General features: G+C 49.8%; 3 protein-coding genes across 3 annotated transcripts; 1 reads left to right on the forward strand and 2 right to left on the reverse strand.

Annotated features, from left to right (window-relative positions):
* Positions 1–1,848: 1,848 nt before the first annotated feature.
* Npc2 (NPC intracellular cholesterol transporter 2) lies at positions 1,849–21,311 on the reverse strand. Its single transcript, XM_059279318.1, has 4 exons — positions 21,163–21,311; positions 14,355–14,462; positions 6,409–6,581; positions 1,849–2,571 (listed from the first exon to the last, which is right to left on the reverse strand). The coding sequence occupies exons 1-4, from the start codon at positions 21,242–21,244 to the stop codon at positions 2,485–2,487; spliced, it is 450 nt and encodes a 149-aa protein (XP_059135301.1). The 5' UTR covers positions 21,245–21,311; the 3' UTR covers positions 1,849–2,484.
* A 273-nt stretch (positions 21,312–21,584) lies between these two features.
* Positions 21,585–23,263, forward strand: Isca2 (iron-sulfur cluster assembly 2). The gene is made up of 4 exons (XM_059279317.1): positions 21,585–21,758; positions 21,963–22,065; positions 22,182–22,297; positions 22,722–23,263. Exons 1-4 carry the CDS (start codon positions 21,688–21,690, stop codon positions 22,894–22,896), a joined length of 465 nt encoding a protein of 154 aa, XP_059135300.1. The 5' UTR covers positions 21,585–21,687; the 3' UTR covers positions 22,897–23,263.
* Positions 23,264–32,764: 9,501 nt separating this feature from the next.
* On the reverse strand, positions 32,765–120,804 carry Ltbp2 (latent transforming growth factor beta binding protein 2). The gene is made up of 37 exons (XM_059279535.1): positions 119,493–120,804; positions 113,257–113,327; positions 99,972–100,195; positions 88,184–88,203; positions 79,392–79,582; positions 78,277–78,447; positions 77,607–77,813; positions 76,611–76,897; positions 75,909–76,011; positions 63,893–63,967; positions 61,630–61,752; positions 57,717–57,881; positions 57,286–57,501; positions 56,554–56,573; positions 55,333–55,372; positions 54,280–54,393; positions 52,340–52,468; positions 51,547–51,675; positions 47,148–47,267; positions 43,772–43,891; positions 42,680–42,802; positions 42,336–42,461; positions 41,645–41,770; positions 40,366–40,488; positions 40,130–40,258; positions 39,570–39,692; positions 38,806–38,937; positions 38,373–38,498; positions 37,676–37,819; positions 36,699–36,890; positions 36,359–36,442; positions 35,430–35,558; positions 35,046–35,183; positions 34,799–34,966; positions 34,269–34,550; positions 33,333–33,482; positions 32,765–33,000 (listed from the first exon to the last, which is right to left on the reverse strand). The coding sequence occupies exons 1-37, from the start codon at positions 119,978–119,980 to the stop codon at positions 32,855–32,857; spliced, it is 5,454 nt and encodes a 1,817-aa protein (XP_059135518.1). The 5' UTR covers positions 119,981–120,804; the 3' UTR covers positions 32,765–32,854.
* Positions 120,805–141,995: the final 21,191 nt, after the last annotated feature.

Below are 141,995 nucleotides of genomic sequence, written 5' to 3' on the forward strand. Positions count from 1 at the left end.
AGCTGTTAGCGTCTATGGAGCTAAAAAGGCAAGAATATTTTGGGAATACGGAGTCAGCAAACACAGAACTGCATTTCTCTTTCCCCTGGCCTCTCAGCAAGTTCCCCCCTAAAGAGGGTAGCTTTATTTTTCTGAGGAGACACATTACCACCCATCAGACTGAACCTCCCGAGTTTCCTATTTCAGGACCCAAAGCACGCTAGCACAGGGGCTCACGTCGACAGAGTGTCGACTACATGCCCTTACTCATGGGAGTGTTCACGTGTCTCATTTCACTTCATACCCACTGCACCAGCATTGTCCCTGGTCAACGAACGAGGACAATCAAACTGAAGCACAGAGAAATGAAATCATTCAAAGCTCACACTCATAGCTCATTAATCGGCCGAGCCAAAATTTAACTACAGGCAGTTGGAAGTAATGACCTCAGCAGGTAGCTGCTTTTGGGGTTCACACGATTCTGACTCACAGAGCAGCTACATGGGAAGATAGGGTGGGTGGGCTCAGTGTGAAAGGATACACAAAAGACATCAGACAGTACAGCGGGTCACCCGCTTGCCGTTAGTAACTTCATTACTGACCCATTGCTGCCCCCTGGTGGCTTACCTGGGAAACTCACAGGCGAGGAAAGTCAAGGACCTAGTGCTGTTGGGATTTCATGTATGGGAGTGCACACCTGCATCCCAGCACTTAGGAGGCAGAAGCAGGAAGATCAGAAAGTCAGGGTTCTCTGATACACTGCAAGTTCAAGGACAGCCTGAGCTACAACCAGACTTTGTCTCAAAAATTAAAAGAGTATATGGCTTCTGTACAGCAAACTGACCCACGACCAGACTAGTCACTTCAAGATTTAATCAATGAACTATTACCTGCTATGATGTTTCGTCTCTATCTCTTTGAGACTGGGTCTCATTTAGCCCAGGCTGGCCTTGAACTCATTATGTAGATGGGGTTGGTCTCAAAACTTGCAGCAATCCAAGCCGGGCGGTGGTGGTGGTGGTGGTGGTGGTGGCGGCGGCGGCGGCGGCGGCGGCGGCTGTCTTTAATCCCAGCACTCAGGAGGCAGAGCCAGGCGGATCTCTGTGAGTTCGAGGCCAGCCTGGGCTACCAAGTGAGTCCCAGGAAAGGCACAAAGCTACACAGAGAAACCCTGTCTCAAAAAAAAAAAAAAAAAAAAAAACAAAAAAACAAAAAAAAAACCTTGCAGCAATCCTCCTGCCTCTGCCTTTTAGTGCTGAGATTATGGGTGTGAACCACCAAGCCTGAATTCTTTTTTGAGGGGGGGAGGTGGGGGTAGGGGTGGGATGATGGGTTAAGTACACAGTTCAGGCTTGTCTGGAGCTTATGACCCTCCTGCCTCTTGTGGGCTAGGCCTCTTTATTTATTTGAACAGGATCTCAGTATGCTGCTCAGACTAGCTTGAAACTCACAACCCTCCTGCCTCCTCAAGCCGCCACCTCCCTGTTTTACCTTTCTGTTTCTAGGCTTCCCTATTAGGGCAGAGGATGTCCCTGTCACCACGCCCCTCCGCTCCTCTTCAGGTGTTGCTATTCACTAGGGAGTGTTTGCTGCTTCATGCGTGCTTGGTGGTGTAAGATTGTGTGCAGTGAAGCAGAAGACCAATGTCGCTCTCTACGGAGAAGGTCTTGCTGGGGATAGAGAGAATGAGGCAAAGGGCCGTTTCCACTGGCTGCCTGCCTGCTGTGGACCTGTCTGGAAGAAGCCGGTGACCACAGCCTAAACACAAATGCAAGAACGTCAAGGTAGTATTTATCGGAAGACTCAATCTCCAGTGCAGAGAGAGGGTACAAGTTAACACTGTTTAAAAACCAAGACAAACCAAGGCCCTGCAACCAAGCATCATCTTTAATGAAGACTTCTAAAGGGCAAGAACCAAGAGCTGACCACAGAGAAGCAGCTAATCAGAGCTCAGTTTCTGCGGCGGAACACCTCTCGGCCAGTGTCTGGACGCTGGAGAGTTTGATCACCATTGCTGAAGAAGCATTGGGGCTGAGGGCACTGTGGAGACTCAGTAGACCGACTGGCCAGGTGCATGGGACTCAGGAGGCACTTAAGAGACCAGGAACCTGTAGAGGTAATCCCCCCAGCTAGAGGGGAGTCTCTTGGAGGCCATCCTTCACAGTGGATCCATAGCCCTGGGTCAAGTTATCTGACATCCCTAAGAACCTCCTCCCGTCCCTACCGACTGTAATCCAACAGCAAACAGCCATGGAGACTACTCTACGTTACTCCAGTCTCCCTCCCCCTTCTGAGGCCTCAACAAAGGCTATCGAGAGGGCAAGAGCTGGAGCTCTCAAGAGAGGGTCGCAGACACGTTTTTGGAGGTCGAGAGGCATCAAACAGCAGTCTTGAAATTCTGTTCATCTTCCGCACTGGTTCCATTTCAGGTCTGATTTCTCTTCTGTGTCTTCTCCTCCCTGCAGCCACGGCCCTCACCCCCACAGACTCGGGGTGTCACAGAGTTTAGCCTTTGATCGCCACGGGGATCTCCCAGCAGAAGATCATTTGCTTTTTGTCATCCTGAAGTTCCCATTTCACCACGAGCTTTATCTGGAACAAGAAAAGGAAGTGGGAAAAATGAAACCGGGACCCGATTTATCACCGTCAATCTGAATTCTTTCTTTTTAAGTCATCTCATCATGAAGCCTGATTAGGATATGGCCACTATCGGTGGCCTTAACTCTGAAGAGTGAACCAAGTCATACCAATGATGTCATCCAACCTAGTCCAGTCTGTCAATGTAATTTTTCAAGTGTATATTTCTTCCCTCTCTCTTCTTTTCTAAATCTTATTTTATGTGTATGAACGTTTGCCGGAATGTATGTATGTACATTACTTGTATTCCTGGTACTGGAGTCACATATGGTTGTGAGCTGCTTCTTGGTGCTGGGAATTGAACCCAGATCCTCTGCAGGAGCAGCTAGTGCTCTTAACCACTGAGCCATCTCTCTAGCTCCTCCTTTAAGTTTTCTTTTTTCTCTTTTTAATAAAAACAATTTCTTTATTTTTAATTTTATGTGCACTGGTGTTTTGCCAGCATGTATGTTTGTGTGAGGGTGTTGGGTCCCCTGGAACTGGAGTTACAGACAGGTGTGAGCTGCCGTGTGGGTGCTGGGAATTGAACTTGTGCTTTACACCACTGAGCCATCTTTTCAGCCCCCTTCTTTTTCTTTTTTTCTTTTTCTTTTTTTTTTTTAAAGATATAGTCTTCATAGCTAACCCAGATTAGCTTTGAACTTACTATGTAGTGTGGCCCTAAATTTGTAGTAATCCCTGGACTTCAGGCTGACCCCCTGAATCCTGGGATTTTAGGTGGACCACCGGACCTGGTTATCAAACGTAGTTCTAAAACGCTTCTCTTCTTTCCTTTTTTCTTCCCGCCCTCCATTTGTTGAAACAGAGTTTTTGTTACACAGCTTTAGCTGACCTAGAACTACCTCTGTAGCTCAGGCTGGCCTCAAACTTCTGGTCCTCCCGTTTCTGCCTCCTGAGCGCTGAGTTTACAAGTGTGCACTACTGACTTCACTCTGAGATCACAGGCATGTAAACAGAGCCTTAAAAAATAACAGTTTTACACTTAAGCCAGATGGTGGTGGCGCACGCCTTTAATCCCGGCACTCAGGAGGCAGAGGCAGGTGGATCTCTGTGAGTTCGAGGCCAGCCTGGTCTACAGAGTGAGATCCAGGACAGGCTCCAAAGCTACACAGAGAAACTCTGTCTCTAAAACACAAAAACAAAGCAAACAACAACAACAACAAAATTTAAATAGCTTCTCACTTATTTGACAAACTTCTATAGGCTTTTCCCCTTGAACTGTGAAAACAGAAAATAAAAGCTCTTGGATTCTTAAGTGTAAAGAGACTTTCTTGTTAGCTAGAAATAAAAATGCCAGAGCACAAAGGATGGTCCAAAGCAATGGTTCTCAGCCTGTGGCTTGTGACCTTTGGGGTGGAGGGTCAAGTGACCCTTTCACAGAGGTCATCTATAACCATGGGAAAACGGATATTTACGTTGTGATAGCAAAATTACAGTTATAAAGTAGCAATGAAAATGATTTTATGGTTGGGGTCACCACAACATGAGGAACTGTATTAAAAGGGCTGCAGCATTAGGAAGGTTGAGAACCGCTGGTCCAAAGGCATGTGTAACTGGATAATTTAAAGGACATCCACCGTGTGTAGCAACGGAGTTTAAATTAACTTCCTTGAACTGTCCTCCTCACCCCCACTTCATTGGCCTCTCCTCTCCCAGACAGGCCTGGAACTCACTGTATAACTCACTGTATAGCCCAGGTTGTTTTGAACGCATGTCAACGCTGCCTTGGCTTTTCAACTGCCCGGAGTGCACATGAGCAGGCACAGCTCTTATCCTAAGCTGATTTCGGATTATAGATCTCATCTGAGATCTCCACTGTGACTCGCTCCATTCCAACCATGAGCTGTGTGGTTGTGACTGTTTAGTTTCCTGAGACACAGTCTCACTTCTGCATCCCAGGCAGCCTGGAACTGTGGAACTCACTAGATAGTCTAGGCTGGCCTTCAACCCATAGCAATCCTCCTGCCTAAGCCTTCTAAGTGTTGAAGTGTGAGCCATTGTTCTTTCTAATTTTGTAAATTTTTAAAGACAGGTCTCGCTATGTAGCCCTGGCTGGCCTTGAACTCAGAGATCCCCCTGTCTCGGCCTGCTGAGTGCTGGGATTAAAGATGTGCACCAACACGCTCTTTTTTTTTTTTTTTTTTTTTTTTAAAGATTTAATGAGCCACCACGACCAGTAGGGTAGTTTTGTCTACAAGTATTTGAGCACCATGTGCATGCAGTGCCCTAGGAGACCAGAAGAGGGCGTTGGCACCCCTAGAACTGGAGCCATGGGCAGAGTCATCCAGCAGCTGGGAACGGACTTGGGTACTTAGAAGAGCAGCAAGCACTCCTAACTGCTGAGCTATCTCTCTGGCCACCCACTTCTAATTCTAATAAAGTAGTTCTTTATTTAAGGGGAAAAAGCAATTGATTTACTTCCTCCACCTTTATCTCGATTCCTCTCTAACGGTGACTACTCCAGCTCCACCTGCAGAAAAGCAGACATCTGCCCGTCATTAGCACTACCACTGTTTGTCACTGCAACTGTCTTCACAGCTTGAGACTTGAGGAACAGTACCATGCACATTCCTGAGAACTTGACTTTGTTTTCAGGACTTGTATATGCTACTGTTTAACTTGGTGTGTAAACTAACAGCTTACGCTGTTTGTCAAGCTAAATGCAAAGTACCTACTGTGGGTCAGGCTCTGACACATACTCTGCATGCTACCTGAGGCTGTGAACTAGCTGGCCATCTACAAATCTTTACCATCTCCAACAACCCTTAAACCAGTGGTTCTCACCCTTCCTAACACTGGGACCCTTTAATACAGTGCCTTGTGTTGTGGTGACCCCCAGCCATAAAATTATTTTCATTGCTACTTCATAACTACAACTTTGCTACTGTTGTGAATTGTAATGTAAATACTGTGTTTTCCAATGGTCTCAGGCGACCCCTGTGAATGTTTAACCCCAAAGGGGTCACGACCCACATGTTGAGAACCACTGCCTTAAACATAGACTGCTGGTAGTTTTCTTAGAATGTCTGTTCCTTGTTACCCTTTGCTAGAAAAGATTGCACCTGGATTCTACTTGGCTTCCTTAAAAAACCAAAACAAAAACAAAAACTCCTGCTAAGATCGGTGACACATGCCTGTAGTTCCAGCCCTTGGGAGGCTGAGGCAGGAGGACTGCCTGTTTGTCTCAACACAAACAAACAATTCCAGAACAAAACAACAAAGTAGCGCTTTATTTATGGGAAAAGAGCAATTGCTTTCTAGTCCATTTTTCTCATGATTCCTACCTGAGGGCGACCACCCCAGCACTGTCTGTGGAACAGGAAGTAGGTATAGCAGGGCTGTGGGCGGAGGGAACATCTCTCCAAGGAAATGCTCCTGTGGCCCTAAGGGCTCCCGCTCTTTTGTCAAGAGCATGGAGAAACCAGGACCCTGAAGGTGCTGTCAAGAAAACTTAGACCTTTTACTATTTGCTAGCTGGCTAAAATTGTTCAACCCTGCACAGGCTTTGGACTTAGGAGCCCTGCCTCTAAATCTAAGCACCAGGACTTCTTGGTAAAGCTGACTTGGACTCTGTCTGTAGTACATTAACATCAGAGGCTTACAATTCTTCACTTACAAGCCAGAAATATTAACACCACTCCACAGGGAGCTCCTGGGGATTCGGTCTACAAAAAGGGCATTCTTGGGTCCCTCAGAAATGACAGGCCCTTTGCCCCAGTCCCTGCTTCTTACTCCCAGCCTCCGATGTCTGACCCAGCCCCAGGGCCTCCGGTTTGATCAAGTGTCACTTACAGAGGGGTATTCACTCTTCACTGGCAGTTTATTCAGGTAGCTGTAGACCTTGTCTTTCTGGATGGGGCAGCTGATCCCACACTTACAACCATCAGGCTCAGGAATAGGGAAGAAGACTGGGAGTCCTGCCAGGATGCCGTAAACTGAGGCGGAGCTGTTCTCGGACTGAGTGCCTAGGAAGACGCAGAGCAAGACCGGTGAAGGATCGTGTATCTGCAAATTCTAAGTCAAGTCACCCAACATGCTCAAACGCTGGATGGCTACTGCAGCAGATCAGAGTCTCCTCCTTCTGGCGTCTCCATCCTCATGGGTCACCTGTGGCACCTAGCCCTGGTGCACAGGGTGGAAGGAGCGTGCTCCCCATCAAGGGAATCAGACGACCTGGACAAATAACCTTACCTACCAGGACCACTGACTTCTTCTGTCAGTGTGCACTGTGTGTTTTAAATGTCACAGGCTAGTCGGCAGTGACAGGTAATCCTTTAGATCCTGGGTAAGATTAAAAGAGACCGTCATTTCTTGGTCCCCTCTAGCCTCTACACCGAAGATAAGCAGGAGGGATAAAATTATTATCAGATTAGGACAACTAGTTATTACAGAAGAGATTCTAAAGAGGCCACTGTGCTCATCCCTCTGACTATCAGGCTATTGAGACAACGTGCCCCAAGGAATTGGAACTGTCCCTGGAATTCTTCCCGCAAAAGAAGGAACTTGCCACGCAAGAAGGTCACAGGGTTCTGATAACTTGGAGACAGGTCAGGAGCTGAGCTAACAATGGATTACACCTTGACCAGGAATGCGTACCTCTTGCCTTCGATCTGAACCTGACCCACCTCGACACCATCAGGAACCACGAAGGGCTCACTAAGCCTCTTGATTAGTTCCTCTTCCCAGTGTGACCACATCCAGTAAGTCCCCTTTCTCTGTATTTCACTCCCACCTGTCTTTTTAATTAGAATATCAAGGAGGAGGCTGGGCCTCCCCTGTCAGGCTTCCAGGGCCCAGACCTGTACCCCCAAAACCTCCAGTTAATGTTATACACTGTTGTGGTATTTTGGAGATCCTTTTAATTTTTAAATAGCAATTTTTAAAAAAGCCTAAAACCCATGTAGCTAGTGGAGGAAGGGTGTGAACATGTTACAGCATAGGTGTAGAGGTCAGAGGACAACACTCAGGAGTCAGCTTTCCCTTTCCACTGTGTGGATTCTGGGGTTCAACTCCAGGCTGTGAGGCTTGACAACAGGCACCTTTAGCTGCTAAGTCATCTCATGAGCTCCTAATTTTATTATGTTTTTAATTTATTTATTTTCATTTTCATGTGCATTGGTTTTGCCTGCATTAACATCTAAATGAAGACATCAAATCCCCTGGAATTGGAGTTATAGACAATTGTGAGCTGCCATGTGGGTGCTGGGAATTGAACTCGGGTCCTCTGCAAGAGCAACCAGTGCTCTTAACTGCTGAGCCATCTCTCCAGCCCCTTAATTTTATTTGTTTAAAACGCATTTCGTCAGCATCTTGATCAGACTATTACTTTTTATGATCAACAAAACAGCTGAAGAAAAGTATACATTAGAAACCCTTCACGGGGGCAGAGGGTCCTGGAGAGTAAGTCTGTCAGGTAAGAATACTAGTTACTCTTCTGGACGACCCAGGTTCGATTCTCAGCACCTACATGGTAGCTTACCACCATCCATAACTCCAACTCTAGGGGATCCAACGTGCTCTCCTGACTTCTGTGAGCACCAGGCTTGCACATGTGCAATACATACATGCCAGCAAAAACCTTATATGCATAAATCTAAAAGTAAAAACTAAAAAACCAAAGACAAAACAACAATTATAAAACAGAAAAAAAACCCCAAAAACAAACAAACAAACAAAATCCCACAAACCCATCACTGGAACACTTTCCACAGAACAGAAATGAAAATAACCTGTTCCACAATTAGTCACAGATACACGAGAAGTGTCTAAAGCATGTCTTCTCGGGCGCGGGCCCTGCCTGCCACTGCACTTGCTGAGTTCCTAACTATAGCTTCCCCGTCACTCCCATGGCTCTCCTCCCCGCTAAGCTTTGTTTCCCAGCAGTAACTAGAACCTTCTGCCACAGATCGCTACTGTGGAACCGGCATCGTCAGCCTGGTTTTGTGGTTTAGCTAAGTACATTTACCACTACAGGAGCCAGAGCTGCTGCCTCCAAGGTCTCCTCCCCTCGTAGATCCCACATTTGAAGACAGATTGTGGTAACTGCCAAAATCACCACAACATCCACCACTGCCAAAACGGCTTCCATTATTACCAAATCCATTATCGCTCTCCCCACTGCCATCGTATATATACCGCCACCACTGGAGCCACCACGGCCACTGCAGTTTCCTCCATACCCAACACCACCTCGGGACCACCACCGGAAGCCCCCAGAACTGCCTGCCTTCTTCGCTAGCCATTTCTTCCTCCCACAGGGTTTTTCCCGCTTCCCAGCTGTGGGTATTCACAGGATGGGGTTCTGGACGGCAGTCGTATCCAGTCACGGTCGTTAAAGGTGACAAAACAAAGCTCCTCTTTTTCTCCCTGCCTGTCATGACGTCACTCACTGCAGCCTCGGAGGGGATGCTCTGCGGTGTCTTCGGTGTCTTCTTCGGGATCACGGGTGAGTGGGACCTGGTCTTTTGGGATACTCTCTTCTCACAGCTCTTTGGTCCACACACTTCCAGACACTTTCTGTGGCCCTGTAGTCATGGCTGTACCGACCTCCTCCACCATGGTGTAGTGATAATTACAAAGACCTAGAGTGCTTGGTGTTCGGGCGAGTGCTCTCTATTGCTCAAGATGGCCCCTCAGACGCTCATCAGTTGTACTGAAACTCAGAACTAGAAAAGAGAGCTTCTGCAGCGGTTGGGGCTCCTTAGGAAACTTTTACTTTTTTTAAAATTTTTTTATTATTTTTTTGTTTCTTGTTTTTCGAGACAGGGTTTCTCTGTGTAGCTTTGCGCCTTTCCTGGAACTCACTTGGTAGCCCAGGCTGGCCTTGAACTCACAGAGATCCCCTGGTTCTGCCTCCCAGTGCTGGGATTAAAGGCGTGTGCCACCAACGCCCGGCTTATTTATTTATTTTTTTTTTAAATTTTTAAGATAGGGTTTCTTTACATAGCTCTGGCTATCCTGGAACTCACTATGCAGAGCAGGCTGGCCTCTGTAGATCCTCTTGCCTCAGCCTCCTGAGTGCTGGGATTAAAGCTTGTGCACCGCTAAGGTTGGCTAGGAGACCCTTTCTAAGACATGCTGTCAGAGAAACAACAGCCATGCTTCCTCAGCTCTTGTATAATATTAGAGGGACCAGCCTTACTATTATACATCCCAGGGGCTCAAGAGACAGAACTACAACGGCGAGGACCATTTTCGGGAAATAGAATCTCAGCACACCGAGCTCTTTAGTCCATTCGCTTTAATTCATCATTCAGTCTCTAGCTTTACAGTTATATACCCAAACAATCACAATCCTCCCCTCCACCCAGGTCACCTGGCCTGAATTCCTGTGTGGTCATAAAGGCAGGTAAGAGTTTCCTCAGGCAGTGATTGTCAGGCTTCCAGGGTCAAATGGAGGGGAGATAAGAATCACACAGAGGGGCAGTAATTATCAATTATCATTTGCAACCCAAAGGGGAAGTGACTAATGAATTAACTAAAGGCTAAATTCGGGTAATATCTAAGAAGAGGGATCTTATGTGCTCAACTATAATCTTAAATGTGATTGGTAGAAAATGTTAAAAATCTATAAGTTGCTAGGTCAATGGGAGAAAATAAAACTGTCTTTTTTCCTGTGCCTCATATGTGTCCAAGCTATCTGCCGTTTTTTCTGCAGGGTGGGGGAAAGTGTGCTCAGTTGTTAGGCAACCTGTGTACAGCTAGATGCCTCTGGTGATAGTTGAAGGGAGATCTGGAACTAGAGGTAAGATTTGGGAAAGGAGGAAGTTAAGCTTAATTGGCACATCCACCAGGCCTTCTCAAACAGGTAGCCTGGATGCTTAGGTCTGTTCTTAGAGAGTACAGAGGTATCTCTGAAATAAGGTACTTTCCTTCAACTGGGGATGGATGGACCTGGCCGGATGCTGCCAATGATAATTACAGGGAGGCTTGAACTGGGGTTCTGGCTGAGCATAGCTGTCAGTGCAGAGGGTTATCCAAATATTCCTAGAAGTGGTTAGGTAAAGAGTTAGAGGTCTATAAAGTCAGTAAGGATGTTAAGAAAGGAGGGTCCGAGCTAAATTGTGTAAAGCTATTACTTAAGGTCCACCTGACCTAGGCGGTGTCTCCTTGAGGAATTTACCTTAAATCAGGAGGCTTTCAAGTGGACTGTTATTACTGCTAGTCCTTGAAAGTGGCTAAGGGAGATATCTGATTCCAGAGAAAGCCTTTCCTGAGGCTGTTCTCCAAATACCTTGAATGTGTATGTCCAGAGAGTGATCAGTCCACACTGTTAGCTCTTCTTAGGGAAAAATCAATTGGGAAAACTATGAAGGAACACATGATTTTCATAACAGAAGACAGCTGATATATACCAAGCCAAGTAACACCAAAAAGCTTCTTGGAATTTGGCTTCCTCTGGAGGAATTCCTTGATCCCTCCAGGTAGTGACTTTGTCATAACCAGCTGAGTTCTTATGATATATTCCTGCGGCCTGCAGCACTCAGCCTCAACAGAAAGCGGTCCTTAAACTTTTTTTTTTTTGGTTTTTCGAGACAGGGTTTCTCTGTGTAGCTTTGCACCTTTCCTGGGACTCACTTGGTAGCCCAGGCTGGTCTCGAACTCACAGAGATCCACCTGGCTCTGCCTCCCGAGTGCTGGGATTAAAGGCGTGTGCTACCACCACCCGGCCCGGTCTTTAAACTTTTTGTGTAAGAATGTGTGTGCAAGAACACACGCCTGAGGTTGCCTCAAGATGCCGCACGCCTTGTTTTTTGAGACCGTCTTCTTGGCCCAGAACTTACTGATTTGGCCAGGGTTGGCTGCCAGTGAGCCTCGGGGATCTACCTGTTTCCACCTTCCCTTTGCTGGGGCTATGAGCCGTTGCCAGGACAACCATTCCTGGCATTTTACATGGCTTCTGAAGATCCATCTGAGGTCTTTGTGTTTGTATGGCAAGCATGTTACTGACGGAGCTATCTCCCCAGCCCTCAATTAAAAAAATATTGTAAGTTAGGCATGGTGGCTCCTGCCTTTAATCCCAGCACTAGGGAGGAAGAAGCAGGGGGGGATCTCTGTTAGTTTAAGGCTGGCCTGGTCTACATAGTGAGTTCCAGGCCAATTAAGGCTACAGGTCAGACCTGTAGGGTGGACACAGCTTTCACTTACAAGGCTGTGTGTGTGTGTGTGTGTGTGTGTGTGTGTGTGTGTAGGGTGGACACGGCTTTCACTTACAAGGCTGTGTGTGTGTGTGTGTGTGTGTGTGTGTGTGGTGGACACGGCTTTCACTTACAAGGCTGTGTGTGTGTGTGTGTGTGTGTGTGTGTGTGGTGGACACGGCTTTCACTTACAAGGCTGTGTGCGTGTGTGTGTGTGTGTGTGTGTGTATAGGGTGGACACGGCTTTCACTTACAAGGCTGTGTGTGTGTGTGTGTATGTGTGTGTGTGTGGTGGGCATGGCTTTCACTTACAAGGCTGTGTGTGTGTGTGTGTGTGTGTGTGTGTGTGGTGGGCATGGCTTTCGATTACAATGCCATGTGTATATCCACAGGTGCATACGCAGGGCACCAGAGGAGGACATCCTGACTTCTGTCCTCTTACTCTCAGACTCTCAAAGGAGTACTCTGAGATAAAGTCTCTCACTGAGCTGGCTGGTCGTGTGTCAACCTGACACAACACAAACTAGAGTCATCTGAAAGGAGGGAACCTCAGTTGAGAACGTCTCCATAAGATCCAGCTGTAGGGCATTTCTTAGTGATTGATGGAGGCGGGCCCAGACCACTGTGGGTGGTGCCATCCCTGGGCTGGTGGTCCTGGGTTCTGTAAGAAACCAGGCTGAACAAGCCATGTGGAGCAAGCCAGTAAGCAGCCCCCCTCCAGGGCCTCTGCATCAGCTCCTGCCTCCAGATTTCTGCCCTGTCTGAGTTCCTATCCTGACTTCCTTCAATGATGGAAGTGTAAGCTGAATAAACCCTTTCCGCCCCAACTTGCTTTTTGGTCGTAGTGTTTCGTTTCAGCAAAAGAAACCCTAAGACACTCACTAAACTGGAGCCAGGCTGGTGGCCAGCAGTGCCCCCCTCCCCACCATCCTCCAGCCTCTGTACTCATAGCACGGACTTACAGGCATGTGTGCGGCCACACCCAGCATTTGATGTGGGTGCCGGGATCTGAACTCAGGTCCTCAAGTTTGTGCAATAAGTGCTCTTACCCAACTGAGCCAGCTCCCTGGCCTCTATTTTTTTTTTTTTTTTTAAATAAACAAGCAGAGTGGACAGGGAGGATTAAGAAAGAGAGAGCTCATTCTCTGAGCTTTGAAGCAAGCAGTGCTGAGAACTCTGGGTTCTAGATAGTTCACGGGAGAGTAAACAAAGGGAGCACTGAACACAGCTGCTCTGTCCAGGAGAAGCATTTTATACTTGCCTAGATTCTTTAAACTTTTAAAAATTTTATTTTCATTTATGTTTATGTGTGTGTACGCACACATATGTGTAGGTGCCTGTGCAAGCCAGAGGAGGGGCATTGGATGGCCTGGAGCTAGAGTTCCAGGTGGTTGTGAGCTGCCACGTGGGTACTGGGAATCCAACTTAGGTCTTCTTCAAGAGCAGCAAGCTCTCTTAACTACTGAGCCATCCCTATCTGGTGCACAACCTCTGCCTTTAAAGTGTGCGTGTGTGTGTGTGTGTGTGTGTGTGTGTGTGTGTGTGTGTGTGTGTGTGTATGTGTGTGTGTATGTAGTGTGGAACAGTGCACTTGTAGGAATTAAGTTTTCTCCTTTGACCATGTGGGTTCTAGGGACTGAACTTAAGTATCCAGCGTGGTGACAAGTGCCTTACCCACAGAGCCATTTCACACATGCCCTTTCTTCTCTTCTGAGATAAGGCAGCAGTTCTCAAGCTGTGGGTCTCGACCCCTTCTGGGGGCCAAACAAGCCTTTCACAGGGGTTGCAGATCAGACATCCTGAAGAGCAGCTGTTACAATTCATAACAGCAGCAACCAACGTAACTGTATGGTGGTGGTGGTGTCACCCTGACAGGAGGAACTGTATTCCAGGGTCGCAGCACTAGGAAGGGTGAGAACCACTGAGATGAGGTCTCTCCGTGTGGCCGTGGCTAGCCCGGAATTTCCTATAGTGTGAGGCCACTCCTGGGCTCATGATTCCTCCCCTGCAGCCTGGCTTGAATGAACACTATGCAGAATGTTAGCATTTGTGTCTGTCCTTTCTCCACCTCTCGCTGTCTCGGTCAGGTCCCCAGGGCTGCACTGGAGACAGCAGGAGCCCAGGATGAGAAGGGTGTCTCAGGACACAGCTGTGGCCCTGGGGGTTTCCTGCTGGGGGACAGCAGACTGATACCCTGGCTTCAGAGAGGCGCTCACACAGTTCTGACTCACAGCTAAAGTCGGCACAGCTCCCAGCTTTTACGACATCCTTTTTATGCGTTGTGAAACTACTCCGGGTTTTTTTGTTTTTTGTTTTCCCCTCCCTACTTCCAGCTAGAACTGTAAGTTAAATATGCTTCCTTTTATCAACCCAGTCCTCCAGGTTTCCTTTCAGAACGGGACAAGTAATGGAGAGTTATGGACCCAAATTCTGTCCTGTCCAGCAGAACAGTGAATTCTAGCTTTGTGCAAGTCAGCGAGGAGGCTGACAAATTCTTGACAGCCAAACCATGGTCCCCTACATTCCTATGCTCATTCCAACGCCTCCCATTTTTATTATGGTTCGGCATGAATTGGAGGTAAAGTCACCACATTTACTCACCGCTAGTGAAGGTGACATTGACGCTGTAAGAGTGGCCTTTGTATAGCTCACAGGGCTGTTTGGGACACGGACTCACATTCACTTCCTTTATAACTCCCACCTTAGAGCCTGCAAAAAAAGAAAAGTGAATTTAAATAGGAGGGAAATTACATCACTGAGGCTGATGGCACTTCAGAAATGCGTTCCTCTCTTGGGGTACTTGATTTTCTTCTGACTGGCAAGAATTCGGGGCTGGGAGAAGGCTCAAAAGGTAAACGAAGCACTTGCTGCACAGTATGAGGGCCTGAGTTTGAACCCTCAGAACCTACGTAAAGCTGAGTATGGCTGTGTGCATTTGCAACCCCAGTGTTCTTACAGAGGCATGGAGGTAGAGAAAGGTTAACCCTGTTAGCTTTCCAGTCAGCTAGCCTGTGGGATGCAGCCAGTACAGTGGCAAAGAAACCCTATTTCAAACAAGGCAGAGGCAAGGACCCACATCTGAGACTTCCTCTCATCTCTACATGTGCATATGCACCTCTCTCTCTCACACACACACTCAACACACAAAATAACGCAAAAGTTGAGAATCTTGGTATTGCTAAAATCAATCCTATAAACTGAATGAAAAGCTAGTTGATTTCTTAGCAAAGAGAATACTAATTTATCTAATTAAGAAATATAGTGAGACCGTGTTCACATAACACTGTATTAAAAAAAGCCAGGCATGGTGGCCCACACCTTTAATCCCGGCACTTGGGAGGCAGAGGCAGGCGGATCTCTCTGAGTTCCAGGTCAGCCTGGGCTACACAGAGAAACCCTGTCTCAAAGAAACCAAAAACTAAAAGCAAACAACAAACAAAAAACCTAAAGGCTCCTAGATTCTTGTCTTGCTTTTTCCCTTTCTCCCCCCCTTTTTTGTGGGGGTACTTGGGGACGGAACTCAGGGATCTTCATATCTTGTCTTAAATTCTTTTTTTAAAAAATTCATTTGTTGTATGTGTATGTGTACATACATATGTGCCACAGTGCATGTGTGAAGGTCAGGGGCAAACACTTTTAATCTCAACACTTGGGAGGCAGGGGCAGGCAGATCTCTGAGTGTGAGGCTAGCCTGGTCTACAGATCGAGTTCTAGGACAGTCAAGGCTACAAGAAGAAACCCTGTCTCAAAAAAACCAAAAACCAAAAACCAAAAAAAAAAAAAAAAGAAATAAACAGTTGTGTTAGTGGTCTGGGTTAGTTAGCCAAACTTGGTTTTTTAAATCAGTGGTACCTAAAACCCACTGTCTTATGAGTGAGTGGCTTATAGAATTTAAGAGGAACCACCATCTCAATCCTCAATAGAGGAATGGTCCTGAAAAGAGGAAACAGTTCCCTCACGAGTGGGAGGACCGTCCCTTAAAGCTGAAGTTCTCCGTAGTACTTCTGCTTTCCTGTTGGTCATGTTCTCCAGAGCAGGATCTAGGAGGCTCACTCACAGAGTCATGAAGTACTCTGGCTCCAACAGGCAGGATCTCCAATCCTAACTAAGTCATTAAACTTTGACTTTTCCCAGAACCAAGCAGAGGAGGAAGAAGCCGGAGGTCAAGACCCTTATAGCTTCAATCCACTCAGGGCCCGGCTGGGGCCAGGTTGGTCGGTACACGCAGCACTTGGACGGCTAAGGCGGCAAGAGCAGTTTGAGGCCAGCCTTGTTTCAAACAACAGACAAAGAAAGAAAAAACAAACTTAGGTCCCAAGCAGGGCTGACTCACCCACTCAAGACGGAAGCAAGACCAGCTACACCAACAGGTACAGTAACCCTTCTAGCAGAAGAGCAGGTATTTGAGATACTGCGCTATGAGACCACTCCAACAACGGACCCCAACGGCTTGGGCCAGGGGCCGTGTGACACGCTGGTGCCAGCCAGATGAGAGACCTGCTTCCCAGGAAGAGATTTCACAGTTCTGACAACTCGTCAGACCACCCTGCAGGACAGACCTGAGCCGACTACCTTATTATTCATGTCTCTTGCCCTCGATTTCAATATGAACCTCTTTTTTTTTTTTTTTTTTTTTTTGGTTTTTTGAGACAGGGTTTCTCTGTGTAGCTTTGCGCCTTTCCTGGAACTCACTTGGTAGCCCAGGCTGGCCTCGAACTCACAGAGATCCGCCTGGCTCTGCCTCCCGAGTGCTGGGATTAAAGGCGTGCGCCACCGCCGCCCGGCCTAATATGAACCTCTTAAGAGTACCCGGAAGATTGATGGGTGGTTCCTTTGTATGTTCTTTCCAACATGGCCACACTGAATAATCTCCTTTCTAGGCTTTTCAATGTTACTTGCTCTTTTCAAAAAAATTTTTTTAAGATTTATTTATTTATTTATAGGCAAGATTTATCTGTGTAGCTTTGGCTGTCCTGGAACCCACTCTGTAGACCATGCTAGCCTCAAACTCAAGAGATCCGCCTGCCTCTGCCTCCTGAGGGCTGAGACTAAAGGCGCGCATCACCACTTCCTGGCTAGGTTTATTTATTTTTGTGTGTGTGAATGTGTTGCCTACACATATGTATATATTATACATGGTACCCATGTAGGTCAGAAGAGGGCATTGTATCCCCTGGAACTGGAGTTATGGATGGTTGTGAGCTACCAGGAGTGCCAGGAACTGAACCTGAATCCTCTAGAAGAGCAACAAAGTGCCCTAAACTACTGAGCCATACCTCAGGCCCCCTTTACTTGTCTCTTTAACTGGCATTTGAAATGTGTGGCCAAGCCTAGCTTGTCAGGGTGGCCAGAGCCCAGGCTTTTACCCTACACACTCCTTCCTCTAACAGTACCAGTTACCAGTTATGAGTACTCCACCCTCGATTTCTTTTCCTCTCCAGTAAAATTATTCAGCTAAGGGCTGCACAGTTACTAGAAATAATATAGTTGTAAATACTACTACTTATGTTTAAAAAATAATGGTCAGAAAAGCAAAGGTAATTCAAGCCCCTGCCACTGGACAGAACGGGAGAGAATGAGAAACAACAGTGTCTGTGACAGGTAGGGTGGCGGTACTTTTCAGCTACTGGAACTGAGGGGGCAGACTTAGACCTATCACCTGGGTTTGGAGTCTAAGGCCAACTTCTTACTGCGTAGCCTCAAGGCAAGTTTAACATCTGGGGCTTGGGGCTGCCCTAAGGGTAGTGAGCTAACATATCCTCGGATCTGGAACAAGTCGTACCACTGAAATCATTGACTATAATCATCATTATTTTTGGGTTCGGTCCAGGAACTGAAACAGCTGCTCCTGGGTGGAGAAGCAAGGCCTCCTCTGGCACGAAAGCTAAGCTTCTCACCTTAAATACACTTCACGGACAACAGTAACGTTTACAGCCAACAGTATGGACTCTGGTCATAAATTGTGGCTACATGGCCTGCTATGTAGTTTCCAGATTAGCTTAGAACTGGTCATGGAGAACATGAAACGACAAAGTGAATGCGCTTGACTTCCTCTACCTGGGCTCGCCCTCAGCTTGGAAGGGTCCCTTGAAATTCCCTCTATCATCAAACGCGATTGATGAGCTAGTCCCCTCGGGGTCTGTAAGTGACACTTTGCAGTCCCTATCTCCCAGCTTGCTGCACAGTGTCCATGCTCTTGGTATCCTCTCACTGCGTCCCATGACTGGAGGTCAGGAAAAATAAAGTTGAACATCGGTGCTCCCGTGGCAAGGCTTCGGTGTCCAGCTCTACCTGCTGCTTCAAAGTTAGGTCACGTGATCTCACAGGAGCAAAGTAAAGGGTACTTACAGTTCTTTTGTGTGGTTTTTTTTTTTCCCTCCCCCTGACCCCTGACAAGAGGTTCCAGAACTTCGAATGTCAACAGAACAAACCCCTCAGTTCCCACTGCAAATATTGCATAATCAAGTAGTTCACTAGCTTCCAGGTCTCACTTGAGTTAATTCCACCCCAGGAGAAGGTGGGCACAGAACGGAACGCAAATCTTTTCATCGGGGTGCTGAAATTTTTACCTTGCATTTCCTAATTCAAAATCTGCCATGGGAACACCCCCCCCCCTTTCTTTTAAGTTCTTTATGTCTGAGAGTAAAGCTACCAAGGCTGACAACCTGAGTTCAATTCCTGGAGCCCACACAGAGAAAGAGGAGATACGATTCCTACACGTCTTCTGACCTTCACATGTATGATGTGCATGTGTGGGCCCTCCTACATACACACACAAATAAATAAAATATGAAAAACAAGTTCTTCCCAGAGGTATATACCTGTCTTAAAAAAAAAAAAAAAGTAGGCATGGTGGTACATGACTTAGATCTCAGCATTTCTTTTCTTTTCTTTTCTTTTTTTTTTTTCTCCTTTTGGTTTTCTCAAGACAGGGTTTCTCTGTGTAGTTTTGGTACCTGTCCTGGATCTCGCTCTGTAGACCAGGCTGGCCTCAAACTCACTGAGATCCACCTGGCTCTGCCTCTCGAGTGCTGGCATTAAAGGTGTGCGCCACCACCGTCCAGCTGATCCCAACATTTCTTAATGTAGAGGCAGGCAGATCTTTGTGAGTTCAGGCTAGTCTACAAAGCTGTCTCAAACAAACAAAAACCAACTGCAACATGGGCTGGTGAGATGGTTCAGGGGTTAAAAGCACTGACTGCTCTTCCAGAGGTCCTGAGTTCAATTCCCAGTAACCACATGGTAGCTCACAACCATCTGTAATGAGATTTGGTGCCCTCTTCTGGAATAAAAATGTACAGATAGAGCACTCACATACATAAAACAAATAAATAAATTAAAAAAAAAATACTGAAGGCCAAAATGACTGAAGGCCAATAGGTCAGAGACTTATCAATCAACCTCCTGCTTCACTGTAGGATTTTAGAAAAGTCAGTCTATGTGCTCTGGTTTCCTTCCTATGAAACAGATGTTGAAGAATGAGTTAATAAAATTGATACAGTGCCTTCATCTGAGTGTTGGTCCTAAGGCTGGCAAAGGACAGGTGGGAGGGAATATCTCTGTGGATAAAGTGCTTGTCTTGCAAGCAGAAGACCTGAGTTCAATTTCCAGAATCCACACAGAAAATGCCGTGTCGAGGAGGCACACGCCTTTAATCCCAGCACTTGGGAAGCAGAGTCAGCCTGGTCTGCAGGGCAAGTTCCAGGACAGCCAGAGCTACAGAGAAACCCTATCTCCAACAAACAAACAAAAAAGCCACTCATGGCAGCTCACACATGGAAGACCACAGAGCTCCCCGTCTAGCCAATCTAGAGTAGCAGGCCAGTGAGAGCCACCGGCTCCAAAGAAGTGGGTGGCCATGTCTCTAAAGAAGTAGACGGTGTTCCTGATGATGATACCTGAGGGGTTGTACTCTGGCTGCCACATGCTTGGGTACACATGAACACACACACATCTTAAAAATAGAATAAGAAGAAGTTTAACAGAGGAAAAACAGCCACGTTTAGCTAGCCTCCTAGTTTAGTGAAACGGCATCTGTGAAGTCCTACCAGGCAGCGGTCCTTATTAATCAACCCAGTTCCACACGCCCACCTTTGCTTTTGCCTCAACAGGAGGTTTGATAACATCTTAGACAAAGTATGAATTCCCTCATCTACTTTTTCAGTAAGTATTTATTGAGTTGTTACTGAGTATTGCCTGGATACTGGCTACAAAGAAGCATACTTAACTTGGTTCCCCATTCAACTGTGTGACTTTAGGAAGGCTTACTTAACCTACCCCACCCCCACAGCCTCAACTAGGGTTATCTGAGCGTGTGCCTGTGCCTCTGAGTGCTGGCACCAGAGGCATTGGACTCCCTGGATTTGGAGATACAGGCAGTTCTGAACCACCCAATGTGGATGCTGGGAATTGAACTCTAGTCTTCTGGAACAGTACGCACTCTTAACCACTGAGCCATCTCTCCAACCCGACCTAATGACTCTTTAATTCAGTGATTCACTGTGATCTCCATGTTTCTTTCCCTCCTGCTCACATATTTTACAAAATCAGTTTTTGTCTTTCACTTATCTCTACGCCTTTCCACCTCTAATCGCCACCCTGCCCCCAATTGCTCCAGCAATTAATTGCATAGGCTTGACTGGATGAACTCGAGATTTCTACCCTCTGTTGTATTTTTTTCAACAGAGTCCCGCGGCAGCGTTGGGAGGAAGTTAGGTGTCATATCACTCGAAATATGAGTTTTATGGGAGACAACAGATCAAGAATCACGAAATCCATTAGCCCAACTGAAACCCTACTTTGTAAATGATGAGAACTGGTTTCTGTCTTGTCAGCAAGAGAAAGGAAGACAAAAAAAGCTTAGCTGGCCAAACTGGGCTACAATGTGAGACTGCCTCATACCGCCCCCCCCCCCCGCCCCCACCCCGAGTAATCTTCAAACGAACAAAGGGGAAAGGTAAGAGAAGATACAAGGAGTAAATCAAAAGGAATTCTCTGCCCATCCGCTCAATTTGTGTTGGATGCAGACCTGCTATCGACCCTATTGTTTTATGGTCCCACTACACTGCCCAGGCTAGCCATGAATTCGCAACCTTCCGGTCTTCTCCCCGTCCAGTGCTCCGACTACATGCCGGCTTGATTGATGTCCACCCAACAAACTTCAGAGAACTTCAGCACAAGGTTCACCTTGAGAGTATAGAGATTACCTCAAAACACTCGTTGCAAGGAGAATCAAAGTTGTGCGGGGATGAGGGTGGGGTGGGGGGGGGGGTGTTAAGTTTCATCAAGGCTGGTGGTACTTCGGACTCAACCCATCCCGTTCCACCCCGGGTCCGCGGCTGAGCTTCCACGTTCTACGAACCCGCCCCAATCCAGCCCCCGGGTCTCCTCGAGTGGGCTCAGGGCTCACCGCAGTCCTGGAAGTGCAGGGGCTCGGCCTGGATGAGGGCGACGAGCGCCAGCAGTAGGATCGTGGCGGCCAGGAAACGCATCGTGGATAAGAAGGCTCCGCAATCTAGGAAGGAAAACGCAGCTGGGGCAGTCACAAGATAAACTTGTCACGGCGGACCGAGGGAGGAGCCGGGTCAGGCCACTTGCGACCAGTAACCATCGAAGGCCCGCCCGCGCCCCGCCCGGGGCTCCAGGGCGCCTGGCCAGCTGCTTGCCCTTTATCTCCGCCCATCTCTTCCGCTCCCAGGCGCTGCCTGCAGAGATCCCGCTCTTCCTTGCGTGCGTCCCACGCGATTGGTACCGCCCCGCGTTGGCAATTGGAAGCGTTTTCAGCCAATCAAAGCCCTCTGATCTCATTATCCAATAGGCACACTTAGGGGCGGAGACTCAGTGCAACCCCGCCCCTGCCCCATCTCCCCGCCTCCCGATGCCCAGGCCAAGGCGGGGATTTGGACCATGCTAGGGGCGGAGCTTACGGGGCAAGATGGCGGCCGCCAGGTCCTTGTCGCTAACGGCCGCGGCGTTCAGGGCGGTCATTCCCTGGCGCCGGGGCAGGTACCAAGGGTGGGAGGTCACTTAGGAAGGGTCTTGGGTTCTGCGCCTCCGGGACAGATGTGAGACGAAAGCTCACGGTGGGGGAGGTGAAGGTTTGGCAGTTCAGATGAAGGTGTCGCCAGGTTTGGGTGCGAGACCACCATGGAGGCTCATCAGGGGCCACTGTGGTGGCCCCTGGACTCATCCTCCTTCTCCACATCGCAGGCTCCTCGCGTCCTCTCCCGGACTTTTGACCCGGTGGGAAGCGACGTCCTCCATTCCAGAGGCTGGCGAGGGACAGATCCGCCTCACGGACAGCTGCGTCCAGGTAGGAGGGCCGGTCGCGGGGCGGCGGTGCCCAGGAGGGCTCTTACAGAGTTACCTTTCATCCACCCCTTTATCACCGCTTGCTTGGCGTTCTCGATCCCCTTTCCTACATTTCAGAGGCTTCTGGAAATCACCGAAGGGTCAGAATTCCTCAGGCTGCAAGTGGAGGGAGGTGGATGCTCCGGATTCCAATACAAATTTTCACTGGATACAGTTATTAACCCCGACGACAGGCAAGGAGGACGGATGGGTCGCTAGAGGCTGTATAAGAGGGATACAAGTGACCCCAGTTTAAGATACGCTTTTATTCCAAACTTAAAAGCGTTTAAGGATGCTCAGAAACCAATCACCCTCCCCATACTGTGAGGATACAGCAAAGATTTGTCCTCTTGTTTCAAAATAAGGAAGGACATTGGCTTACTTAGAGTCCATTGGGTAGTCAGTTGAGAGAGGCTGGACTAGATTCAGGGCAAGTCCCTAACTATTTCTCCTGTTCATTACATTGAGTCTTTTTGCTTCATGTAAAGTCAGCACCTGAAAGAAGTCCTAAGCAATATTTCATGTATTGGAGAACAGGATGAGCACCTGTGGTCTCAGGGTGCTGGGTACTTGGCGTTTGTGATATTCGTCATTAATGCTTTCCTCTTGTCTTTACAGGGTGTTTGAACAGGGTGGGGCAAGAGTGGTGGTTGATCGTGATAGCTTGGCCTTCGTGAAAGGGGCCCAGGTGGATTTCAGCCAAGAACTCATCCGAAGCTCATTTCAAGTGTTGAATAACCCCCAAGCCCAGCAAGGCTGCTCCTGTGGGTCATCTTTCTCTATCAAAATCTGATACAGTGACAGATGACCTTGGGATTGCCACCAGTTGTACCAGTATGAAAAACCTGGGAACAGAATTCCGGAGATTTCTTTCTTATCATGTCCCATTCTCACTTTATTTAATTTAATCCAGGAGCGTTTTATTTTGCCACTATTAATTATGGAACATGAAGCTTTTACTCTTGGCCACAACACTCTCCCCTTCCCCGGCACAATGTTAAGGCCAAGGTCAAATGCTGTTACCTCAACTTTAATCACTGGTTGGAACCCAGTATAATCTGTAGCACTTCCAAGACTCCAAAGTTTGGAGTTAACTTCTCTACCTTCAGAATTGTTTGTATATATGTGTATAGCTATGTATAAAGCATCATCTTAAACTATTCCTTATTGTGTTTTCAATCAGGATCACAGTTTGGGTAGCTTGAACACCAGTAACCAGAATGAATTAGAAAGGCAAATGAAATATTCTCTTCCTTCCTCCCATCTATTATTCTTTCCTTCCTTCCTTCCTTCCATCCCTCTTAGACATGTTACTACCAGGCCTGGTTCATTCCTTTTTCTTTTCGTTCTTCTCTTTCTTTCTTTCTTTCTTTCTTTCTTTTTCTTTTTTTTTTTTTTTTTTTTTTTTTTTGTGGTTGTGCCCCTACCTCATTGGACCTAGGTCATTGTACCTGCTAGGCAAACACTCAAGCACAGTAGTTCTCATATCAGTCACATTGGGAGTCACATATTAGATATCCTGCATATCAAATTTTACATTATGATTCATAATAGTAGCAAAATTACAGTTATGAAGTAGCAAAGAAAATAATTTTATGGTTGGGGGTCACCACAACATGAGGAACTGTTGAAGAATTGCAGCATTAGGAAGGCTGAGAACCACTGCTCCAGCACTTGAATTATATTCCTAGGCTGCTTTAATTTTTCTTTGGAGACGGAGTCTCACAAAATTTCCCTGGCTGGCCCTGAGTTCCCTCTGTAGTTCTGGCAGGCCTTGAACTGTCAATCCTCCAGTCTTGGTGGTGTCCCAATCAGTTGGGATGACAGGCCTGTGTCACCAGCCCAGCTTTATTGCACTCATCGAATGTGTTAGGGATTTATTCTTGTGTCCTAGGAAGCCATTTTCCACTTATAGGGAAAATACATTTTATTTTCATAATCCTGAATCTGCTAGGTTTTATAAACCAAGAGATAACCCCTGGCCCCCAAAAAACAAATTTGGCCAGACCCCTGTTGATACCCGAATTCCTTGAAAAATAGCCTTTCTATTCCATGCCCAAAGAGATGCTTTAAGGTTCTCTGACCATTTAGTAATTGAATTTGTGTAGACTAAGTTGCTTCACCTACCTTATCTATAAAGTATCTTTGGTTTTATGATTAGGGGAAGTGGTTCCTTCATTATTTGTAGGTAATAGAAAGGACTTTTTTGAGAGTGGTTAAATATAAGATGACCAGTAAAATTTGGGTTTCAGATGTACTACTAATTTTGTGTTAATCTTTTTAATATGTATCATACTTGCGTATGTCTATTAGATATGTATTTATTTGCTAAACCTTCCATTGCAAGCCATTGATCATTAGAATGGGAAGCTGTTTTTTTTGGTTTTTGTTTTCAAAAACAGGATTCCTCTATATAGTCCTGGCCATCCTGGAATTCACTCTGTAGACCAGGCTGCCATCAAACTCACAGAAATCCATCTGCCTGTGCCTCCCAAGTACTGGGATTAAAGGCATGCACCACCACTGCCCAGCCAAAAGAAAAGCTTTTTTATAGAACATCAAAAAGTAACCCAATTAGGGGGTTGGAGAGATGGCTCATGGGTTAAGAGCACTGGATGCTCTTCTGGAGGTCTTGAGTTCAATTCCTAGCGACCACATGGTGGCTCACAACCATCTGTAGTGGAATCTGATGCCTCTTCTGGCATAAAGGTATACATGCACATAGAGCACTCATATAAATAAACAAATTTTAAAAAGTAACAATTAACTGCCTATGTAAACAAACAAAATATATCTACTATAAACCTGACAATAACCTCTTAACATTCAAATACTTCAGGCTGGATCTCACCCTGTAGACTAGGCTGGCCTCTAACTCACAGAGTCCACCTGGCTCTGCCTCCCGAGTGCTGGGGTTAAAGGCGTGTGCCACCACTGCCCAGCAAATGCTTATTCTTGATAAGGTATATTTGCTGAGTCTTATAACATTTGATTCTGAAGTATGTAAATTGACTTGCCAGGATTAATGAAGTAAAAATATAAATATAAGGGCAGTTTAAACAATGGCACTAATTTATAACAATGTATTTCAGTAAGTGGAGAGCTCTCTCTCCCTCTCTCCCTCCCTCTCTCTCTCTCTGTGCATGTGTGTGTGTGTCTATATAGATAAAATCAAGGTTCTTAGGAAGCAGCCCTGTGTGTACATGTATATCTGAAGATGCAGGGCTGAAGTTCTACTTTGAAGAATGTCATTGAAGAGGTGGCTCAGTGTTTAAGAGCACTTGCTGCCCTTGCAGGGGACCTGGGTTTGAGTCCCAGAACCCACATGGAAGCTCACAACTATCTGTAACTCCAGTCCCAGGGGATCTGATGCCCCCTTCTGGTCTCTTCTGGCACCAGGCACACAAACATACATGCAAGCAAAACATCCATATGCACAAAATAGAAATAAATCTTTAAAACAAAAGAATGCCACTAGAAAAATGATGTATAACATTCATCACACATCTGTCTCAAGAGCAGCATGTTTTCAAAACTGTATTTCTTTACAAGTCAACCTGAGTAGTAATAGCTATAGAAACCATCAAGATGAGTTCCAGATTACGCTGTGCTCCAAATTATGCTGTGCTCCTGGGCACCCTGGAGTTATTTTAAGCTTTCCATTTTAATCTCCTGTCTCTAAGAACATCTTTGCTTTAATTGGTTTTCTATTTCCATTTTCATCTTCATAATTGGCACAGTCTGTCCTGGCAAACTTCCAATTGTTCCCAGCAAAGTTTCATGTTTTCTAGACATTTCTTTATCTGTTTCTCCATCTTCAAGTTCCACTTTGGCGTATTGATAATCTTCTGCTTCATTCTTAATACTCATCTGAAATGTTAACTTCTCAGCCTCAGGATTGAGTCCCTAAATGACATTTGTCCATAGAAAAGATCTCTACATGACAAGGAGTTCTGCTTTATAATGAGGCTCTCTTTCTTCAAGCTCTGGCAAACCCCAGCGCCAGGGCTCTTCACTAATGGTGTTCCTTGTTTCCTGGGCTCAAGCCCAGTGCCCTTTGCAAGAACTTCACTCACTGTAGACTTTTGGATAACACAGTCTTGTATTCAGAAGTCGTGAGCCCCACTCCACATAAGAAAAGCTTTTTAAAACAAATTCTAATGATTTTTAAGGTGCTTAGGTGTGACACTTAAATGAGCTACAGTCCTGAATAAACTGAGCTTGTTGTTTTGACATTCTCCCAGAGTTTGTGTCGTTGACTCTGTGCCTACTTAGCTCCCTCCCCCAAAGGGAACAACAGCACAGGACCCTGCCACACACCATAGGGGCTCTGGAATCAAACCCAGGTCCTCTGGAAGAGCAGCAATGAATGCTCTTAACCAGTGAGCCTCTCTCCAGCCCCTGCGTCTACTCTTCAGAATATTTTTTTTATGGATTATTGATGTAGTGGTTTAAAATTCCCAAGCACAAGCAGAATAGCTCTTGTTGCTAAATATATTCTCCACTAAATTGCAGTGACCAAGCAGGCAGAAACAAGGTCCCTTAGAGTGCAGAAGCCTGTGTCAGTTGCCATCTGTTCTATTACCAGATGAATTCTGTGTTTAGAAAAAGGCAGGTTGGGGAAAAACAAGAGCAGCACTTCTTTTATGCATGGATCTTATTTATGGAAGAATTTCTTTCAGAGGACTTAATCCTGGAGGTGGGGATTGTTTGGGTGGGAGCTCCATCTCAACCCCTGGCACCCTGGCATTCCTATACCCAAAGAGTCTGGAATATTTGGAAAGAGTCTGGTGGAAGATCTAGCTCAACTCCCCTCCCCATCCCTTTCCCTAAACCTGCCACTTCAGAGCCCATCAAACACAGCTCCTCCCCCAGAGAGGCTCAAGACCACTCCCACAGGGTGTATAAGCAGCATCCCTGAAAACAGGCATCTCCGAAAACAGACACGGTTCTTCTGGTCTCTCCGCCTGTCTCCTCTCTGAAGGGCCGGGAATCACCTGGGAGGGCTTTACCCATTAAACCTGGGCTTTTCCAATTCGGTCTGATTCGGTTTGCTGCGTAGGCAGAGAGGCCTTCAGGAGGCCCAAAACTTATCAGGGATGCTTCATGAGGCAGCTAAAGTGTCAAGAAGTCTCTTGAGTAATTTACACCACCCACGGTGTGAAGAGATGATAGCAGCAAGGGACATTGAGCTCCTTGGTTGGACTAACAGCATTAGCATTTTCTACAAGCCCCTTTTGACCAAAGGCTCTCTTCCTGACAAGTCATAAAAGCTTTCAAGTTTTACTCACTGCTAATACATATCAATGGAAAAATCTTTCAGTCATGCTCCACCCCTGGGCCCATTTTTTTTTTTGTTTCATTTCTTGAGACAGAGTCCTGGTGGCTCACCCAGGCTGGCCTAGAACTCATTCTATAGCTCCAGCAAGACTTGATTTTACAGTCCTTTTAGGAGTTGGTGGGATTACAGCTGTGTGCCACCAAGTCCAATTTACCATTATGGGTTTGGTTTTGTTTTGTTTTTGTTTTTTCGAGACAGGGTTTCTCTGTGTAGCTTTGGAGCCTATCCTTGAACTCACTCTGTAGCCCAGGCTGGCCTTGAACTCACAGAGATCCGCCTCTGCCTCCTGAGTGCTGTAATTAAAGATGTGAGCCACCACCACCTGGCTACTTTTTTTTTTTTTTAAAGATTTTTATTGTATTATTTGTGTCTATCTGTGTCAATGTATGTCATGTCTGTGAGGGTATCTGTGGAGGCCAGCAGAGGATGCTGGATCTCCTGGAGCTGGGGTTATAGACATTTTTAGAGTTACCCAAAATGGGTGCTAAGAACCAAGCTCCAGTTTTCTGGAAGAGCAGGAAAGTATCTTAACCATTCAACCATCTTTCCAGTCCCACTAGACCCCCATTGTTCCTTTTGGTCTCCTTGAGACCAGAGTTTTACTATGTAGCCCAAGCTGATCTTGTTACACTGTGTCAGTTCACACTGGCCTCAAAGTCCTGATCCTCCTTCCACAGCCTCCTGGGTGCTGAGAATTACAGGGACCTGTTTCTGCAGCCAGCTCTTCCCATTATTTTAAAGAGGATTTGTCAAGGCCTTAGTCATTGCAGAATTGGCTTCTATGCAAGTCTGTACCTGAGCCCCTCCTCTCTCTTCCTCTCTGTTGGGGAGGGACTATTGAGCAAGGGGCTCATACAGGCTAGACGGTATGACTTAGTCAGGGTTTCTATTGCTGCGAAGAAACACCATGACCAAAAAACAAGTCAGGAGGAAAGGGTTTATTTGGCTTATACATAGTCCATCATCAAAGGAAGTCAGTACAGGAACTCAAGCAGGGCAGGAACCTGGAGGCAGGAGCTGATGCAGAGGCCATGGAGGGGTGCTGCTTACTGGCTTGCTCACCATGGCTTGCTCAGTCTGCTTGCTTATAGAACCCAGGACCACCAGCCTAGGGATGGCACCACCCACAATAGGCAGGACCCTCCTCCATCAGTTAAGAAAATACCCTGCAGGCTTGCCTACTGCCCATCTTGTGGAGGCATTTTCTTAACTGAGGTTCCCTCCTTTCAGATGACTTTAGTTTGTGTCAAGTTGACATAAAACCATCGAGGATTTAGTATGTTTCATCTTTAGTCAAAATCATATTAATGCAATCAACAAAGAAGACAAAGGATCTATGAGCCTAATTCAGGTTGATGTGTCCTGGCCAATCTTACTGTGCAATTATACTTTTCAGTTGTCTGATGATAGTGACAAGTGTGTGTAAACTGTATGCATTGGTCTGTCTGTATGTTGGGACTGCTGACTGATTTCTAGAGATTAGGAGGAAATCTGTTCAGAAGAGATTAACAAGGACTGCTAATGCTTGAGACTTTGCTTGGGGATGGTTGCTGTGTGGGGTCTTCTTCCATTGGCCATTTAGAACCCTTGCACTGAAATCTTTGCCTTTGTGTATGACAGGAAGAACAGATCTGATGATGGCCGCAGCTGACTCCCAACAGCCGAGCCTCGGAAGTCAACGATTTTTGAAGATGTGGCCATGTACCTCACTAAGCATGCTCGATCAGAAGGCCCTGTACAGGGATGTGATGCAGGGGAGCTCTGCACATGTGGCTTTTCTGGGGTACATGTCAAAACTAAGAAAACATGCCCTACTAGCTGAAAGGATAATATATGAGGAAAATAAACACCCCCCCAAGCCAGCCCTTCCCTGTGCTGGGAAGACAGGATGAAGGTTTAATTCCTTAAGTATCTGTTTGCCAAGGAACGAGCTAGGACAGCCACGTTAGATGATATCAAGTGCGATTTCCTTTGGTAACCATGTGTATTTCCATAAATGTGCTTTGCAGTTCAATAAAGTTGCTCATTTTGATGTGGGGGCGAGGCAGAAAGGGACTGCTGAAGAAGGTGCTTGGGTGACATTTGCTCTGTGAGAACTGACCTCTGACCTTTGGTCTTTTGTTACAATGCCTCAGAGGAGGGCTGACACCTAGCAGGTGCAATCAGATAGAAGGAATAGGCTAGCCCTCCTGGTGTCTCTGAGCTGATGTTACAGATGTGCCTTCTGGAGCACCCAATATCGCCCAGTGAGTCATTACAGTTTGTGTGTTTGTCTGAAAGGCAGAGATTTCCTTTGCTTTTCTTGCCCTCTGGGATTGAAGTCTGCAGTTGCTCTCCCAGAGTTCTTCCCCGTGGAAGCACCACAGAGCTGCTTGATGCAAAGTTGCTTAAGAAATTTAAAAATGATTACTAATTATAAACAACAGGTAAATGTATAAATGGAGAGGGCATTGAAGCAATGGTTAGCCAGTAGCTGTATTTAAAAATATTTTTATTTTTCTTGAGTGGGTAATACATCTACAAATTTAAAAAGGGGGCGATACAATGAAAAAAATCTCAGTATTTTATTTATCCACCCTGTCACTCTCCCATAAGCCATATTGTTTTCAAGAGTTTAATCCCATAGATATGAAATAACACATGTACAACAGTACTCGTTACAGCATCATGAACGAAGGTGGGCAACGGGATTGTCTGTCAGTGAGGGACTGGCTGAGTAAGTTATGGTTTATCCATTCCATAGAATAGTATGCAGCTATAAAATAGAATGAGACCATTGATTATTGTTTTGTAGCTCCGGCTGTCCTAACTCTCACAGTCCTCTTGCCTCAGCCTTCTGAATGTAGGCATTATAGGTGTGTGCTACAACACTAGGGCAGCGTGAGATAATTCTGTATGAGCAAGTAGAGAAAAAAAATGTAGCTGGATGTGGTGGTATGCACTTGTAGTTTCAGCACAAAGGAAGCAGAGGATCATTGGTTCTAGGCTAGCTGGCCTACTTTGTAAAATTCTGTTCCAAAGGAAGAAAAAAGAAAAGCAGGGGGCGGCATTGTGCAGAACAGCACAGTGTATTATTTCTGCTTTTAATAAAAGGCAATATTTGTATGTGCACACAGCATGTCTAAAGGCTGAACAGGAATACAAAGGGTGGCCGACTCTGAGGGCAAGAGCACAGTGCCATCAGGGCATGCTTGGGCAATGGTAGGGTGAGGTGGAGTGGTGGGGCTGAGGTTACTAGCAGTCCACTCCTCTTTAGACAGATAGCAGCACATCTTCCACACTGTTCTACAGCCCCCTTCCCCAGTCTGTCGGGATATCTTTCTTGACAGGGTGTTTAGATTGCCATCCTCTTCCTTGAGTATCCCATAGAAGTTGTTTCTAATCTTCTGCTAGTACAAACAGTGCTTTAATAAATAACCTCTCACGTATGTGATTCCGTATTTGGTGAGAATATGCCTGAACGTTAAAGTTCTAGAAGTGGAATTTTCGGGTCAAAGGTTTAGCTTTGTGCCTGTTATAACTGTGAAAGACATTGCCATAATGTGCTCTTCAGACGCTGTACAACACACGCTTCCAACAGGTGTCATGAGTGTGTCTCAGCAAAGGCTTGCCACCAGCAGTCTGAGCAAACTTCGATCTTAGTCAACCTTTAAAACGTATCTTCACTCTTCTCCCTCTTCCCCTGCTGTGTTAGGAAGGGAACCCCAGGCTTTTATGCACCCCAGGTGAGCACTCTACCAACTACCTAAATCCCCAACTCTCACTGCACTGTAAGCAGCACTTCTGTTAGGAACAAAAGAATATTTCATTGTTTTTTTTTTTTTGTCTGCTGAGGATACATCAACTGGATAATGGCCTACAGAAAATTATTTAAGCTTCCTGGGTCTCAGTTTTCTTGCCTGTAAATAGGAATAAAGTAGTAAGTGAGATGGTTGTATGGTTAAATGGAATCTATGCACAACACTCGTTACAGTGCTCAGGTATAGCAGGATTCAATAAGTTACATGGCGGCTGGTGATCAGAGCAGCAGGGAGAGCAGGGCAGATTAGATTTAAGAAGTAGCAGTCACCTCCATGTCTTCTGTCACATGCAGCCTTGTTACATCACCGCCAGTCAGGGAAATGCAGCGAGTCTGCCTTGTCTTAGGATAGTATCGGACCTCCCACACTGGAGCCCAGTCACCGGGGACTGGTGGAACTGGACGTGGAGAGCACACGCAGGTTCGTTTCTAATCTCACCTTTAGACTGAACCAACGTGGTAAGGTTGGCACAACAGGAAAGAAACACAAGCACAGAAGAGTCCAGGTGAACATTTCTTTATTCCATCATGCTCCTGAACTCCCAGCTAGCTTGTTTGGAAGTGCTTCTCCTAGAGGGATTCCAGACACTCATTTTTCTGCAGGGAACAAGGGCAAGGCTTTCTGAGTAGAGGAGATCAACAACATTGAAAACGCAGCTTCCTCTGGCAAGACCAAGCCCATCAATTTGGGTTTCACAAAAAGCCCAGAAGAGATTTGGTTCCTGAAGGGAACATGAGTAGCTAATGAAGGTCTTTGGAGATGGGAGCCTCATCTTGCGGCAACCCTCACTAGTGGTGCATAGAGGCTATATGGTGGCTTTGAGTAATTTGCCCAAAGCCACTCAGTGTTTTCGATCTGTATAAATCCTGGCTCCTCCTCTTATATCAGCTCCCCATGGCTTTTGTATTTCTCTCTTGCTGCTTCTCGGGCTTGTTTTTCCTCTTCCTTTGTGTTTCTTACACTCAGCAAGTTAGTATTAGTCTTCATCCTCTGAGATGAGGGAAACTGGTCCCCTTCCTGGGGCCACAGACTGTCTACAGGGCGGAGAGGTGGCAAAAAGAGCTCACACCAGATTGCCTGGGCGGTTGTAGTTCGGAGAGGTGGCGTTGGAGCTATCCCCCAAACTTTTCCAAACCCTGTCTTGCTCCACAGATAGTGAAGGGCCATCCCAGGGCAGAGGTAGCCGCTGTCCCAGTTATGGAATCATCCGGATGATGTGTGGATCACAGCTGGAAAGAGGTGCCTGCATTTTCTGCACAGCCTAAGCGGAGTGGATGAGGACTCTTCTGAGGAGCGTCCTACAGTGAGGCCCCGAGGACAGACAGATGGTAGGCTGTGTCTCATGGCCAGTGGCTGAAGCATTAAAATATTTGTGGTGTCTGAGCCAGGCAATGGCATAGAGGCGGTGATGGAAGCTCACAGCCAGAGCTAAGCTGGAAGAGATTTAAAAAAAAAAAAAAAAAAAAAAGCAGGCAAGGCTGACAACCTGACTGCAGAGCCCTGACCTGATGTGCCACGATGTTTGCCCAGCCAGGGAAGCAATCTTAAGTTCCCAGGCTATGGCGGAAGCCATTTCCAGAGAGCTAGCTGCCCACGGTGATCCCTCACGTTTACTCCTTGGCCGCACAGTGTGGGGGGCCTGGCTCTGCCACGTAACCTGGGGAGCAGTGGCAGCGATAGGAGCCCTCTGTGTTCTCGCAGTGACCGTGTGCACAGAGCGCCGCAGGCCCGTTCAAGTCTTCGCACTCATTCACATCTGCAGAAGCAAAAAGGAAAGCTGTAGGGTGCGCTCTGTCCCTTAGACCGGGTCCTGCTCCCTTACCCTGGATATGCCACCCAAAGGCTGCCTCCCCTCACCAAACCAGACAACTTAAGGGCAAAAACCAAGAAGCAGTGATCGTTTAGCATGCCCAGGACTGTGCCTTCTGGACTGTTTCTCTTCTGTTGGGGACCATCCATCGAAGGACGTTCCCAGGAGCTTCCGCAATCACTAGCTTGACACATGCCCACTAGGGGGCAGCAGCGCACTTCCCAGCTTCCCTAAGCTCAGTCCCGTGACAGGGGTCATTCTCACTGCTCCAAACTTACCCACACAGGCCATGTGGGCCGCATCCAGCTGGAAGCCTTCAAAGCAGTCACAAGTGTAGCCCTCCCGCACACGCACACAGCGGCCATTCTCACAGCCGTTCAGGACGCCACATTCCTCAGCCTGAAGTCCTTCAAAGGCGGCCAGTGGTTCTAAGGGAGGGTCAGAAGGAACAATACTGAGGCCTGTGTTTAGACCCCAGTCTCTCACTAGGACCTACACCTTCCAGTACAAAGGTTTTCACTGTTGAGTGCCAAGGGTGGGGTTGTGTTGGTGGACTTTTTTTTTTTTTTTTTTTTTTTTTAAGATTTATTTATGTATGCAGTATTCTGCCTGCATGTATGCCTGCACACCAGAAGAGGGCACCAGATCTCATTACAGATGGTTCTGAGCCACCATGTGGTTGCTGGGAATTGAACTCAGGACCTCTGGAAAGAACAGCCAGTGCTCTTAACCTCTGAGCCATCTCTCCAGCCCCACCCCCTACTTTAAGCTAGTCTTTTCTTTTTAAAGATTTATTTTATGCAAATGGTGCTCTATCTGCATTTACTACTTTATGCCAGAAGAGGGCACCAGATCCCACTGTAGATGGCTGTAAACCACCATGTGCTGGCTGGGAACTGAACTCAAGACCTCTGGAAGAGCCGCTGGTGCTCTTAACCGCCAAGCCAGCTCTCCAGCCCCTGTGTAGGTGGATCTTAACAGTCCTAAAGAAAGACACTGAGACTAAAAGCCATACTCTCCTGAAGGTTTGGAGTGACAGCCACATACGGCAGTGTCGGACCCAAGCCTTTCGGAGTTACGTCTTGACTGACCATGACCAGTCAGTGTCTTTCCCCTTCCCTGTCTCCATCCCTCCAGCAATATAACTGGCGGGCAGATGGAGGGGATGAAGGGAATAGAAGTGCCTATCTGTTTTCCAGTTTTGCTACACATACCTGAATGGCTGGCCACGTAACGGGGCTCAAGTTCAGACGGCTGTAAAGGAGGTTCAAGGAGCGGTGTGTTATCTCCCAGCTGACTGGCCATGTTGGAGAAGGGAGGCTCGGGAACGGTGTCCTCTGGGCCCAGGTAGTTGTAGAAAGGGGCCCCATCTGGGCCATAGAGATTGTAGGGCAGATCATCTGGGCCAGGGCCATACTCATAGCCTGGCCGGAAGTGGATCCCTGCTTCCCGCTCTGCCTCAATCCGAGCCACATTGCACAGTTGAGCATAGACTTCTGTTGGGGAGGAAGGAGAAAGGGAGCTGGACTTGAGCTCCAGCCAGCTAAAACTTGGTGAGCTGGTTCATCGGGCTCTTCGCCCAAGAAGAGAACATGTGGGGATTCCTGACCACGCTGGCACCTCTCTCTGTCCTGAACGACTGGGATGGAGGAGGAAGCCCCTGCTCAAATTGCTCTCCTTATCCTTCCAAGTTGATAGTACCCGCTTCCCAGAGCTATGCCCGGACCTGCAGGCACCCTCTTACCAGAGCTCCTGGGAGGGCACAGAGCACACTGCTGGCTCCATGCCTCGCCATTCTGGCAGCAGCATTCTGTGTAGGTAGTATGGTGCCCGCGCAAGGGTTGGCTGCACACGTCATTGGTGACTTTTTTCCAGCAGATGTCCATGTGGATGTCATGGTCAGGGAAGTCCTCTGGCGGCACAGACCCCAGAAGAATGTGAGTTCCAGGCCAGGTCTGCGCCCCCTGTGGTCCACGCCCCCGTCTCCTCACCTGTGCTGCTGGTACTGTTCACACAGCGTTGCCCACTAAGGTCGAGGATGAGCGGGGGACTGCAGAAGCAGTGGAAGGAGCCCTCTGTGTTCACACACTCTCCATTCTCACAGGCCAAGTCCTGGCACTCATTGTGATCTGTGGCGTCAGGAAAAGGTGGAACAGGGTCACAGTGGCCTTTTGACAGACAATGCTCGTAGATGGATTCGCCTAGGGAGGCCGATGAAGATGCCCATACTAGAAGGGCTCTCTCCAGAGACAGTATCTGACAGCACAGAGCTCCCCTCACCTCAGACCCGCCTGTTGCAGTGGGCATCTTTCCCAGGAAGGGGGACTCCCAGCAAGAGTGGGACTGGGGGTTAGCAGTCCCATGTGAGTCCTCACCCTGGCACTTCCTGCTGGAGGCGTCGTAGTGGTAGCCAGGATTGCACAGGCAAATGTAGCCCGGCACTGTGTTGAGGCATCGGCCATTCTGGCAGAGAGCAGGTCCGAACAGTACGCACTCATCAGCATCTGAAGGGGGGCAGAGTGGGGCAGGAGAAAGAAGGGGAACAGAGTCAGACGCTCTACATCCAGCTGTTTGAGTGAGTTGGGCAAGTTGCTTAGGTTCTTCTTGACTTGGTTTCTTCTCTAAAATACTACTTAACCTCTTATAATGAGGATTATGAAATGCTCATACCCATAAAGCACTTTAAATAGTTCTTGGTACATAGCAGACACTCAAGAAAAGCTACTTTTGGGGCTGGGGTGTTCAGTGGAACAGTGTCTGCCTTGTATGCATGAAGCCATTGGTTTTATTCCCAGCAACTCTCTCTCTCTCTCTCTCTCTCTCTCTCTCTCTCTCTCTCTCTCTCTCTCTCTCTCTGTTTGCATTATTTCCTCAGGACTAGCCTTTGGAATAAGGCACACACCAAGGAGCCCAGTGCTGGGAACTCTCCAGTGAGAATATGAGCCCCCCAAAGTTTCTGCTTTGGTGGGTGAAACCAGAGGGATAGCTACGGCCCTCACCTGTGTGGTAGTGCAGCACCCTCAATCTGTGTCCAGTATGGTGGAGGTGAGGTTAAACACCAGAGTGCACCCTCTAGACTTGAGGGAGCAGGGAAACTGAGCTCAGGGTCATGTGAACACTCCAGGAGGATCTTGGTTAAAACTTTCTGGCTAAAAATATCAGGGATAGAAAAGCCCCAGAGCCCAAAAGACAGGAACTACCTGGAAGCCAGGGCTGGGTGTAGACCTCCTGGGACATCATAGAGGTCTAGGCCAGGGTTCTACTCGGGCAAGTGAAGTCTGAGGAGGAGGGTGCTGAGGATTACCTGTGTACATGGTTTGTCCAAATGTCCAGGCTCCGTCCACAGGGATGTAGCCTTGACCACTGGGGCAGAGCTCACTGAATTCAACTGTGGAGGAAGGCATCCCAGCTCAGAGAGGGAATGTTAGTCTCCCTACCTCCACTGTTTAAGGATCTAGTTATATAATAGAGGCTGGCCCGGAACTCTGCTATGTAGCTCAGGCTTGCCTCCCACTCAGGATCTTTCTGTTTCAGCCTCCTGAGCGCCAGAGTTACAGTCATGTGTCATCACCCCTGGCTCCATTCTCCATGAGTGTCACACTGCAGACTGACCCTAAGAGTGTTTGTAGCCCTTGAGGCCTTACCTGAGTCCTCAGATGGGCAAGGGTCACAGGCTTTCCCCCATCTGGCACCCTGAGTACAGCAGCATTCAGCCTGGGTGGAGTTCCGGCCCAGGATGCTAGAGCAGGGAGGACCACCATTGTGCTCAGAGTAGCATTCCATGCGGGTGAGGCCTGGAGCTGGGTCCCCTTTTGGGACCTCAGGGATTCTCTGAGCTGTGGGTGACAGAAGCCCCTTATCACTGTTTGTTCAAGACCCCTTGAGGTATCACTGCCATCAAGTTGATCTGTTAAATAGAATGTCTGTATAGAACCTTATGTGGTACCCTGAGCATCACTAGGCGAGACTACTGTTATCATTCTCTACTACAAAGAAACTGCACCTAAGAAGTTACAATTAAGAAGTTATTATGGGGTGAAACGGGGCTCTGATGCCCAAGCCCCTGATGTTTCTAGTGTCCTATTTGCTCACACCCCCCTATGAGTAGTACCCATCCCTGGCATACCATCTGAGCATCCTTCTGATCCCTTCCGATTCTCAGGGACCCCCAAACCCTCTCCCCTCCATTTCCTCTTACAAAGTTCCCCTTGACTTTTTACAGGTCATTGAAGCCAGCTGAGGTCTGGTCCAGCCTGGGGTAAAATGGCAATGAGGAGGGGAGGGTCTAGCTTAGCTCAGCTTCAAGGCCTCCTTCATCCAAAAGACCCATCCAAGGATTGGTTGGATTCAGGGTCTTTACTAAACTCCATCTGGGGCCCCTGGGAAGTGCCCCATAGCACCCTGAATTTCTTTAGGTCATCCTAGACCTTCAGTAGAAATGTTGTCTGTGTGGCACTCAGACTCCTGTCCCCTCCATAATCCATTCCTAACCCATACCCCCAACACCGGCCCAATGAACCCCACTCAGTGGCAGGAGCTAGATCAGCGGATGGTGTTTGTAAGGCAGAGTCCTCCTGGAAAATGGCAGGAAGGGAAGGGGCCCGAGTCTCCCGGATCTCACCTCCAGCCACCCGAGGACGGCAGTGTCCTTCTTGTGCGTCATACTCCTCGAGGTCACTGGCGCACAGGCACAGGAAGGAGCCTTCCACGTTCTCACAGAGTGCAGCCCCACACACTGCCAGCATGAGCTCACACTCGTTCACGTCTGCCAGGCACAAGGACAGACTAGTGTCCAGAGAAGAGGTAGCGAATGCACCCTGCCCCCGATTCCAGCCCAGCTAGGCAGGTTCTCATTCCCCCCCCCTCCCCAAAGAGAACCGTGCTTGGAAGAAGCAAAAGTGGATGTGAATTAGCAGAGAGGGGGACCGGCGGGCAGAGGGCCCGGGAGGGAAAAGAGGGGAAGAGAGGCTGAAAATGGTTATAACAGTGAACGCAGAGGACAGTTCCCTCCTCTGGACATCTCCTGAGCCCCCAAGTTCTCCAGGGAAGTGAGTGGGGCGGGAGGTCTCTTCCCTCTTGTGCTCGCCCCTTCTGGGGCAGGACTGACCCTTCTCCTACCAGTCCAGCAGCAACGCTAGCTGGAGGGGAATCCTCTTTCCCTTGCCCACCCTTTGGGGTCCTGTCATGGAGCCATGCAAACATGGATGTTTCGGGAGAGGGTACCACCTCCTTTCAAAAAAGACAAAGAATTGGTAGAAACGAGAAGGGCCCAAGGGCCTTTCCCAGCCCAGACCTTGGGTAGCCCGCAGGCTTCTCACCAACACATTCCCAGCCTGAGGGTGAGGTCTCGAAGCCCTGGTCACACAGGCATCGGAAGGACCCGTCCGTATTGTCACAGAAGCCGTGGCTCCCACACACAGTGTCGTTGGCACACTCATCTATGTCTGGGGATAATGGAGACTAAGGTAGAGGGTATGCATGCTCTCTCTGTTTGCTGGGAGTACTTACTTATCTGGTCTATTAACACCAAGATTTGCAAACAAACAACCCCTGGACCCAGCACAAGAAAGCTATAACTGTAACATTCCTCTTAATTTCTTTGTAAGCTTCTCTGTATGGAAAATACACAAATTTCAAACAACTGTTCAAACAGTATCCTCGGGAGAAATTGTTTCTAGTTCAATGCAGGGAAAAACAGATGTCCACAGCTTTCCTCAGCCCTCCCTCCTCTCTCTCCCTGTTCCTACTCACCAATGCAGTCTCCAGTTGGGGCCATGTAGAAGCCAGGTTGGCAGCCCAGGACACAGCGGTAGGAACCAGGGCTGTTCTCACACCGCCAGGCTCCACACACTGGGTCTTCCTCATCCTCACACTCATCAATATCTGTCCCCAGAGCCATGAGAAGAGGCAGATGTGTGGCTAGGTCACTGTTCTGGCCCCACCTTGCTGACATTACAAGCTCATATCCCACAACTTTTGAGGTCCTTGGTCCGTTTCAAATCATTACACTCATCTCACTCCCAGGAGATTAATTCAGGATCATTTCCCCGACCCAGCACGGCTGAGCATTTAGGAAGAACCCTACACCCCATTCAGGAAGCTCTGAGCGCTCAGCCTCCTCCCCTCTGATCCCCAGCAAAGCACTCTGCCTTTTTCACCACAGTGGGGTTCAAGGAGCTTTCTTCAATATTTATCTCCCTTATTCAATTTCAAGATCGTCTATAACCATTGATCCTACCAAAAGACATTGAACATAGCCATTGTTTAATATCTGCTGAACATATTCGACTTTTAAAACTATGTTGTGTCCTCTGCTGGCACAAAGATTATGATTGTCTTTATTATGTCAGCCTTGGGTCATCAGAATTGCAATAAATGCATTAAACTTTGGGTTCTGTAGAAAATGCTGCATTTCCTAGGACGCTGTGTTCCATGTTCCAGGGAGCTAAGGACCACGCAGGGACAGAGGTGGACAGAGGTGAGGCAGGGTCCCATCCAATCCCTACAGTCCTTACCCACACACTGTCCACTGTCTGGGGAGGGCTGGAAGCCAGGCTCACACAGACAGTTGAAGGAGCCCTCTGTGTTGACACAATGCCCTCGTGGACATGGGTCTGTGGCTGCACACTCATCAACATCTAGGACAGAGACGGCAGTCAGCCGATGCAGCCGTGGCTCTCTTTAGAGCTTGTTAGAGCCCCGAGCTGCTTCCTTTGGACCTCGAGAAGCCGATAGGAGAGTCAAGGAGAAGCTCAGGGTAGGAAGATTGAGGGACTGTCCAGGCCATGCTGTGGGGAGGCTTTAGGGCTGGGGCTCTGTTAGCAGAAGGGTGACACTAAGACTCTGGAGAGCATGCACATCTGCCACAGGCATCACAGGGATGCCCCTCTGCAGACTCCGAGTCCTTCCTTACAACCCTGGATCTTTCACATCTCCCCAGCCTTCCCATTGTCTCCTCCCTGGGTAGGCTGTGAGCAAACTATTCACTTCAGTAATGGTATTCAGGTGGGATTCTAGACACAGCCTCTAATACCCATGCTGGTGGACCTTAGACACGACCACACTGATGTCTTACCCTGGCATCTGGTGCCCCCCTCAGCACTGACAAAGCCGGGTGCACAGAGGCAGAAGAAGGACCCCTGGTTGTTGAGGCACTCGCCATGAGGAGCACAGTGCTCCTCCTCCCCAGCACACTCGTCCATGTCTGCCGGGACAAGATGAGAAGGGAGCGTCGTCTCTAGGGACGCCCTCACCTCTGCTGATAACCACTGTGCCCAGCTCCTTCCTGATGGGGAGACTTGGGGTACTCACCCTCACACGTGGTGCCATTGGCCAGCTGGAAGCCCTGGGGACAGAGGCATTGGTAGGAACCTTCTGTGTTCTTGCACTCGCCTCCAAGGCAGCTGTTCTGGAGACCTTCACACTCATCCACATCTGTAGGGCCACACAGGGGAGGAGGCAGCTGACGGTGGCACCTTCCAAGGACGGGTTCAAGGGAAATATATCTAGAGGCCCTATCACCTGCCTGAAGGGAGGGGACCTGGGATGAGGGGACCGGGCTTGCAATGTTTATCTCTATTCCGGGAGACGCTAACCAGGGGGAGAGGATGACAAGAGATGTTTCCATTTGGCCCGGCTCTGGTTGGGCTTCCTACGCCCCGTCATCCTGGCCTAGAGTAACCAAAGCCTCCATCCCCTGTCTTGACTGAGAAGCAATGGAAGATAAACCAAGGAAACAGATACTGGGGACCTGAGAAGGTAACAGAAACTCTCTTTTGCTTGATGGTGAGTTTGTTTTGAGATAGGATCTCGTGCAGTTAACACTGGCCTGGCCTCTAACTTGATAGATAGCCAAAGATGACCTTGAACTCCTGATTCTCCTGTTTCTACCTCCTACGTGTGCTAGGATTATAAGCCTAGGTCATCACAGCTGGCCTGCCCCTCCCCGTTGCCCCTCCCCTACTAACCACTTTCTGTCCTTCTATAGATAGCCTGGCTGGCCTTGGACTTTTCATCTTCCTGACAAGGCTTCCCAAGTGTTGGGATTATAGGCATTACCAACACTATTGCAAAGCACAGTGGGCACTCTAGAGCCGTGGTTCTCAACCTTTCTAATGCCGCAACCCTTTAACATAGCTCCTCATGGTGTGATGACCCCAACCATACAATTATTTCATTGCTGCTTCATAGCTGTTATTTTGCTACTGTTATGAATCATAATGTAAGTATCTGTTCCCTGATGGTCTTGGGTGATCCCTGTGAAAGGGTCATTTGACCCCCAAGTTGAGAACCACTGCTCTAGAATCTTGTAACAGAGAGGCTCAAGGGTCTAGGCCAAGGCCCAAGAAACCCCATGTGTCTCTTGTCCCTTGGTGCTGCTGGGACCCTGCGGCCTGTGCACCAATGCCTTCAGGGCAGTGAGACCCGGGCTTCTAGACACTTTCCTGACTGCTTTTGGGGAGAAGGTAGGAATAGGTGTCCCCCGGCCCACTATCCTAGGTTTAAGGGGGAGCTCTTGTTCCTTCTTGTCAATGCTTGGTTAGTGTACGGTGTCCCATCTGTGTTCTCCTCACAGGGAGGGGTCTCTTACCTTCACAGGTGTTGCCCAGGGGACTGGGCCTGTAGCCTTTATCACAGTCCTTGCAGAAGAAGGAGCCCACAGTGTTGGTGCAGACTCCTGTGGGGCAGACTCCAGGGAAGGCACATTCATCCAGGTCTAGGCAGATAGAGAACTGTGGCCATGGACCCAGGAGGGCAGTCCCACCACTGAAGCCTCCCCTCACAACACCTCTTGCCAGTCTCTGAGTTTGAAGAATACTCTGGGCCTCTAGACAAGGGCAAACCCTGGCCATATTCTATGACATGCAACCCCCCCCCCCCACAGTCCTTCCTAGAAAGCTCCATGGGTAGCCCTAGCCCCAGCTTACCTCTTTTGAGACAGGGTGTCATATAGCTCAGGCTGGCCTCAAACTCACTATGTAGCTAAGACTGGCCTTGAACTCCTGATCCCTCTGTTTCTACCCCCATCCCCCAAGTGCCGGGGTTATAGACGTACACCATTATATGTAGCTTTAGCGTCTCTCTTGTCTCTGACCATTTGTCTTATCTCTGAATTTGGGAGTTATGACAATCGTAACTCTCTTGCGGCCAAGTCCCCCAAAGTTCCCTCTGACCTAATCTGGAGACCCCAGGATCAACCCAAGGCTAGAAGACAAAGAGATGTTCTTTAAGAGGGAGGAAGGCTTATACTGTCTCTTCTGACCCTGTCTGTCTTGTATTACCTTCACAGGCAGTACCATCTTCGTTCACCCAGTACCCACTCTGACAGGCTGAACAGGTGAAGGAGCCGTCAGTGTTGAGGCAGAGGCTGGTGGGGCACGAGGCTCGGCTGGTGCACTCATCCACATCTGAAACAGGCCATTGAGTTCTGTATGGGATTCTGCAGAGCAGACATGCCAGAGACTCATAGGTGGTCAGGGAGGGTCGAAAGGACAGGTTTGGGCAAGAGCAGGATGGGTCTTGGGCCTGGTGGGCTAATTCAGAGGAGGCTTCAGGGGTTGGCATGCAGAGGGAAAGATGCTGCAGGCTTGATTCGCCGTGTAGGAATGGAGCTACATCTTTGTACCTCGGCAGCCCTTTTTGTCCGGCGTGACCTCATAGCCCGGATCACAAGAGCATCTAAAGGAGCCTTCCACGTTGATGCAGCTTCCATGGGCACAGATCCCAGGGGTCAGACACTCATTCACATCTGTGGATAAAGCCCAAGATGGGGGCGTTGGCCTCCTCTCTTCCCTGCGCTGTTCCCTACTCTAGCAAGCCTAGACCACCTCAATTGTGAGTCCCTGGAAGCAGCCTTCAGAGGGACTGTAGGCCAGCCTTGGAGAGCTGCGAAGCCATGCTCCTTCATTCCATCTAGGTGAAGCAGGGTCATACCCTCCCGAGTGCTCCCCAGCTCCCTGTAGTAATATAGAACACCCCGCCTAGCCCTGGAAAAGCAAAGCCACCTAGAACACTAGAAATAGAGCATCCGAGACCCTTGATTCACTCCATTGTGAGTCTGACCCTCTAGTCTCTTACCTGCCACCAACAAACCATGTTCCACACCCAACAAACAGTTTCAGTACATGGGTGGGCAGTGTGGAGAGAGGCCAAGCCATGCTTGGGTGGCTGTGGCTGTCTTGAGGGCCTGGGAACCATCTGCCCTCTTAAGAGTCTCAAAGCATCTATTCAAAACATGGCCCCTCCTGGCATCAGAACCTTGGGCCTTGTTCCCTGCGGGGGCTGAGGGAAAGAACACTCCTCTTCCCACTGACACGGAGTTGTTTTGGGAACAAGAAGCGCCACTGCTATTTAGCGTGTAGCTTCCTGATGTAGTAGGAAAGCAGAGGGCCTGGTGGCTGGCTCTCACCACCATCCAGCCCGAGACCCTGAAGCTTTCCATCCCGGTCCACAGAAGCCAACCACAGAAGCTTGTGGAACTTTGGGATAGAGCCTCAGAACGGATGTGGCTAAGCAGCAGCAAAGGGCCCCACCCTAGCTGATTCAGAGGGCAGAGTCCCATAACAGAAGCACACCCACGCCAAGCTCAGCATCATCCGAGAACCCAACGGGATGATGAGGACAATACCCTCTAAGCCACTGTGCTCCCTGTGTGTGTGTTCAACCAGCCATCCCAAAGCTGAATAGCCCTCTCAGTGCCTTGGCAACCAGCCCTTACCTACACAGCTCCCACTCTGACCTATGTAGCCCTCCTCACAGGCCAGACAAGTGTAGGAGCCAGGGGAGTTGACGCATCTCCCATCAGGGCAGGTACCAGGGTGACGGCATTCATTGATATCTACAAAACAACAGTCCCTCCCTTGGTCATCTCTGAGAACCACAACCCATGGGTATTTCATGTCTGCAAATCTTTGACCCTGCCCTGTATGGGGGAATAGATGTCAATTTCCATGTAGATGAACACTAGGAAAACGTGAGTTGTCCTGTGTTCCCAACCCCACCTCCCACTCACGATCCTAGAGCAGAGGTAAATGAAAGAACTTAAAAATGGAAAGACTCCCCAGGATCGCTGCAGTAGGCTGTGGGTACTGTTAGCTGTAGGAAGTCAGAGAGCTGCATGTTTCAGCCTGGATGGTTTGGGATGGTCCTTCATATCGCCCTTGGTGACATCAGGCAAGGTAGGAAGATTGCATTTGCCAAAAGGAGTCTGCCCTACCTGAAATGCGTCAGGTACATCCGTGGAAGGTGTACATAGCACTGGATGCTGGGCATTTAGGAGATATGGAACTTACAAATCTTCAAAAAATAGCCTATATCTTCATTTTTGGGTCATGGTATGTTTTTGCTTCCAGGTCCCTTGTGGTTGGATGGCACCAAAAGATTAGTGCTAGCCAGTGTGGTATGAGTGGATATGAGGTAGGTAACTTGTGAACCAAAGCATTTCACTGCATGCAAACCTTGAGTGTCTTCTTTCTTCCTTCCTTCCTTCCTTCCTTCCTCCCTCCCTCCCTCCCTCCCTCCCTTCCTTCCTTTCTTTCCTTCTTTCCCTTCCTTCCTTCCTTCTTTCTTTCTTTCTTTCTTTCTTTCTTTCTTTCTTTCTTTCTTTCTTTCTTTCTTTCTTTCTTTCTTTCTTTCTATCATGGGGACTGGACATATTCCAGACCCCGGCTATTCTTTTAGTCTAATACCAAAGTAAGGAAGCCTGGGACAGAGTTCTCAACTGATTCTTGATAGACACAAGACACTAATAAGATTGACTGTGTCCTCTGTGACTGACTTTGGGGTTAGTTGTTAGTGAAGCAGAACCTAATGCAAGCTGCTCTGCTACTCCCAGCTTTCTTCTTAGAGCAGAGCCCCAGGGAACAACAGTAATGTTAAAATGTGAGAAGTCTGTCAGGGAGAAAAAGAGAGAGGTCGGAAGACCAGAGCAGCCTTAGTCTCCACCTGAGCCAGGGAAGCCTCTCGTGAATGGGAGTGGACAGAACTGAGCCATTAGACAAGCTGACCAAAGGAGGCAGAGGAAAATTCTGGATGGAGTGGACTCCATCAGCAGACAACCTGAGACTGTTCCATGGAACTCAACAGTAGCTAAAGTGGAGCCTGTCACCGGGTGGAGATTCTTCTGCCTAGTCAAGGGTTTGAATTTAATCTAAGGTTATGGAATGCCTTGGTAGATTCCAATATTCTGGTTTGTGTTGGGAACTATTTATTGCTGTATTCCCAGCCCGTGGCTAACACACAGCTGGCACTCAGCAAATGTTTGCTGACCAAAAGGCAAAACAGTGTGCCTAAAATAATATGCATTATCCTCTTAGCAAAAGGCTGCTAAGGAGACAGCTAAAGGGATCCAAGGAATGGTCACACAGGGACTAATTTGTGAGTCTGCCATCCATACTCTGGGAGGATGCCTGGGCATCTTTCCAGGGACCAGTCTCTGCGTGGGGAACGGTGAGGGTACCCACCTGTGTTCCTGGTGAGAGTATGAAGTAGGAGTGGTAGGCAGGAGGCAAAAGTTTAGGGGTCCCTGGGTGAGAGTCGGGGACAGCCAAGGCCCTGGCATTGTCAAGGAGAATCTGCTCTCTGTCCATGGGAACCCAGAGTCCTGGGTATGATGGAAATGTCATTGAGACTGCTGCATGGGCCACTGTCCAGACCTCACAGTCTCTCACCAGAGACTTCAGGTTTCCGTGGACAGAGTAGTTTCTTCGTTGGAGACAGAAGAAAGGGAGAGGAAATTGACTGGGCTCCCGGGGTGATGGGCAGGGTCTGTGGTTACTGATGGAAACCCGGAGAAGTGTACAAACTACATCATTCTTTCAATAGACCCAGAGTGTCTGCCCAGGGCCAAGAACTCAGCCTGAACTCCCTGATGAGGTGTCTGTCTAGAATCCTTCCTTCTGATGGGACAGAGCCATCCTGAGTAGGGCACAGAGTCGGGACATGACAGAGTGGGGGGCCTTACAGTGTGCTGGAGGTGGTTCTGTGCATCTTGTGTTTGTTAGCTGAGCAGTCCTCTGAGATGAGTGTGGCAATTCCCATTTGCAAACACGAAACAGGAATACAACCCAGACCTGTCTGCTCTGGAGCCTGTGCCCTGGATGCAGACGGTTAGCATAAACCTGATCTTCTCAATGTTCTGGCATTTCCTGGTTCATTTCCTTCAGTTTTACTTTTCTGCTTAGTAAGTCCTGATGTTAGATGCACAGTGCTGTGATGCCTAATGAGGCTCTCTTACCAAGCGCTTAGTGCCCGGCCAGCTGGAAGCTCTGTATTCACTCTGCATTCTCTTGTAAATGCCAAGTTGTCTTGTTTCTATTGATCTAATAAGGACAAGGGGGTGGGTTCCAGCTTGGATCATGCCCAGGCCTGAGTTATAGGGGGAAAGGCACGAAGAGGGGAGCCCTGAGCGAAGGTGAGGAGGCACTGGGGGTGAAGACAGTTTGTTCTACACCTGTAGCTGTGGTTCCCCTTCGCTTAGTTATCCTGGGACTTTGCTTCCCTGGTAAACGAACTGGGGAAAGGTCTCCCCTTCACAAGGTCCACGAGCTCACCCCTTACTTCCAGGACTCTCTGGAACCAGGTAAGACAGGATAGTGTCCGAACCTGTCTACCAGGAGACTAGTTAGCAATGTCCAAGCCCATCTTGTAGCTGTATGTGGGAAAGGGGAGATCTACCGAATCCATTCATCAATCAGCGTTTGTTGGGTGCCCATGCACAGGTTGTCTAGAGACATGGTTCACCCTCTGGGAGTTTATGTATTAACAAGCTCTAGTAAGAAGACTAAAGGGGCCAGAGAGATCAACTCTTCCTTTGCTATATGCAAAGAGAACACATTTTCCAAGGTGACGGGGCAGAGGTATGTAAAGATGTTCATTCCTGTGGTGTCACATAGATTGGTACTTCCCTGCAACAGGGGGCATACAGGATGCTGATGTATCACCCCAAAGACAGGAGGACTCAGGGATTCATAGACGTGTCTCTGCCAGTGGGAACTGGCTTAGTGTCAAGGGACTCTGTGGAGGAGAGCTAGAGGGCGAGCTGATGGGTGGGTCGTGTGGAGGGCAGCGGCTGACCCATTATTCTCATGCCTTACCTTGGCAGTGCCCTTTTCTGACCATGATGTAGCCCTGATCACATTCACAGTGGTATGAACCTTCCGTGTTGCTGCATCGCCCACCAATGCACACCCCGGACTGCTCACACTCATCTATATCTGCAAACACACAGGATGGTCTCGAGTCAAAGCCAGCCCTGGAGGGGGGTCCTGAGGCATCCTTTCCAGAGGCCACGGACAAGGCTGCTAGGTAAGGAAGCCATGTTCGCTGCAGTAGGATTGATGGAGGAATTCTTAGGTCAGCTGTCGGACTGGTCAGACCCCCACGACCCCTTGAGTTCTTTTCTCCCAGGGATAGCTGCTTCTAGAGCCCATGGGAGCCCTTGCAACTTTCTCCTCCTGATGGAAGGCCTGGGTTTGGGGTCAGCTATCAGTCTATACAGTTTGATCCGAGGGGGTTCCAGCACTAGAACAGTGGACACTGGGTCTACCACTAGGATTCCTCTTAAGGATGGACCTTCTTAGAAGGACAGAGAGCTGGGGTTGGAGATTTAGCTCAGTGGTAGAGCGCTTGCCTAGCAAGCGCAAGGCCCTGGGTTCGGTCCTCAGCTCTGGAAAAAAAAAAGACAAAATAACAGAAAGCATTGCAGGCAGCCAAGGGTCTGTAACACATGGCTTATGTCATTATCCAAAGCACACTGACCCGCTCCTCGGAGAAAAGGGAAGGAGCTCGTATGCAGAGCAGACAGTGGAGAGCTGATGGCTCCCACTCTAAAGCCCCATCTTGGTCAGGCCACTCCCCCAAGTCACACCTTGGCTTCTTGCTACCTCCAGTCTCATTGCAGTTAGGACCGGGCCCCAGCCCTGCAGTATTTACCCAGGCTCTCTGGTATAATCTTAGCTATGGTAGATTCCCTTGAGTCCCACCTCCAAATCTCTGTTCACACACGTGCCTCTGCTGGGAGTGTCTTTCCCCTCCTGATGACCAGCCGGTTCCTATTCCCATTTCACACAGTGGCTCAGTATACCAGCTCTGCCCTGTGACCACTCCCCCGGCCCCACCACCAAAACCATCAGGGCCTCATCTTTTCCACCCCTCTAGCTCCGGGTCAGATACTTCACAGAGTCCTTGTCAGATTGAATGAAAGGCGAAGAGCTGAGAGAAGTGCCTGGCAGGAAACACGGAGGAATGTTTGTTAGCGTCGCTCAGGCATAAACCGACGGCTAGAACCCAGGGAGCTTCCACCTCAGCCATGCTTCCTATCCCTCCAGCTCACAGTGGAGCCTCTGGCAGACCTGCCACGTGCACCCTCCTCGGCTCCAGGAACCTTCCTGGCAACAACTCTCCGGGGAATTCAGAAACAGCTGTCCAAACTCCCGGAAGCTCTACTGCCAACAGCAGGAGAAAAAAGAAGGAACTGGAAGGCAGAGTGAAAAGTGGAAACCTGATGGGAAAAAATGGGGGACGCCAGAACCACTGCTTATAATAAACAGACAGTGCTGGTTTGCAGAGAAAAATGGAGATGGAGAAGTGGGTTCCTGGTAGCCACGCCAAGACGAACCCCAGTGGGAGAAAGCATCCTGGAAAAGGTAAGTAAAGAGCACAGTGTCTATGTGACATAACAAAACCACAACACATTAAAAATAATGCAAAAAAAGGGGGGCCAGCAATGGCTCAGTGGGCAAGAGTTCGCCACCAAGCCTGGCAACCTGAGTTCGATCCCCAGAACCCGTATAAAGATGGAGAGAACCAACTCCACATGAACGCTGTCTTCTGACCTCCACATGAACACCCTTACACACATAAAACAAATAAGATGTGACAGAAAACACAAGGTACACCCAAAAAGTCACGAGAAAAAAACCACAGCCACACTTGGGAAACAAGCAGAAGACAGGAGTAAGCAGTTCACAGATGAGGAGACCCAAAGGCCAGAGTGCAAAGATACACACTTATTCCAAGGCAAGTTACATGCAAACTCTTAAATAAATCCTTAATATTTAAATAACTTACATTTATTTCTACTTCAACTAAGTTAAAACTTGCAATGATTTAGAATGATCGATTTATACATACGAATCAATGCTAGATTAAAATAATGAAACACTGCTTTGGGAGATGGGCAAAGTTTAGGAAGTGGATGCTAAGTTGGATTAGGGCCTTCAAGTGGCAGCCAAGTCCCAGCGGTCGAAGGACTTAGGCTGACCTCAGGTTCCTCCCGCTCCTACAGCTGGCAGAGGCATCCGGACACCAGGCTGGCACAGGAGAGAGCCTCATGTCTGGGCCAGTCCTGGCAATACCATTCCCTGTAGTCGTAATTTGCCTATGGCCAGCTCCCAGACTCCCAGACTCCCTCTGGCCACAGCACCCACCCAGGCTGCAGGAAGCCTGGAAAGCCCGTGTCCCCTGCCTTTCCCCTGGCTCTGCCACCCTGCTCTGAGTACTGTAATACTCATCACCTCCTTCCCAACAGCCAGATGTCAGAACCATCTACCCTCAACAAACCCTCCTGGCAGCCACTGCCCACAGGACAATGGCCAAGTACTTCAGCCTGGCACCAGAGTCACTTCACAGACGGGCCTCACCTGCCGCCACTTCTGCTAACACACTCTAGTCACCCCGACTTTGCCGTAATTCCCAGGACATGCCAGGCCTGCCCAGAAATGGTTGCCGTTCCCTGGACTACCAGCTCCGTCTACTCCTGCTCCTCCTCCTCAGGTGCCTGGTACCCTGCATGTAAAGGCGTGGACCCTGGGAGGCAAACCATGCTTTGGAGATGGTGTGACTTTGGGTCTATGTCCAAAGCTGCTACACCTAGGTGTAGCATCCGTGGGTGTTTCAACTTTTGAAGCTTCATTTGCTAAGGCATAAAGTGAGAGTAAGGACTGTAAGGGTTGGAATGATGGGCTTTATATAATAAAGTGCTTAGTGTGGCTCTGGGTATAGTAAGTGCTCATTAAATGGGAGCTGTTATTACTCTACCCCAGTTCAAGGACCCCCTCACGGAAACCTTCCCAAATTCTCTGCTCTCGTCAGTTACTTGCTCATCTAACTTGATTCTGCCATTATTCTTGCTCGTGCATTGGTTGTCTTCAGACCTTTGGCACAGGGCCTGGTACCTGGCCACTCAGTCCGAGCTGGAGTACTCACTGAGTAGTCACTGACCTGGTTCCCTCCCGCCCCTGGTTTAAGTTGACTTCTCTGTCTCCTTTCCTCACATAATGAAGTGAGGACTTGGATGCCGTTGGATTCTCAAGGCCAGATCCTTGGAATCAGACTTTGAGGAGATTCTGCCAATGGAAGGACTCATTACTCCATGGCCATGCCAAGGGGTGGGGGCTGTGATCATGGCCAAGCCTCTGACTGGTGCCGGAAGTGTGAGGCCCCAAGAACAGGTAGTGCCATTCGCCAGGTGAAAGTTTCCCAACTACTTTTGGGTCGCCAGGCACTGTGTGGAAAATACGTCCTTATTTCTTCATGAACTTATTCATAAAAATGTACAGGCCTGTTCTATGTCATAAAAAGGGTTTGTACCGTGTGCTGGCTAGTTTTTATGTCAACTTGACATCAGCTAGAGTCATCAGAGAGGAGGGAGCTGGAGTTGAGAAAATGCTTCCATAGGCGCAGACTGTAGGCAAGCCTGTAGGCATTTTTTTTTTAAATTAGTGATTGATATAGGAGGGCACAGCCCATTGTGAGTGGGGCCACCCTGGGCCGGTGGTTCTGGGCTCTATAAGAAAGGTAGCTGAGCAAGCCATGAGAAAGCCAATAAGAAACCCTCCTTATCCTGCCTCCAGGTTCCTGCCCTGTTTGAATCTCTACCCTGACTTCCCTCAACGGGCTGTGATTCAGGATACATAAAACAAATAAACCCTTTTCCTCCCCAAGTTGCTTTTGGTCATGGTGTTTCGTCACAGTAATAGTAACCCTAACTAAGAGATACAGGAAGCCTGCTTACTAAGAGTTGCCTAACTATGGCTAGGCCTTCTTGGGGGAAGGTCAAAGCCTGCAGGTGTCCCCACTGCTGGGGACCAGAACTCTTCTCCCAAATGTCCCCCCCCGTCTGCTGAGAGGCCAAGCTCCAATCCTCATGGCTCACCCTCATCCCCCCCAAAGGAAAGCTTCCCTGTCACTTGAGTCCTGGCTTTTGGTCCCCCATCACCAGCCAAGTCTCTGGCCTCTTCTTGGCTCCAACCACACAGTTCCTTGAGGCCTTGCAAAAATTGCCATTTTCTGGATTCCTCTTCCTCCCTGTGATCCCAGCATAAGCTCAGATTGCTCCCAGATCAAGGCCAGAGTGCTGTCTGCTTTCCCGTGGCTCTGGTACTCCCCAGTGGTCACCCTCGGCATGCCTGCCTCCTCCCCTACCCCACTCTAGGGCCTAGCCAAGAGGTGTTGTCCTATGCCCATCCCAGGCCTAAGGCAGGTCTGGCTTACCTTGGCACTCCTGTGTGTCTCCCAGGGTGGCTAGTGAGTAGCCGGGGTAGCAAAGGCAAGAGTAGGAACCCACGCTGTTGACACAGCGTCCTCTTCCTGCGCAGGGGTTCCTCAGACACTCGTTGTCATCTGACCGGAAGGAGGCAGGGAAGGAGGTCACAGAGGCCAGGGTGCCTTTCTCTGGGCATCTACCAGCAAACTGCCCACACTAGAGGATGGTGCTGTGTGGCATGGGAGGGACAAGGGAGCAGAGGAGGCAGAGGTGGAGATGAAGGCCTCCAAGGCTAAAGTCACAGGCCAACCTGCCAGGGCCTCTTAGGAGTCCTTGGGTGATGGTCAGTGTCCCCTCCCTGCCCATTGTCCCATAACTCAGTGGCTCCACAATCATTTCCTCTCTCCAGCCCACGGTGAAGGTTTCTCCTTTACACAAAAACACTGAACAGAGAGGAATGATACATCTGATGATTTATCTTGGTTTCAAACATGTCCTCAAGGGACAGCCCTGGTGAGGCCTTGATCAGCTCTGCAGGCAGAAACATGACCACTTCCAGAGGGGTGGGTGGGATGCTAGTTCTGTCTGGGGACCCTTTCTCCTAGAGTCTGATGGCCCTCACAGCCTGGTCATAGCCTAAATTAATGTCTAGTTAGCTGTGTCCACAGGGACTGATTTCCTAAGCTCATGGACCACTGTACCTTACTTGGATCTTATGCAGCCTGGCCTCTTGACTCAGTCTCCACACCCTGTTCCTCTTTGCCCCCACCACTCAGCAGGCACAGGTCACCCTGTAAATACCGGTGCAGTAGTCCTGGCTGGGGTGGAGCTGGTAGCCAGGGTTGCAGATACATCTGTATCCATCCGGGAGGTTCACACAGGTCCCAGGACCACAGATGTTGGAGGCCCCAGCAAAACATGGATCAAAGCCTGTGGAGATAGAGTGAGTAGGGGTGATGGCTGAGTGAAGGGTGCATGAAGGCATTAGAGCAGGGTGGGGGAAGAGCAGGGACAGGTTCAGGAGCCTCAGAAGACCACTAGACGTCTACCTACCTTTATTATACCCTCTCGCACCAATGTATAGCATGGCTTCGGAAGACTCATGGGACCTGTGCCTGGTCTCTGAACCACCTGAGTACATCCTCCTGACAGAGACCTAATGGCTTCTAACAACCCATACTCTGTACAAATGACCTCCTTACTCTCGCCCTCAATTTGGGCACAGCCCAAAGAACCAGTGCCACCCACCCCAGAAACTCTTACCCATCTTCGCATAGACTGACAGACAGATCTAGTGAATAGGTTACATAGATGGAAGAAATTAGATTATTTTTCTTGTATCTCTAATATTAGAGAAGTACCTGACACTTATGAATGAATGAATGAATGAATGAACGAACCAATAAGGGAACACTGTTTTCATCTGTGTCCACCCTGTTGTCTTACCCTCTATCTCACATACCTAGGGCTCCCTTCCCTGCCTCATCACTCCGAGAGAACCCAGAAGGCTCACCAGGGTGGGTCAGAAGTGACCCAGGTTGGTTCACAGAGGGGCTTCATGGCATTGCTAATGTGCACTGAACTGAATGCCTACAGCTTTTTAACCTGGTTCCAAGTGTCTACTAGCAGTCCCCAGCCAGATTCCAAAATGTCCGCTCCGAATGTGAGGTTGGAATATGGCAGAGCCGCAGCCGGATCGGACACAAGATTGAAGCTGCTGCTGGTGACTTTATCGCCTGCATGGCTGAGGGCCACTGCCGGGCCCAGCCTGGCTGCACTGCCGGGCCCAGCCTGGCTGCACTGTACCATGGCCCTTCCTCCAGGAATATTTCAGCTATCAGTCTCAGCACTCCCCAGCTGAGCCCCACGCCCTCAGCCCTTCCTGCCTGCTCGGAAGGGGATGCTCCCTGGAGTCTCAGGAGACTTCCTCTGAATCCTGGGAGAGGTCCGTTGAGAACTCTCGGAAAGTCAAGCCCCCATGCCACCTGCGACTTTCCCTGCACCAGGCTGCACAGGCATTCCCCTTTCCCTGGAGGAAATCCAGAACTCTAGTCACCTTGACTCCTACTCAAGGTGACCCTCTAGCTAAGAGCACAGCTAGCCCCTAGAGAGGTCAGGCAAGAGGGCACACACGTGCATTGAAAACAGTGTGACAATACTACAATTTTAACCTTGCTTCTCTTGAACCAAGTCCCCAGACAACAAGCCTTTGTAGAAGGACATTCCACAGCCAGGTAGGTTTGCCAGGAATCTCCCCCACACCACCCCTCATCGCTGTGGCTGATCAGAGGGAGCCAGACACAGGGTCTGGACACTTAAACAACCTTGTGCAATACAACTCTGTTACACCCTTTCCGTGGACAGGTGACTGTCACTGCCAGGGTTCTCACTGGCTCTGTCCCCTCTCACCTCGCCTCCTACTCTATGAGCTCTCATTCTTCAAGAAGCTCCCCACTCCATGCTCCAGGAAGATCCATGGCTTCCCTGGAGTCCTCTGAGTAGGACCATCCCTCCAAGGGATGTTAGTGCCCAGGCAGGGCTCCTGTCTTTTCTAGGTAGGCTTTGTGCCCTCTGTAGCATCAGGCCAGGACCACAGCTAGGCCCGAGTTGCTGGAGACTATTCACGTGGTTGAAGAGGCAAGAGATAAACTCCATTCACAGTCCTGCCCTGCAGTTTGGTTCTGGGCAACCACATCTCCCACAGGTGGGGGCGAAGAACCTCCAAGGGCTATTGTAGCTACCTGGGGGACTCTGTGTCACCGGGACATCACTGGAGGGAATCACTTTCTCTTCCTCTGGACTCTCTGGAATGCCCTGTCCAGGCAATGATGGTGTCGGTCTTCTGGTGGCATCCCCTGGAGAGGACGGAGGGGAGGAAGTGGAGCCCATTGGCTAGCGGTGGCCCTTCTATGTTCAGACTCCCAAGAACCAAAAGTGGCACCTAGGGCTCCCACCATCTACCCTCTCTTTTGGCATATCTGGTCCCCCTCCTTGTAGTCAAAGAACCCGGGGAGTGCCGAAATGGCTACTTGTCTGAGGCTGGACAGCGCTGGAGACAGAACTGCCGCCCCATCCTCCCGATGCCCAGTTGAACATTCTGTTTTCACTTGTAATGCACCTTGCAGTTTACAAAATGGTGCTGCAAGTACAAGCACCCAGTTCCCGTGGGCTGCAGCAGGTGTCATGCCCACATCACGGCAGGGAAAACTCGGCATCCTTGACTCTGAGGCCAGCTCTCGTGAGAGGTCAGCTCAGGGTCAGGAGGTAAGATGAGGCCCCTGGAGCAAAGAGCTCTGGGGCCCCACCAGGCTGCTACTTTAGCTAGGGCCTCCTCTTTGGCCTGATTTATGTGCTGAGTGGCATCATGAGATTAAGAAAGAGTTTGGTGGGTAGGAAAAGATTTGCAAAGCATCATGGGATCTCTTACTAACGGCACAGTCCCTTAGGGACTCAGAGTTCCCGGAAAGAGTGCTCACATGCCGTATCACTCACCACCTCTGGTTTGAACTCCCCACGGGGAGTCATTCCATGACTAAAACTAAGGTCTCTCTCTCTGTCTCTCTGTCTCTCTGCTCTCTGTCCTCTGTCTCTCTGTCTCTCTGTCTCTCTCTCTGTCTCGCTCTCTGTCTCTCTCTGTCTCTCTGTCTCTCTGTCTCTGTCTCTCTCTGTCTCTCTCTGTCTCTGTCTCTCTCTGTCTCTCTGTCTCTCTGTCTCTCTGTCTCTCTCTCTCTCTCTCTCTCTCTCTCTCTCTCTCTCTCTCTCTCCCTTCTCTTCTCCTTCTAGGAGGAACTCACCTGGTATCCGGGCAGGTATGTGGGGAACACTGGTTGTGATCTGCGCAGAAATGGAGGTTATTTAGGGGGCACATCTTTCACTCCCAGGACATATTTCTTTCTCCTTCACTTACTCCACCTCCTTCCTGTCCAACTCTCTCAGTGAGTTTTTACTGCTGGCGTGTATTCTCTAGGCATTTTCTACCCACAGTCTTAGCTGACCGGCTTCACTTCCTTATCAGTTGTGGCTATATGTCCTCTACCAGCTCAGTGTTGGCCACACAGCAGAACAATAGCACTTATCAGAGCTACGATCCTCATGTCATAGATGAAGTAACAGATTAATTAGATCATCCAGGGCCACAAGGCCAGTGTGGCAAAGCCAGGAGTCACAGCCACACTTGGTGTCCCTCACCACAGCTATGGACAGAGACAGATGGGGGCACAGCGCAGCACAGAACAGCAGAGGACAGAAGGGCACTGGGACATTGCTGGGACTGTGAAGACATGGAGGGGAAGCTTTGATCTGAGAGGACAGCATGTGGTTTTTTGTTTTGTTTTGTTTTTGAGACGGGGTTTCTCTGCGTAGCCCTGGCTGTCCTGGAACTTGCTCTGTAGACCAGGCTGGCTTCTAACTCAGAAATCTGCCTGCCTCTGCCTCCCCAGTGCTGGGATTAAAGGTGTGGGCCACCATGCCTGGCTTCAGCATATGGTTCTTAAGCTGGAAATAAAGGCTGCTGGAGAAACCGGGCACGGAGACAGGTTAGCTCATCATCATCGGGAGATGAGCAGGAACCAACAGACTGGTCAAGGAGTGGAGAAGCAGAGAGCATGTTCACTCCTCTAGAGGCTTCCAAGATGCTCAGTCTTGGATGCACAGGGGGATTCTGGGCCCAGGGAAGGGGGCCAAATGCCCTTTCCTCTGTGAAATGGTTTGAGGTATTCATAGTCAAGTTTCTGCTGTCCCATGAGCTCCTCACGGAGGGTATGTATTAAACAAGCTCGGAGCACATGCCAGACTCAGGACCAGTTCTAGGTGTCACGCACAGCCTCGAGCTTGAGTGGCCGTCAAGACTAACTCCACAGTCGAATGGGTCCTTGACTCAACTTTGTGATCTCTCCAAGTGAAATCCGATATATGCTCCATCCTTCTTTTCTGCTCTCCTGAGACTATTCCCCGGGGGGTCTATGTCACTCTCTACATCACCCTAATCCAACCCCCTGGCAGGAAGACTCACTCACCTGAGTAGCCCGAGAGTCACCTGGGAAAAGAAGATGACACAGAGTGAGCTCCAGGAGGAGAGGCAGTGACCTCCACTCACGGCCTGGCTGTTTCACAGTCTACACTCCACCCTGCATCCCCAGAGAGATGAGCAACACAGAGTACAACTCTTTTTATCTGCCTCAGCCTTTCAATTCCCTTTTGGGGCTGGCCACCCCAGAAATCCAAGGCTAGAGAGCATACAGGTAGCCTTGCTCACCTGTCGGTTGGAGAAAGGAAATCTCCTGGATTCCTTCCAGGTCTCCAGGGACAGAAGTCCCCCTCAGCCAGCCTCATTAGACCCATAACACACCTCCTCCCTCCTGTGGTCCTGATCACATGGGTTATTCTCCATCCTTCCTGCTCTGGGCCATGGACTAAGGGACAACTTCTAGGAAGGGGATGAGTTGCCTCTGATTGGGCTGGTGTCCCGCATCTATAGCCACTGAGTTCTGTTCTTGCTTCTCTGTCCCAGATTCTTGGAGTAATTCTGGCAATCTCCTAGTTTACTTGGTCCTAACAGCTTCCTGGACTTCGGTACTGGGCATGACCCTGTGGTTTCCAGAGCACTAGCTGGAGAACTCAAGCTCTTCCTGGCCGACACATCCTGAGCCCCAGGCATCTGTGCTGAAGTTACTGTTCTGAACCTAAGGCCCGGGCAGGGAACTATAAGGAAAAGGAGGATCCTTAGGTGTCTCCCCCAGCTCAGATACCTTTGTCAGGGAGGGTCTCAGCCTCAATCCAGGTGTCGGTGACTGCCCGGAGTGGTTGCCTCTCTGCTGCCCCAGGCAGAGGTCCACTGATCTTCTGTGTCTGTTCCCTTAAGGGGCTAGCCAGTTCCTCTTCCTCAGCTTTCCTCATGGACAGACGGATGTCTGAGCTTGAGTAGGTGTAACCATGGCCAGCAGGGCAGATCTCCCTGAAGGCCTCTGAAAAACCGACAGAGGATGGACTGAGCCATGCCATTCCTGCAAGAAGCCAGGGCCCCCTTCCCTGCTCCTTCCTTCAAGGGGATAAGACAATTGTGGCTACAAGGAGAGTCCCAGAGCCTTCTGGCTTGAAGGGCTCTATCCAGCCTGGGGAAGTGGCCCCTGGCTTTGAGGAAGTATCCTGGTGGCCAGGGCTGGGGTGAGGATGGGGTTACCTGTGCCAGGCAGGGGGCACTTTTCACACTTGCTGCCCCAGGCTTTGCCCACACGGCTACAGCAACATATCTGCTTGGTGATCCGTTGTGTCAAAGGCAGGGTGCAGGTGTCAGACCCCAGGGACCGGTAGCATAGTCCCTGCTGCATGGAGACTGCTTTGTCCGCTGCAAGAGACGGGGCGTGTGGGGACGGGCAGGTGGCCAGTGGGAGGAAAAAGCACAGAAGGCAGCGGGCAGAGGTGTGGTCAGCCGCAGGCACTGAGGCTAGCCTGGCTCATGTCTCACTCTGGGAGTTCCGATGCTCACAAGAACTTTGGGAGGAATGGCCGCAGTGGACTGCTCCCACGTCTCCTGAGTAGGCCCTAGCTTCCCACCCTTATGTGAGAGCAGGACCTGGGAACAGAGTTGTTTGGCTCCACCTGCTGCCTTTAGAGTGTTTACTAAAGGCTCAGGAGTGAGTAGAGAGCAGTGTGCCCTGAGGTCCACAGAGAGCCTCTCTGGGAAGATGAGACGAGGTGAGTACCAAAGGCTTGCCAGAGAGCTTGGAGGACAGGGACCTTGTCTGGGTCATCTTAGTCACTCGGAGCCATCCATGTGCCTGATGTATATGGTTGCTTAATAATGCATGCTGAATGGGTGCATGGATGGCTCATTTAATTAAACAACTGAGTACCGAATGCGGGTGTGTAGCTCAGTGTGAGAGCCCTTGCTTAGCATGTCTAAAGCCCTGGATTTCAGTGCCCGAGCTACACATACACACATATACACAAGACAAAAACCAAACCAAACCAACCAACCAACCTACCAAACAAACAAAAACCCCACTGAATCCGTGAATCGCGTGGAGCTAAAAGCAAGTGGGTATTAAAAAATAGCCTCCTGCTTATTATCTCACTAGGAAAAGATATGGCCAAGCAGATTGAAAGAGATTTACATCTTTAGAGGGCAAACCAGACTGTCAGAGGACAGAGGAGTGAAGAGAACAGCAGCCAAAGTTGAGAATTAATGATTCTGAGGCATTCCGGCCAGTTCCATTATCCACTACCGGCTGAGCTACACATCACCCTGGGCCTCAGCTCCTTTATGTGTAGAGTAATGATGGTGGTGTGCCATGGACTGTGAGCACTCGGGCTTACCTGGCATGTGTGCCAACGCCATAGAGAAGGACTCGTTCTCCACAGATGCCCCTCACCCCTCTCCCTCAGGCTACTTCCTGATTGAAGGGCTGAAGTTCATATCCCTGGTCACAGTGACTGGGACAGGGACAGGCACTCGAGAAAGTAGGCCCCCTACTGCTAGCTTGGGACTTTTCTTGGGTTATTAGAAAACAGGTGCCTGTGTTCAGAGAGTCTAAGGCCGAGAGCCTAGAGCAGGTGGAGGCCACCACTGAAGGAGCTGGGAAACCAACACAGGAAACAGCGAGACAAGACTCCCGAGGGCACCGTGGGGACCTGGATCCAACCGACAAGGTCACATTTGCCCCCTCTCTCGCTTCCCAGTTAAAGCAGTGGGAGTTGGGCTTCTGTGACCCCTGGCTAAAGACGGCTTCTTCACAGGGTCATGGGGATGAAACACAGCAAGACACACAAGCATAGCCTGGCAAAGGTCAGGTATGCACACCCATGCATCAGTCTCTGAGCCCTGCATCCTCAGGTGCAGTCTCTGCCTGCAGTGGTCCCTTCCCTTGGGCTCCTGTGGGGACAGGCTCTATCCCTCTGAATCCCAAGGTGGAATATAAGGAAGCTGGACCAGAGGCCCGAGATGGCTTTACTGCCCTACTCAGGTAGCAGGAAGTCACCAGCTTGCCCTCTCCACCTGAGGGGTGGGGAGGATGACTCCTTGGAGGAAGCTGGAGGGAGAGAAAGACAGGGTCCCCCTGCTTCTCCATATTGCTGTATTGGGGTGGCTTCCTGACATTCAGACATGTTGGGTGTTAAGCACTATGGTGATATTTTATTTGTATTAAAATGTTATTTGTATGTTAATAAATAAAGTTGCCCGGGGGTCAGAGCTATTAGCAAGCCATAGGAAAGCAGGGCAGTGGTGGCATACACTTGTAATCCCAGCACTTGGTAGGCAGAGCTGGGCAAGTCTCTGTGTGTTCAGGGACACAGCCAGTATTGGATACACATGCCTTTAATCTCAATACCAATCATAGAAATCCTGGAGGCCTATACAGACAGGCCGTGATGAGGCGGTCATGTGGTTGGGTTTACAACCAATGAGAAGGCAGAACAGAAACACTAGTTAAAGACTTTAACACAGGAAATAGCTCTGGTTCAGAGAGGTAGGACCACCGCAGGAGGAAGGGTAAGGTTTTAGCTCTTAGCTCTGACTTCTTGGCTTTCTTCTTTGCATTGGTTCTGTGTTTCTTATTTAAAAAGATGGTTGGTTACATCTACAAAGCACCCTGATAAAGAATGCTTTGTTTTGTTTTGTTATGTTTTTGTTTTTGTTTCAAGACAGAGTTTTGCTTATGGGGTCTTAGATCTCTGCCTCCAGAATGCTGGTGTTAAAGGCATGCACCACCATGCCCAGCCCGATAAAGGAACCTTAAGTGATCTGGAAAAGGAAAGACTGTAAGGTCCTTGGGGCCTTTTTTTGTTTTTTTGTTTTTTTTCGAGACAGGGTTTCTCTGTGTAGTTTTGCTGCCTGTCCTGGATCTCCCTCTGTAGACCAGGCTAGCCTTGAACTCACAGAACTGCCTGGCTCTGCCTCCTGAGTGCTGGAATTAAAGGCATGCACCACCACTGCCCGGCGGTCCTTGGGGTCTTGATGACATATTATTGCCACCACAAGCAGACCGCCGTGTTCTCCTATCCTGGTTCCCTTACTTCCTGGACTCTCACTGTCTCTTGTCCCTAGAGATGTCAGGTCCAGACACCCTTTCTACAGGCCACTACCTCTGGGTGGCAGCAGAGTTTTGTTCCTCCTATAGCCTTCCCAGACCCAGTAGCAGATACTTTGTCAGCCAGAGAGCTCTGTGAGCTAGAGGTGGCCTTGTTCCTGAGGCCTTTAGGGTGCTCAGGCCTTCCTTCCCAAGAAAAGCCTCATGTGAGCTGTGGTGTCAGCTCTACTGTCTTGGGGGTGAGGAAGGGCCTGCCAGCCTGGACCTGTCTCAGCTGGAAACTACAGAGGTCACTGGAAACAGAGCCGCCAGGGTTTATGTGGGAATATACACACATCCATCCACAATGCAAGGTCACAACTCATGTATGTGTTCGTGTTTGTGGAGATGCATGCAAAAAGGACCATGGAGTAATGTAAGGGTGCTGGAATACAGCAGCAACACCACTCTACCATGGACATAAAAATATCACGTAGGGGCTGGAGAGATGGCTCAGTGGTTAAAAGCATGGGCTGCTCTTCCAGAGGACCCGGGTTTGAATCCCCGCACCCACATGGCAGCTCACAACCGTCTGTAACTCCAGTTTCAGGGGATCAAATGCCTCTGCAGACACCAGGCACATACACACAGTCTACAGACACACGTGCAAGCAAAACACCCATATACATTAAAAAGAAAAACCACTTAGCAGTCATGTGACCAGCCATGTTGCTACGCTTGGATAATAGATTAGTAGCAGCTATGGCTTAGCCAGACGCTTCAAAGAGGCAACACACACCTTCAAAGACAGTGGGACAGCAGAAAGGATGAAATGATTAGAGAGAAAAACGAAACAGAAAACACGAATCCTGAAAAAGTTCTCGAAGAAAAGCCAGGAGTAGACGTGAGGCAGTAACCTCCAGAGCCAACAGAACACACGTCGGTTTTGTATCCTGGCCCAACTCCAGGCTGATAGCTGACACTGACTCTGGGCACGAGGCCATGAGGTTTTGGGAAATTTTCCACTCTGGGTCTGGACTGTGCCCCTGGAGGGCGTCTCTCACCCCTGGCCCCACCATCACTCACATACACAGCGGCTCCTCGATGGATCCAGCATCAGGCCAGGCCTGCAGGTACACAGGTAGCTGCCCCTGGTGTTCACACACTCCGAGTCCTTGCACAGGCCCAGGGTCAGGCACTCATTGATATCTGCAGGGGTGGAGGAATATCCATCCGACTGAGGCCAGATGGTTGGGAGGGGGCTGCCATCCCATGTTCAGTGTGAGATCTCTCTGTGTGCCTTGGTTTTCTCACTTGCAGAACATGGATCATGATAGTAACCACCCAACAATGCTAATAGAATAATTAAAAAGAAAAATTGCGCCAGGTGGTGGTGGTGGTGGCGGCGGCGGCGGCGCACGCCTTTAATCCCAGCACTTGGGAGGCAGAGGCAGGAGGATCTCTGTGAGTTCGAGGCCAGCCTGGTCTACAAAGCGAGTTCCAGGAAAGGCGCAAAGCTACACAGAGAAATCTTGTCTCGAAAAACAAGAAAAAAAGAAAAATTGCAAACCACTTCACTAACTGGCACATAATAACCATCTTAGTTTGAAAACTAACATTTGTGGAGTGCCTATTGTATGCTTCATACTCTTTTGGTATTTGAATGCATATGATACCCCATTTAACCTTATAGACAATTTTATCTGGTTCTTATATCTTCGTTTTATAGATGAAGATATGCTCCAGGAATAACTTGCCCAGAGTGACTCAGCTCTTGGTGACTCTGGCAAGTGGCATGGGGATTGAGGAAACAGGCAGACAATACTGTCCGGATTGGAGGGGGGCAGATGGGCAGCTAAGTCCCTTGTGGTTAGCTTTCTTCTAGAGCTCCTGAGCAGTTCTGCAGGGTATGTCTGCAGGGAGCTGAAAGCAGGAGGCTGAGGGGACAGTGCTCAAGGGCTGGGGAAGAAGGGGTAGGGGTCTGCAGAAGGGTAGGAAGGCATGTGTGTGGTACCTGCCACCCCAAACAGGCTGCATGACCCCCAAGACCAGCAGAGGCGCCTGTCCCCACTCAGATAAGAAAGGACAACAGCTTTGTCCTGGGGGCTAAACTTCTTATGTTATAAAATGGGATCTCAAACCCTCATACTCTGAGCTCCAAGTTGGGGGCTCATCTTGGTGACCGTGATGGCCACATTGATGCTAAACGCAAAACGCTTGTGAAGAGCACCCGCTTCCAGAGAAGGATGTAATTTAGGTAGCCCAATGCCTTCGGAACTACCTGCTCATCTTCAGACCTAGAGGAAGTTAGCATAAGATGAGGCCACAAAAGATGGCCACCAAGAGGACATCCTTGGTAGGATGCCCTATGGCACAGAGGCACTTGAGTGATGCCATGGAGAGTTGAGGGGCGGGGGAGGGAGTCGGCCCATGTACCTCCAGATTGTGGCCAGACATATCAGAACACAAGCTGATTTGCCTCCCCTGTGCTTCAGAAGTTTCAGGGTTCCTCATCACCTCTTCCAGGGAGCCTTAAAGCATGACACGGTACCCAAGACCCTCCCAAAGCCTGTGGGTGAGCAGGTGGTTCTCACGAGACATGGTCACCTTGTGTGTGCGTATGGGCTGTTTGCCCAGTGTCCCTCAGATGCCTCAGTCAGCCCAAACTATCCTTTTGCTTATCTTTCTGCCTGGAAGATCTACACCTGCTTCAGCTGGGCAATTTATGTTTACCTCTAGTGAACATAAACCTAGTACTACCTCTGCTAGGAAGCCTTCCCTGGTCCTCCCAGCCTGGATTGGATTCTACCAGAGGGTCCCATGCCACCCATCAAAAACCTTCTCTGGTTGTATTTACCTAGGTGTCTGTGTTCTCCTGGTCATGGAACTGGGTCTTCCCCATCCTGTGTACTTAGCAACTAGCTCAGACTGGATGTGGCACCCAGCTTGTGTACACAAATACACACCCTGGCCCCGTTCTCTTGTTCTCCATCACTTCACTGTGATTTTAGCTCCACTTTGGTGGAAATGTCCTCCTGTTCCCGGGAGACCAGCCTAAGAGTGGATGTGTAGGGTTTCTGGCCATGGTTCAAATAGAAATGGGTAAGGATGGGTGGCCCCAGCACCCTGGATCTCTCAGCACCCTCACGTTAGTCCTCATGTTCTAAAATCCCTAGGACCAGCCCCTCCCACAGCTCCCCGAAACTGGGGCTTAACGGTGTACAATAGAGGCCTCCTAGGCAGTGACAGGTGTTCATCCTTTCTGGGGTGCATGTTGCCTCAGTATTAGCAGACGAAATCATGCCCCCTCCACCACCCCGGCTTCACCCAGCCCTGGGGTCATCCTTACCTTGGCAGTGGCTGAGGTTCAGTCTCTTGTACCCTTGGGGACACTTGAGCTGGCCATTTTCGATTACTGGGAAGGCTGAGGGATGAAGATACAGACAGATGTCATGGGAGGGCCTTGGAGCTCATCTACTTAGTGGTCACAGTCTGGATGTCCCATGAGCGAAGTAGCCTGAGTTCCTCCAAATATCTCCCTGGGCAGCTGTTCCGTCTTGCTTTCGCTGGGATCATCCTGGCTTGTCGTGTTCTTTTGAAGACCATATTGAGTGAAATGAACGAGGCACAGAAAGACAAACACAGCCTGATCTCATATCTGTGCGGAATCTGAGAAAGGCAAACCCACAGAACCGAAGCGGGAAATGGCGGTTATTGGGAGCTGTGTTGGAGTCGGGAGTGGTTTGGGAGTTTGGGAGTCTAAGATTGTGAATTTCAGGACAGGTCAGATGACTTAGCAGGTGAAAGTGCTTGCTGCCAAGTCTGACGACCTGAGTTCAAGTCCTGGAACCCACGTGTTGGAATGAGAGAAGCAACTCCCACAGTCGTCCTCTGACTACCACATCTGCATCCCGTGGCATGTACACACCACACATACGCATCATACATGAGCATGAACACATACAAAACAAACAAATACACGAAAAAAACCCTAAAGTTATAAATTTCAGAAGGGAGGAATAAGTTCAAGCGACCTACTATCCAACATAGCAACTATTACTAATAAGGCATTGCATATTTGAAAAATCACTGAGAGGTTTTAAGCAGTCTCACCCTTCCCTCAAATAAACACAAAAATAATTGAGCCGATTGGCATGCATATCAATGCAAAGCAATACACATACTTTGTGTCTGTGCATATGTGTGTGTAGCATATGTATATGTTTGTGTGGGTGTGATGCACGGAGGTGTGTGTCCATGTAGGTGCATGCATAGGATAGAAGTCAATGCTGACTGTCTTCTTTAATTGTTAAAGGTTAACTATTATACAATGTATTCTCATTTCAAACTATCATGTTGTGTAATATATATGTATATATATATATATATATATATATATATTTCAGTAAGAAAATATTTTTAGAAACTGAAGTGGTGCTTTTTACCCATAATCCCAGCACCCAGAAGGCTGAAGTAACAGGATCATCCCAAGTTCAAGGCCAGCCTGAGACCGAGCATAAGACCCCACCGGTCTCATACAACAAAAATAATTTGTTTTTTTAAATACTGAAAAAAAATCATTTCTCATCTGAGTTTATACCACCTATATAGCTATACTATTGTATACAGTATACAGTCTACCACATTTTGCAATATAACATGGTCAAACATGCTTTGTTGGTTTTATGAACTTTTCTATTTGGAAACGATCATGGATACACAGGAGGCATCTGAATGCAGAATGGCCAACAAAGAAGTGATATCAGTATTTTGATGCTAACACACATCCTGCTGATTCCACAACATCCCTCTTGTGTCACAGAGACAAAAAGCCCCTATTGATACCAAATAGGAAAAGGAAAAACATCTACATTGTTTTAGAGTGGCAGTCCAGTGAGCGTGCCCCAGCATTGATGAGGGAGGAGGGTGGAGGAAGGGAGAACCTGAGTTCATGATTCCTAAGCTAAGAGAGACGATGAGCTGGCTCAGTGGCTCAGCACACTTGCCACCAAGCCTGACAACCTGAGTTCAATCCTGAGGCGCCACATGGTGGAAGGAGAGAACTGATACTCTCGCTCCAGGGGATCCAGCGCCCTCTAGTGGCCTCTAAAGGTCACCCAGGTGCACATACCAACACATAGAGGCACATAGACACAATTAATGATAAAACGACATATTTAAAAATTAATGCAATTTTGCTGGGCATGGTGGTTCACACCTTAATCAGGAGACAGAGGCAGGCAGATCGCTGTGATTTCAAGACCACTCTGGTCTACACAGTGAGACACCCCCCCCCCCCCCCGTCAAGGAGGAGGAAGAGGAAGAAGACTGATAATTTCAATTGTACCGCTAAGTTTGAGAGTCTTGGTGCTTACATGTGTTTTGTTTTCAGTACTGAAGACAGAACTCAGGGCCTTGTATTTCCACTAAACTAAATCCCAATTCCTCTTGCCCCGTCCCTTTGATTTTTTTTTTTTTAATGCGTCTCACTGTGTAGTGCAGGACAGACACAAACTCTCTATCCCCACCTGCTTCAGTCTCCCAAATGCTAGGAATCTAGGTGTGTGCTACCATCCCCAGCCTACAAATGTTTTTCTAAGCGCACAGCTTTTACTTATTAGCCACTTCTTGGGGGCACTTAGGGTAAGGTTTGTTACCAACGGCAGCAGATAGAATTCTGCATCTCACATAGTCTCCTTAGCCAGTTGGCTTTTGCTGTACATGTCAGGTCATATGCGGTAGGCCATTTTTTCCACTTTGTGCTCTGGCTGATGACAGGTCATTATAAGAAGTGTTGATGCTGTGCCTCTTGTGATTGCTTATGATTACGTCATTAGCAGTTTCTTGGGACCACAGGATCTTAGCAGGGGTTTTCTGGAGTCATTCCTCTGCTCTGTCAGGACTGATTTAGTTAATGCCAGGCAAGGAAATCCAGGAAGCAGAGCAATAAGAACCACAGTAATCGCAACATGACCAAGTCAAACACGTGGAGGTGCCAGTTGCCTAGAAACCCCACCCCAGGACACGTTGCATGCCAAGCATGACATGTGACAGTCTGACATCTGGACAGATCAAGTGTGGACATACACTAACCAGTAAAGCTTAATGTTTTCTTCACTACTAAAAATATAAGTTGAGGTTCTAATATTTAATGACAAGACCCATCTTCTCTGAAGTTTACATGGGACTGAAGGTCTGGACTAGGACATCCCTCAGACTGCTAAGTGTGGATTCTGAAACACTGAGAGGGGGACAGAAGGCTGGGAGTGAGGCTGGGGACATACATGTCCCTGGCCCGGAGCTTGATGGTATGTGCTGAGGACAGAAGGGAGGGAGAATGGAGGACACTGTCAGGAGAAAGGCGGAAGGCTGGCGGATTGAACGCAGGCAGCAGACATTACGAAGAGCAGAAGGTGGGAAAGAATAACACAGAGTACGTGCCAGGGGCTGAGGAGTGATGCCAAGTTAGCGAGGACACTGGGCCACACTGTCCTGTCTGGTTATCACAACAGTAAATGTCAGGAAGGCTTTTATCCCCCCCCCCCATTTTCCAGAGCAGAAAAGCACAGCTCAGGGAGGTAAGAAGGCTGGAGGGAACCAAGACAGGGTCGAAGGCAGACTTCTGCCACAAAGGCCAGACAGACAGACAGACAGACAAACAGACAAGACAGAGAAAGGAGAGGAAAGCAAGAAGAGGAGGAAGAGGAGGAAGAGGAGGCGAGAAGGGGAACACCTTCTCAGGCAGGTTTCAATATGCCAGAGGCCAGGTCAGCATGGCCTCCTGGATGTCAAGAGGGAGCAGAAGAGAAGTCAGGCGGATCTCTGCTTTCTGGGCAATTGGGACAGGGGTGGGGGGAGCTAGACTAGAGCTGTGAACAAGAGGAGCACCAGACGCTGGAGCCTGAAGAAAGCTGTGGGAGTCCAGGCCGTGTATGCTGAGAGGACCCGGCCACAGTCACACAGAAGCAGGGCTGCCTCCACAATGGAGATCCTGTACAGTCACACAGAAGCGCGGGCTGCCTCTACGTTGGAGATCCTGTACAGTCACACAGAAGCGCGGGCTGCCTCTACGTTGGAGATCCTACCCTGGAAGGAGACCCTCCTCTTGCTGGGTTGAAGAGGAAACAGTGGATTGACAGTGCTTCCTGGAGGCAAGCTTCTAGAGAGAAATAACTGCCAGCCTCTATCTCCAGTGGATCTCCCAATTTTGGCCAATAGCCTCCACGTCAAACTAGGTGTTTCCATACATTTCCATACCTTTCCTCAACCTCCCAGAATGACCCATAAGGGCTAGTTCCCAGCTTCTGTGAAACCAAGTCTGGCATCAGTTCTGAAAAGAAAAACTAGCTTCAACCTCCTTGGGAGAAGGAGCAGATGTTCAAATGGCCACGAGGCCTGGGGTGAGAATTCAGCAGCTGCCTCACTGTGTGGCTCACAGGGTGGGGGAGGCAGGTGTCCCTTCTGAATGTCCCCAGGGTACCAGTCTTCCCTGATCATAGCATTTAACATATGTTGTGGCCATTAGCCTGCTTGTCTGTCTCCCTCCCAGAGCATAAGCTCTGTGAGGACAGGCACCCCATCTGTCCTCCCCAGTACCCGTAGCAGTCTGGATATTCAGACCAAATGGAAACAAATAATAATAGCAAATCTCGAAACAGACTTGCTGCAGATGAGGCCCTATTGTAGAGGCTTTACATAGCAATGTCTTTAATCCTCATAACAACCCTTTGGGGGTGCTTAGTAGTCTCGCCCCCATTTCACAGATGAGTGAATAGAAGCAGACAGAAGCTAGAAGTATGCTTAAGGTCAGCCAGTGGGAGGATGGAGCTGACATTATGAATGCCGGAAGGCTGGCTACAGAGCTGAAATTCAGAGCCATCATCTACTGCTTCAGATAAACAAATGCATGAATCCATGACAAGCCTCAGGGACTGTGCACTGAGAACTCTGGGGTCTAATGGGGGGGTAGAGGAAGATATTAGCCCAGCAGGAAGGAAGGCTACCACCATTCCCAGGGACCTTCCCCACAAAAGCGTCAGGATGGTCAGGAGGCCAGAAGAGCTCATCAGATGATTGACAAGTGCACGGTATACTGAATCACCACTCAGGGTCATCAGAGGGAAACGTGAAGAGCCATACCAGGTCCAGAATGTAGCAACAGCTCAGAGGAGGAGAGGATTTGTGATCTAGAGATCTGGAAAGAGAAGGTGACTGCAGGTGGCTGGAGAGATGGCTCAGAGGTTAAGAGCGTTTGTGCTCTTGCAGAAGACCCAGGTTTGATTCCCAGCACCAACAAGGAGGCTTACAACCGTTTGTAACTCCAGCCCTGGGGATCCAACACCCTCTTCTGGCCTCCCCTGGTACTGCATGCACATGGTACACAGACATACAAGCAGATAAAACACACATACGCATACAAATAAATGAACAGAGAAGGTGGCCACAATGTGACTCCAGTGGACATGCCAAGGACATGGGGAACTTCAGTGTCCTTACAGTTGGTATTCTGACACCTGACAAAACCAAAATATCTCTTAAGGGCCCAGTCAGGATCAACCTGAACTCTAAACATCTGAACTAGGTAAGACAGATGTGAGTAACTTTTCTACTATAGAAAAAGGACTGTGTGGCTCTGGGCATTTCCGGTCACTGCCTTTGCCCATCCCTGATGCTTCCTCTTGCTAACAGGTGGGGCAAAAGAACAGAGAACCCATGACTGCAGTCTGTCTTGCCCTGCTAATTCCATACCTCAGCTTCTGGGACTCCCAAGGAGTCTTAAAAACAAACAAACAAACAAACAAACAAAAAAACTAATTGCCGAGACAATTTTGGCTCTGATTTCCCAAGCAGAGCTGGGAGGAGGCAGTGAAGACATGTCTGGCCACAGGGCTATTTACACTATGCCCCTGTCAGCCCGTGATGACAGGTACGCATAGCGGGGAAATATGGAGGGCGCCTGATGCATCACTTCCCCAGAGAATAGACTCATGTTTGGCCGGGGAGGCCAAGCTTGGGCTTCTGAACTGGCAGGAGGCTTGCCCCAGCTTTGCGCACCTCAGGCAGGGGGGTGTGTGGAGTGAAACTTCACTCCTCCGGTAGAAACGGTGTGGGAGCCCACGGCTGCCAGACGCACAACTCATTCCTGGCTTCACCCCAGTTTGGAGAATGTTTCTTACTCTCTTTAGCCTGTAGTTCAGCTATAGAAGCGGGGACGGAAATTTAGTTTGTAGGGATGCTGTGAAGATTCACTTGGCTGAAACAGGGAATGTTGGATGGAACTTCAAAACTGGCTCAGTCCCAGGAGATAGTTCCCCTTACCTCCCCTGCCCCCTCCTTCCCCTGGGCTGCCCTGCTTCCTCCCTCCCTCCCTTCCTTCCTCCCTCCCTCCCTCCCTCCCTCCCTCCCTCCCTTCCTCCCTTCCTTCCTTCCTCCCTCCCTTCCTCCCTTCCTCCCTTCCTTCCTTCCCTTCCTCTTAAGGTGCTTTCCATCATGGTGTTTTACCACAGCGACAGAAAAGTAACTGATATGGGAGACGACAAGTCTTCCTCATGGAACTGTGGCAAACTCTAAATGAGCACGTGAGTCTATAAGCACAACAGCCACTACATCTTAGCAATGATCATGCTGTCCACGAAGTGCCACGGCTCCCCTCAACGAGAATGGACATCTCCCTCAAAGATGGCCCCCATCTGTTTCCTCAGAGAGGCAAGAGGGCCAATGTCACTGCAAATAGCAAGGTGGAGAGGGCTCTGGGCCGACCTTGGCTCACACAGAGTCTACCCCAGTCACCCATGCTCCAGCCCTTCCTGGAGTAGGTCAGAGATGCCACATATCACAGTCCTGTCCCCGCAAAGCATGGAGGGAGCTCACTAAGCCTGGGACACAATCCCCAGGAGGCTTCAAGTCCTTTGGAAGAAGCTCCCAGAGCACCGCCCAGCCACAGATAATACTTTCTCAGCTTGACTGGAATTCAGTAAATCCCATTTCCCTAGGACCGGAGACTGGTGTCTCAACTCGGGTTCTGGAGAAGAGAAAAACGCTACCCCAGTACAGTTGTTCCCCAAGCTGAGGTCCTTCGGCTTTTAAATGCCCGAGCCAGAGCTCCAGAAATCCACCTACAGACAGTGAATTTCAGAGCACCAGAAGTAGGAGTCAGAAAAAGACAGACCTAGGCCCCAGGTCCTTCTGAATATTGGATATGGTATTCCGTGACACCTGGAAGCATCATCAGGATTCATGCAATACGAAGGCCTTCTAGATCTCTAAAGAAACAGTTGCCAGGGGTGATGGTGACAATACTCTCATTGCTGCTGGGACTTGCCCTAAGGCTCTCTGCCCCAAATCTCCACAAACCCTCACAGACCCAACATTCCCCAGGACTGACATCACAGACTACTCCTCTAACACTCCTTATGGGACAGAGCTTTCGTCCTATGAACTACCAATAAATCTTAACCACACTCACAGGCCCTCATCCTCTCAAGTCAACCTACTTCCTCACCCCCAAAACACCTGTTCTTGACAGGTATACCTCTTGCAAGAAGGATCTTGGTACCTCCAGGCACAGGGCATTTTATTGCTGAGCACTTGCAGTCTCTAGTAAGTTGCACCCTTTTTTCAGTTTCAGGTTGAGCTCTGCTTTCCAGAAATATCTACCCTCTTATTTTTTTCTCCTTAGGATCCCTCGGAAACAGCCTCCCTCCTTCTATATAGGGCAATTATTTGAGCATGCCTCCATTAACACTTAGGCCTGGGTTACATGCTGCCAACCTGCCTGCCTGCCAATTTGGATGGGCATGATCCTTCATGCACAAGTCACTCATGAAATACGAGGCTGGCATGCATACTCCCAGGATGCCTCCCAGTCTAGTGCCCTAGGCTGTGTCTCTCGCAAGCAGGTCCAGATCTGGGCCATCTGAGGTTCAGACACACTGGGCTTCGAGTGCTAGCTTTACTTGTCCTCACCCTGCAGTCTTCGAGGAGTTCTTCAGCCTCCTTGGGGCTGCGTTTCCCCATCTGTTAAATGGGCTTCAAGATCCCCAGTTTGTGCTTATGCAAATTAAATGAGAATGTAAGTACAGCGACGGTTCAGCAAGTGGCAGGCATTCACGTTCACAAGATGCTGTCTTTCTGGAAGGACAGAGGGACAGAGTCTGCAGCCCCTGGAGAACCAGGGAGGGGGCCTGGGTCCTGAGGTAAACTCATCCCAGGCCAGGCAGATGGAAAGACATTCTCGTGGCAAACAGCTGGAGCCCACCACGGCCGGTCTGGAGCCAAGTGCCAGCCCCACCCGTTCCAGCAAAGGGGCCTTGGGGTTGACACAGCCAGTGCCAAGCCTGATGAGGCAGCTGCCAACTTTCCAGTTAACACAGATGTCTGTCTTATATGGAAACTCAAAAATATGGCCTCAATCAAAGCGACTCTCGAAAGCGGTGTGTTCCCAGACTCTGGCAGGACACTGAAGAGACTCTGGGCTGGGGACTTTTTTACTGACTCCCAAGGGGTCAGGAAGGCAGGGATCAGGCTAAATCCCAGAGGTCACTGGGGGACATGCTGTATCACTCACTTAGAGGGAGGAGAGAGGAGGGGATCACAGTAGGTCTAGACCGACTCTTAGAGCCATCTCCTTGAGGAATGGGGCGCTGAAATTCCTCTGGAAGAAAAGGGAATCGTCTGTGTGGTTGGAACTGAGAATTCAAGGCAGTCCTTTGGTATATTAGAAAGAGTAACTTTCTACAGTGACTGTCATCAACAGTCAGGCACGGAGCCTCGAAAGACCAATGTGACCTGGGGGAAGCCATGGAGTCCCGTGGGTCCTCGGCTCCCCATCCTCTCGCTGACATCATGACTTTGATGCCGCCACCGGGGAAGACAAAGCTTTCCCTAGGGGACACAGTCCCATTTTATCAGAGGAGAGAGAAAAGGAAAGGCACCGAGGATGGGAACGCTCTAGAATCCAGAAGTTCTGCTTTTCCTGCCAAGCATCCCCCCAAACTCATTCAGCAGCGTCTTTTGTCCTCAAGGACGACGCTTGCACAGTAGCTTGTTTGTCAAGCCACTTAAAGAAACACCCCTGCGAGCCCTGGGGTAAGGTGTGGTGCTAGATGTCTTGGCCAACCGTCAACACAAACAAGGTTCCTGAATGCCTTGCCCCTTCCCCGTACGGTGCTCGGCTGCACTGTCGTGGGTTTGAAATGTTTATGTTGCCCTGGTCTTTGTTATTTCTTGCTCAGTATGCCAGAATGCTTGCCATTCCAGGGTCTGTACCCTGCTGCCCAGCTCACCGAGCTGTGCCAAGCACTTGGTGGGGGGGAGGGAGAAGGTTGGGGCACCACCTGAGAGATGCCGAGAAAGAGCTGAGTTTTGAGTGTGCCCATGGAGGTTCAGTCTGTGCTTTGCCCTGTCACATACATGTGGTACAACTGATCCAAAGATCTCCCATGCCCACCGTGGCTGAGGTCCAGGCCCTGAATGGTCAAAGGTGGCCAGCTCTACTAGGATCCAGGTCCTTAGTCAACCATTGAGTTAATCTTACAAGACTGGCACACAGCCCAGACCCTGAGTGGGGTAGGTAGGCAGGCAAACAGACCCCAAAGTGCAAATGTTGGTCTTCTCACGCATTCCCACCTTCCAAGTGAGGATGTCCTTTAGAACTGGTGTTACGGTCACTGTGCACACTGGCCCCTGCTAAGAGGAGCAAGCCAAGGATCTCTCACTGACCACAGCAATCCCTACAGCCTGCATCTCTGCACCCTGAACAAGCAGGGTCCTATGCCCCTGCTTAAATCCCATAACCAGTAGATGTCTGGGGCCCAGAGAGACGGCTCAACAGTAGATGCTTGCCACCAAGCCCAATGACCTGTGTGCAGGAGCCAGCCTATACAATGCACTTAGAATCCCTGCATGCCTCACTCCGGGAACCATGTTGCCATCTTGGTCTCACCTACAAATACAATTCCCTAGGACCGCTAAATTCTTCCCCACTCCTTTGACTGTCCCCCCTAGTCATCATCCTGTATGTCACCTCCTCTAAGAAGCTGTCCCTGATTCACAGCTTCAGCCGGTGCTCCTGACCCCTCAGTGTAGAGACAGGCAAGTTGTATACAGTGGAAAAGCACAGAATCTTATGGTGTCACCCACACTGTAGATCTGCATGTTCATGAAGATGGCTCTGGTCATAGGGAAGGATCCCCTTTCCTAATTTGAACAAAAGTGCCCCAGGACTCACCAGTAGCCCGGTGGCACTGTCTGTCCCCACAGCACACAGTACTGGTCCAGATGCTACACTAGGCTACCTCTAAAGCCAACCGACAGCCCATGGGGCTACAAGCTTGGAGAGGGGAGGCATTGCTTCTAGCCCATTCGCCATGGTCCACTCAGAGCCTTCACACCAAATGTGTCTTCATTAGTGATAATACTCATGGACTACACCAAAGAAGTCCCAAGAATTGGCTTGAGGAGGGAACACAAGAAAAGTGGCATATGCACACAAAATGTCCCTAGCTTTTTGCAAAGTCCCCGAGTAGACTGATATGTTTCTCCCAAGGTCAGTTTGTCCCTTCTCCCTTTCCTGAGGAGACATCATCATCATCATCACCACCATCATCTTCAATACACAGCCTCCCCTCAGTATCCATGAGAGATTGGCTCCAGAACCCCCACAGCTAACAAAACCTGTGGCTACTCCAGTCTCTTACACAAAATGGTAAAGTATATAACCTATGTATATCCTCTCATACAACTTTAAGTCACTTCTAAATTGATTATAATATTTTAAGCATACGTAAATTATGTGCAAATTAGCACTATATAGTTTTTAGGGACTCTGACAAGAAAAAAGTCTGTGTGTAGAGACCCAACTGTACAGTAAACCAGGTGTTAGGGGTTAGGCAAACAAGGCTCATGTGACTGCTGTAGACACAAGATCCCAGACTGAGGAAGCGGGAGGAAGCTATAGGAGCGCACGATCACCTAGCAACTACTTCATTTTGTGTGGTTTCAGCATCAAGTGCTGTGAAAAGCAAATTCAAGTTTTACATTTTGGAACTTGAATTGTCCTTCAAATTTTTTTTTAAATTAACTACATTTTTATTTATTTTTGTGTGTGGGCACGTGTATGTGTGTGAGTGTGTGAGTATCACACAGGGCACGTGGAGGTCACAGGACAATGCATGAAGTCAGCTCTTCCACCATGTGGGTCCCCCATGAACTCAGGTTGTCGGGCTTAGTGGCAGGTGCAAAGCCATCTCACTGGCCCTGTCTTGCAAATATTTTTGACCTGAGATTGGTTGAATCTGCAGTTACAGAACTGGAGATACGGAGGGTCATCCATAACATGTGCCATGTGGTCCCGCTCATGTACTAACCATAGCAACCCTCTCGGGCTGACACTATTCCCCTCCGGTGCCAGACTTCACAAGAGCGGGGGCCAAGGCAGAGAGTGGTAAGGAGGCAGAGCAGAGGCTGGCTCCTGACACGTGTTGGATGGGAAAACCTCTGAGTCGAATACAACCCTTTGCTGTTTCACAGAAACACACCGTACTGTGGAACCATCTGCACTTACTTTTAGTGTGGAAAATGTAGTCACGGCTTGTACTGTTGAGTCTGGTGCTGGGAACAGCCCTGCTCCTCCCACCTTTGGGCTGTGCTCCAGGCCCCCCACAGAACCAGCTCACAGAGCTGACTGCTGACAGGCAAGAAGAATGCGTGCCAGGTCCAGGCCCAGGAATGAGGCCTGGGGGCGGGTGGCGGGGGGGACGACAGGGAGACAGACTGAGTAGGCAGAAGCCATACTCAGGCACAGACACCTGGTCACCCCTCCAGACATCGGAATAAGACCTCTGGGAGCGGTGTAAATGGGTTTTTGCTCACTGAATCCTCAGTGTCTGGCACATAAGAGGCATCCAGCCAGTATCTGCTGAGTGAACAAATGAATGAATGAATGTGTGTTGAGATTTACCCAGTCATCCAAAAGGGGGCAAGGAACCGGGGCTCTCACACCCCGAGGTTGAGGGCATTTTCAGACAGGCTCTCACCTTTGGTCCAGGAGGGGAGAAGGAGGCCCAAGGCTCTCAGAGAAAGGAGGGAGACATTCTAGGGTCCTGGGGCCTAGGCACAGGTGTATGTGAGAAGATGGAAGGGGTCCATCACTGGCTGGCACCCCTATAATCTACTGCAAAAGTGGGATCCCCACACAGACTACATGGTTGAGCGGAGACCTAGCTGCTGGGCAGAGGGGCTGAGCTGGCTCCTTGAGACACATCTGGAAATATTGCCGGGCCTTGGGAACCCTTGGTGGTGAGGGATGGGGATGGAGCACTTCCCCCGTACCCCCTGTAGCCCTCTATCTTGATACCAGTACTCACCTGGTCTGGGTGGGCATGGAGCACATGAGGCCACCCCCCAGAAGGTCCCCACACTGCCACAGCAGTCCTCCTGAGAAGTCAGATCCAACAGGGGGTTCGCACACTGGGGGGAAAAATAAGAAAGACCATAGACACATGTGACACCCGCTGTCCATGCATCAAGGGTCCTAGGCTCAACTCACAGAAAGCCAGTAATTTTCTGAGTCCAGACTCTAGGTTGTCTTAGACAGCAGGTACTAGCAAGGGCTCTTCTACAGGGGGACTTCCGTGGTCCCCTTCTGTGTGCCTGGCACTGACAGGCACTATACGCAGCTCAGGGAGAAGACCCGGCCTCTCCACATTCAGCATCCCTCCCCTTTTTAGACAGAGTCTCTGTAGCTCAGGCTGGCCTTGAATTCACTATGTAGCCAAGGATTACCTTAAGTTTTTGATCCTTCTGCCTCTAACTCCTAAGTGCTGGGATTACAGGAGTGTACCACGATGCCTGGTTTATGTGGTGCTAGGTATCAAACCGGGGGCCTTCTGCATATGAAGCAAGCATCCTACCAACTGAACTGCATCTCCAACCCACTCAGGGACCTTTGTGCTGTGGATTTGCCCATGTGGGAAACGGAACAAGGAAGAGAGAGAGAACTACAGACCGGGGATGCCATAGCCGTCCTAGACACCTGAAGAGCTGAGGCAGAAGCTTTGTTCTCTTACCTGTCCATTCACTGTGCTCAGGTAACACCGGCCCAGAAGTCCCTGGCGCCTGGACAGCACTGGGGTTGGTGGCCGAGGGGCCTCTCCAGCCTGAGCAGGTATGCTGTTACCGGCCCAGGGGCTGTGGCGTGGGCTGCCAGGGGGCCGATGAGAAGCTCTGGTCTCCACACTGTTCTCATCCCGCAGGGGATCCACCTCACCCCGGACCCGGGCCACCTGGTGGATCTGCACAGAGGCCTCAGGCGGGTGGTGAATATGCACCTTCACCAACGAGGGGTTCACAGAGGCTAGGCGGAAGGGTTGGGGTCAGAGCCAAGAAGGGCTTCTACCTCGTTTTTCTGCCCTATGAAGAGTGCCCACCACCCTAGTTCAGTCGGCCTCCAGACTGTGTGTCTCTCCAAATGCCTCCTTCCATTTCTTTGCCTGTTATGTGGAACCAGAACAATGCTCCCCACCCCCGAACCCCCAGACAGGAAGAAGTGGTAACTTTTCCATGGCAGGCTCTGCATTGAAAGCCGCAAAGTTCTTTCTGATTCTACCTCCTCTGTGACGGTGTGAAGCCCTGAGTACCATCGAACCACATGCAAGCCACAGTCAAGGGACACCCGAGGGTCATCCCACCACCCAGCCATCCCAACTCCTATAGAATCCTGTATATTTGTGCCTTTAATTAGTCACCTATTAACAGAAGGCGGGGAAATGAAATGCATGCTGAATTCTCTCCCCCCCCCCCCCCCGCCCATTCCCTCCCTATTGCCCAGGCTGGGGGGTGGGGTGCTGGGGGCTCCATAAGCTGCATTGTCTTCCCCAGCACAGGTGAAGGGCACACACACACACACACACACACACACACACACACACACACACACGGAGGAACTCCGATGGGAGGCAGAAGTATAGGGAACGTCATGGAGACCTGTCCCGGCCTGGCACAGCAATGGCACACCCTACCCGGTGAACCGCGCAGGCTGGCTGCCCCAAATCGCTGGCACTCACCGAGCTGGTTGGAGAGAGGCAACATGAAGGTGGATTGCTTCAAGGGCCCTTCTGGCAGGGCTCTGTGGTGGGGCCCTCTCCCTGGAGGCTCCCTGTCTGGCTGTGGGACAGGCAGATGGCAGAACTTCCCTGTGGAGTTGGCTGGACACCAGCACTCATCCCGGCCAATGCAGCGCCCTCCATTCAGGCAGGGGATCTGGCAGAAATCTACAACAACACTCAGAGTGATTGGCGGCTGACCTCCAGTTGGTGACAAGCAAGCAGGGAGGTGAGACACCAAATTTGGGGGGGGGAGGGGCTTGGAGGATGTGGAGCCCCTTGAAATGCAGGGCCTTTCCTTGAAGCCCTTGGAGTGAAGACAAGCACACAACTTGCTTTTCAGAGAAGCCTCCTCATGTCTCTCCTGCCTACCACGATAACCTAGAGCACAGGCAGGGGCATGCTTCTTCTCTATCAAGGACTCAGAGAGGTTGTGTGACTTGCCTGGAGTCACACAGCCCGGTTGGGACAGAGCCGGGATAAGCTTCACTCCTGGCTGTGATTTATAACTAGTGACAGAACTGGAGGACAGGAGACTGCAGGCCAAGGCGTCCCTGAGAGGCAGCCTCCCCACCACCACTACCACCACCACCACCACCACGCCAAGACCGTCTGTGGGAAGGGGACTCACAGATACGGAAGCCAGACTTGGGGTCATGCCCATGGCCACCCTGGCTGTACAGGGTGGTGGTGTCACCCTTCTCGCAGCTATTGGCACAGCGACCACGGGCACAGGTCTGCTTGCAGATGGTAGGGGTGAAGACGACCTTGATCTTCTTGATTTTCTCCGTGAGGTTCAGCCCTGCAGAGAGAGGGCTTGGGTCCTGGACAGAGCCAAAGCATAACCTTGATCTCCAGAGCCTGGTGCAAAAGGCCCTTAGGACGAGAGGTACATCTCACAGCACCTGCTAAGACCTGGACACCCAGTCTGTGGTCAAGGTAGGGCAATGTTTGCAAGAAGTGCCCAGATAGGCCCCCTTAGGCTCACGCTTCGCGCACACTGATACGTCCTGCCGCGAGAGGAGCCATTCAAAACCGCCCTGGCAATTCTCAACTGTCTAACAGAATATTTCGTTTTACAGTTGGACTGAGGCAGAGCGATATCCAGGGCGCCCTTCATCACACAGCCAAAGAGTGCAGACTTAGGCTTTGAGCACAAGGCCAGAGAGTGGAACACAGTTCCGGCTGGCAGAGGGGGGGGGTTCCCAGGGGAAATAGAGGAAGATAAGGCCTGAGGAATGGGGAGAATCAGGTTTGCGGGGAGGGATCTGGTTACCGGCTTCATTTAGCAGGGTGTGGCGAAGCCAGGGAAACACCAAGGAGGAAGCGAGGGCGGCAGGCAATGGCGGTGTGTGTGGTGACAGGTGTCCGGAAACGCTGGGGGTTTCCTAGAAGCAGCAGCTGGCTGCACGGGTCCAGGGTTGGAGTTTGCAGAAGGATAGTGTGGAAGGACGTGAGTCAGGGAATTGAGGCCCCAGCTGGACATGGAGGAAGCAAAGGCAGACCAGAGATGACAGAGCAGGAGACGGCAGACTGCCGTCAAAGTCCTAGGGTCCAGATGGATTAGTTTGACACTCTGGAACTTGGCACAAAGCGAGTGCACCAATACTGTTTGTTGGCTGGCTGAAACAGTGAAGGACAAGGTGACAGCTCTGTCCTCTGAGGGTGGAGGCGGAAGCAGAGGTAGGGCAAGGATGGGTCGGATTTAGATCCTCTCTGCTCTCCTAGGTCCAGATGCAACCTTACCCCAAGGGGGTGAGAGGTGGTTCACATGCGATGCTGGCTGGGTGCCATCTCTCAGCTCAAGTCCTGGTCCCGAAGGCAAGGCGTTGGAAGTCAGCTGGCCATTGGCATCAGCGGCCGGGTAACGACGAACGGTCCTGGACAGCCCTGTGTGCTGCTGCAAGGGGCGGGTCTGGCTGAGGCCATTCAGGGTCCTGTGGAGATGACCATGGCCTGGGGGTTTGCATCCCAAGAACGGCATCTCTCGGCCCTCCATCAGCTGGCTGCCCTCAACCCAGCACTTGCCCTAGAAGAATGCGCTCCATTAAGGTGCCTTCTCCCCACCCAGACATGGCTGATTCTAGATGGATAAGTGCCCAGATAAAAGGACCAAGGGTGGCCAGTCTTCTAAGGGGGAGGACCTACCCCTGTTGGAATATTTAGGAAACCCAGCCTCTCTGGGCCTCAGGACCTCTGACTACAACATGAAGCATCAGACTTTCCTGTGTAGTTCTGGTATTCTGGGAGTCTTGGAGAGTCCACTCATGGGCCAGCCCAGCACTGAAACCGTGGTCTGTGCCCAAACCCTGCTATTTTTATCCCTAGTGCTGGGGATAAATCCCAGGAATGTGCGCATGCTAGGCAAGCACTCTATCACCGCTACATCCCCAACTCCATTTAAATTTTTTTTATTTTGAAGCCTGGTCCAGGCTGGCCTCAAATTCACTGTCCTCCTGCCTCAGCCTTCCCAGTGCTGGGATTACAGGTTTGCCTCACCACCACACCTGGCCCTGCCACTTCTCCATATAAGCCTCTATATAAAACATGTGGAATAGGTGAACAACAAATATATATGCACAGATCATTCAGGGGCAGAGTCTAGGATCTATCTCCCAGTTAATTAATATGAAAATAATGCAATGGCCATGTTCAAAGAGAAAAAAAGAGTCCATCATCTCCCATCCCAACACAGCAGATACTTTTGCCTATTTTTCAACCTTTGCTCACATATATGATTTTATAAGAGTATCATCAGCTGTAGATACAATTTAAAATTTTTTACTTAACATTATGCTCTACTCCATGCAATTACACACTTCCCCCCAGATTTATCATTTCCCATGCCCTATGGCTGTTGATCTGAATCACAACTCAGAGACATACTCCTGTTGCATTTTTAGATGGTTGTTTTTCACTGTGGAGAATCCCACACGTGTGATATATTTTCTCCTGTTAAAATATTCCTTTAGGGTCGACGAGATGGCTCAGTGGGCAGAGGCACTTGCCACCAAGCCTGACCACCTAAGTTCGATCCCTGGACCACACGCGGTGGGGGAACAGGCTGCTGCAAGTTGTCCTCTGATCTGCACGTGCACACCATGCGCCCCCACAAACAAACAAAAAAATAAGCGTAAATTTTACAAAAATATTCCTTTAGGGGGGTTAATTGTTCCATTTAATTGTTTCATTCTATATGTTTGATTTGTGTGTGTGTGTTTATGTGTGTGCACAGTTGTGTGAAGGTGCATATGCACACGTGTGCAAATGTATGTGGAGGTCAGAGTTTGACACCGGGCATCATCTTCCTCAATTACTTTCCAGCTTACTTTTGGAGATAAGTTCTCTCGCTGAACCTAGAGCTCGCCAGTTGGGCTAGCATGGGTGGTCAGGAAGCCAATGGACCACACAGAGCAAAGTCACGTGTGCAGATGGTGATGATGATGATGGTGGTGATGATGATGATGATGGTGATGGTGATGATGATGGTGATGGTGATGATGATGGTGGTGGTGGTGGTGGTGGTGGTGGTGGTTGAGACAGGGATCTCCTGTCTCCACTTCTCTAGGGCTGGAACTACAGGTGTGTGAGCCCATACCTGCCCCCGCCCCCATGATTGAACTCAGCTTCTCTCGATTGTGTAGTAAGCCCTTCAGCAACTGAACCATTTCCCCAGCACTCAGTTTTTAATAACTACTTTTATTTAGCCATTGTACTTTATGTGTTTGGAAAGCTTTTAATAACAAACATTTTGAAGACAGTTATGACATTAGGATGAACTCAGTTCCTCAGGCTACCAAGACGGTATCCAAGATTGCAAACATCTTCAGCTTTAATATATTTTGGTGTATTGTTTTCTGAAGGGGTCATTTCAAAACATGTAAGTGTCACAGTACATACATGTATCAAACATTACATGGAACCCCATTCATATATATAATTTTTATAGGGTTTTTTCATATCAGTTAAAATTTAAAAGTGGGTTTAAAACTGAATAAAGTGCATAAATGTACCACACAGAGCACACACTCACTAGCGTAGCCTATAATAGTAATTATTGTTGTTGCCATCATCATTATTGAGAGTCTGCTATGTAGCTCAGGCTAGCCTCATAATTGTATTTTTCCTTTACAGAGCTGGGATTACAGGCATGTACGGTCTGCTACTTCCCGTCTTATTTTTAAGTTTTGTAATACATTAATTGAATAAGCATAATAATGACATGTCAGTGTTGCTTTTCTCTCCTTTTTAAATTTTAATTTAAGAAATTATTTTTGTGCAGGCAGTGGTGGCACATGCATTTAATCCCAGCACTTGGGAGGCAGAGGCAGGCGGATCTCTGTGAGTTCAAGGCCAGCCTGGTCTACAAAACTATTTCTAGGATGGCCAGGGCTACACAGAGAAACCCTGTCTTGAAAAACAAAAGACAAAAAAACAATCAGAGCAAAAAAAATATATTTTTGTGTGTATATGTGGGTGGCTATGTGTGGGTATATCCATGTGAGTACAGGTGCCTGCTGAGGCCAGAGGCATCATATCCCCTGGAGCTAAAGTTATAGTGATTGTGAGATGCCTGTGGGTGCTGGGAACTGATCTTGGGTTCTCTGTAAGAACAGCATGTGCTCTTAACAGCTGAACCATTTCTCCAACCCTCCCTTCATAGATACTTCTGAGGTTGAAATTTTGTTTGTGAATATATTTATTGCTTGTTCTTTGACAACCCTTTGAATTGTTTATCTCATAAACTTGAACAGATCTTCCACATGTTTGTTATTGGAGGGCCTCTACTGTAAATACTCTAGCATTCTGACAGTGGTATGAGAGCCACTGTATACAGAACAACATCTGGACCATGGTGGGTGTGAGGACATGTGAACATGGAAGCTGAGAGGGGCCAAAGACTCACCCAACATTATAAAACAGCTAAACCAGCACACTGGGATTCCAGATAGACCACCCTGACTCCAGAGCCCATGTTCTGTGTCAGCCCAGACCCCAGTGGAAGTCAGCCGGGACTGAGGGGTGATCTGCACTTGTCAGGTCCCACCCCATTTCTCCCCATTGGCTCCCGTGCCCTAATAGGATATGGTCTGGGACCCTTGCTCCCTCTTACTCCAGAGCGGTTGGTTCCATGTGCTCAAGCCATGAGCACTCTGCTGATAGAAGCTAGACTTGAACACTATCAGATCCTGGTTACCTCATCTATCCCAGGCCCTGCCCCAGGCCCTATGGCACAGACCTTGGCTCCTGGGAACCTCAATGCTGCTCTTTCTAGAACCTTCAGCAGCAAATTCTCTTCCTGCTTCCAGAGTTTGGGGGTTGGAGTAGGAGAGGTCCTGTTAGCCATGCGGAAGTTCTAAGAGTGATAATGGTCTGGAATTGAGACCCAAACCTCGGGCCCACTCCTCTCAAGAGAAGGTCAGCACAATCTGATACATCAAAAGCAAAATCTTTCCAGTACTTCTGAGAGACACTGCCCAAGAGAGCTGTGTGCAAGCTGGTGCATCACTAGACACTTCAAAGATCTTCAGGGCCAGTTGAATTACTTCTCAGAGCAGCACGCTGGGCAAGCAAGCTGGACTCCCCTAGTCTTAGAGGGAGGGGACCTGGATGCTTAGAGGAGAAAGGACCAATGTGGCCTCTTCCAGCAGTGTAGCCTTGAGCATATTGCTTAGCTCCTCTGAGCCCAGCAGCAGCAACAGCAGCAGCAGCAGAGTTAGAAAACAGCAGAGTTAGAAATACCTACTTCACGGGGCTGTGGAGAGGACCGAGAGAACAGGGAGTCCATGCAATACCTTACGAATACAAGTGAGCGCTCATAAGAGGAAAAACATGACAGAATTTTCAACGGGGCAGAAGAGTCAGCTACCGTTTGGACTGAATAGCACCCCACCCTCAGCCCCACCCCAGTGAGGAAATGTGACCCAGTCACATTTAAAATTCTTCTCCACTTAAAAGGAAGAAGAAAAAAGTCCAAGCATCCTTATACACAAAGGGCCAAGTGTCTAATCTCTTCTAACACATTTTTTTTTTTAAACGATCTGGGACCTCTTCTGAACCCAATCCATTGTCATCCACTGATGTGACAGGGAGAGTTAAATGACAAAAATCCAAAAAGTCGGCTGACTGAGGCTTACAGCAAAGTAAACAAGGAAGCCCCAGTTCAGCAGGGAGAGCACAGGCATAAGCTGCTACATTCCACGTCCACCCCATCCACATTCACTCTCCTCTGGAAGCACTACTCTGTCTAGTTTACATACATAGCAGTACTTAGGGCTCCTGTACTGTTTTGTTTGAAAAGGGTCTTTGATGATAAAAGGAAAACATTTAAATATCAACACATGGTATGCAGAATAGCTCTGGGTGCTGTTGCTAAGTACCCAGCACTGAGCCAGGTGCTTTAAGTTGCACACCCTATCCTTGCTACTTTAGAATGAGAACAGTAAGTTGAAGAATAACATGGGTACTATACTTCCAGTGAGAATAAGCTCTCATTGGGCATGATAGTGCACACTTTGAATCCCAGAATTTGGGGGGCAGAGGCAGTGGATTTCTGTGAGTTTTAAGCTAGCCAAGGCTATACAGTAAGCCTCAAAAAAAAAATTCTCCTTCCTGCTGGTCTGGAAGGAACTGTAAACAGTGGGCATGAGAGTTCTGTGTATGTGTAACTATGCTTTTAAACTTTTTATGTATATATATAGATACATATATATTGAATTCTTAGACAATGCTTTATACATCAGGCAGTATATTTCTTTTTAATAAAACCAAATCCTTACTCTTTCCAGAAACTCTATTTCATAAATAAGGCAATCAAGGCTCAGAAAAAGGTGTGGTAAACGTGTGGAAATGTCTAGAACCCAAGACGGACTGTGAGGATAACAGAGTCGCAGGGCTTCAGATGCAAAAAAAAAAAAAAAGACCTTACCTAGTAGAGAGACTCCAGAAAGCCTCAGAGGTCGGAGAGTGACATCCGAACTTGTGCGGAGAGGATGGATGGGGGTGCGGGATCTAGAGATGCGTCGTGAACGCGGAAAGAGCGTGAGAGGAAAGGAAGAGGGAGGGTGGAAACACACGGTAATACAAGGAAGCAGGAGAGACTGAAGGGCAGCCATGGTGGGAAGGGCAAGGGAGGGTCTAAAAAGAACAAAATATGACGATGGATGTTGCCGGTTGGCTTTCTGTCAACCTTACACAAGCTAGAGTCATCTGGGAAGAGGAAACCTCCATTGAGAGGAAGCCTCCATCAGACTGGCCTGTAGGCAAGTCTGTGGGGGTATTTTCTTGATTAATGGTTGGTGTGGGAGGGCCTGGCTCCCTGTAGATGGTGCCACCCCTGGGATCCCAGGTTGTATAAGGCGGTGGGCTGAGTAAGCCATAGAGAGCAAGCCAGTAAGCAGTGTTCCCCACGGGCTCTGCTTCATTTCCCGCCCCCAGGTTCCTGCCTTGAGTTCCTGATTAGGAAAAATAATGTAAGAAACGCATGGAGGTGGGACTCATCTTTAGTGAGCACAGTTCTGAAAGTGCAGAACGGAGAGGACCAGGGGAAAAGGAAGCGATGGCCATTTAGTGCCCAGCAGGTGACGGGCATCATGCTAAGTGTTTAACACCATTCATCACTCGCTCACTCAAACAACGGTGATCAAAAACCTCTGCTTGGCCCAAACCACCTTAAAAAAAAGTGAAACGACAGATGAGCAAGCGGGGTGTGTGTGTGTGTGTGTGTGTGTGTGTGTGTGTGTGTGTGTGTGTGTGCAATCATGTCACAGACAAAAAAGAAATTATCACAGTATCTAAAGAGAGGACAGGTTCTGAAAGAAAACCCACAAAAGGGAAGAATAAAAAGCTCAGAGGAGGAAGTCCCAAGTGCTCGGACTCTCTGCTTAGGAGATGTACCAATGAAAAATTCCCCTGAGACAGCGTGTTTTAATCCACCAGACTAGCAAAGCTCCCAAAGTTTAATGACATACGTGTTGTTGAGACTGCAAAAGCAGGTACTCTCAGCTGTCGCTGGCAGGAGCGGAGCTGAGAGAGACCTCAGAGAGCAACCGGACCATGCTGGCTCTTGGCACAGGGCAGCAAGGCTTTGGGCCTGATGGTCCACCTCTGAGACCCGTCTGCAGGTAAACCTGCGTTGGCGATGCTGCTGCCCTCCTGACCCTACGGAGCCTGCTGCTTCCCCTTAGCTGCAAGGGTGGTGGCCAATCCCTTAAACCTGTGACTTCCGAGTCCCATTTTTGGCCAATGGGAACTACCTGAGAGGGTCTCCTCACCATGGCTACACAGCTGATCGCTGCCCCCAACGGGAGGCCGCAGCCCCCTTCTCTCAAGGTAGAACAATTGTGAAAGCTCCATCCTCGATCAACCCAAAGCTTGGTTTCCTGGGGACTCCTGTCCCTGGCTGGCTGTCTTTACTGTCCCGCTCTGCTCCCCTCTCTCCTTGTAGCACTTCTTCACCTCGAAAGGACCTGTCCCAAAACATGCGTCCATGTCCAAAATGATGCAAGTATAAGGCTCTTCAGAGCAGCACTGTTTTGAATTAGCAAAATAGTTTGTACGGAATAGAAGTAATTGAGTGACCTCCAGTAGAGGAGCGGTTAAACTAGAGATGGCCGCAGGATGGAGCCAGGTGTCTTTAACAGCTCTTTCATATCAGGAAGGAACACTCTCCAAGACATATTGAAATGTGGAAACACAACGGCCCAAATCCCACCTCCTGGCTGTCTTTATACAGGCTGTGTCCTAACAATGGTCTTTACATTTTTAAACGGCTGGAAAAACAGTTAAAAGGCTGTTTCTTGACATGAGAAAATGATATAAAATTCAAATGTAAGTTTCCATAAATAAAGCCTCCCTGGAGCACGGCCACTCACACTGTCTATGGCTGGTTTTGCTCTTCAGCAGCCGGGTTGAGTGGTTGCAGAAGCCATATGTCACAGGAAGCTGAAAATATTTACCATGTGGCCTTTTATGGAAGAAGTTTGCTGACTCCTGGTGTAGAGGGGGATGTAAAGTTGTTAAAAAAAATTACTGAAAATACAGATGCATGTTGTGCATATTTATAAAGCAGCCTTAGAAGGAAACCCTGGGAAATTAATGATAGTGGCTGCTTATGAGGGAGGGGCAGGAAGTGGGAACTCAGGTTACCTGGTAGGAATGCTTTTTTTTTAATGTGCATTGGTGTGAAGGTGTCAGATCCCCTGGAATTGGAGTTACAGACAGTTGTGAGCTGCTATGTGGGTACTGGGGATTGAACCCAGGTCCTCTGAAAGAGCAGCCAGTGTTCTTAACCCCTGAGCCATCTCTCCGGCCCCCCTATGAAGGTTTAATGAACACTTCACTCTGTGCAGGGCTCTGTATCAGAAATACACATCATGTGCATCCTCTCATGTAGGCCTCTCTATAACCTGATTCCCAATTTATGTCCACGCTCCCTACTTTGTGATTGAAAACAAACAAACAAACTAGAATGTATGGAAGGTCTACAACCTGCAGAAGGTTGCAGGATTCGTGATGCACAGAAGCCAGGTTACTAAACCACTTCATCCTAAATCCCCTCTCCTTTGTTAATTATTACCATTTTACAGATGAGGACACTGAAGTTTTGAGAAATAAAAAACAGATTTGGATCCATATTCTTGGGCCTCTTACACCCTCCTATGGCCCCCAGGAAGCATTTATGGGGCTGGAGAGATGGTTCAGTGGTCAAAAGTCACGCATGCTGCTCTTCCAGAAGACTCAAGCCCTGTCCTAACATCCATACCAGGTGACTCACAGTCACATGTAACTCTAGCTCTAGGGAATCCCACACACTCTTCTGGCCTCTTTGGGCACCTGGATACGTGTACACACACACACACACACACACACACACACACACACACACACACACACACCCCTGCTGTAGGATGTTCTGTATGGCAAATATGTTGCTGATTGGTCAATAAATAAAACACTGATTGGCCGTTGGCTAGGCAGGAAGTATAGGCGGGACAAGGAGGAGAATAAAGCTGGGAAGTAGAAGGCTGAGTCAGAGAGACACTGCCAGCCGTCATGATGACAAGCTGCATGTGAAGATGCCGGTAAGCCATGAGCCATGTGGCAAGGTATAGATGAATAGAAATGGATTAATTTAAGCTGTAAGAACAGTTAGCAAGAAGCCTGCCACGGCCATACAGTTTGTAACCAATGTAAGTCTCTGTGTTTACTTGGTCAGGTCTGAGTGGCTGTGGGACTGGCGGGTGACAGAGATTTGCCCTGACTGTGGGCCAGGCAGGAAAACTCTAGCTACACACACCAAGTAAATCTTTTTTTTAAGAAGCACTTATACATGCCTATTACTGGTTGGGTACTGGGTCCCTAGGATGACAAACACTCTTTCCCTCTCAGATCCACTGGAAGCTGGGCAAAGTGACCAGCACCCAGCAAAGGTGAGGAGCCTCAGCAGGAGCCAACATTAGTCTCTAGGCTCTATTGGTAGTAGAAGAGAGGGGAGGGAAGAAGGCCAGATAGAAGGCTTCGGCTGTGGTCTGGGCTACGGGGGGGGGGGGGGGGGGGTCTGGGATGGAAATGTTGGGGCCCAGATTCCTTCTGTTGACCTGTTTTTGGAAGCAGAGACTCACATGTCCTAGGCTGCCCTTGGATTTGTTGTGCTGCTGAGGATGATCTTGAACTTATGACTCTCCAGTCTCCAGCTCTCAGATGCTAGGGTTACAGACTAGGAACCCAGATTGCAACCCAAGAGAAATGGGTAGCGGGGCTCCGCTTGCCACATGATATGTGTTCATGCCTCAAGCTGAATCTCAAGGCAGAAACCCAAGAGGCCAGACTCAGACCAGTCAGTGCTGCAGCCACAGTGGAAGTGTGTGGGGGGAGGGTGTGTGTGCAGGGGGAGCTGATCTCGCCAGGGGAGAGAATGTCGACCAGGGGCCCCTGCTGAGCTCAGGCCCAACTCTGCTAACACCTCCCACCGTAAGGGGGAACATCTGCTAATGAACAGCACGGTCTCAGCTTTAAGTCACATTCTGTAAATCCTCCAGCCTTCGGCGCCTGTTACTACTTGTTTGCTAGTACACGATTGAACAAATGAACAAGCAATAAACTAATATTAATGGAAAAATGTGGCAACAGATCATCACACTTCACTCAATAGTCCAGTTCACTCTTTCCATGGCGTGTGTGTGTGTGCCTATAGCTGGGTGGGTTTGGGCTTTCTGTTTTTTTGGTGTGAGGGTTTGGTTGTTGTTGTTTTTTTTTTCCACAGACACACAGGCGATCATCTTAGTTTCTGCTAAGAAAACTGTTTCCAGCTAATTCCAATCATGAGATTAACTGTATCGATGGCTCATGGTATCCCTTGAGACTCCCACGTGCTCTGATACCTAAACAGGTTGAGAAACGTAAGAGTGAGGAGAGAATAAAAAAAGGAAGAGCCGGGCGGTGGTGGCGCACGCCTTTAATCCCAGCACTCGGGAGGCAGAGCCAGGCAGATCTCTGTGAGTTCGAGGCCAGCTTGGGCTACAGAGTGAATTCCAGGAAAAGGCGCAAAGCTACACAGAGAAACCCTGTCTCGAAAAACAAACAAACAAATAAACCAAAAAAAAAAAAAAAAAAAAAAGAATCCATTGGGGTTGGGGATTTAGCTCAGTGGTAGAGCGCTTGCCTAGCAAGTGCAAGGCCCTGGGTTCGGTCCTCAGCTCCAGAATAAAAAAGGAAGGTGGGCAGGGAACATGGCCTAGCTTTGAGGCAAATCAGGGGAAGAGGCTATGCACGTGGCCGGAAGGTGACAGCCAGAGAAGGGGACAAGGAGAAAGCAGCAGAAAGGAGGTGGTTACAATATTCTTCTGCTTCGTGACTGCAGGCCCAGCTCCTTGCAAGTTAACATGTCCTGGATCCTGCCCAGTGACTCTGGCTTCCGGAGGATCTGGGCCCGCAAAAGGCCCCAAGGGGAAGTCTGGCAGATCACTGTCCTGTCCCCTCCTGGCTGGCCAGGCAGGCCTCACATCCACACCAGGATCAGATGGCCCCTTGCCATGCCTCCAGGAACCTAGATAGACACTGAGGGGCGGTTTTCTCAGTGGGCAGTTCCTAGGTGGGAACCAACCCCAGCTGTTGCATGGTGTATACTGGGGCTGCCACTTCTGTCGCCTATCCTGAAAGGCTGAGAGCCCATCCTCCCTAGGTGTCCCCCAGGTGTCTCAAGGTCACTCCGGTTGCTGCACGATGTATCCATTCATCCAAGCCTTCGGCCTCACTGCCCTTCTTAGCCCAACGTGGCTGCCTGTGAGTCACACTCCCTGCCCTGAGGCTCCGGGCCTCTAGTTCTTTCCACGGCCACGCCCAGGTCTGAGAGGACTGTAGGTCTGGCTTACAGACCCCAGAGGATGCCCGGGCCAAGATTTGGGTTAGGGGTGCCCCATGGGGAGGAGTCCTTCCTGGCCTGAGCCTCTCCTACCTCCCCAGCAGCTGGGGGAGAACACAGCATTTCCAGAAAGGCCCGTAAGTACCAAAGGGAGGGAGAAGTTCTGTGTGTCCTATGGGATGTTGGGGAAGGGGACCCCTAACCCCTGGCTGAGGTCACATCCCTACCCCAAGGACAGCCCTGAAGCAGGTGTTGCTGAAGATCCTTATCCCTCTCCTCCGCTGACGGCAGAGCATTTTTAAGGCAAGCAGTCTATCTTGTAGGTCATGCCCTCAGCAGGCTGACCATCTTTACTCTTCTGCTGCCTGGAAACCAGGCTTACTCTTGGGGTGCCTCGGGGCAGAGGTGGGAGGAAAAAGTAGCCTGAGGGACTATTCAGTGCCCAGGAAATGCCCTTCATTTTCTACCCAGAGTGCCCAAGTGACAAACTTTTCAGGCAATGGGCATTCTATTCTTCTTCAAGAGCTTTCAGCCTCTTTCTGGGCCCAGCAGGACCACCCTGGAGCTGACTGAGCCAGGAACACAGACTCTCCAGGAGAGTAGGGACTGAATCTTACCCTCTATATCTTATGCAGACTCAACACATAACTGGGGACCCAGCTGCTGCCCCCAAATATTGATGACATTGAACTTCAAACTTCGTCATGATTCCCCTAGCTGTCTCTCCACTGGAGCCATCCATCCATCCCTGGAAAGGCCTTGTTTCCCAGTCAGGGCCTTGTGTCATCTGGAAGACTTGTCAGCTCATAGGGAACCGAGACCTCATGAATTCATAATTCAACCTGGCCAAGGTGTGCTTATGATGTCCTTGAAAGGGCACAATCCCATTGGGCACTGTGGGAAGGGCACCTGGCCTACGGAGACAGGGAGGCAGGAGGCAGGAGACCTAGTCAACCTGTTGCCACAACGGAAGCTGCCTCACATCCCTCAGGAGGATGCAGCACAGTACCAGGGTGTGACGACCAGAAGACAGACGGGATAGACTTTAGCCCTGTTCATCCTGTTACTTTTGATGCAGGGAACCACACAGACATCAACGCACAGTGGCCCAGCGACAAGGTCCTGCATGTGAGGCTGTCAGAAGATTCCAAGAGAAGGGAAGCAGGATGTCCCAGGGGTCAGGAAACGCATGGCTGAGTACGCTGTCCAACCCAAGTGCCCCAGGCCTCCTAAGCAGATGTGGTCCTGAGGCTGGAGCTTCCCAGAGTTGTGGAGTGTGAGCTGGAATAGGGAGTGGGAAGGGCAGAGAAAAGGGTGACCACCGAGGGGCAGATGCAGAACGGGCAGGTGGTGATGCTCAGTGGGGAACAAGGACTCTCTGGTCAAGGGGAAATGGGAGGAATCACGCGCAGAGCTAGCTAGAAGGCTGTCCTCTACTAGAAAAAAAAAGTGGCCTCCTTCTGGGCTCTGCCAGGCTGTGCTGAGCATTTCCCATATGTTAATTCATTTAATCATCATTAAAGTCAGGACACTGATCTTCTGCCTAGTTTATAGGGAAGCTAGGCAAGTTGTGTAAGGTCACACAGCCAATGAGAAACAGAGACGGGTAGACACTGATGTATAATGCTGTGTGAATCTGCTTTGCATCTGAGGTATAGAAGACCTGGTCTGGACCTTATCTTATAGAACTCAGCGTAAAAGAGAAGCCTTGAAGAGGTGTTGTGCCAACCCCCCTCACACACACACCCCAGGAACTAATAAGAAGATAGGTCCTTTAGCTGCTCCTGTTGTCCACACGGTCCGGGGATGCCCCCTCCCTTCTCCTTCCCACTGGCAGCTCTTCCAGATTGCCAGGAACCTTTAGAAGCGAGGCACGAGGCCAAGCCATCCCAGCATTCTTGTTACTGCAAAGGAAGAAAGAAAGACGAGGCAGAAAAACAGGAGGATGAAGGGAGGGACAGAAGACAAGCAGGCAAGCAGGCTGTCCCTGGACAAAACCCTGCCTGTGTCTGTTCAAAGCTCAGCCCCCTTTTGAGGATCCTCCCCTGCAACTGGCCTGAAAAATCCACTCAGGACACACAGAATGCACGGCGCGGGGGGGGGGGGGGGGGTGTGTGAACAGAAAGTGGGTTCACACCGGAGCTTGTTTAGTTTGGACTGTCTTTTGGGAGATGAGACGGTGGGAGATGTGGGAGCAGTTCTCTCTTAAGATGGGTTGTCACAGGGCAGACAAGTGGGAATGCTGAACTCAAGGATCAAAGGTGTGGACAGCCATGTTGCTGGAGACCTGCTCGAGACCTGGGCCTCCCTGGGCTGCTGGCACAGGCCATCTGCTTACGCTGTAGGAAGGTCACTGCTCTCAGATCCCCGGACAGGAAACCAGATGAGCTGAGGTCAGGCTGTAATGAGATCCGTCTGAGAGCATTTCCTCCTCTGGCTATCTGCTGTCCCAGCCTGGGTGGCTGAGGTGAGCCATGGTCCTCTCTGGGAGGCACAATTCTCCCTCCAGACTCCATTTGGATCAAACACAGTGGTTCTCCCTTAAGGCGGTTTTGATTCCTGCAGTTTCATTGATTGCTGACTGCAACTACAAAGATCAACCATAGTCTGGAAATATTAAGTGGTGAATTCCAGAAATAACGCCTAAGTTTTAAATCCCATGAACCTTTCATCACCTGTTCTGTACTTTGCCAGAATGTGAGTTGTCCTTCTGTGCAGTGTATACACACTCTATATGCTACCTTCCAGTAAGCCATTTAGTACCTGTTTCAGTCGCCGGGTTTCCTATCATGGTGTCACAGTGTTTGTGTTTAAATGACCCTTGTTTTACTTAATCCTGGCCATGGAGTATAAGGGTGTGTGCTGGCAATGCCATTGTGCCAAAGAGAAGCCATAAGGACAGGGAGATGTCTCTGTCAGTAAAATGCTCACCACACAAGTGTGAGATCCTCAGATCCCATGTAAAAAAAGCCAGGTAAGGTAATCCCAATACTGAGGGTGCAGAGACAGACAGGAAGGTCACTGGGGCTTACTGGGCAGCCAGCCTGGTCAAATGGGTAAGCCCTGTGTCCCAGTGAGAGACTCTGTCTCAAAAAACAAGGAGGACAACTCCTGAGATGTGACAGTCAAGGTTGTCCTCTGGTTTCTACAAATATAAGCACATATGTATACACGTACCCCCAGACACACACATACACAAAAATATAGAAGGGAGAAGCCGTAGATGCTATTGAGTGAAACTCGAACATTCTTGATTTAATAGTTGCTAGGATCTACAAGGCATCTATGCATGAGATTACAAAGAGGGAAAAAAATATTAGCACTAATGTTTTTGTTGCATCTCAGACTGCAAAAGGCATAGCCATCTTTCTCCAAGGAAGGGGCCCTGGAAGGGTGCAGCCTCACTGGTGACTCAGATCCAGATTCCTACAAGTAGCTCTGATGTAACCCAGCACACATGGGTGGACAAGGGAGGCAGTGGTCAGAGCTGAGGCGCCAGGGTGAGAGCTCTGTGTGGGCAATCGGCTGGGAGCTCCAGAGGTTTTGATTTATAATCTTTGTTTTGCAAGGCTCGGGGATTTTTTCCCTTCAAGAAGCACTCAACTTCCTTGAATTTTAGACCTTTCACAAATATTTTTTTAGGAGAAATGAGAAGAAGAAAAGCCACCACCAAATGCCTGCTGCAGCTATTCACTTCCACCATGAATCAGAAACACAAAACCACAGCTCTGTGGCTCACAGGGGAACTATGCATTTTCACAGTTCATTACTGGGAGTCATTTAGCCCTGTCAGTGTCATCAGCAGACAGACAGGTGGACACACACGCACACACGGACATCCCTCTAGGTCTTGAAGGCAAGAATCCTGGGTTCGCATACCTCCCATTCTCTCTTTCTTATCCATTTCTAAGAAATTACCCGGTTCGGCTTAGGTCTCTCCCTTAGGCACTCCCTCGAGGTGGAGTTCACGTGTGTGTGTGTGTGTGTGTGTGTGTGTGTGTGTGTGTGTGTACACGTGTGCATCAGATGGGAAAGAGTGCTGATCCCGTGAATGCCACACATAGAAACAAGTATATATTTTAGAATCTTTTTTCCCTCTCTTTCTCTGTTATTCTAACACCACTGGACTTTGCTGAAGCAATTTTCACCTGGGAAGCGCTCACTGGTTTTTCTGGCAGTGCCCAGTGAACTAACTGATGGCAGATTTACAGATTGAGTAGCTGGAAAAACTACTGGGCCCATAAATCAGAAACTTCCTCCACATGCCTGGCAAGGGGTGAAACCTGATATAGATGTGAAAGCCTTGAGCTCTAAAGGAGAAGTCTTGGAGCCTGGGAAACCACCAGGACTATGGAGACACCAACCCCCTGCCGCTCTCCACCCAGGCCCTGGTCTCTCTCTCTCTCTCTCTCTCTCTCTCTCTCTCTCTCTCTCTCTCTCTCTCTCTCTCACACACACACACACACACACACACACACACACACACACACGTGCTCCCTGAGGGCTTTGCCCACCTTTCCTCTCCTCTTGCCTCTTTGATCCTTAGCCTCTTCCTTCCAAATGAAAGTCCTCGAGGCCTTAAGTCCACCAAGTGCAAGTGTGTTTCGAGGTAACGCGGGTTGCCCTCCGTTTCCTCACTGTGGAGAGGCAGAACAGCCTGCCCACAGGACACTGTGAGGCGGCTCCGTGTGTCCGAGGCTCTTCTACCTGCCTGGGTGGCCCCCTGACATCCCTCTCAGGTCACACTAGGTCCTGGGAGGCTTCCTCACTCTATGCTACCCATTGGGGACTTCCAGGAAGCGATCAGAGGAGGAAAGTAAACGGAGGTCCCATCCTCTCACAGCCTCCAGACAAGCACTGTAGGCTGGCCCCTGAGGCAGCCTCGTCCTGCAGCTGTGCTACTCTGGGTCCTAGCAACTGCTTCTCGTCCCTTAAAAGGAGACTTGATGTTGCTACCCAGTTCCACACCCTCTCATTTTCCCTCCCCCACCCACACCTTGTTAAACAGACCCTTTATTAAACTGCCCCACAGAGCTCCCTCGGTTCTCCAGATCCAAACAAGAAACACTCCTCACTGTGGAGTACTGCACCCTGAACTGTGTGACACAGCACTTTCTCCTAGGTCTGTCATCATTCAACCCATAGCCCCGTGCGGTCAAGCATGAGCCTCAGAGAAGCGAAAAAATACCTCCCACATCCCACAGCTGGCGGGCAGAACCATATGAAACTGTGGTCTGTCTGACTTAGGAGCCGCACTCTCAACCCCTGTGCCTTCTTGTCCCCAGTTTTGGGTTAGGTGGAACCCATAAAGCACCCCAGCTTCCTCATTAAGACTCCAATGGAGGTTAGATTAAAACAACAACCATACTACATTCGAAAGACCCACAGTCTAAATTCTGCATTACCACAACCCTAAGGTTCAACCCTTATCCTAATACCACACTGAAGGCATAATGCCAAGCTCACTGTAACCAGCACACTACCGTTAAACTGAAATAACATCACCCTAACCACAACCCTAGTCCTCCTAATCTTAGCCTGAACATCCCCCACCTTAGCCGGAAATCTAGACCCACTATTAAAGTGCAAGGAACTCTGGGGACCCTCTCTCGTCTTTGCTCCCAGGAGTTGCCTAACTTGCCCTCATTTATACTCCAAGGGTACAATTGATTAAACAACATTTGTACGACATCTACTCCCTACCTAACACTAAGCTGGAGACTTTCATGCAGGAATCACAAGGAGGGTCAACAGTGGGGGTACAGTGAGTCTTGGTGGTGGTGGTGGTGTGGTGGTGGTGGTAGTGTGGTGGTGGTGGTGGTGGTGGTGGTGGTGGTGGTGGTGGTCGTGGTATGGTGGTGGTGGTGGTGTGGTGGTGGTGGTGGTGGTGGTGGTGTGGTGGTGGTGGTGGTGTGGTGGTGGTGGTGGTGTGGTGGTGGTGGTGGTGGTGGTGGTGGTGGTGGTGGTGGTGGTGGTGCAGGCTGTAGGCCAGTAGGAGGCCAATAGCTTGACTCTCAGCATTTGTAAAGGGCTGGGACTGGGCCTTGAAGAACCCTTGCAGTAGTTTGCGACTAGACTCTACAATCTGTGTGTTAGAGGCTTGATCCCCAGGGTGGTGCTATTTGGAGTTGGTAGGATTTTTAGGAAAGGGTAGGGGGTGAGGGACTAGTGGGCGGCCCTTCAGTCACGGGTGGGAAGGGATACAGCATCAAGGGGGATCTTCCTCTTCATCTTCTGCTTCCTGGCCATGAAATGACCATGCTTCACCACACTCTCTCTGGCTTGGCAGCCAGAGGTCTGAAGCAGTGGATCTGCTCCATGTTGGACCAGAATTTACAAAACTATGAGTCAAAAATAAACCATTTCTTCTTATAAGTTAACCACCTCGGGTATTTTGTTATAGTGATGGAGAGTTAAAACCAAAGCTATGCCGGAGACCTGATAGTCCTCAGCTCTGAGAGGTCTTAGAAAGGAGAAATACCCAGATTGCATCAGGGATTTGGGAGTCTCCTTGGACTAGATGTCCTCATTTGGACTTACAAGTGGGAAAAGGAAGAGGGGATTATGGGAAGTATAATTTGACTGTCTGCTCCCTGAGGGTAGCAGATGGATTCTGGGAGACTCCTGGTCATTGCTCTTCTGAGCAAGCTGAGGCTTGCCTCAGCAACCTAGACACGTGTGCTCTGGGTTAGGTATAGCAGGAGGAGATCCCTTCCATCGTTCTCAAAACTGTTCCCTGAACCTCAACCCAGTCAAAACTGGATCACATGACCTGGAGTACATCTGGGTTTCACTGTGTAGTTCTGGCTGATCTGGAACTCTCTATGTAAACCAAGTTGGCCTGGAACTCACAGAGATCCACCTGCCTCTGTCTCCGGAGTGCTGAGATTAAAGGTGTGCACCACCCGACAAGCCCAGTCTTTTTATATTTTACACAAGTGCACCCCAAGGCCAGTTCTGCCCTGCCCAGGGCTGGACTCTGTAAGTCTCAGATATCTCTGTTTGCTGGCTAGATGCTAACATGACAGAGGGCCAGAAATCCTTCCCCATTCAGGGAGCCCAGAGAGAAACTCGGGGGTCAAGTCCAGCTGAAGAAGACTAGCTTGAAGCAGCATGCTTTGCGGGGGAAATGGGAGACAGTGGCTTCCCTTCTCACCTCTCCTGGGAAGAAGCCAAAACTAGAACCACATATCAGTTGCATTGGGCCACAGGCTGTACAACTGTGCCAGGCTAGAGCAGTGTTTCCAACCACCCGGTCACTAGGGAGGGGGTAGAGGGTCAAAGGACCCCCTGTAAACCTTCAGCTGGCCTTTCTACACTTAGACAACTGCCTCTGCTAACAGCAAGGAAGTTCTCAGCTGAAATTAGAGAGAGAGAGAGAGAGAGAGAGAGAGAGAGAGAGAGAGAGAGATCTTTTCCAGAGCAGTAAGTCGTTGTACCTGGGAAAATAAACCCTTTCCACTGACTTATCTTCTCTCATGTGTGTGTCTCTGTCTCTGTCTCTCTCTGTCTCTGTCTGTCTCTGTCTCTGTCTGTCTCTGTCTCTGTCTGTCTCTGTCTCTCTCTGTCTCTCCCAATGTTTTTCTCTTCTCTACTCAAGTCCTTGTGGCTTATGGCTACCACACTAAACACTGGAGTCAGATACCACACAAAGCTCCCTACCCAGCTTGTCTCGTTTCATCCCCCTGGCGATCCTACCAGACGGAGACTATTGGCTCTGAGAGATTAGGATGTGTACCTAATGTCACACAGATGGTGAGTGTAAATTCAGAACAAGGGTCAAGGCTTATCTGAATCCCAAATCCAGGCACGAGCACCCAGGACACGGAAATGTGGTCTATAGACCAGCACATCAGCTAACATCACCTGGGACCACGTAAGAGACGCTCCCTGCTGCAGACTGTGGAATCAAAAGCCGTGTATTGACAGGTTCCCAGAGGTCAGCTTTGAGGTTAGATCCTTGTCCAAAGCCGTTTCCCATAGCCCACGTGTCTCCTGTAACCAGCCCCATCTCCTGAAGCCCTTGCTCAGTTGGTACGCAGGTGGGCAGGCCCCCTGCCCAGCCAGGGACAGCAAGGCACATTGGTCTCCATGGACATCCTGCCTGCTGCTGTGACTTTCCAGGACCCTCCCTCTCATCTACCTTTAAGTGTGCATCTAAATGGTGCACACGTCCTAGCCTCTGCCTAGTGCTCTTCTGAAAGGGCTTTGGCCGTCACAGTTCCTGAAGGGTTGTCCCTCCCCAGACATCTCACCCTCCCTCCTACTCCTCGAATGTCCTCTGGGTCATGTCACTCCTTTGTCTGGACAGGCAGAGCCTTGTCCAAACTGCTATCAGGACAGAGGCCAGCAGCTGCTTGAGAAACCTGGCCCGGCTCACAGGAAATGTTTAGCACTACCAGGCATGCGGGATTTGGCCTCTCAAAGCAAAACACAGCTGGGTGGACAGCAGCCGGCAGTGGGGTGCTGAGACATGCCCAGATTTCATGCATGGAAGCCTCAGGGCAGAAGGGGACGGGACTGGCCTAGAGGACGCAGTGCGTTAAGGACACCACAGTATCATCTGGCCTGAAAGCCTGTGGAAGTTGAGGATGGCCCCACGGTGGACCAAAGACTTCACTCAGCCTTTAGCTTCTGATGGTTCCTACACCAAGGACAATATCTCTAGGATACAAACCACACACACAACCTAGACTTCTCACCTTGCATCATTCATTTACAAATCGACTGAGCACCTTTACTGTGTCAGGCATGGTGTTAGATGTCAGGGGCAATGCATTCATGCACAAGCAGGAACAAGCAGCCTTACTCTCTGAGTGGTCCCACTTCAAGGAACAATGAACGGCCTATCTGGAGGAAATGTGAAAGTGATATAGAGGGAAACATGGTCCTCAAGCTGGCATTTGGCATGTGCCCTCATGTAGGCCTATCTGCTTGGGGCTCACAACCGATAACAACCAGTGCAAGGGCCAGGCCCCGCCCACCAGCTCAGAGCCAATCCCAGGCCCTCTGTATTGTGCACCCAGACCCTTGGCTCTGCCCTAACATCTGCAGGCCTTGGCCATAGATGACTATTGGGTTTTGATCTGGAGCTCCCTAAGCCTCAACTTGAGCTCACCTATCATTTCTCCCTGTTTCTGGCTGCCCTTGGAAAGTACATATCTGGGTGCTCAGCCCCCCAACTCTCCTAAGCATGCCTTGCTACCCCAGAGTAGCCTGCCTGGGGCTCCCGCTTTCAGTTGCTGGGTAGCTCCGGCCTCTCCTTCCTCCTCTTCCTGCTACTCAGCAGGTCTCTCTCGACCTTTCCGGCGAAGGACCTGACCTCAGCAGTCAGCCTTCCCCTCCTCCTGGTTCTCTTGGCTCTGAGAGGGCAAATCTGTTTTCCCCTTAGTTCAGCAAGACAAGCTGGGCTGCAACATTTCCGAAAGAACTTCCTAAGTAGATGCGAATGGAAAAACCAACCTAGACAGCTCAACGCAAACAGCCTCCTAGAAAGGGACCAGTTTACAAAGTTCAGATTTCCCGTCCTAAGCGAGAAAAAGGTCTAGCCAGATTTGGGGTGGGGGAGAGGGCAAGCAGGGATCGCTGCCCGTCGACTCCCTTTGCTGATTTTAGACTATTCACTTTCCCCACATGTGCCTCCTCCTCCCTCGAAGAGGAGAAGTTTGGTGGTGAGTGAACAGAATGGAGTTTCTTTATTCTAGTGAAGGAACATATCAACACCATAGAGAACACTGGAGGAGGGGGAAGAAGGGAGAGGGGATGGAGGAGGGGATAGGGGTAAGGATAAAGGGGGGATCTGTAAAGAGCTGATACACGAGCTCAGTGCTGTTCCGAGCACATATAGCCACTCATTTAATCCTGACAAATCCGTGACATAATAGTTAGGTTTGTTGCCTCCTTACTGATGAGCGACTGTCCCACCCCCAGAAGGAGACTTACCTGGCTGCTGCTGGTGGTGGTGCTGGCAGCTGTATTCTGGTCACAAGACTTCCTCTGGCTTCGCTGTTCCTGTGAGGGCTGGGTGCCCCCGCCACTGAGCGTCTCGGCACAGGCCTGGCATTCTGGGGGTCAAATTCCTCCTCAGGGATGACTTCTTCACAGCGTGCCCCACGGAAGCCAGAACGGCAGACACAGAGCTGGGGCCTGCTGCAGGAGCCCCGGTTCTGACAGGGAGGCTGGCACACAGCTAAGGAAACAGGAAGAGAACAATGACAGCAGAGCCAGGGACCATAAGGCCGTGGGCCACCCACCAGTCTTACATCCTAGGGGCCTCTGCCCCAGGGAGAGGACCTGGCCCGGCTGCTCACAGACATGGAAAGCCCAACAGAAGGCTTCTGGGACCATTTCTCTCCCTGCTACCCACAGGTCTCCAGGATGAGTATGGCTTTGAGTTTTGGACAAGAATTATTTGTGGAGTGGGCTCTCAGCACACCACCAGAAGGGCCCCTGAAGGGAGAAGGACCACCTGGCATCCTATTTATGCTTAGATGCCCACTCCTATTGGGCTACAGAAACACCAAGTACAGACTTTTTTTCTTGTCTTCTAGTAGGTTCAGAACTTAACAATAAAGATTGTTACTGAGTAAATTATCAATAAATATTGAATGAATGAATGAATGAATGAATGAATGAATGTCTTTATAGGAAAGGTTTGGCATTAGTCTAAAAGTCAAATGTCTGTTGTTTGCCTGTTTGTTACGAGCTATACAACCTAGACCTCACTGAGCCTATTTTCTGGAGAATCACCAGGGTGGGCTGAGGAGGCTAGGAGAATCTAAGGGCCCCTAAGATATCACCCCCAATCCGTCTGTATCCTCTGATAAGCCCGCTCTTTATCTCCAACTCAGTAAGACAGAATTCTGGCTTGGGCATTGGGATGATTCTGCCCAGTGGGTCCTAATGCAGACTACAGACAGGGTGGAGGCTGAAACTAGGTGTTTTCCTGTAAGCTGGTTCTCAACCTGGGGGTCAAACGACCCTTTCAGAGGGGTCGCCTAAGACCATCCTGCATATCAGATATTTATATTATGATTCATAACAGTAGCAAAATTATAGTAGCAAAGAAAATAATTTTATGGTTTATGGTTGAGTGTCACTACAACATAAAGGGTTGAAATGTTAGGAAGGTTGAGAACCCCTGCTCTAAGCCTTCATTACGAGCAGCTGCTAACCCTTTAGGGCATGACTTCTCTCTTCACTGGCCTTTCCCACCTTACAAAGGCCAAAGACAAACCCAATGATCTGCAGCCACCCAGGATCCCCTGCTGAGGTCCCCATTGGGATACAAAGCCAAGCCACTTTCTCCAGGACCTCCGTGGAGAACAGGTGTGAGCCCGTGATCTAGGTCACTCCGGGCATTCTAAAACAAGGTCTCATGCACCTGCCTTTCATTCACGCAGGAAGTAGTTGCGGAAACCCTACTGAGGGCCCCACCATGAAGACTAAATCATCTTTCACATGGCGTCTGCACTCCAGTGAGGGAGAAGCCGGAAGCAAGAGAACAACAGTATGACGTAGCGTCAGGCGGACAGAAGGGTGACGCGGTGTTCCAGGCCATTCAGCTGAAGTAGCCCAACACTTCACTGAAGAGGGAGGAGTACCAGTGGGAGTGAACTGGAAAGATTTGAGCAGACTTCCAGAGGCAAGCACACAGTCCTGGAGCCTAGAAGGAATGCGGCATGCTGGGGGAGGTGCAAGGGGTCCATGGAGGTTACAGGCTGGTGGGGGTGAAGGGAGTAGGCAAGGTCATTCAAGGTGGGGGAGGAAACAGAGACCTTGTTGCCTCAGTCATTCTAAGTACATTTTAGAAACCACCAGACGCATGGCTACTCAGACCACACGCCTCGGGGAAGGGGTTCACGGGAAATCCCTCTGAAAGGAATTCCATATTCCAACCACAGGCCAGTTTAGATGAAACTCTGTGATGGTATATTTTGGTTGTTAGCTTGACTGGATCTGGCCAAATATAAGGAGGTCCACTGCTACCATCTAGGTAAGTCTCCTCCTGGGTTAGAGGGAGATAAACTACGGAGCACATTTGTAAGACATTTTCTTGATCCAGTTATTTGAAGCGAGAAGACCTGAAATGTGGGTGGCGTCTTCCAGCGGCAGCCGGATATAAGGAGGCCAAGGGAAAGCTTGGTTCTTTGCCTGCTTGCCTTCTGTTGTCTTGCTGGCAGGTTCATCTACCCTGCCGTGTCTTGAGCTCATCTACTCTGCTGCTGCTCCCAGTTCTTCACGGGAATCAGAAGCCAGTGTGGACTGAAGACCTGTGGTTCTCCAGGAACCCTCCAGACCTTCACTGCTGGATGGGGACCACTGAGGCACCCAGCCTCGTGGACTGAGCTGCTACTGGGTTGTCAATCTCTTCAGTGTGAAGATAGCTGTTGTTAAACTACCCCAACAGTATCCTGCAAGCTAATTTAATAAAGCCTTTTAATATATGTTCATTCTATTGGTGCTGTTCTCCCAGAGAACCCTGGCTAATATACTCTCCAAAATTCGCATCCATGCCATCTCCCTTTGGGAACCTTCAGCTTCTTTATCCCCACTGAGGACCTCCTAACTCCGACCTCTTGAACACCACTTGAAGTCAACCCTCTGTGGCTGAACTTGCTTTCTGGCTTCCTACCTGGCCACCTGCCTAAGAGCTACCATTCCCTCAAAGTCACCACCCCATCCCCGATGACCCATCTTTCAGTGGCTGCCTCCCTCCTCTTTTGAACAAAAAGCAAAAGCACTTCCTGAGCATGCCTCTGACTGAGCTCGTCTGCGGATGGGTTTCTCGGTTTCTCGTGTGGTGTCTCAGTATCCCCATCGACACAGTTAACCCTTAGGAAGGCAGTGACCTTTAGCTCTCGTCCACGGATGGGTTTCTCGTGTGGTGTCTCAGTATCCCCATCGACACAGTTAACCCTTAGGAAGGCAGTGACCTTTAGCTCTCGTCCACGGATGGGTTTCTTGTGTGGTGTCTCAGTATCCCCATCGACACAGTTAACCCTTAGGAAGGCAGTGACCTTTAGCTCCTAGCATACAATAGCACAACTATCTTCTTTACTCTGGCAGTTACTCTCCAGTGGGTGCTGACAATACAGAACCTCTTTTAATCCTCTCCACAATCCTTTGCAGCAGGTATGATTACAATTTCTATTTTACCCATAATGGCTGTGAAAGTCAAGGAGGTTCAGAGGCTTGCCTAAGGTCACCGAGCTAGATAACGGAGCCAGCATTCAGTCTTTGACTAAACAGCCCACCCTTACTCTTACCCACCACCTCCCAGTATGACCTGCATGGCTCTTTTTCCTACAACCTCTGAGCCCTGGCTTGGAACATGATGAGACAAAAAGGATGTATTGGCTTCAAATTATGCACCAAGGGGGCCATTGGAAGGGAGCCCAGCCCCGGGGAAGATGCACATCCCAGGTTGGCCCTGGTAGGTAATGAAGGCTCCAGGCCCATTTGTCCTTCTAAAGAAAAGCCACGCGATAAATTTCAAATTTTGAGGGAAGATGTGTGCCAGCTCATGCATCTGCATTGGTAAGTATTCTTTTCAATGTACTCACAAGGTCAGCGACACTCATACAGAAAGGACGCACAGGTCCAGGGGGCAAGTGTTTTGTTGGCCAGAGCCTCTAACTCGGGCTGGTTAGAGTGATGGTTAGGGAAGGTTTCCTAGAGTAAGTGATGCTGACCAACCATTCAAAGGATGAGATGATTGGAAAGCCTGCCCATCAAGGTATTCAAGGGCCAGGTACCCAATCAATAGGTAGTTAGGGGAGTAACAGGAAGACAGCTGAAGGACTCTAACCATGAACTAGATCCAAGGTATCTTCTTTGGTGCCTCGGTGCCCCTTTCTTTTTTTTTTTTTTTTTTTTTTTTTTAAAGATTATTTATTTATTTACTATGTATACAATGTTCTGCCTGCATGTATGCCTGCACGCCAGAAGAGGGCACCAGATCTCATTATAGATGGTTGTGAGCCACCATGTGGTTGCTGGGAATTGAACTCAGGACCTCTGGAAGAACAGCCAGTGCTCTTAACCTCTGAGCCATCTCTCCAGCCCCTCGGTGCCCCTTTCTAACAGATCCCTGGTCCCCATGTAAGCAGGTAATTCCAGAGAATTATAAGTCAAACCCTTCCCCAAACACAAAATGCCACCCCAAGATCTTAGCCAATGCCTAAGACATCCTTCCACCTCTCCAAATATAACTAGCTACCACCTGCCCACCTGCCCAGGCCCCTGTATGCTGAGGACAGTTTAGCAGGCAAATGCTGAGGAAGGCAGATATGCCCTGGGCACATCGTGAACCTGGTTTTCTTTTAGGAATGGAGAAGCCACGTGGGCCCACACCTCTCCTCCAGCAGGGACCCCAAACCTAGCATGCATGAAAGGAGGGTCATATAGCTCCCACCTTTGAGCAAATGATGCTTGCATCAAAGGTGGGCTGGATTTTGTGTTTGTTTGTTTTTGACTTTTTTGTTCTTTTTTTTTTTTAATTTTATGTGCATTGGTGTTTTGCCTTCATGTACGTCTAGGTGAGGTTGTCAGATCCCCTGGAACTGGAATTATAGACAGCTGTGAGCCATGATGTGGGTGTTGGGAATTGAACCCAGGTCCTCTGGAAGAGCAGTCAGTGCTCTTAGCCGCCGAGCCATCTCTCCAGCATCCCCCCCCCCCCCCCCGCCCCAAGGTGGCTTTTGATGTAAGATGGCCTCGATTCTCCCCCTCCCCTCCTAAGCCTCAAGGATGACCCATCCTTGATGTTAACAATAACGTCTTTCACTCTCTGGAAATCTGAGACTCCCAGCCCTGCAAGCTAAGCCCCTGTGCCTTTTCCCACCGCTCGTTTCTGGGGTTCTGCCTTCTCCCACAAGGCTGCCAACTTCTGTGAACACTCTCTTGACCAGTACTGAGGGTCTGGAGATCGGTGAGAGCAGCTACACACAGAGGAAACCCCATCTGGTGGGGCTCCTGACATTTCTGGAAGGTCTTTTCTCAACAAGGAATCCCATTCTGTGGAGGACTTCGGTTGGTCCAATGGACGGCTCACAGGGAATGAGTGGTCAGGAGGGAAACTGGATATATCATTTTCTCTGTCTATTATCTCACCATAAATAAAAGTCTTGAGACTTCCAGCTGTGTTGATAGATAAACACCCTCCTGGGAAGGTGACCTTTCCCCGTTTGCTGAGGCAGACCGTCCGTGTGTCGGGAGGGTCTGAGGTTTTGAACCAGCTCTTACCAGCTTCCTAGCAGCCCGTCTTATATGGTTCCCATTGGTCACGTGACACACGAAAGTGTCTAATTTGCTCTGAGCCAATCACGTGTATTATGAGACTGAATCATGGACTCTTTTCTTCCCTACAAAGGCACCGCTAAATGTCTCACATGGGGGCTCCCATCAGCTGTCTAAGAAAAGGAAAATTCCGGCAGTTTTTATTTTCATTTATGTTCAGTGTGTGTGTCTACAGTACGGACGGGATGCAAGCATAGAGGACAAAGGGCAACTTTGCAGAGTTCCTTCTACCGTTTTCTTGGGTTCTGGGGATCAACAGGTCATCAGGCTTGGGTGGCAAGTGTCCAGCCTGGGAGCGGTCTCTCAGGTGGTTTTTTGATTTTGTACCGATGCATAAAATCTAGTGACACTGTGAGAGCTGGGGGGCAAGAAGGACTGTGCTTGAAGGAGACTTATGGAAACAAGTGAGCCCAGATCTCAAAACAGATCAGAAGCAAACTGGCCATCTCAGAATTGCTGGTGTCAGGGGCTTTCTACAAGCAGCAGAATAATGCACCTGAGGAGAGGCAGCTCCAGGCAGGGCTGTGACATCTGAAGAGAGAAAATTCCAACCTTGGTGAACTTTTGTTTTTCCCCCTCAGACAGGGTTTCTCTGTATAACAGCTCTGGCTGTCCTGGAACTCACTCTGTAGACCTCGAACTCAGAGATCTGTCTACCTCTGACTCTCGAGTGCTGGGATTAAAGGCATGTACCACCATCATCTGGCGGTGGACTTTTATACCCACCTCAAACACCCTATTTTTCTTATTGAGGAGAGATTACACTTTGCATTGAAGAAATTAACTCCGTGGGCGTTCTAAGGTTCTGATGGGTCTTTGGTTGGTTACTGGTGGAGATTCTCAGCACTGGCTGCGGTGTCTCGCCAGCCCTCTGCAGGCTGATTCACTAGAAGGTGCACACCAAGCCTCTCCTTATCGGCAGACAGCACCTTGTGTAGCCGGAGGTTGTGCTGTTCCCCAGCCATTCGTAATGTGGACTCTTCTGGAACCCTGGCTTTTCCACCCTCCCCTGGCACTCTTCTTCACCCAAAATTAGAGACGTGGAGAGTTCGGCTCCACAGAGTTAGCAGGATATGCCAAAGGAGGAGAAGAAACGCAAACTCCCGAAATTGCTTTGAAAGCAGGAAATGGGCAGAAGCACTGTTCCCAGACACCCTCACCTTTTTGGCTGGGCCCCCACTACCTCCACTCAGCTCCAAAAGTTGAGCAAAGGTATACTCCGACTTTCCACACAGAACACATACTTTTGGGAGGAGACCAAACTCAGGCCTGGGGGAAGGTTCTAGAAACAGTGCCCACTGTGTAAACAGATGCTACCCTCCCTGTTCAGATCCATGATGATCAGCCTCTTGTTAGCAGGGAGGTCAGGAGGTGAGGGGTCAGAAGGATATGGTCTGAGCCAGCTCAGCCACCCCTGACCGTGTGACCTTGCTACTTCTCGACTCTCTGAGATGCCTCACTCCACACTCTGTCTTGCTCAGGAAAGAGGCTGCTGATTTCCCCTCTCTACAGATCCTGGCAGAGGATACCTCCTGCGCGTTCTGAAACTGCCCATCCAGTATGATTCAGCACTGTAGCCACAAGTTGTTTGTGGTTATTGAAGTGCAAATGGGTTGGATTGAGATGTCATACAATTTTAAAACACAGTTCCTCCTTCTCATCAGCCACGGCTCAAGTGTTTACTAGTCACATGTGGCTTGTGGTGACCATGTTGGAACGGGAAATATAGAACATTTCCATCATACCGAACGTTCCAGTAGTTCACACACCAAGCTAAAAGACAGCAAAGGGTGGGGGTAAGATGGCTTCTGAATGTCTTAGCCACGCCCCATTCCCCTCAGCCAGGCCAATGTGCAGAAAGGACAACAGGACAGACAGACGGCCCCTTCTGTCTCTCCAGATAAGATTTGTCATCACTTCTTTCTTCTGGGTCCCAGAGACACCGTCCTTCCTGTCTCTCTACAACCTGTGAGCTGAGGCCCTGGCTTTAAGACACCCTCCCCCGACCCCAGCTTCTTCTATATTCTGCCTCCAGGGACCAAACAACCTGTCTCCTGTGCTAGGGATCTCTCTCTCTCTCACGCCAAAGCCTTTACAGATCTGACAGTTTCCAACCATCCACAACACTTGCCCCAGGCTCTCCCTGGGCACCTCACCTTTAGAATGTGTTTATGAGGGGGACAGCACCTTGGCCCTAGAGCAAAAGACCCTAAGAATCTCTGGCTCACACACCCCAGAACCTTCTGTGGTCTCCTCCTTTCCACTGAAAGCCCATGAGGAGGGCATTACCTGTCAGAACCTTGGGCCTGGGCCTCCAGGCTATGGAGAAGTCAGGGCCCTAGGACCCATGGCTTCGCTCCGCTCCCACCACAGCTGTGCTGGGCCACGGCTCTCGGGACTTCTGCAAACAGTACCGGGGCTCAGCGGCCCGCCAAGCACAGGGCTCCAAAATAGCAGTTGTATTCACATAAAAGCCTCTAATGAGAGAAAGATGCCATTTTTGGCCCCTTGCACACTCTCTGCAGACGCTGTCTGGCAGGCCAAGTGGGCCTCTACTGTTTGGCGGCCGGAGGGGAGGAAGGGAAGGTGTGAGTCAGACTTTGGCCCCAGCCTCTAGGCCTGGACTGCCCTGTTAATTGCTTTAACAAATGCTGAGATGCTGGGCCACTTGGAGGCTGAGGGCCAGGGACTGGGGCAGAAAGCAACCCCAGTTCCCACCAGCCACAGCAGGCACACGGAAGGAGATTTCAGGGTATATCCATCCTGCAACCTTGACTTAGCTGTGAGAAGCCTTGGTGGTTTCGGTCCCAGCAGGGGCCCCCGGAGATGAGGAACAGGACAAGCACCATCAGGGATGAGCCTGTGACAAGCCTCTTCCTGGAAAGCAGCAGCAAGGGTATAAAAGACAGTTCTATGGTTGACATGTAGCCATCTGCCCCTGGTACCCCCAGCTCACGGCAGAGCATAGAGGAAAGTGTTACCTTGCCATCATAGACTGTGTGAATCCTAACCATGTGGATGCAGGCGCCATTACCACTGGCAGACTGTGTCCTTATCTAGAACATGGCTGTGCATCTACTATTTAATTGCTACCTAGAATGGTACAGAAGATAAACTCTGTCCATTCCTTCATGGAACTTCCAAAGTAACCAGAAGGGTATCAGAAAACACACAACAATGGAACAGAAGGCCGGAAGTGGGGATGTGAAGATATGGAGGCAACAGTTAGGGGGCCAAGATCCAGAGAAAACAAGACTGATGAGGAGCAAGTATAAGCAGAGTGGTTGGAGGCTGCCTCTCTGAGGAGGGGAAGCATGATGCAGAGACCGGAAAGATAACAAGAGAGGCCAGGCACACAGGCAGCGAGTGGAGGCAGAGCCCCCGGGGGGGGGGGGGGGGGCGGCGTTGACCATAGACTAGAGGAGGCACATTCCCAGCAGCCAGGCTAGATTAGGTGAGTCAGGGTAAGGGCTAAGAGCCAGGCTGGAAGGGACACTGTTTTGGGGACCCCCACAGCAGAAGGCAAGCTGGTGCATTAAGGGGTAACAGAAAGAACAGCCCGTAGACTCCTGCAGCTATCCAGAGTAGATCGCCACGGACCCCCGAGACCAGAGAGGCATCGCAGGAGGAAGCGAGGCACAGACAGCCCTCATGGGACTTGGGAAGAGAAAACAAGCAGAGCTTGGCAAGGAATGATGACAAAGCATGAGGAAGAAGGAGGTGTCCCATGTGGCCCTAGCTATCTGGGGATGCCATTTCACACTCGGAGAAAAACTGCCTCGGGGAGAGAAAGCATGCACTCCTTTGCACAAGCTGGGGTCAGGACAGTCAGGGAGGCCATCGCAACAGATCCTGAGCAGGCAGCAGACTCAGGAGCCTGAGGTCACGGGAGAAGTCTGGCTGGGGGGTGTCTATAAACACGGGCTAGTGGCCCCAAGACAGTGTCTACATCTATGAGAAAGCAGGCCACTCCAGGGGCTGTGCAGCCAGAAAAAGAGAGAGCTGCGAACGTCCTGGGAAACTGTTGTTTAGTAGCAGGGACAGAAGCCATAGTCAGGGGCATGCCTGCCGAGGACACACTAGTGTGTGTAGAGGGGACCAGCACCCGGCTTCAGGAAGCTCCTGCCTCAGGACGTCTCATGATGCAAAAAGCCTCATGGGGAAATACATACCCACCAGGAAGAGCTACAGTACCCTATACAATGTCGTCTGGGGGCTGTGTATTTCTTGTTAGCTGGGTCTCGGTTGAGCTCACGTGATTCCTTTTGCCCCCTCCTCGCTTCCTCTCCACCATCCCCTAACAACTTCTGCATAACTGTCCTTCTCACATGTGAGTCTTCCACAGGTATGCTATGGGTGGGGTCAGGCAAGCACCCCGAGGGAAGCCAAGTGGGGCCCAGAAAAAGAGAAACAGGGTCCTTGTGGGACTGAGACAAGAACCAGAAGGAATATTGCCCCAACGCCTACCACACAAGGCAGAGGCTCCGGACCAAGAAGTCAGGAGCAAAATGCACACCCAGGACTCCATCACCAGGTCCCCTGAGCAGCAGGGAGGGTTTCTGGGAAAGGTGACAGGAGTTTGTGGCCCAGGAAAGGCACTATGCCACACAGAGGTGCTACATGCTGGGGGCAGTGAGATAACCCCCGACCTTAGGAATCAAAGCCAACAATGCAGGCTCTGTATAAAGAGCCTGGAGAACACGCAGACCAGGAATGAAACGTTTGACCTAAGTCACCTCATCTGTTCCTTCTAACTCTGGAAGGAAGCAATTATTATTAGTCACAGGGCACAGAAGACGGCACTCAGACACAGAGAGCTCCAGCAGCTTGTCCATGGCCACACACCCACCAAGTGGGTCTCCAGCACAGGCTCTGGCGACTGAACTCCAAACACCATGTGCCTAACCGTGTGCCAGTCTGTCTGTAGAGTTGCTCATTTAGCAGAGAGAATGGGGGTAAGGGCGGGCCCTTGGGAGTCGGAGACTGGATTCATGCACAGACTGCTGAACCCCTCACTCCCTGGCTTGAACAACTATCCAGGTTCATCTGCAAATGGTGGAGAGGCAGGGGGATCAAATCTAGCCTCAAGAGTCACTGTATTAAAATTCAGTAATATACGAATTTCTGTGAGTTTGAGGCCAGGCTGGTCTGTCTGTAGAGTGAGTTCCAGGACAGCTAAGGCTACACAGAGAAACTCTGTCTCGAAAAACCAAAATAAATAAACAGATAGATAGATAGATAGATAGATAGATAGATAGATAGATAGATAGATAGATAGATAAAATCAGTAATATAAAGGACTTATGATAACCTGGCACACTGTGAGAGGTATGGATTGTATTGTTGTTAATCCCAAAGACAAGCCTGTATAAGTTGTCACACACTGTATGGCTAAGATTTAACTAAAAAGAGAAAAAGTTACTTGCCCAAGGATCTAAACCTGGGGTTTAACCATCCATCTCCTTAGATCTGAAACCAGAATCTAAAGCATAGACTCTTAACCTCAAACCTTACTGCAAGAGTTGGAGTCTAGAGACGGGCCCTTCCTCAGCCACTGCAGGGGACTGTCCTCCCCAGAGAGCCCCAGACCCTGTGTCCTCAAGTCAAGATAGGAAGGCTGGGGGAGGTTCTACAGCCCCTCCCCGAGATGTGTGGAGACAGGGGTGAGCTCAGGTGAGAAAACCGAAGAATCTCCCCAAAGCAGCAGCTATAAACAGGACAGCCATCTCACTTCCTACTGCCCTTCCCCTCAGTCAGCTGCCTCCACAAATACATAAACACATGAATCATGCAGATGAGCTGGCAAGATCATGAAAAAAGGCAGATACCAAGACCAAGGGAGAAGACGGTGGCCCGATTCCAGACTCCACCAAGGTAGAGGGAGGAAATGGGGATACAGCAATGTGGCAGCCAGAGACATGGCAGCAGCTTCCCAGGTTCCCATGGCTTTGGGGGAAGAGAGCAGCGGGGGTGGGAGAGTGTGAGGACTGAGGACTTCTTGCTTCCATGAGAGAAGAGAGAGGCCAGGAATAAGGGGCAACTGAGCCAGGTCCAGCACTTCTGCACATGGGTAAATTATCAAGTCCTCGTATGTGAGGAGATAGAAGAGGAACTAAGTCTCCACATGGTTTGGGGGCCAAGACTGAAACGGGGGTACATCATACACTCCTCCTTATCTGTTCTCATCTCCCACCTGCCTGGAAGGCACCCCGTATGTATGCAATTGCTAGGACAGAATCCTGAACATTCTCTGGCATGGCATCTCCCCATCCCTCGGGGCAGCTGTGTAGAGGGGAGAGGGCAATGAAAAGCCACTGGAGAAGCACAGAGCCAGCTGTCAGGGTAGGGAGCCAAGAGCACCACATTCTACACAGCCCTGGGCCCAGTTATCCAGGGCCAACACCCCGTTGCTCACGTGGTTCTCATTAGGCTCATTAGCAGCAAAATAGCAACAAGCAAACAGCATGGGGACCCACTAAATACCACACAACCCTTCAGTGGGCCGCCCACCTCAAGTAGGGAAGGCCAGTCCTCCAGAGAACTGCCAGCCCACGGCCTGGTCCGAGGGTAAGGGGACAGGTTTGGTGGTGGTGCAGCAGAACTGTTATGCTGGACAGGGAAATAATGGGGTGTGGGTACCTACACATCCCCCAGCAGCACCTTCTGAGACAGGAGCGTGCACCCATGCTTGGTCTAAGACACTCTGCGCTTACCCAACCTCAAGTTTCCAGTGTTAAAACTACAGTTTGGCAAAGAGGAATACTGGAAAATCACAAGTGAGTTAGGAAACAGGCTGCAGGCCTGCAGGGCCGAGTGTGGCCAGGCCCAGACCCCTCAGGCATCTGGGTAGAGGCCCACCCCCTGTGAGGCTGCCTGTTCCAGTCAGCCCGAGCAACACTCTACCAGCCAAAGGCTCCCTGCAAAGGCTGAGCTCTCTGGAACATACCAATCTCCTTGCCCAACCTTGAACTTCAGACATCTCCAGAGTCCCCAGGGACTCTCAAAGTGTGGTCCCTGGTCCTGCAGCATCAACAGCCCCAGCATGTACAGCACTCTATCCTCGGGCGTATCTCCTAACCAAAGCCTTAGTTTTCTTGTAGGTGGAGGAGCTTAACTGTGATGTCTGTGAATTGTCCGGCAAGGTGTTGGGCTATCCTAACATCCAATGCTTAGCTAGTAGCAGCCCCAGGAATTACACTATCCTCCCCAGAGTTCCAATGCAGAGTGAGGCCCAGAAGAAAGGATCAGGTACCTGGTAGCAGGGCGTGAGTAGCATCCTGGAGCCGGGCTGTCTGATTCCATTCTACTTTCCTCCATTGCCTGGCTTATTTTCTTATCCACCAAGGGGGAAGGTTCATCACAGTTAGTGAAAAGTGGATGATACCATGTAAGTATTGGCTCTTGACTCTGCCTCTGACATTAATGGAGGCATGGGTCATGGCTCTCAGCCTAGAGGTCACGACTCTTCCTGTCTCCATCCTTGGTCTCCACATAGCTAAGAGGATTTCTCTCTTTCCCAACATTTAAGACAGTTAGGCAGCCTTCAGAGTAGTCTGAGAGAAGGCTGTTCCAGACACCAACTCAGAGCCTTATTTGATCATCCTAGTACCATATCTGCCTGATAGGCCAGGGGCCAGTGCAGAGGTGGATTCCCACAGCCCACCGTAAGACTGGTGTCCCCAGAGGTATATTCTGCAGACCACAAACATGGTACCAACACAGTGGGCCAGGAGGAGAAGGAAATGTAAGAAGTTTAAAACACAAGCAGGAATCTGCCTTGAGAAACAGTCTCCATTTGGAGGCATCTCTAAGTCTCCCTTCCACTACACACCGCCTCTTCTCCAAAGACCAGCTGCATCCCCCAGAGGAGGCCAAGGAAGACCCGTCTGCTCCTGGTCCTGGCATCCTCATCCAGGTCCCCCCCTTAAGAGCAAGACAGGAGGCACTTACGTTTGATGCAGTGGTTGGTGCTGTTTGAGGTCGTCCATCCTGGGCAGCACTGTCCCCCGCAGACATTTCTCCTGTGGAGTCGCCAGAGCAAAGTTAATATGAGGATGTTCAGAGCTGGGACAATTCATACAGCCCCCTTTAGGCAGGGATTGGGGGGAATACTTAGAGGCCAGGAAGACTGTCCCCATCCCACGGGGAGGCCACCTGGTCCAGGAATGAGGACTGTGGTGTGATGAAGACCAAAATTGAATCTTGTCCCTGCTGTTCCCTGTACACCTCTGGGAGACCTCAGTCTCTCCATCTGTACAATGGAGATAATGCATGCCTCACCGAGTGACTGTGATGAGTGAGACAAGGTGTCTAGCACCCAGGACACAGAAGCCAGTACAGAGCAGAGCACGGTAGCATACTGAGGGGAGTTCTAGGCCAGCCTAGAACTGGGCAAGACCTCATCTCAAACAGTTTACACACACACACACACACACACACACACACACACCCCACACACACACCCCACATACACACACCACACACACACACACACACACACACACACACACACACCCCACACACACCCCCCACATACACACACCACACACACACACACACACACACACACACACCCCACACACACATACACACACACACACAAACACACACACACAGAAAGTAACAAGGACAAGATGGTAAGCAAGTTCAGAGAGATTCAGTCATTTGCCAAAGCCACATAACAACCATCGAGTACCAGAGCCTAATTCAAATCTAGGTTGGCAGGCTAGACTGGGTAGCTCAGTGAGAGAGAGCCTGTCTAGCACGTTGGAGGCCCCGGTTTCTATCCAGAACACCAAAACAAACAAACAAACAAACAAACAACTCTGAGTTGGTCGGACTCTACACCAGGCTCCAAGTCTACAACGCCTCTCACCAAAGCCACACACTGTGCTCCTTGCCTGCAAATGTTGACAGCAAGGAGGCCCTGTATAAATACAGTCTGAAGGATATATATGCCAGTCACCGTCCCACGAATTCAAACCAGGACGAGTAGACTTGGGCAGGCTCGTATGTGATCAGACTGAGTGCTAAGTGTGAGACTCAAAAAACAGGGCTCTTGGGTCACTGTTCAAGAAAGGCTCCCAGGGTGGCAGCTGGTAGGAAAAGGGGACATAACGAAGCCACCTCTGTCCAGGAAGCACACTTTTCATTTGGGAAAGACAATGGACTGTAGTTTATGGGTGGGTGGGTGGGCGGTGCACTTGGCTCTGACACCTTCATGAGACCTTAACTTTTGCTCAAGTTGGAACATTCACTCCGCTTGTCCAAGCATCATCCTCAGAAGTCTAGAGAGTGCCACCAGCACCAGAAGGTTCTCCAGCCCAAGCTCTCCATCCGCAGACCCCAGATAAGCAGACAAGGGAAACGCCCCAAGAAAGAGTACTCCAGAGAAGACAGGACAGGCGAGGCTGCCTCTGACTCACTGGGCCCAGTCATAAGGAACAGAAACGAAATAGGGTTAAGTGGGAGGGAGAGGTTGGGGGGCCAGAGGCTGGAGTGGGTGGCCGTTCCTGGGATCCTTGGGGCCAAGATGACGAGCATCTGGTGCCGCTTAGGAAATTGTTTGACATTTGAGTGGACCCCAAAGCTTGTGCGGTTGTGGGAGTCATACAAAGAATTCAAAATAAATTCCTAAAGCCTGCAAAGGCTGAGGCCCATTCCTGGCCCTTGGGCCCAACATTGTGGGGCACGGCCTCCCAGGGAGCTTTCAGAATGTCCCGTTGGCCAAGAGTTTTGTCTTGCTGGCTACCTCCTCAGGCACCATCCTGGTTCCATAAAGTTCTTCTCCCAATCAAGGCCTGAGTCACCAGACCCCAAGGAGAGAGCTGCCCCCCACCCCAGGCCCAGGGCTTTCAAGCATATACCCGGGGAGAAGGGGAAAACAGTCCATCATTTGGAAGCCACTACCCCTTGTGGTAGCGACAAGCCACTTTGTGGGCTGGAAGGTCTTTGAGAGAAAACAGACTTCGTGCTCCGGGAGTTTTCTGAAAAACCAGCACCTGTGGGAACCCAGCACAAACCAAGGAGCCTACTTGCCAAGCACAAATCCTGCCAAAGAGGGCCCTGAGCCACACATCAACCCAGATGCCCTCAGGATGACTTTACAGCTAAGAGTTAGGAGGTCAGCGGTCAGGTCTGCCTTGCCTGCCTATAGAGGAGTCCTAAGGGATGTCAGGGCCAGAGCAGAGACTGGCCAGAATCAAAGGCTGTCAGCAGAAGGGATGGGATGGAGCTGGAGGACTACCTAAAAGAGATTCAGATACTCAGTGGACATCTCCGAGGATACCGCAGGCCCAGCCAGACCAGCTGGGAGGTGACTGCATCTCTCTCCTGCTTGCCAGACTTCCAGATCTGACATTAGCTCCCTCCTATAAGGCTCCCCTGACAAGAGTCTGGCTCCCCCTGCACTCACCACCATCATTTAGTAGTGGTGGCTCCTGCCACTGGGGTCCACTTCTGTCTTGGGTATCTCAAATGTTCGTTCCTTTGTCTCCTTGCCTCTATAGGCTGACCCAGTGCCTAATACATGGTGTCCATTAAATGCTCCTTTTAGTCACCCAATCCAGGGCTCCCTCGGAGATGGGCTAAGCAATGCTAAGGGTATGTTAGGTTTATATGACAGGCAGACTCAGCAAGACTGACTCACGGCAAAGAAGTGATTTCCTGTTCCATGATTGTTGTAACCTACTCGGGCAGGTGAGCAGGTCTCCATCTGAGGCTATGTCCTCATGCTGGATCCTGCCCCTGGACACAACCAGTCCACTTCTCCACAGAAAGAACAGGCCCCAAGGTTCAGCTTCTAGAACAATGTGTGGTGCCTGACCAAAACTGAAAAGCTTCTTTTTTTATTTCAAATTCTCCTGCATTTCTTTTCTCTTTTTGACAAATAGGACTACTTTTAACTTTCAATAATGATAAAAAGTTTCCTTTTAATTATGGATTTATTTTTGCAGAAAAATGAGTCAGGCTCTGTTTGTAATGGTAAAAAAATGTAATTCATCTAAACATCCAGAAACAGGACGATGGATAAATAAACTGTGGTATATTTAGACAAGGGAACAATATACAACAGTTAAAATGAATACATTTGAGCTGTATATTATCATAGTTAAGTCTCAAATGCCTAATGAGAAAGGAAGAACATTGTAGGGGATACAATATGCTATCATTTGTCTAAGTTTAAAATATGTAAATATCTAAGTTTAAAACATGCAAATATCTAAGTTTAAAATATGCAAATATCTAAGTCTAAAATATGCAAAAATTTTAAAGTACAATATTATGTATTTTATGGGTATTTACATCTGTTGTAATAGTATAAAACACACCTTGGAAATATTTAAATCCAAAGAGTGGTTCACTGCAGAAAGAGGGAGGCAAATTTATAGAAGAAATTTCAACTTAGAAAGAAAACCTGAAAGAAAAATAACTTGTGAGCTCTGTTACTTATAATACCTTTTAGTATCCATCTAAACTTTCATAATTTACTTAAAAATATATGACATGGAATTCTGTTACTTTAATAATGTATTGATGAAGAAAAAAAAAGCTGGCAAGGTGGCTCATTGGATAAAAGCCCTTGCCGCCAACCCTTACAGCCTACGTTCAATCCCTGGAACCCACTTGGTGGAAAGAGAGAAAATAAGAGAATACGTAGAAAATACAAAGATGCTCTGAAATGAGATTGGTTCAAAAGACACTGAGCGCTGGGAAACAATGGCTTAATAGTCCTCTGTAGACTATTACATAGCTACACTGCTCACCTCTACACCTCAGACATTTAGCACAGTGCCTGGCATATATTTTTTTTTAAAAAAAAATACCCGCTACATCAAAATTCCCATAAGGACAGGACTTATCTGTCTTGTCCACTGCTATACCCCCAGGGTCCAGCATAGTGCATGTTGAAGGAATTCAAAAGTTAAAAAATTAAAGAAAAAAAAAAAAAAAGTTTCAACTAGCAATGCTGTGCAGTTAAATATCCCACCAGCAGATGGCACTTGGCCCCTAGCTCTGACTTCCACACAATGACCAGGATGGACACGGATTAAGGAAGTTAAGAAATTATTTTGTCATTCAGCCCCTCCCCAGGGGATGAATAGTATGCCAAAAGAACTCATTATCTACCAAATGTGCAGGAGACAAAAGTGAGGAGTCAACCAGCACAGGTGTGTATGTATCTGTGTATATAGCAGATGCCTGTGGGTGGCACCCAGCCGCTTACACACCTGTGCAAATCCGCCAGCTTGGTCTTGGTGACAGTCTGCTTTGCTTCACTTTATGACTCCTAACAGCACCTTCCAACACACACACACACACACACACACACACACACACACACACACACACACACACACCCCTAAATGCCTGCAGTATAAACTCCCCTCTGACGCCCAAACTTCATCTCTAGCCTAAGCCCCTGGCTCCCTCTCATTCCTGCCCCTGGGCGAACCCCAACGGTGAAAAGCCCTTGTTCCGAGGCAGTGTTAAGTCAGCCTGACATGGTCATCTCCAGGTGTCACTCTGGTCCTTCTCATCTCCTTCCTCATCTGTTTTCTACTGAGCCCTCACCCCCCCCCCGCGGGGGGGGGGGGTCCCAAGTCACAGTGTCTCATCCCTGAGCCTCTCTACTACATTGTACTGCTCCATTGCACTTAGCAAACACTTCCAATACCTTTAGAAACACGTTCACCAGCACATACTGCTCACGCCTCCAACTTGATTTTAAGTAATTGAGTTGCCCTTCCAGCAGGAACCACGCTGTGTTCTGTGGTTCCCCGCCTCCTTTCACATGCTCAGCAATATGTAATCATGCAGTTGCCCGCACAAGTCAGGCAAGCGGAGAAAGCTGAAACGGGGCAGGTGCCCCATTAACTCTCCTTGAATGGTCCTATGTAGGAGCCACTTAGCAGCATGCGGATCTGCGCCCTGCAGACTTTGGGCTAGGCCTCTGAAGGGCAGCAGGGAGTCCATTCACACTCAGGGAAGGCCAGCTATGTGCAGGCGCTGATCTGATGGGGACACAGAAGTGAACAAAACCCTGCTTTCATGGAACTCGTATAAGTCTGAGCACATAAGCAGAAATAGAAATATATAAATGAGTGCTATAAGGAAGCATAAAATGGGGAGGGGGCAGAGAAGGGACGAGACACCATGAATCCTGCTGAAATACGGGAGAAGGGCGCTGCAGCCAAGGAGAACAGTATGTGTAAGGTCCAGGAAGCAGAAGATCCCCCGTAGCGGAACTGGGGGTACAAGCATCGGGACTCTTAACCTGGGGCTAAAACCAACAGGTAAATCAGGCTCAAACCAACGGCTGCCAAAGCCCCTCCTAGGCTTACCCTGCCCAGTCGGGCACTACCAGGTTATTGCGCCCTCATTCCAGAGACACCTGGATACTCAGGCAAGATCCCCAACCATTGTAATTCTAGGCACGGTGTTGTTGGGCAGGGGAGGGGGCCCTCCTTCTGTGGTAATAGAACAGAGTCCAGGGGCCCCAGCGAGAGGCGCAAAATAATTAGTTGAAGAGTTGGAAGGAGGCTCGGCCTTAAAAAATGTACAAATAGTGCTGACACAGAGACTCACTGGCACACACAGACCCCGTCCCTCACACAGCGTCGGGGCAGCCTTCCCCTCCAAAGAGCTCCTAAGTCCTTGCCTAAGCCCTCTGCGTGTCCCAGCAGCCCTGAGCCCGGACCATACACTTGTCTCGGCGCGCCGGCTTCGCTGCCAGCCCCTTCCTGGAGATGCATCTGTCTTCGCGCCCGGGTGTCCCCACCCACCCCCTACCCCCTCGTCCAGATCCTCCACCTACTGGCTCCCCGCGCCAGCTTAACCTTCTCTGGGCCTCAAGAACCCAGAGCGCCCACCCAGCTGCCTGCTCCCCACGGCCTCTCAGATCCTGGCAGAGCTGCCAGTGGCTGAGCTGGTTAGCCCAGCACAGAATGAGCTAGAAACGCACAAGAACTTAACGTCGGGGTTCCGGGTGAGCTGGTGTCCGCGGGAAAGGATAGTAGATTTATTCTTTCCCCCAAAACTTTTTGAAAGCTGGTTCTGAGCGCCGGCTTCGGAACCTCGGAGCCGTTTCTCTCCAGCACTGAGGACAAAGGGACACAAGTCTCTTCCGCCCCGCATGCCAGTGATGGCATGACCGTCCTCCCCACCATTCCCCCTCCAGTGCTCACCCGGTGAGCCGCCCCTGCCGTGCAGCCGCGGGTCGCTGCGGGGTCACCGGGCGCACGACAGAAGGCGCGGCCCGGGCTGCTGGATGCTGCTGGCCCCGGGGACTGCTTCTTCGGGTCTGGACAGGTGGCTGGACTCGACGCAGCTGTTGGGCACGGGATGGCCTCCTGGCCTCGGCCTCAGCCTCGGCGGGCCTCCTGGGGCTCCGCTGGCCCGGCTGGTTCCACTCCGAGGGCGATAAACCGGAGACGGGCGCATCAGGCTCCCGGAATAGACTGTACACCTTGGCTGCCGCCGCTGCCGGGTGACTGCCCACGGGGCGCCACAGCCGATTCGCATCCCTGCTAGCTGGTTCATATCTCCCCACGGAGTCCCTCTGGGCATGACCTGGCCCCATCAAAAGAGCCAGGGCAAGTGGCAGAAAGCCCCTCCAACACATCCGCAGGACGCGTCCGGAGCAGCGGGCCGTGGGGGTGGTCGGAGCTCTCATGGCGCCAGTGTGGCTGCAGAGCTGTGGGCACCCGAGACCTCGCGGGAGATGCTCTCCACCGTTCGCTCCACGGACCGGCCTGGAGGCTTGCCCCTACCCGTCTATGGGGGACTCTGAAGCAGCCGTCTGGGGGCCTCGGGGGTTCCTGGGCAAGGACTGTATGGCGTGAGCTGCCTGGGCTGCGCACCGAGCCCGTGTCCACTGCACCTTCGCGCCCGCTCCCCGCACTGCAGCCGTCTGAAGGGGAACCGGAGGGTTTTATTTTTGGAAACCACCCCCTGCTTTTTCGTCCCTTTTATCCACGCCATGCCCCCTCCTCGGAGGGACAGCTCGGCCCCCTTATTACGGGAGACAGGAATTCCAGCAACACCCACTTTGGCACCGAGAAGCGAGCGGGCGGCGAGGGGATTAACCCGTGAGGAGCTGCGGGCGATGACGCAGGGCAGACCCGGGGACTGGGAGGACAGATGGGCGTTTGCCTGGACAAGCGCACCTGAGCCGCGGGTCTCCTGTCCTGAGCAAGCTCAAACTGTCCACTTGTCCTGGATGTATTTCCTGCTTCTGATCTCGTGGACCCAGATTTGGAACAAGGCTGCTTCTCTGGCCTGAAAGAGGCTGGGGAAGGTACCCAGACCAGAGTAATGGGGACAGAGCCTGAGGCATACGCGCCTGGTCCCGTGTCGCTTCCTCCCCTGGCCTCTGGGGGCGCTAGGCGAGAGTACAGGTGTCCCTGGGGCAGCAGCCAGGAGCCGGACGCCTATGGGGAAGGTCAACTGGGGGGGGGGGCGCGCCCCCTAGTGGAGCTGGCCGCACCCTTGGCAGCCCTGCCTTGTAGAGACATCCTCTGCCAGGCGTCTCAGCTCCTTGATCTTAATCAGCTTCCTGTGGCGTCCAGGCTTGGCCTGGGCCTGTGGTGATGATGGCTGCCGCTGGAAGAGGGAGCCTCTTTTCACAAAGGTAGACATGGAGGCTCTTGAACACGGTGACTAAAGAAGCGCATGTCCGATGAGGGAAATGAAAAACAGGCCGGTGGCCTTTGGCTCTTACTCCCTGGACTCTTGTCACACACATCCCCTCATTCCTTCGAGAGGTTTCTCCTAGTGAGACTGGATGAGCCTCTGAGTGGTCCCTGATGGGCTGGGTTCTTACATCGTGTATTGAGGGGGACAGCGATGTCGGTTACCTCCCATGCAAGCACCTTCTCAGATCCGCCCTCTTTCTCACCCGTGTCCCCTGCCCCAAAGCCTAAAAGCCTTGGCAGGGTGCAAATATGGCTTTCCCGGGAATGTTTTCACAGCCTACTATCCCTTAGGGAGGCAAAATGAAAGAGCGGGTAGAGGGCACCACTTACAACTTCCCGTACCAGCCTCTCTCCTCCCAGAAGCCTCAGTAATATCTAATTGGAGAAGAAAGCCTGAATACTTGACATTGGCCTACAAAATCCTCCATGCCCAGCTGACTCTCTGGCCTATCTGAGCTTATTCTTGCTCAGTATTTGTTAGACAGCATCTGCCCTGGCCCTCTCCACTCTGCAAACAGTCCACCACGGTGTCCATTTCCCGCCACCTGGAGGGAGTGTTCATCTCCAGGGGGGTCTTCAGGATGGGCTCTTCATTTCAAATATCACCCCCTAGAGTGGTTGTGAGCGCTGCTCAGCTTCCCAGGCCTGTGAAGAAATACCCAAGGTTACCCACTTACAAGGAGAAATCATTTCTTTCGGCTCACGGTTTCCATCCTCGCTGGTTAGCTCCACTGCTTTGGGGCCTATGCTGAAGGAAGGCAGAGGAAACAAAGAGAGAAAATAAGGGGCCAAGGTCCCAACTGTCCCTTGGAGAGCATGTCCCCCGTGATCTAACTTTCTTCTCTTAATCTCCACCTCTTCAAGGAGTGTTACGAACTAGTCATCAAGCCTTTGACACATGTCCTTTGGGGAGAGATTTCAGCACCAAACTATAACACCATCCCTGAACCTCCCTGGTTTAGAACAGCCCTTATACCTCCAAGTCACCACGGTCTCACACACCACCACCCTGCTTTATCCTCATGGCTTTACCGAGGTGAAATTATCTTACTATTTGTTGACTGTGCAGTTGGCTCAAGAGACAGAACCCGACACCACCCTGCTTTATCTCCATGGCTTTACCGAGTTGAAATTATCTTACCATTTGTTGACTGTGCAGTTGGTTCGAGAGACAGAACCCGACACCACCCTGCTTTATCCTCATGGCTTTACCGAGTTGAAATTATCTTACCATTTGTTGACTGTGCAGTTAGTTCGAGAGACAGAACTTAAAGGAGGGACAATCAGCTATATTCCTGTCTCCCACCACATAATAGTGAGCCTTCCTTCCCTACTTTTTTTTTCTTTTTTGGTTTTTCCAGACAAGGTTTCTTTGTGTAGCTTTGCGCCTTTCCTGGAACTCACTCTGTAGCCCAGGCTGGCCTCAAACTCACAGAGATCCGCCTGCCTCTGCCTCCCAAGTGCTGGGATTAAAGGCATGTGCCACCACCGCCCAGCTTCCCTACTTCTTTTTAAAAGATTTTAAAAAGTACTTTCGATTATGTATAGGTGTGTGTGCCTACATACAGGTATGTGCACGTGAGTGCAGGGGCCCTTGGGGGCCAGTGGTATAGGATTCCCTGGAGCCAGAGTCATGGGTGGTTTGTGAGCCACCTGATGTGGTTCTAGGGACTGAACTCTGGGCCCTCTGGAAGAGCAGCAAGTGCTCTTCACCACTGAGCCATCTCTTCAGCCCCATTCTTCTCTGCTCTTAATACATCCCAGGCACGGTCCTTGGCTTGCCTATTCCTACCAGATACAAGAACTAAGATCAACTTTTAGACACTAAAGAGCCTGCTCTTGTTCAGGTCAAAGGCTCATCCAATTTAGTCAATATCATATCCAATTTAATTCTCTTCCTCTCCCCTCTGCTTCCCCACCAATAAGCTGCAGGCCTATAGTGGGGAGAGGGGGTGGAGTCTGTTCTTCAGATTCTCCTTCTACACTACGGCTCTGCTGGGTCAATGTGCTGCAGGGGGTGTCAGAGAAAGAGTAGCGAGGCCTTATTTAGCAGGTGCCCAAGCACTGGCCATGTCTTTTATATGGGCTGGGGGCGGGGGAGGGGGTTGGGACTTCCACCCTGAACTGTTATAGCAAAGGAGTCTCTAACCAATCTCCTGAAGACCCTGCATCCCTTGCCCCCAACAGACATTCCAGCACTTGCCAGGCCAAGCAGTGGTAAGGAGGCCACTTACTTCCCTACCATGTAGACCACCCTAGCCTCACAGTCACAATTCTCCATCAGGAACTGGATGAGAGTCTCTTCATATACGTGCTTGCTCAGTTCCTAAAGATGTTGGGACCTCCCAAGAACCTTTTTGCTGTGCCTTGGCACATGGGGGTATCTGTAACGACCAGTGACTGTCCAGGTACCAGAGGAAGGACAGCTGGGGGGAGTCATAACAGGCTCCTCTTCTGGCAGGTGATGCCCCCCTTCACTCAGCTTGCATTAGGGGTGTCCTCAGGGAGACCTCAGCCCTGTCTACTAAGGTAGCCAGTGTGTTCTCTCCCCGGTGACTAACTGCATCCTTTTCTCTGTAGACAAGAACCAAGGCAGTTTGTAAAAACCTGTTCTACCTACAGGTATTCTGCACTTCTCTTCAGAATGTCCTGTTGTTCCAGGCTATGCCATTTCAGTGGACATTCTGTGTGTGTGTGTGTGTGTGTGTGTGTGTGTGTGTGTGTGTGTGTGTGTGTGTCTGTGTGTACATGTCCATGCGGGGGTGCACATATGTACAGTGGCCAGAGGTCACCCTTGGGTGTCATTCCTCAGGGGCCATCCCTATTGAGTTTTTTGGTTTGTTTGTTTGTTTGTTTGTTTTGAGACAAAACCTCTCACTGGCCTAGGCTTGCTTACTGATTGGCTAGGATGGTTGTCCTGCAAGTCCCAGAGATCCATCTGTCTTGGTCTTCCCAGTACTGGGATTAACAAGCACATGCTACTGCTGTGGGATGTCTTTCTGTATGCTGTGAATATGTGTTGCTCTGATTGGTTGATAAATAAAGCTGCATTGGCCTATGGCAGGGCAGGATGGAGCCAGGCGGGAAAATCCAAGGGAGATAGTGAAAGGAGAAAGGAGAGGCAGGGGAGACGCCATCCCGCCGTCCAGGGAGCAGGATGTAATGGCACACAGGTAAAGCCATGGAACACGTGGCAACATACAGATTAACAGAAATGGGCTGAGTTTAGTTATAAGAGCTAGCTAGCAAGAAGCTTGAGCCATAGGCCATGGCCATACAGTTCGTAATTAATATAAGCCTCTGTATGTTTATTTGGGTCTGAGCAGTGCGGGACTGGGCAGGACACAGGAGAACTTCCAGCTACATGCTACCATGCCTGGATTTTTTCCTTTGTTTGTTTGTTTGTTTTTAAAGCTGGGTTCTGAGGACCTAACTGGGGTCCTCAGGTTTTCAGGCAAGCACTTTATTAACTGAGCCATTTCCCCAGCTCAGCATCAGCAGATGTGCTAAAACCACAGGAAGAGTCCTGTTCAACAATCTATAAAATTGTCGTCTTATTTCCCCAGCTACTGTATCTCTAAATGAGCTGATCTGTTGTCCACTGTCTCCCCAGAATGTAGAACAGGGTTAGAATCTGGCGGGCAGTCAAGAAATACACCTCCATGGTGGCTTGGGATGATTGACAGAATGCCCTGCCAACCAGGGAGGACTGGTATCGCTAACCCTATTTGAAGAGAGGAAAAACTTGAGCTCTGGGTGATGGCTCATGCTTGCTGTCCATGGGGATGAGTGCCCCCTCCGTCCCCAGGATGCTCAGCTCTATCCCTTCACCGTGACATAAGCCTCGGCCCGTGCCGACTCTCCCTGGCTAGAACGGATGCCCATCTCTGCAGTCTAGGCCTCCCCCTTCTACCTGTCCAGTGCCTTCAGGGGCCCTCCTCTGCATCCCCCGGTGCTCACCTCACATCTCCAAGTCCTTCTCAAGGCCAGAAACCTTGGCGTCATCTTGTCCCTGAGCTATATTTTCCTCCCGTGTGTCCAAGTCATTATTACTGCTCCGTCTCCCCAGCCTGAATTTCTGGAAGTCTGCTGCCCATTCAGCCTCTCACTCCTCGCCTCAGCCAAAAGCCTCAGCAGACATGCTTCCCTCACCACCCGACGCCCCTCCCACTCCTCAGTGAGTACAAGTGGTCCTTGGAAATCCCCACCCTGTTCTCCCGGGGCCCACAGCCCCAATAATCTACGCCAAGCTTGGCATCTGCTGCCCATCTGAACTCCACCCTCCTGTCCCACCTCCGTTGCCTTCCACGTGCCTCTTCGCCCCCCCATCCTCCCCACCCCCCCACCCTCCACTCCACCCCACCTCCGTAACTGTTGGGACCTGATGACATAACTTTCCCAAATCCCTTCTCCCGTTAGCACTGGAGTCCTGGAGTTTTACTTCGTTTGGCTGTTTCAAGCTGTCAACATTTGTGACACTTGGTGTGGCCCAGGACCTGGGTTAATCGTGCTGTGTAGATGACTCACGCAGCCAACCTATAGGGCATCGTGACAGTGAAGTCCACAAATGTAAAGAAGAGCACTGAGGCTGGGGACAGCTACCAGCTGCCCAAGACCACAAGGCCACACAGCTTGTTGACAAGCAGCAGATAAAAGGTTCAAATCTGGCTCACCTAAGCTCAAGCTTTTAAGGCCCCATCCTCCTGCCTCCATCCAGAGCTCCCGTCACAACTAAGCAGGACCCTCCCAACTACCCCGCCCCCACTGTTGTGACCACTAAAGGACCTCCAGTGCATAGTTTCAAGTGCCTCCCCGATGCCTGCCAGCTACAATTTAATTCCCTAAAGAACTGGGGGTGACCAGAATATTCTGCTGCCCTGAACCCTGTCTGCCCAGTTAGAGAAGGGGTTAACTGTTCCCAGCATGGCCCCTGACTCACTATGTGTCACTTCCCTGTCACTGATGAGGCAGGAGAATGCTGCTAAGCCTGCTCACGCATCTGTGGAACCTATGGCAGGAAAGCCTCTCTGGAGAGCCCTGAAGAGTTACTTCTAAAGGGTCAACATTGGTCAGGACCCTGCCCCACCGAGGGGATGGCGGTCTGCTGGACATACAGGGCAACCTAATTGCTTTCCCGTGTCTTGCTGGAATGGTGCTGGCAGCCAGAGAGCCACCAGAACCTGAACTAATTTGGTAAATAAGGACCAAAAACAAGGACCGCATTTCTGCTTCTTTGCTGAGACCCAGACTCGCCACAGAATTCCAAAGATTTTTCTTCCTTGGAAGTCACTGGACCTCCAGCCCTGAATTCCTCTCCCCAGGAGAGCCTGTTCCCCTGCTCAGAACAAATAACATATTTCCTGGTTAATTGGAAGTCAGGAAGGCTTGAAGAAGGGTGGTTGGGTCCCCAGCCTTCTAGAGAGGTCAACTCATGGGCTCAGTGTCCTTCTACAGACACCGGGCAGCTGGGACTCCTGCCTGGCACAGCCTCCATCTCAAATTTTGAAGATGGAGGTGGCAGGGGATGGCCTGGTGTCTCTTCTTATTGATGCCTTTTTTGCCCAGAGAGGTAGGTTGTCAGGGCCACTCTGACTCGTACATCACAGCCTGGCATCCCTACAAACTCACAACCACTGGGCCTGATCTGCCAATGCCTGCCCCTCCCAGGGAGTATGGTATGCTGGCTTAGTGGTGGCAGCCATGGTGCCCATGCAGAGGTCAAGCAATCTGGCCTAACGTAGAATGTTCTGGAAGGGGTGCCTTCCGTGAATGGAGCTCAGTTCAGGGCTCCCCTTGGCTCTTATTTTCTCCTCTGGAAAGGGAGATAATGATGCCCTTTCCTGCTAGTCCCTCCTTCAGGGCAAATTATGCTCTGTCACTGGGAAGGGACTGATTACTGCTGTGCCCCAGCACGTGTTAATACCATAAATGCACTCGCACTTAAAAAATGCCTGACTCTGTGCTAAATGCCTCACGTTCATTTCCTCATTCGATGTTCACAATAATTCTGTGAAGGAAGTGTTACGTTTCACCGTGTAGTCGGTGAGGTGAAGACGTGGGGAGGTAAAAATGACGTATCCACAGTCACAGCTATAAGCAGCTACGTAGTGACTCCCTCCTGGCTTATCTGGCCACAGGCACTAAATCCACACCAGGTTCCAAGGGCAGGGAGACCGCCTCCGGCCACGATTCTCTGGGAGATAGCAGCCCTCCCCATCTGGGGTACAGTAAGGATACTGATGGCCCCAGAACCTCTGTCAGTCCCAAGCAAGGTCCCCTGTCAGGCTCGTTGATCAACTAGGACACTTTGTGTCCAAGCAGACCAAAGCCATCGTGGTGAGTTTCAGAGACCCTGATTCCACCCACCAAGGAGAAAGAAGGAGGTCACAATCAGCTTCCTTTGAGGAGCTTGCTGCCGCTGTCGACGGCCGAGGCTCATCTTGCCCTCAGCTTTTCTCTTTGGGGCGAGGACAGGAGAGTTACAATTGTGCAGCTACCAGGCAGGCATTGGGATCTCCAGCTCACAAACCCAGAAGGGTAAAGTGTCTTGTTCAAGGTCGTACACCCTAGGAGTCCAGCCAGGATTCATCTACAAAGTCTGAATGGCCCCAAAGTCCATAATTTTTCCACTGTAGCACACTGCTCTCGACCCAGGGTATCGTGCAAAGATGTGAAATGGGCCGCTCTTCAAAATAACTGACTCTGTTCTGTTCCCTTCATCCCCAGGCTCTGGCATAAGGGTGAACTGGTCTGAAGTCTCTGCATTTAGTACCAAAGTCAAGATGTCATTTCCTACTTACGTGCACATTTTCCTTCAGTCTCTAATTAGAGCAGAGTCTTCTAGAACTCCTGGGATCTGGAGCATAACAATGTCCTCCTCCTCTTTCTTAGTGTTTTTGCTGTTGTTGTTATTGTTGTTTGTTTGTTTGTTTGTTGTTTGAGATAGGGTCTCACTGTGTACCCCTGGTTGGCCTAGAACTCACCGTATAAACCAGGCTGGCCTCGAAATTACAGAGCTCTACCTGCCTCTGCCTCTTGAGTGCTGGGATTAAACCGGCTCACCACCATACCCTGCTGAAGTACTATTTCTTGGGCAGAGGCTCCAACGCCCTGAATCACAGGGGCATCTGGAGGCCTCCTTTCATCCATCCCAAGAGACCACGGGGATTTGCGTGCTCCCCTAGGGTGAGGCGAGAGCCGGAATACAAGAGTCTCAATCTCCAGGGAGAAAATAAGGACTAGTGGAGGGGGACGGACCTATGCAGGCTTCTGAGGTGGCTGTGGAGGAATCTGAGGACAAGACTGACAGGGAGCAGCTGTCCTTGGCTGTCATTAAGGCCTCCCAGCCTATTCCCATCTTGGCCTCCTGCTGGGACAGTGACACCCTGAGGGGTGAGGCTAGTCAGAACAGAGAAAAGGGACCGAGATGGTTCTTTCTCTGTGGAGGCTGCCAGGAGCCTTGTCAGACATTCTATCCTCTAGCACAAGGAAGAGGATGCTGCCTGCTCCCACGAGGTCAGCCACAGGTCAAGAGTGGGGACATTCGTGATGTTTGCTCTGTCTCTAGGGACTCAAGGCCTTAGGGACCAACCTGGATCCTGAAAGTCCCCAGGAAAGACCACAGACACCGGGCTGTTGTGGGGAAGGGAGAGGTACAGCCAGGGTCCACTGGCCCAGCCAGTCCCCATGACTCATCCCCCGTTTCTGTCCACTCTGGTCTGAGCGCCTTGGCCAAGGGGCCTTGAGGAGGTTGTAACACAGGCTGGCCTCTTGCCCATCTGGGCTCAGCAGACAAAAATTAAAGATCTCACCCCTCAGGAACTCACACAGACAGCAGAGGCATGCTCAGTGTGCTGCCTCAGAGACCAGACTTCAGGCCAGCTAATGCTAGTTGCCAAGGAAGAGGGAAAAGCCTTTGGCTCCACCCCCTCCTCTGCACCCCCCCCCCCAAGTCCAACATTGAAGCCCTGAGGGCTGCTCATTCCCTTCTCACTCCCCTTAATGTCTCAATCTGAAGGTGGCAGTGCCAAGCAGTATTTCCTCAGGTTCCCCCTCCCCAGTCCTCCCCACCTCTGCCTGAAGACAATACTCTGTGTCTTCCAAGAGAAACAGACTTGTAATTAACTCTCCATACATTTCTGGACGCATAGTTCAGATTATGTCACCCCTCCTTGCTCAACAACCCTCAGTGGCTCCCCACTACTTCATTAATCAAGCCCAAACCTTTTACTGGGACTGGCCCATAAGCTTGTCTCATAGCAGACCCTTCTCTTCTATTTATGCTGGAACTCCTCCCCCGTCCCCCACCCCCACCCCCCGCTCTTATCCAAATACCTTAGCACACGTAATTTCCTTCACCTGGAATGTTCTGCTCTTGATCTCAAAGGCCACCTCTTCCAAACATTTCCTAGATTGCTCCTTCCATCTGGAAAGCTCGCTGCCTCCACCAAGCATCCACGGCTCTCAGAGTTCTTCATTAAGCCCTGTGCGTTCCAGTCCACGGCTGCTGGCACCGGAGGAGAGGAAGAACATGGAGCTAACCTCCACATAATCATTTACCAGCTTCACAGCATGAGCTAAGCGACTCTTTGAGCCAGCTTCCTCCCCAATAAACCAGAGACTAAATGGATGTCTCTCTATACACAGCTCCTAGAAAAGGCCGCTATGTATTGCCAGTGACACAACAGCCCAGACCACAAGTGACTGAACCAGGTATGAGCTGCCACCCTGAAAGCAGTGTCTTCATGATTGATTGGCGACCTAAGACTTCTATGGTCTGATTCAAATACAGACATCGTGGGATGGGATGGATCATATATTCTCTCCGAGAATTTGACTTCGGCGTCAAGGCTCTGAAATACAGCAGGCCAGTCTCTGTTCTCTAGAGGTTACATTCCAGCAGCGGTCATATAGCCAGAGAACCATAAAACCAGAGAAGTATAATGACTGGCTAGTCACTAACACAGAGGAGGCTGGAGCTTGGGTCTCCAGGCTTGGGCTTGGTCTAGATTAGTTGGCTCGTGCTGTAGGCGCTACAGGTACACAGCCCTGAGCTGATGCTCTGAAGATGACTAAAGACCCCCACACCCCGTGCCAACCATGCAGAACACTTGGGCGGCTTGGAAGCAAAGGGCTCTTTGGTTCCAGGTAGTTCAGGCCAAAGTCAGATGGTTCCAGGAAGCAAACATCCTTGGTCTGATCCTGCATCTGCCTCTAATGGGACTCCCTGACCTGCCCCTCCCCCGACTCCCTGGGACTCAGCTTTTTCTATAGATAAACAAATTCAAATCTCTGTCAACACTAAAATTTATATTTGAGGAGTAGACAGACAAGGACTACGAAGCCAAGAACTGTAGGATTCAGAGAACGTGCCTGCAGGAGCGAACTTCCTTAGGGGACCAAGCAGCCAAGGCTGTTAACTTACAGTTCAGGAAACTGAGGCCCGAAAGAGGGAGACAAGCTTGTCCAAGGTCCCATGACTGATTCTGGCAGCACCCAGCCCTTGAATTAGGGTCTCCTGACTCCCAAGCCTTTCAGCTCTTTCTCTGTCAACTCCCAGGGAAAGCTGGGAGCGATTTGACCGTCTGGGCACGGGAGGCCAGGAGTCGCCGAGCACGTTAAGAGTGGGGCCTCAGGGCCTGGGAATCTCTCTGCTGGGGAGTACATGTGCCAAAGCTGCTGGAGGAGAAGAGGGGTGAAGGGCCAGAGAGGACACCGGAGATAAGCTGTCAGCATCCCACTCTTCAAGAGACAGGGAAGGGTCTGTGGTGACAGAGGAGAAACAGCCCCATTTCTGGCTCTCCGTGGAGAGCTTGCTCCCTGACACTGTCCACTCTTGTCTTGCTGCTGAAAACTTCTGCCTACGGCCGCATCTCCTGAAGTGCAGTAGTTCCCTCAGGCACGCTGAGATGTCCCTATACACCTGCTTCTGTCTGAAGCTCCACCCATTCGACTAGGCTCACAATGCTCTCCCTCTCACTCCACAGAGTTTTTGAGGACCAGGCACCATGCCAGGCACTGGGGACAGACAGCTAGGGCAGCTTCACCCTCAGCGTAAGTGTTAGTTTGCATATGAACTCTCCCCATAGGCTCATGGGCTGGACACCTGGTCCCCAGCGGGTAGTGCTATTTGGGAAGGTTGTGGAAACTTTAGGAGGTGGTTAGCTGGAGGTAGGTTCCTAGAAGCACGCCTCTGAAGATTATATCTATTGCCCCTGGTCCCTCCCCACTCCATCCCTTTCTCTTGGCTTCCCACCTACCATGAGGCGATGAACCTCTTCTGTCCTATGTTCCAGCCGCTACGGTGATCTGCTTAAGTGCATGGGACCAAGTGGCCCTGACAGAACCATCTGAAACTGTGAACCAAATAAACCTTCGCTCCTTTGCAGTTTTTCCCTTGGGTGCTTTAGTCACAATGACATACAGTGAGCATGCCAACCGGGGAATTAACACACTCTTCCAGGTTTCCTGAAAACTGCTAACCATCCACGGTTGGGGTTGATGAGGGAGTGTTTCTGGTAAGCTCGGGTCAATGAATAGAGGTCTTAACTCTAGCACTCTCCTGCTGTGGAATATTTAACTACGTAAAGATGCGTTATATTTGTTTAGGCTACGGAATATTACTTTAACTGTGTAAAAGTGTGTTACATTTGTTTCTGCTGCCTTTGTTAATGATGTAAAGATGTGTTGCATTTGTTTTACCTTGCCTGCCTAAGGCACCTGATTGGTCTAATAAAAAGCTGAACGGCCAATAGCTAGACAGGAGAGGGATGGGTGGGGCTGGCAGGCAGAGAGAATAAGTAGGAGGAGAAATCTAGGCTCAGGAGAAGGAGGAAGAAGAAGGAGGAGGGAACAAGGGAGAAAGAGAGGGACACACCCTGGCCAGAAGCCAGACAGTCACCAGCCAGACAGGAGAAGAGTGAAAGTCAGATATACAGAAGGAAAGAAAGGTAAGAAGCCCCAGGCAAACGGAGATGAAGAGAAACAAGTTAAGTTATAAGAGCATAAGATAAGGCCCGAGCATTCGTAACTGATAATAAGTCTCTGTGTCATGATTTGGGAGCTGGTTGGTGGCCCAAAAGAAAGTCCTGCTGTAGTCTCCTTTCAGAAAAAGGGACCTTAAATAAATCTAAAAAAAAAAAAAAGGACTGGAGAGATGGCTCAGAGGTTAAGAGCACTGACTGCTCGTCCAGAGGTCCTGAGTTCAATTCCCAGCAACCACATGGTGGCTCACAACCATCCGTAATGAGATCTGGTGCCCTCTTCTGGTCTGCAGGGATACGTGCAGACAGAGCACTGTATACATACATAATAAATAAATAAATCTTAGCCGGACGGTGGTGGCACACGCCTTAATTCCCAGCACTCGGGAGGCAGAGCCAGGCGGATCTCTGTGAGTTCGAGGCAAGCCTGGGTGGGCTACCAAGTGAGTTCCAGGAAAGGCGCAAAGCTACACAGAGAAACCCTGTCTCGAAAAACAAAAACAAAAACAAAATAATAATAATAATAATAAAAATAAATAAATAAATCTTAAAAAAAAAAAAGGAAAGAAAAAGGGACCTGTTCCCCATCCCAGTCACCAGCCATCCATGGAGTGTGCAGATGGTTAATCCGGGCTCTTACACCTCTGGACGTCTCCAGTAAATAGTAAGGAGTCGGTGCTGGTGGGAAAAAAGCTGGGTGTCCTTAATCTCCAGCAACGCACTCAGAGTCATCCTAATAAACATCAGTGGACACAAAGCCAGGGAGCTTGCCATACTCAAAGCAAGCCTGATCCTGCCTCCAACCAGCCTGCCCCACGGAGGGCTCCCCAGGTTTACAGAAACAGGGAGAGCTACCAGTGCTGTGGGGTGGCCTGGCCTCTGGCTCCTGCAGTGGTGACCCAACACCCAGACTGTGTCCCTTTCTTCTTCAGCCTGTTCCCAGATACTCTCCCTTGGAAACCCAGTCTAAATTCACATCCTGCATCCTGGACCCCATCCAGGATCCTGGACACTGATTCTGCATCTTTGAACCCACATCCTGCATCCGTGGACCCACATCCTGCACACTTCTGCACTTGGCCCCTTTTGGGGACTCAATCTCAGGCTCCTGTGCCCAAGCAAGTCTCACTCTTGCTTGGCTGCAGGTCCCTCTGCAATCTCACTTGCTCCTGCTGACACTGTGCCACGCCTTTGGCGGTGTGCACATTCTGCAGCTTCCCTCACCGCCTCACTCCAAAGACAGATAAGTCTGACAGCCCATGGGCAGCACAGCTAGTACCCCAAGCTACTGTTTCTTGAGCATCCCTTCAGTGGGCGTGCTGAAGAATAAGGTTGAGGATAATCCCTACCCCCCTAATCCTCCTCCCCACCCCCACCCCCGTGCTTTCAGAGTAAAAGAGAAGCAACGATTGCTTAGTACATGAGTTCAAGGATAGAGCGCTCACCCGCGGCTGAGAACATTGGGTGACTGGCCAGGGAAGACTCTGGAGAAGTCTCTAAGCTGGGCTGGGAGGTCTTGGCCAGGAGAAGGAAAAGAAGGAGGATGAGGAGGAAGCATCCAGTGACCACCAGAGCCAGGCTAGTGAAAATCAGCACCACGCCCTACCACACTCTGTTTCTATTATTTTCATTTGGCTAGATGGGCTGGCAGCAGGCCTGAGGGTCCTCCTGTCTCCTCTCCCACACTGGGATTGCCAGCACGTACCACCACACCTAGCTTTTGAACATGGGTGCTGGGGATCAAACTTGGGAACTTAGGCTGTGAAGCAAACATTTTACCCACTGAGCCATCCTCCCAGATCCATCATTTCCTTTTTCAGTAGGGTTCCTGGTTAGCAAATTGCTGCCACGGTTTAGTGATACTCAGATGGCACTTGACATGGATAGTCTGAAGGGATGTGAGGCCCTTGGTAATGCAGTTAGAGGATGTGTAGCTGTCAGGTACCTATCCCCCACAGCAAGGGATGGATGGAGAGCACCGAGATCTGTGCTCATGCTTGAGATGGGGTGGACCAGCATAAGACTTCTGACAATTAGGGAGCAGGAAAAGCATTTTTCTTGGATTTTTCACATGACACAGAACTGAAGGAATAAATGATAAAATTGGATGCTAAAAATAAGATATGAACTGAACAAGATAAATTGAAAGTCAATAGAGATAAGTGAAAAGCCTTGCATCTTGGTCCAAGGAGGTCAGTAATTAAGTGAAGAGTGGGAGATGTTTGCTTTGATAGTCAGTCATGTGAAATGACGTGAAACTGGTGGAGGGGAGAGGGGGGTCATGGTGGGGGTTACAGAGACTGTTGAAAGGGGAAAGCCTAGTTAACCAGTGGTTTAAAAATAAGCTAGCAGCTGGGTATGGTGGCACACGCCTTTAATCCCAGGAGTCCAGAGACAGAAGCAGGCAGATCTCTGTGAGTTTGAGGCCAGCCTGGTCTACAGAGCGAGTTCCAGGACAGCCAAGGCTACATAGAGAAACTCTGTCTCGAAAAACCAATAAATAAATAAATAAATGAATGAATGAATGAATGAATGAATGAATGAATAAATAAATAAATAAATAAATAAATAAATAAATAAATAAGAAGAAATAAATAAAACGAGGACACCTTCTAATGGATCTAGTACTTCTTTTATTGCCTTCAGGCCTCAGAACACAGAGAGTGACAGTGTTCTCCAAACTATCCAGATGCAATGGAAGTTTTATACTACTATACTATAATAATGGCATATTATAAGAGACATGTCCAAGGGGAGGTGGCCAAGTGGAGATAAATACAACCCAGAGGAAGGACTGAGAGGCCAGAAAAGAAAACTGTTTGTGAGCAGATTCTGACTATACACAAGTGTTTGTAGACTCTTGGGCAAGAGGAACGCCCTTGTTCTGGGTTTTACATTAGTCAGAACAGGTTGACAACTAAGGCCAAGTGTGGTGGCGCATGCCTTTACTTCCAGCACTCAGGAGGCGGGGGAAGGTGCATCTTTGAGAATTTGAGGCTAGCCTAGTCTACATAGCGAGTCCCAAGCCAGCCAGAGTTATAGTGAGACCTGTCTAAAAACAAACAACAAAATAAAATAAAACACAACAAAAAACAAAGAGCCAGGCAGATCTTTGTGAGTTCGAGGCCAGCCTGGTCTACAGAGCGAGATCCAGGACAGCCACCAAAACTACACAGAGAAACTCTGTCTCAAAAAAAAAAAAAAAAAAAAAAGCCGGGCGGTGGTGGCGCATGCCTTTAATCCCAGCACTCGGGAGGCAGAGCCAGGCGGATCTCTGTGAGTTCGAGGCCAGCCTAGTCTACAGAGTGAGTTCCAGGAAAGGCGCAAAGCTACACAGAGAAACCCTGTCTCGAAAAACCAAAAAAAAAAAAAAAGAAAGAAAGAAAGAAAGAAAAAGAAAAAGAAAAAGAAAACACAACAAAAACCGAACCAGGGCTAGGTGTGCAGCTTAGTGGCAGAACCCTGTCTAGCATGCTTGAGGCCAGGGTTCAATCCCCAGCCTTACAAGTTTGTTCTTGCTCTTGTTCATATGAGCCTCAGGGACCTGGATCCTCCCATTTACAGAGTTCCAATATTTTACAGGTCCTTCCTCTGTAAGTGGAAAGGTGGAGCCTCAGCAGAACCTTACAATGAAAAAAGACTTCAGGAGCCGTGGAACCAGCAGCCTTCCCCCACCAGCCACCCCACAATGCTCCTGGTGGACAGGCTGTTCCATTTTGCCTTCTCCACTGTGCGCTAAAGGAGTCCCAGGGCCCAAGGTGTCGGAGATGACGGCATTGCCACTGCCATGTGGGCTAGCTACTCTTCCTTTGCTGGGACCGCATGTTTAGACAAAGGCAACTTAAAGGAGAAAGGATTGATTTGGGCTCATAGTTTGAAGGCAGGTGAGTCATGGCGGCAGGAGCTTGCGGCAGCTGGTCACTTTGCATCTGAAGTCAGGAAGCAAGGAACGATGAGTGCTTCTGCTCATCATCCGTTCTATGCAGTCCGGGAACCAAGCTCAGGGGACAATGTGGGCCTCCTTCAAGGCAGGTCCTCCCACCTCCAATAACCTAATCAAGATAATCCGTGGCAGGAGTTCTCCAAACCAAAACTAATCTAAATAATCCAGAAGAGGTGTGCCTGCAGGCTTCCCTCCAAGGTTGGTTCCAGACCTCGTCAAGTTGACAGTGAACAGTAACCGTCCCATACACAGACATCACCAGCAGCACAGGCCAGCTGGAAGCAGTGTTTTTCAAACTTCTAACCACAACTCACAGCAGGAAGCCCATCTTACAGCATGGCTGGACACACAGGGACACATAATAACTGAAATGAGGCGTCCTTGTTCACTGGGAGGCATATTCTCATGCTTTCTATTACCTCTCTTCTGTTCTGCATTTTAATGCCGGTCGTGACTCACTTCAGTGATTTCACAGCCCACAGAGGGATTGCAATGCTCGGCTCAGCCCTGGAGTTCCAGACAGGAGTCAGGAAACTCGCGACAACCCCAAAGGCAAGGTGTGAAGCGGCAGCCAGGGTGGGCAATGGATAGAACCCAAGAAGAAAGGTCTGGAAGCCCCTCAACCCAGAGAAAGAGGAGACATAGGGCACTTTATCAGGTTTCCATGTTTACCAAGACATCGTTTCTATGTGGTTTTCTTGTAACTGAGGCTAGTGTTAAGGCGTGTTGATTGGAACTGAGTGGGAAAGATTTCAGCGCATAGAGGATTAGCATCTGAGTGTGTGAGGGGCGTGAGGGCAGTAAGAGATGTTCATGGTAAAAAAAAGGTTCATGATATTTCCCCTTGTTCAAAGCGAGGTGAAGGCAGATGTATCTAAAAATTGAACTCTTGTTAATCTAGGATGATTTTAATATTTCCCCAAAAGACAAAGGGCAGGCATGATGGCTTGAGGGGAACTGGTCCAGACTTGGGGGGTTCACGAGCGCTTTTTGTTCACCCTGTCCAAAGCCTGCCTGTAGACCTTCATCCTGGCTCATGTTAGCTAAAAATGCCCAAGCAGAAAGACCCCAGACAGAGAGCCAGAGTATGCAAGACGAGAGAGAGAGAGAGAGAGAGAGAGAGAGAGAGAGAGAGAGAGAGAGAGAGAGATTGATTTCAGTAGAGTGGTGTCAGGGAGGTCAGGAGGCTACATCTGTGTACCAAGCTGGGTAAGCCACAGTAAATGACCAACCCAAGGAGAGCAGAGTCATGAGCTTAGAGTCAGGAAGGAGGCAGGCCTCGCCCATGTCACACCTGCAGTAATGTGCTGAAAGCAGCTGGAAATTGCCCAGCATGTGAAGGGCAGCAAAGGAAAGCTCTTCCCAGAACCAGCAGGACAGGGGAAAAGAAGCAGATTGGCAACAGGGTCCATCCCCTCCTCCGATCCCGCATCCTCAGCAGAAGCTGGAATGTAGGAGGTGAGGGTTGCTCAGAGGAGTCTGAGATAGACCTCCTGGGAGTTAGGAATTAGAAGTCAAGGGACTCTGTTGCAGTCAGAAGGGTCCAGGAGTTGCAGGGGTCCTGGGTACCCTTAGAGAGAGGAGAAGCTCCAGGGAAGCCATGAGAAGAGATGCTGAACAGAGGCAAAAGCTGGGCTTAATGACAGGCAGAAGGGATGGGCTCTCCCCGCGCCCGCCCCCCTCCCCCAGGGCAGCACAAATGGCCACAAGTATTTGCAGACTGTAAACACCAAGAGGGCCAGGGCTTGTCTGGATCTACAGGGCTCTGGCTAGGACTGATGGAAAAGAGCCCGGGGTAGGGAGGAAGCCAGAACCTGGCATTCTCGGTGATGACTGCCCCAGACCATGGGAGAAACTCTGGGAGACCCAGGGACAATCCAGCAAACCTCACAGAGCCAAGAGCTGTGCGCCACCCCAAATAAAGATCTGGGACAAGCTTGTGTTTATGTAGAAGCAGGTCACCTACAGGTGTTTTCTCCCTTTGGAGCTCAAAGTCCAAAGCCTCAGACTAGCGTTTCTGTTTGGACGCTGGACAGGGTGATATAGACATCTAAGGGAGATAGTTTTACCTCCCAGCACCAGGGTGCAGCTAGGGCAGTTCGATAAATATTTATGGTGCATGCCCATTACTGTCTCACATGTGGGGTGACCCTCCCAATGGCTTCCATCTGGACTTTCACCACCCCACCCCCCACTTCTTGCTTGTATGGAAAGTTCCTACCGGAAGCAGAGCCTATAGATCCAATCTGACCATCTCTCCAGCACCAGGATAGTGAAGCGTTCAGGCCAGATGCAGGTTAGAATAGAGGCTGTGACCAGAGACACAAAGGCCTGGCCTCAGTTCACCCAGCTGTAACATGAGGGGACTTAGCCCTCTGGCAGTCACAGATTTCAGTGTTTACAGCCCTCGGTTCAGCCTGTGGTTGCTATGGGAATAGCCCCATCCAGGCAATAAAGCAGTCAGCAGGCTGGGGTGCGACGCTTAGCCTATGACCACTGTGCCGTCTCCTCACTATGCCTCTCTTATTCTCAGACAACCATTCCTTTTCCTTCAGCAAACTGCCCCTCTGTTTTCTAGTTCTTTAAACGAGTGGCCATTTCCTACATTTGCCACAAGGCACATAGCCCAAGCTGGCCCAATTAGACTCTCTCCCATGATTTGACTCTGATGCAGATAAACATTTTAATGGGATCATCCAATTTGCAGCTCCCCCAGGAAGACATGGCCCAAGGAGTCCCTGGAGCTGAGCACAGTTGCTGTCTAAATTCTGGTTCTCTTGAATCCTACCTACCTTCCTCCCTCCTTTGTGGCCTAAGGGTGGCTTAGTTCTCCCATAGCAGTCAGTGGAAGTAGGAGGATCTGTTTATTCAACAAGACGAGGGGTAACTCCACAGTAGGGTGTGTGCTCAGCAATGACAAGGCCCTGAGTTCAAACCCCAACCCCAAGAGGAGCAAAAGATTGAATTAGAATTCAAAGCATATCAGTTATCTCAGACACCTGGCTTAGGACCTTATACATTATAGGTGTTCCATTGCATGGAATCGGATCCACAACCCCCCCCTTTTTTTTCTTTCTTTATTTTATTTTATGTGTATGGGTGTTTTGATTGTGTGTATGTTGGTGTACTACGTGCATGTCTCGTGCTCAGAAGAGGGCATCAGAACCCTTGGAATTGAAGTTACAGAAGGTTGTAAGCCATCATATAGGTGCTGGGAATCAAACCCAGGTCCTCTGGGACCAGTGCTCTTAAAAAAAATTTTTTTTTCAAGACAGGGTACAGGGTTTCTCTGTGTAGGCCTAGCTGTCCTGGAACTCTCTCTGTAAACCAGGCTGACCTCGAACTCAAAGATCCACCTGCCTCTGCCTCCTGAGGGCTGAGTGCTGCCCAGCAGAACCAGTGGTCTTAACCAGTGAGCCGTCTCCTCAGCCCTCTGAATCAGAATTTTGAAGCCAGTAACTCCACTATGAACAAAGCTTAATGAGTATCAGGGGACACCACTTGAAGGAAAGACATAAACAGCTCTGCAGACCCAGTTCTGGGACCAAGCAATTCCCGTTATATACAAGTGACTGATGCATCCAGGGAGATGTGGCCAGGACTTGTATCAGGGTACCTGAAATATCCTTCACCCCTCCCCTGTTACTATCCCCAGAAGAGTAAAATTGTTTTTATTTACTCTATAGTGGAAAGGACAGATGAGGATGATTTCCTGAGGCGGGGAGGCAGGGGGATGTTGGGCAGGCAACTGGAGGGTTTAGGGGTACAGGGAGTCAAAATGATTTACAGATAAACTGTGAGGAAGAGAAAAGCAGGACTTGGACGCTGGGATACAACGGAGTGCGAGGCATGGCTGTTCTGGCTGCGAGTTACAGAAGCTGGCTCTAGCAAGCTAAATGGGGGCGTAGGAATGGGCTGGGAAGATGCAGAGTACTGAGGGAGGCGCTCCTCAAGGCCTGGGAATGCCAGAGACCAGGGCGGCTCCGGGACTCTGGTGGCAAGCAACCATAAGCCATCTGTCTTTGGATGGTGCTAAGCCTCGATGGTTGGTAGGGGCTCCCACCCAGATTCGAAGTTCTCAGGGAATTCTGATGAGTGCAGGGTCCACCCTTTTGGGAGTGGAGGCACAGAAGCATCCCATGGCCTGCAACACCATGAGGAATGTATGGAATTGGGGAGGTGGAGCTCCCCAAAGGAAAATGGGTTTTCTGTTCCCCAAAGAAGGAGAAGGAGTGCTGGGCATATGCGCACAGCAGATGTTCACTCCACGTGGGATGTCAATTGAGAGAGGAGGGAGATGAGAGGGGTGGGGTATGAGAATTTCCAGGATTCTCCAGAATCTGCCACGGGGGCCAAGGCTCTTGCTCTAGCCCTGGATTGCATTGCTCTCTCCCTCTAAAAGAGGGAGAACACTGTTTTTGTTCTTGACAGCTTGATGGAATTGTCCCGTTAGCTTCCAGTCACGGTCAGCTTCTGCTAGAATAATTACCACCCACCTGTTCTCCAGGCAAGAATTCACAGCCAGTGGATGCACATCTGGCCTGTAAAAGACATGCTTGGAAGTCTCCCAGGCTGCTTGGAACAGGCTGGGGACAGCACAGGGTCAGCCACTGACTTGAGAGCCAGGAAACAGCTGGCCTGACAGCCATGGTCACTTGGCCTGACGGTTGCCCACCCATTGTCTCTGCAAGGTAGCTCAGCAGATAGGGATAGGTGTGGGAAGGGTGGGCCCTGCCCTGCCCCCCCCAGCACACCCATTTCTCCAGGCATGAAAGGGGGGCTGGGTGGTCTTTTGGGGAATGCCTTGATTTTTTTTCTGACCATTACTCTGCCCACATCACTCTCCTCTAAGCATGTCAGAAGCTAAGACCAGTGGTGGCGCACGCCTTATCTAAGGACTTGGGAGGCAGAGCCAGGCGGATCTCTGTGAGTCTGAGGCCAGCCTGGTCTACAGAGCAAGCTCCAAGACAGCCACGACTACATAGAGAGACCCTGTCTCAAAACACAAAACAACAGCAAAAGACCTAGAGTTGTTCTAATGGGAGCTGGGGGCACCAGCAATTTGTTGGTGGTAGAAGCAACTTTTTTTCTTTTTTTTAATGAATGCAGAACTAGAATGGCCCCGAAAGCTGAGATCGTCTCAACCACTGAGGCAGGCTTTTCTACTTTGGCAGCAAAAAACTTTGTTCAGTGTTCCACAATTCAACCAAGATTTTTGTGGTGGTTGTTTTTGTTTTTCGAGACACAGTTTCTCTGTGTAGCCTTGGCTGTCCTGGAACTCACTCTGTAGACCAGGCTAGCCTCGAACTCACAGAGATTCACCTGCCTCTGCCTCCCAAATGCTGGGATTAAAGGTGTGCGCCACCACTGCCAGGCTCAGTCAACATTATTGTGTTGGAAGGTACAACAGTATGCAACCCAGACCTGGTCCCTGTCCTCATGAGCTTACTTACAGTCCAGTAGGAAAGACAGAAGGGGGGAAGTACCCAGATAACTAGTTCAGCTTTCAAGAAGAGTAGAGGTAGGAAAGAGACACATGCAGCTAGGTGAGCCAGAGCAGACTGGGGTTAGGAAAGGCAAAGAGAGACATCTGAGGTTAAATCTGAAGGGTACCAAGAAAAAAAAAAAAAAAAGACAGGGATATGAGTGAGCCAGGCAAGAGAGAGCAGAAGGAAAATCCCTGGGAGGAAGGCTCTGTGTTAAGTAGCTGCCTTGGCCCAAACAAGCAGATAGTGTGGGGTGATGCTGGAGGAACACAGGGACCACACCACCAGGGCCTTATAGCCCAGATCAGGAAAGTGAACAGGAAATGTGGGGACTCCGGTGGCTGAAAAGGGGTCCACCATGACCTCCTCGCCTTTCACCACTAATCAGTCTTTGAGGCACCCTGGTGGAACCACAGGTGTAATAGAACATAGCTTTAAAAATCACTATTCTAAAGTTAGACCTTGTGTGAGGTACATACTTGGGATGCTACAGCAAGAGACAACAAGTTTGAGGCCAACCTGAACTGTAAACCAAGACTTTGTCTCAAGAATAACAAAAATAAAAAAAAAAAAATGAAAACCA

Source organism: Peromyscus eremicus, chromosome 14 (genome assembly GCF_949786415.1).
Source record: "Peromyscus eremicus chromosome 14, PerEre_H2_v1, whole genome shotgun sequence".
NCBI classification, from domain to species: domain Eukaryota; kingdom Metazoa; phylum Chordata; class Mammalia; order Rodentia; family Cricetidae; genus Peromyscus; species Peromyscus eremicus.

Coding starts and splice junctions, on each gene's coding strand:
- Npc2 (XM_059279318.1), bottom strand. CDS start 21,244: ATGCGTTTCCTGGCCGCCACGATCCTACTGCTGGCGCTCGTCGCCCTC. Junction 6,582..14,354: donor CAATGTCACCTTCACTAGCG/GTGAGTAAATGT, acceptor GCGTCTTCCTAG/GCACTCAGTCCGAGAACAGC. Junction 2,572..6,408: donor TGAAGAGTGAATACCCCTCT/GTAAGTGACACT, acceptor TTCTTGTTCCAG/ATAAAGCTCGTGGTGAAATG.
- Isca2 (XM_059279317.1), top strand. CDS start 21,688: ATGGCGGCCGCCAGGTCCTTGTCGCTAACGGCCGCGGCGTTCAGGGCG. Junction 21,759..21,962: donor ATTCCCTGGCGCCGGGGCAG/GTACCAAGGGTG, acceptor TCCACATCGCAG/GCTCCTCGCGTCCTCTCCCG. Junction 22,066..22,181: donor TCACGGACAGCTGCGTCCAG/GTAGGAGGGCCG, acceptor CCTACATTTCAG/AGGCTTCTGGAAATCACCGA.
- Ltbp2 (XM_059279535.1), bottom strand. CDS start 119,980: ATGAGAGCTCCGACCACCCCCACGGCCCGCTGCTCCGGACGCGTCCTG. Junction 57,502..57,716: donor GTGCCCCCTGCCTGGCACAG/GTAACCCCATCC, acceptor TCGGTTTTTCAG/AGGCCTTCAGGGAGATCTGC. Junction 42,803..43,771: donor TCAGAGTGGGAGCTGTGTAG/GTAAGGGCTGGT, acceptor CTTTATCCACAG/ATGTGAATGAGTGTCTGACC.